This window comes from Vidua chalybeata, chromosome 10 (genome assembly GCF_026979565.1).
Source record: "Vidua chalybeata isolate OUT-0048 chromosome 10, bVidCha1 merged haplotype, whole genome shotgun sequence".
NCBI classification, from domain to species: Eukaryota; Metazoa; Chordata; class Aves; order Passeriformes; family Viduidae; genus Vidua; species Vidua chalybeata.
Window position 1 is genome coordinate 3,355,892 of NC_071539.1, and position 102,324 is coordinate 3,458,215.

The 102,324-nt window shown below is 43.4% G+C and overlaps 2 protein-coding genes across 5 annotated transcripts; one reads left to right on the forward strand and one right to left on the reverse strand.

Moving 5' to 3' along the window:
• Positions 1–33,948: 33,948 nt before the first annotated feature.
• Positions 33,949–46,341, reverse strand: PDCD10 (programmed cell death 10). 4 transcript variants are annotated; one of them, XM_053951621.1, is made up of 8 exons: positions 46,277–46,341; positions 39,619–39,833; positions 38,959–39,012; positions 37,553–37,670; positions 36,774–36,900; positions 36,369–36,447; positions 35,975–36,057; positions 33,949–34,433 (listed from the first exon to the last, which is right to left on the reverse strand). In XM_053951621.1, exons 2-8 carry the CDS (start codon positions 39,712–39,714, stop codon positions 34,352–34,354), a joined length of 639 nt encoding a protein of 212 aa, XP_053807596.1. In that variant the 5' UTR covers positions 39,715–39,833; positions 46,277–46,341; the 3' UTR covers positions 33,949–34,351. The 4 variants fall into 4 exon arrangements, with proteins under 4 accessions (XP_053807596.1, XP_053807599.1, XP_053807595.1 ...); XM_053951624.1 differs by lacking the exon at positions 46,277–46,341 and adding an exon at positions 46,145–46,270 and having other exon boundaries at positions 39,619–39,825; XM_053951620.1 differs by lacking the exon at positions 46,277–46,341 and adding an exon at positions 46,145–46,270.
• Positions 46,342–46,428: 87 nt separating this feature from the next.
• Positions 46,429–91,375, forward strand: SERPINI1 (serpin family I member 1). Its single transcript, XM_053951619.1, has 9 exons — positions 46,429–46,525; positions 70,335–70,602; positions 71,886–72,116; positions 74,555–74,749; positions 75,515–75,719; positions 83,066–83,163; positions 88,088–88,174; positions 89,362–89,451; positions 90,607–91,375. The coding sequence occupies exons 2-9, from the start codon at positions 70,353–70,355 to the stop codon at positions 90,681–90,683; spliced, it is 1,233 nt and encodes a 410-aa protein (XP_053807594.1). The 5' UTR covers positions 46,429–46,525; positions 70,335–70,352; the 3' UTR covers positions 90,684–91,375.
• Positions 91,376–102,324: the final 10,949 nt, after the last annotated feature.

The following is a 102,324-nucleotide window of genomic DNA, read 5'->3' on the forward strand; positions in this document are numbered from 1 at the left end:
GGCTGGGACAGCTCTGCAGGTGGGGTCTCACCTGGGCACAGGGGCAGAATTCCTTCCCTCACCTGCTGCCCACGCTGGTTTGAATTTTGATATTTTACAATTCCACAAATTTCTGTCACCCAACCATTGCATTCATGACTTCGGGAGAGCTTCTGTGGGCCTGCAGAACCCACAGCCCTCTGCTCCCAGCAGCAGGGTGAAGAATAAACCCCTAAAAGCTCCACAAGCTTATTGTTCCTTTGACATATCAGTGGCATTCACAGCACCATAAACCCTCCTGGTGTGAAATATGCAGCTCCTTAGCAGCAGTCAAACAGACATGCATCCTGCCTGGCACATCCGCACTGTGGAGCATTCATTTATTCCTCACAGCCCTCCTGGGTGCTGTATGTGCTGAGACAACTGCATTCCCAGAAATGGGCATAAATATCTGTATTTATTTTCTCATCATACTGGCTGGGGAGTTGGGGAGAGAGAGAGAAAGAGAGAGAGCCAGAATAAGAATCATACAGAGAAAATGGCCTGAGTGCGCTTCCTCCAGCGGAGTGCTCGACATTATTCCTCATCTGCTGTGCCACAGCTCAGAGTGGGCCCTAATTATGGATTTCCAACTGGCATTATGGTTATTATAGATTAGATGTTCATCTGTAAAGACTGTCAAACCAATGAAATTTTCAGGTTTTGAGTAGCCTCCAGGGCAGGGCTCTGCAAGGCTCGCTTTCCCGAGCCGTTAGTTTTATTTATAGTCCCGGACTAAACAAGGCAGGAATTAAGGGAATGCTCCTTGCTGAAGGTAATGGTATGGAAATGCTGATGTAGGTCTGTGACAGCAGACAGCAGCAATAGCCTTGAGGAAATATTGAAAGTGTGGAGCTGAGCAGAGCAAGCAGCACCTCAAGGCTGCTTTTTGTCACTCTGACAGGACAAAGTTGTAAATAACCCCCCACCCTTGCCCTGCACTCAATTATCAGTAATTTAGTGGCACCCAGGATATGATATGCACAGAAAACATAGCAGTCACCTCGGGTGCTCAACACAATCTCTGGCAGGAGTTGCTTTCTCACCTGGTGTGGATTGCAGAGGCTTTGGAGGATTGAAGCACAGCTTAAGGTTGGCATTTTCCAGGCTGCTGTTCCAAACAGCTTTCCCACCATAGCTCCTAGGAACAACGTGAGGTTTTCAATGAATCAGCCAGCCTTGAGCTGAAATTACAAAATAAATAAATAAATAAATAAATTCTTATATAAATATGTGTTCTGTATGAAAGTTCCCCTTTCTAAGGCAAACTGAACTTGCGGATCCACATGGGTTTGATGCTGGTCACTGAAAAAAAAAAAAAAAAAGAAGGGGCAAAATGTGATTTTTATAAAGATAAGATTATTAAAATATTGCTAAAAGTTTTCTAAGGAAGTGGGAAATGGGTGCTAAGGGCTTTGCCATCCTGTACATCCCCACTGTGGGGGCCATTCCCCACTGCCCTGTTAGACCTGGAATGGGGGACAATTCCAAGGGCTCCTTACAGCCAGGACAGCAGCTTTGGCTGTGGCTCCTCTCAGTGCCTGTGTAATTGCCAAGTGTATTAGCAAAAACTGAACTTGCAATCATCGGGATCACAAAGCACCTGAATGGAAGGCTGGAATGCTTCAGCTGCTGTCTGTGCTGCAAGGTCACTGAAATACCTAAAACACCCCCTGAAATACCTAAAACACCCCCATTCAAAGGGAAATCAGGGATGGGGAAGGATTACGCAGAGCACTACGTTTGAAATATTTTTAATTTTTTGTGTGCCTACATTGCAATTTCATGCACAACGTGCTGCACAAAAAAATTGATGGCAGCACAGTGATAGGCACCAACTGTCCCTTTCAGTCCCTGCACTAAATCACACACATCCCACGCACCTCTGGGGAAAAAATGCTTATACTGGGGGAAAAAAATTGTATTCACCATGCACAAACTCAGTATCAATGTACATTTGTGCTTGACACATAATGATCCAGAATCAGTGCAGGCCAGGGAGTGGAGGGGTTGGGAGTGGCCCTCAGGAGGAGGAACTGGGGGTGCTGGAGGATGGACATGACGTGGCCTGGCAGCCCAAACCCCTGCCCTGGGCTGACCCCAGTGTGGGCAGCAGGAAAGGGGGAATTGTGCCCCTCAGACCCCACCTGCAGAGCTGCCCCAGCCCTGGGGCCAGCACAGGAGGGACCTGGAGCTGAAACATAAACTTTAAGAGATTTAGAGATTTTAGAGGAGCTAAGATTTTAGTTAGAGATAAGCCTTACTGGAGTTAATTAAAATAAAGGGATTCTGTAAGTAGGCCTTGATGAAGTTAAGAGTTAGTAGTTAACTAATAATTGATTGCTTGTCAGCACAATGTTTAGTTAGCTGGGTTTATAATGAAGAATATAGAAACTGACAAATAGCTTTTAGGAACATAAGACAATTGAGGGCCTCCTCTGTTCTGAAACCGATTGAAGACAAGGAATGGGAGTTCTACCAAGGTTCATTTGTCATATTTGCATTGAAAAGGTAAAAAGGTCAAAATGAGGAAGACTTCATTTACTTCCTCATTTTGGGACCCCTCCTCATGAAAGGGACCACCCACCCATTTCAAGGAACAAACTCTGCATGCTTAATGGCTTTGGGAATGATTAGCATATGGAGCGAGGAATGGGATGTACTAAATTATGAATATGTATTTGTATTTTGGGTATTCAATTCTTGTGTGGATAAAAGGACTCTGTTATAATTTGAAAGGTGCAGTGTGCATTTGGGAGCTGTCCCGCACGCTGCCCGGCGCCGCAATAAACATACACTTTCTAACTTTAAACTGTTAGAGAGTTTTTGTCCGTCACAGTTGGATATTGGTGCTAGATCAATATCCACATTTCTTTAATAAATCAGAGCTGCTGGAGAGAGCCCAGAGGAGGCTCCAGGGGGATCAGAGGGATGGAGCAGCTCTGCTGGGAGAGCTGGGGGTGCTCACCTGGACAGGAGAAGGCTCCAGAGAGACCTCAGAACCCTTTCCAGTGCCTAAAGGGGCTCCAGGAGAGCTGGAGGGACTTTTTATCAGGGCTTGTGGCCACACGACAAAGGGCAATGGTTTTAAGCAAAAGGAGGGGAGATTCAAGCTAATTATAGGGAAGGAATTGTTCCCTGTGAGGGTGGGCAGCCCTGGCACAGGGTGCCCAGAGCAGCTGTGGCTGCTCCATCCCTGGAAGAGTTCAAGGCCAGTTTGGATGGGAATTGGAGAAATAGGGTCATGGAAGGTGTCCCTGCCCACAGCAGGGCGTGGAATGGGATGAGCTTTACGGTCCCTCCCAACCCATCCTGGGGTTCTGGGATTTGGTCACACCTGGCCAGTCCCACCTGGGCCCCAGCCAGGACCTCGGGATGGATCCAGCCCCTGTGAAAACAGGGACAGATTCCCACTGATCCATGGCACAATGGACATCCTGCTCTCTGTGACTGGAGCAAAATGCAGCACAAATTTTAGGGCAGGACACTGATCCTGGCCCCCTTCCCCTCCTCCAGCCTGAACAGACAATTGCTTCCCATTACCCAGGTGGAAGGCTGTAATTACCCTCATAAAAGATGCACAAATAAACCAGTCTCAAACAAATTAATCCAGTCACACCTTACTACTTCACAGGAGTGTTTTATCTGTGCTGGCTTAACCACGATTATTATTTCTAATAGGCCGAGCTGAATTTTGAGCAGAGCTGCCATAAAAGTGCTGCCTGCTGACAAATCAAAGGTAAAGCAGGAGCTGCTGCAGAGCCAGCACTGAACAGGCCCCCAGCACGTTCTTATCAGATCATGGCTGCAGGGACTCAAACAGGTACAAAATCACATCAATATCTCGTAACAGCCATTACCAGCAAAGGACAATGGCACCCTGATCTCAAAGAGACTCAGACCTTCATCCCTGGGACAGAAATCTTCCCCCTGAAGTGGTGTGGTTGCTTTCCCAGTGATCCATGCCCAGCAGGATGGCAGCACTCACACAGAATTCTGTGAAAGCCAAGGAATCTCCAGTGAAGCCTTTCAGTGATGAAATTCTTTCCACTGCTGTTTATCTATTGATTGGAAAGAGACAAAGTGACCCAGACAGCAAAATTTATATCTCCCCAAAGAGTCCCAATGGCAGGGTTGTGTCAGATACAGGTGGACATGGCCCAGCTCCAGTCAGGGAAAACAGATGGCTGCCTTTTCACCAATGGGAATTTAATGAGACTTTGCCTGATAGAAATAGGAAGCAGAAATAATCACAAACAAAACTCTTATCTTTGATTTCCCCATTTGCTTTTAGGGAGGAAAAAAAGGGTGAGTCAGTGAAGTGATCCCAGCTGAAAAGAGGCAGTGTTCAATAGCTTGGTAGGAAGAAAAATACATTGATCTTCACCAAAATAGAGACCTTTAGTTCTGTTTTGTGTGCAGAATACAGAGTTTAGTCTGTCTACAACAATATTTTACAGAGTGCAACAGTCTATGGTGTCTGCAGATTATCACTGACTTTCTACTCACTATGCCAAATACAGCTTCACTTTAAGAGTCCAAAAATAAAGAAAAAAATATATCAAAACAAGCATTTGAATGGGGTGAAGTTTAGACCCAGCTCTCTGCTGAAAACAACATAATAATGAACATTATTCTTGGTTTACTGCAAACATCCTTGGTCCAGAGGTTCAGAGGGAGTTTTGGCTGCTTAGGAGCCAAATAATTCCTGTGCAGGCACATGTGGACAGCAGTAGTTTGTTCCCATCCCTGGGAGCAGCTGGGAGTTATTCCATAAAACCAGTAAATACTCTAAATACTCACTACAAAGCACAGAGAGAGGCAGCACACACCTCTGGCACTAAAGGCATTTCCCTCCCAATACCTTTGGGTGTTTTCCTTCCTGAATTTCAGTCCTAAATGGCAAAGGTATTTGTTTGGAGAGTTTGAAAATAGACAAGGACACAAAAGCAAATTTATCCCTTTTTATTCCTCCTCTCACACTGAACAACTGCAGTGCAAGTCTTCTCCTTAGCCAGAGCAGCATCTGCATTCTTGGAAATTCTATGTTTACAAATATAATGTTTGGAAATTATGCCTCAATGTTTTTCATAATAATGGCATAAAAACCCAGCAGAGAAGTGCCCTTTGTCTTTTCAGTGCTTTGATGAGCCTGAGCCATTTCAAAGTGCCCTTTCTTGTCTGCTGCAAAGCAGAGAGAACAAAGCCTTAGGAAGTCAATATTGGGTCAATTCAGTGCAGTAAACACCTGAACATGGACAGACCCATGGATTGAAACGGGATTTATTGAGGACAGCTGCTGCCTTAATTTGCAAGAGATCTGGGAAGGCATTTCCTCAGTGTGCTGCAGCTTTTAAAGCAATTTAGTGATGTGCAGCCAGACCCCAGTCTTCCTCCTGCACCAAGCTGCCAACCAGCCAAGGGAGTTACTCAGCTTGGAGGAAATCAGGCTTTGATAGATTTTTATATCTTAAAAAAAAAAAGCCTGGAGCAAACAATCCATTTCAGCAATCTATCTTTGCCTGCTTTTTCTTACAACATGTACCTGTACCAGCACGTCACACTTCTCATCCTCTTTACTGCCAATGGATCTGCACTTTCCAACACCAACTTTATGGTGACAGTGAAATCAAACTGCTAATTAAGAAACTAAAAAAAGAAGAAATTAGCATAGGCAGAGCAGAAAAATGCTCTGTTGTATTCAGAGTCAATAAAGCAAATAAAAAAAAAATAAAGCAAAAAAAGAAAAGATATAAGCAAAGAAAAATCAGGTGGCAGGAATCAGTAGCTACTGTGGCTACATCACACCCCTCTCACTATGGATTTTTTATCTGTGTAACAGTTTTCCCTGCACTAGTCCAACATCAAGCTAAAACCCAATAAAAATAAAGTCTGTACCTTGCTCTGCACCGATATTTGCTTTTCCTAGGCTGTTTTTTGGTTAATTTACAGTCTGGCTCCTGCAGATTAAAACAGCTTTTGAAAAGATGCACTTTGGGGGAACACTGGTAGCACATCTCATTTAAATGCAGTCTAATTCATGCAGTGATAATTTATATTGACAGGACTTGGAGATAGGAAGTGTTTGCCATTATAAGCTGGAATGCATTTCAGCTGCTGGAATTCCAGCATATGCATATTTCATGGCATGAATCGATTTCAAAGGTGTTGCATGTGTTTGTTTTATGTCTGTGAGGTTCGGGGAGGCTCCGTCTTCGAGTTTTATTTACAGGACAGGAAAAGTGAGATAAGGAATTCCCTTGCCGCACCATCCCTGCTGGATTCACTCAACCTCAGCTTCTGGCCAGAAATTTGAAATTCTGACTGTTCTTAAGATTTGAACTTCCAGATTATTCTTTGAAGAGCCTCACCATTGCACCTGCTTTTTCATTATTATTTAAAGTAGGGTTATGGTTCTGTAATGAGCATTTTCAGAGTGGAAATGGAAGGCAGGTACAATACTCAGAAGACCTGATGAGACCTAATGTTCTAAGGCAGAACTTTTGTATTTAGACAAGCCCTAATGGAGCACTAAGAGAAGCCTCTTTTCCAGGAAATGCATATTATTATTACCATTTATTAGGGCTTCTCTGAAATAACCTTCCTGTGAGAGCACTTCTAATTAGACAAAGCCAAGAGCTTAATTCACATTAACCTCAGCTGCAGCCTCCTGGATAATGGGGAAAGGCAGAAGGGCACAGGCTGGATCTTTGTACAGCAAAGCAACGAGAACAGAACATTTTAAAAGAATTTGCATTAGGGAGAGAAGTTTCTGCCTGTGAGGCACGTCCAGAAGCAGAAATGCACAATTACAAAGTTGTTTTTACCTTTTAACACACCAGCACCTGGCTGCACGCAGGCAGGGGAGGCACCAACACAGATCCCACTGCAAAACCTTCCTCCTCTGGCAGGGATAAATGTCTGAACCAGCTGGTGCCAGGTCTCTAACTGAGGATTCTCCCCCTAAATCTCCTGCTGGGGTTTCCAAGAGTCTCAAACAATGCAGGGTTTTGTGGGGACTGCCGAAAAGGGCAGAAAACCCACGGAGGTTTTGTAAGGTTTCTGACACAGCCTCTCTCATTTAGCTGGAAATAATTGAGTTAAAACCAGCAGGATTTCTACCATCTGTTGCCCAGTCCTTGGATCAAGGATTACAGGTCGTGGTTTTTGTGAGGGACTTGGGGTTTAGCTGAGTGATAAAATCTAACTCCATTTTCCCACCATCCCATCAGCTTCAGCTTTTTCCTGAGCAAGGCAGGGGAAAACAATTCCCTGTGGTCTGGCCATTTTGTACCAGTGTGGATGAAACTGTGAGGCAGGAGAATACCTTGAAAGGCTAAAGGAGAAGGATGGGCTTTCCCACACCTTTGCAGCTCCGCTGGGGGGAGAGCCTGGTCCTGCTGGCTTTGAGGTGCTGACCCTCAGCATCCCCATGACAACAACTTGGATTTGCAGCAAAGGCAGCAGCAGCAGCTCTGAGCCTGAGCTAATTACCTGGGGACAGCAGGAGCTGCTCAAATAGAGCCTCTGCCTTGCTACATCTTCATTAAAATCATCTCAGACATTTGTGCTCCGAACCTGGGAGCGGCTAAAAGCTGAAGTGCACATCACGGAGCACTCAGCATTGATGTTTTGGGGTTTTTCCCCACCTTTTCAATTCACTGGAAGGGTTTCTGATCCCACAGGGTTGGAGCTTCCAAGGGGGCAGCTGGGTCACTCCTTTGGAACAGCAGCAGGGGGGACACAGGGCAGCACCACAAGTACAACCCCTGGAAAATGGAATTTAAGGAGGCTGAGGAGCCAGCAGCTGAATTGAGAAGTCATTGATAAGACCACAGTTAAAAATTAGGAGAAGTTTCATTTTAAATCCACCGTCATTGGGGTTTTTTCCCCATGCTTTGGCCCCAGGACAACAAACTCCTGCTGTTTGCTGCTGGGTTTGCTGCTGGCCTTCAGTCCAAAGCCAAGGATTCACCAGCAGAACGTGGCATTTTGGACTGCACCACCACAGCCATGATCCTGGGTTTATCAATTAGAACTGACAGGCACTTGATGCTCAGGAGCATCCCTGGAAGTGTCCAAATCCAGGCTGGATGGGGCTTGGGGCACACTGGGACAGTGGAAATGTCCCTGTCCATGGCAGGGGTGGCACTGGATGGGCTTCAAGGTCCCTCCCAACCCAAACCTCCCATGGTTCTGTCATTACCTTCCAAATTCTCTTCCCAAAAGCTTCTCACTATTTCTTAGTGAGAAAAACCAAATTTAAATGTTGCATTTCTTCCCAGTGCCAGTGAAACCTGAGAATTTATCCCGAGGTTTGCAGCCACCACATAAAACAAAACTGCTGGAACCTCACAGCACAAACCAACATTTGCCTTTGTCATTTAAAGCTGTAAATGTGACACTGATCTATTCTAGCAAAAACTGGTCAAAGCCATCAGAAATCTCTTCTTGTATCCTTGGAAAAATTCATTGAAGTGAGGCAGCATGATGCTGCCCTTTAGAAAATCTTATTTAATTACAGAAGCCCATTTGAGAAGCAATACACTTCATACTTCCCCAATTACAAAGTCTGCGTCTGCCCTTAAAAAAATTCTCAAGCAGAGCCAAAACTAAGCTCTGATTATAATTAAATTTCCTTTTTACATGAATGTTGGTATTTTCTTATGCATTCTGAGCTCTCTGCTGATTATTGTAGGATACTGAGAGGGTACAGGGTGCTCAAAAGCCAAAGGGAGAGGAAAAAATAGAGAAAATATTATTGGATCGACTAAGGAATCGTGCACTTTTGCAAAAATATGCTGGGAAAGTTATAGGGGAAAAAAAAGTAATTTAAAAAATTCTGAAGGTTTAATACATATATCTATATAGATATAAATTTTTATTAGCAAATAGCAGAATCAAGAGCATTGAAAAGTACAATTGCACAAACATGAAAGGATAAGAAGCATTTTTAAAATTATAATAAAAATATCAAAATATATAATATAATAATATATAGTACATTATATATTTATATCATACAAATATAATTTTGTCTATAAATATTATATATATATATATACACATATATATATATATATAATAAAAATATATTCCAAGGCAAAATAAAGCAAGAGAAAAGACAAGAGGAAAACCAGGGGGAAACATTGGTTCTTTGGAGAAAGATTTCAGCAACGCCAAGGCCAGAATGTTCAATCCATTATTTAATTAGTCCTATTTAAGATGTCAGGCAGGGAGTTAACAGCAAGGACAGGTGGGGAAGGGCTGTCCCTGGAATGGGCTGGACCATAATGGGAGCAGACAGATGTTTGCAGAGTCCGAGCACTGAACCTCAAACCCCAACAGCTCTCGCTGAGGCACCGTGGAAAACAGCCCAGGAGCAGGAAATTGAAAAAGGCAATTGTTCTCCCTGCCTGCCAGCAAAGGGACGACAGAAGAACATGACAGCATGATTTCCACCCAAAAAAGAAAAAAATCAGGAATAACATAATGATGTTAGTGAGCTGCCAGCAGAGGAGGTGAGCAGTGGCCAGGACACCCTGAGCAAGGACAAAGCTCCTGCCACAGCCACAGCCAGAGCAGCACAGGGCATTTCAGAAATCTGGGCTCTACACAGGCGTTCTCCTCGTTGTTGTAACACCTCAGATTTTAGCTTTTAATTTTTCACATTCTGTGCTGCTTTAGTGTGCAGTTCTGAGCTTCACATTATGGGATGGTGAGCTCTCTGCACAGAGCAGGGACACAAAACAATTCCTGCTCCAGCTGGGCACCAAGGACAAATGATCCAAACCTCAGCCCCAGGAGCACAAACAGCGTGGGCTGGAGAGAGAAAAACAAGCAGGATGGGAGTGCCTGGGCTAAAGCTGGAATGGGACAATGAAGTGCAAGGTGCAAATGGAGCAGAGCTGATCCCAGTGAGAGCCCCCGGGAGCGCTCGTGCATTTTGGGACCATTTTGGTTCCTCTTGGGTGCAGCCCTGGCTGGGCTCTGGTGCTGCCCAAGGTGGATCCATGGAGGAGATCCTTGGAATGAATCCCTGCTTTATTCTGTGACTCTGCCCAGCCCCTGCTCCAGCTCAGCCTGCACAAGGCATCAATTGTGAAGATTAAACCCAGTCAGGAGAGCAGCAGAGCAGGGCGTGGTCGGGGTTCACCCCCACGGGAGGGTGAGCTCAGCACCTGTTGGTTTTTGGTGTTTTCTAAAACAATAACAACAAGCAGCCTGGTGCCAGGCAGCTCCAGGTGCCACCTGGGTAATGGCAAGGGTCTGCTGACACGGTTTTGGGTGGCACCACCTGCCAGCAGAGACAAAGTTAGAGATCAGGATTATTTTTTATACTGTTCTTTTACAAAACACAGGAGTTAAGGATGTATTTAAATATATAAATATTTATGCACACATTTATGCATATTTACAGTGCTGGAAAGAGGTTCAGCAAATCTGTGGATCAAGGAGACAACAAGGCAGAGCTGTGTGGTTACTTTAGCTCAGAGGGGACTGAGGGAAGCTGTGACAGCAATCCCCAAGTACCTCCTGCACTGCAAGGAGGGAATTCCCCATTATCTGTGCCCAGGAAAACTTTGGGGACCTCAAACTGCAGGAAGGAAAATTCTAATTAAACACCAGAATAAGCTTTTTAAAACCCTTTTTTTTTTTTTTTTTAAGAACATAAGTCTAGAAGAAATGATTTGAGGAATTAATGAAGACTCTATTACCTGAAGTTTTTGATATTTTAGAACAATTTCTAATGGCCCAGGGCTGCCTCCTGAGAGCCACTTGTCCTCTGTGGCATCCAGAGGCTGAGCAACAACTCACCCAAGGTAATCTGAACAAGCAGTGTGAGAGGGAAGTTCATATCTAGCAATGAAGAAGTGGGGAAAAAATAAGTAAAAAGGTAAATTATAAGAAGTGACATTGAGAAATGGAAGTTGCTGTTGCAGGTAAAAGGTACAATAAACCAGAAAATGTGGTTGTACCCCAATATAAAAGTCGGAAAGGTGGGGAAATTTCTTCAGGAACGGGCAGTTCTGGTCACAGCCCCAGATAACTTCTAGAAACTAAACTTTCATTGGTCCTCTGGTGAGATTTAATTACCAAAGCAATAAAATTCAAGATTTACTTGCCCTAACAAGCATTTGATAGCCAAGTGACCAGGCTGGTTACTCCTGTGCAGGTTCTCCCATCCAAGCTCCCGCTCAGGATGCTGAAGGCAGCTTTGATTTGAGCACTAAACTCCAAACTCTTCTTCCCAGCTTGTGCAAACCCCAGTTTTCTGGATGAGAGGTTACACAAGGCTTTTGTTGCCCTGATTTTTAAAAGTGTTAAGTTTTCTTTTATAGTTCTTTTGAAAGTTTTAAAGTTGTCATAAAACTTCTTTGGCCTTCTGATAATGCTTACAAATTTGAGAGTCAGAGTTCCCACAACATTTAATGTATAAATAGAATAGTTTATATATTTCTCTGTGAGTAGAGAGAAATGATGGATTGATCTTTGGACCAGTGTGGTTGGAGAGGTGGTAATTCCATCCTCCAATCCACGGCCACCTTTGGAATTCTAGAAATACCAGATGTTCTAATAAAACTTTCTCTTTTTCTCCTTTGAGCTTACCAAGCTTCTCATTTTGTACTCATTTTGTGTCCAATAGCAACAGGCTTTGTCCCCCCTTTTAAGCAATTTCAAAGAGGTGGTTTTAGTAACACATTTATTGGCAATTGCCACCCATTCTCAGTGTCCAGCTGCACACTTAAATCTTGCCTATTAAATCTTGCAGGGAGTATCCCAAGTGGAAAACTCAGATTTTGCAGGACCTGCCCATGGAAAGGGAGCACATCACCCAGCTCTGGCTGAGCTCTGAGTGTGGTGGCATTCCCAGAAAGGAATTCTGGTAAAATCCAACTCTGTGCCTACCACTGGGTGGTGTTGAACGTGCCCAACTCCATGGATGGACAACAGACACTGCTCAGTTCAAGAAAATCAGCATCTAAAATTGGAATGTTAAATAGCAGAGGGGAAAATAAAACACAGGACAGGGAATATCAAAACCCAATAGAGCAGTGAGGGTGAAAAATGCACATTTGCAGCCCAGAAAACACAAGTTTCACAGGTACCTGCCCTAGATGTATTTATCATCTTCACAACCATGGTTCCAGATACTAAAAAGCAAAAATAGCTTTAGTAATAAAAAACACAGGCCACAGGGCAAGAAAATAGGTTTAAATCTAGATACTAAGAACTATAAACCTCTGAGGGAAATAAATCTGTAATCTAAATCACATCCATTTATAGATGGGAGACAGATTTGCTCTATAGAAGGAGCTGATTCATCTAAATAAACTACCAGGCTTGTATTTACAGCTCTGCTGAGATGACTCTGTTCTCCTTCACGTGGGTATTGCTTTATTACCAGCTTTCTTGGAGCAATATTTCATTTCAGAAAAATGAACTGAAAGCCCAACATTTCATGTCAAACCCAGGATGCTCATTCCAGCCAGGATTAGCTGTGGTATTTAAGCATCTCTTCCCAAACCACCACGAAGCAACATCTTACCTTGTCCTCCTGTGAATCGTGGGGTCATGGAATGGTTTGGGCTGGAAGGGACCTTTAAGATCATCTCATTCCACCCCTGCCATGGCAGGGACACCTTCCATGGTCCCAGGTGCTCCAAGCCTCCTCCAGCCTGGCCTTGGGCACTTCCAGGGATCTTCCAGGGGCAGCCACAGCTGCTCTGGGCATCCTGTGCCAGGGCCTGCCCGCCCTCCCAGGGAACAATTCCTGCCCAATCTCCCATCCAGCCCTGCCCTCTGGCAGTGGGAGCCATTCCCTGGGTCCTGTCCCTCCATCCCTTGCCCCAGTCCCTCTCCAGCTCTCCTGGAGCCCCTTCAGGCCCTGGCAGGGCTCTGAGCTCTCCCTGGAGCCTTCTCCTCTCCAGGTGAGCACCCCCAGCTCTGCCAGCCTGGCTCCAGAGCAGAGGGGCTCCAGCCCTGGGATCCCCATTGATGAAACAACAACAGAACTCCTCATCCTCAGAGTTTACACTTATTGTTCTTATCTTTTTGAGAGACCTGTTCAAGAACCATTTGGTTCTTGAATGTTATCCTGAACATTACTCAGGAGCCATCAGGTTGGTTTCTCCAACCCGAGAGCTCTCTGTGCAGAGGGAGCAGGTTCCCAGTGGTGCTCTCAGCCAGGTGGGCACGGATGCTTTGGCAGCAAAGTCCGTTTTAATCAGCCCGTGGCACTGCTGCCAACCCTTTGCACCCAACGATGGAAAAGTGGCAATGCCCCCTCCCTGCAGGCCGGGTTCCCTCCTCAGGGAGGGGATGGGAGCTGGATGCCCTGCTTCAGGGCAGATTTGGGATAAAACCTCCAAAGGGGTTCCTCCAGAGAGGAGATTCAATCAGCCCCTCCTCCAACCGCTTCGGGAAAAATACTTCCTTGGAGAAAAGTGGAAAAAACTGTTTATTTCACAGGCAAAGCATTCACCAGCACAAAAAAAAAAAAAAAAAAAAAAAAAATTGAACAATATTAAACAGTAAAACTTCTCGCTGCTCTGAAGAGATGACAAACTCACAAAGTCCCTTGGTGGGGTGTAGCTCAGCTCACTCAGTCTCTTATCAATCTCTTATCAGTCTCTCATCAGTCCCTCTGCCGATGGACCAATGGACGTGCCCTGGCAGAGCCTCAGCCTGGTGGGCCACAGCTGAGAGCTGCCAGTGCTCCCCTGGGTGTTCAGTCCAGAGCAGGTTTAAATAGTCCTAAGGAAAAAGAAAAGCCACAGTCCAGGGAACTTCTCTGCCTCAGTGAGCTAAAACTAACTAAAAGCCAAGGAGAGCTCTGTCCCACTGTCTGTCCATCCACAGACAACACTGTCCAGGAGCAGCAATGTGGAGGAGTGAGTGCAGCATCTGAACACAAACTGTGCGCTTCTCCTTCCCCCTTCACTCTCAGAACAAGTCTTAAAGGTGCAAAACTTATAATCCAGCATAAACAGAACAGACAGTTGGGGATACAAGCGTCATATAGCCAAGCCAGGACACTGGAGCAGCCTGCTGGGAGCATCCCTCGAGCCGTGAGCATCCCCCAAGCTGTGAGCATCCCTCGAGCCGTGAGCATCCCTCGAGCCGTGAGCATCCCCCAAGCTGGGAGAATCCCCCAAGCTGGGAGAATCCCCCAAGCTGGGAGAATCCCCCAAGCTGGGAGAATCCCCCCAGCTGTGAGCATCCCCCGAACTGTGAGGACCCTCCACCAGGCTCTGAGCATCCCCCAAGCTGTGAGGACCCCCTCCAGGCTCTGAGCATCCCCCGAGCTGTGAGGATCCCCCCCAGGCTCTGAGGATCCCCCGAGCTGTGAGGATCCCCCGAGCAGCCGCTCCTCTTTGGGATGCGCATCCCACGGAGCATCGCCGCAGCCCGGCACACAGACAGGATACCCTGCCCACCGAGAGGGACCGAGCCCAGCGGGGCTCACAGCCTGCCCGACCAGGGGGGTTCCAGGACAGGGAGATCCCCAGGGACACGGAGAGATGGAGGTAAAAGGGATTTTATAGCCAGCAGCCACTGGAGGCTGGCGTTCCTCAGGGATAGCCCCGAACGCCTCTCATGAGGGGGTTTATTTCAGTTTCACTGAAGCACAGGGCACACGAGCACTTTGTGTGGCTCTGAAACACCAAACCTCTGTCAGAACTAAACCCCGCTGAGGCAGGAAAGGCTGCAGGACTCCAGCTGCAGTGCCAGTTCCACCAGAGCTGAGAGGAAGCAAAGTACCCACGTTCCTCTCCAGGGAGTGCCACAAAACCATCACAATTAGGCTGCAGAGCAGCTGTGGCTGCCCCTGGATCTCTGGAAGTGTCCAAGGCCAGGCTGGATGGGGCTTGGAGCAGCCCGGGGCAGTGGAAGGTGTCCCTGCCATGGCAGGGGTGGCACTGGATGGGCTTTAAAGTCCCTTTGAAACCAATCCATTCTATGATTTATGATTATGAGATAATTTCCTGTTAAAGTGAGGGCTTGCTTCTTTTCACCCCTCTGACATCTCCAAAATCCTTTCCAGTGACACACTTTCAAACTCTATCTTTTTTTTTTTTTTTTTCAGGGGAATGCAGAAAGATCAATTTGCCTTTTTCCCTTAGCTGCTTCAAGACCAACTTCCCCAGGATCCAACCAGAGCTTTGCCTCTGACCCTGCTGCAAGTTTCCTGCTCCTTTTGCAGGAACATCAGCTCATTATTAGGGGAGATAAAGGGGCACCTCTGAGCTTCATTAGGATAGGGAGAAGAATGGGATTTCAGATCTCTGGGAAGAAACCAGCAATCTTCTGGGTGCACAGCTGATGCTGAATGCCCCCGATCCTCAACACCTGTGAACATAACAAAGAAATCACCAATTATCTCCAGGTCTTGCCTCAGAATGGGATTCAGGAACAAATAGCTCACACAGCAGAAGGTCTGCCTTGCTTATTATTTTCCTCATTTGCAACTAAACACATTTTGGTTGGCTCTATAAAGAGTTGTTATTTGTTTTGTGTCAACAGTCAGGGTCCTGCTGTACTATTATGCATTGCATAAACACACATTTATTCTAGCAGTATCCTGCTCCTACTCCAGCACATTTTATTCTCTGGCTTTCAGATTCCTTTACAAAAGAAGAAAGGAGCTGCAGAGATGTTTGTGGCTTGCAACACTTGTGCATCTCAGCTCATCAATCACACTCATTTCCTTCCCCACGGTCTGTGCCTTTCTCGCATGATGTGTCTGCATTAAAACCTATTTTTTTTTTTTTAATAATCAGGTGAATCAGAGGCAGCAGAGCCGTTGTGTCTGATGTCTCTGGCTCATACACTCAGAAGGAAATCAGAATTACCAGAGAGAAGCTGGAACATCAGCACTGGCAGACCTGCATTTTGCAAGGGTCCCCAAAGACCTGGGAATGTCAGGCAGGAGCTGTGCAGCCACTGAGGCCCCTTAGGAAGAGATCCAGTAAAAATCCCCTGTGGGATGTTCCAGGGGCTGATGCAGGAGGCTCAGGTGGGAATATCATGGTCTGTTGTGCCCATGAGTGGACAGGCAGGGTCTGAACTGATATTTCCTGGGTGTGCTGTGAAGAGCTCTCAATGAGCTGATGGATCAGAGGAAATGTCTGTTCTGCAGGGGCTGGGGTGGGATCTCTGCAGCATTCCTGGAACATTCCTGCAGCATTCCATTGACTGGCAGGGATCAATAGCTGGGTGCAGACGAGGAATAAATCTGTAATCACAGAAATCAAACAGGGTTTGCCTCTCACCTTTCCTGGATCACATTCTGCTGTCCAGAAGAGACAGAGATTTTACCTCGTGGGATATCCCATTTCTCAGGAAATGAGTGGATCTTTCATCTATTATATAAATGTAACCATTTTTTACACTGGTTATAATATATAATTTTTTTTTAATTCCACCTTCATTTATGTGCAATTTCACCCAGCTTATTTTCCAGACTCCATCTTCTCTTTTCTTTCCAGCTGATTTATCAGTTGAAATCACAGCCACCCTCTCACTGATGCAATAATTCACTCTGATGGGTGACACACATCCAGGTGAAAAAATATTGGCACAACACACAAAGTCATCTTAATAAATCATGGTAAATTAGTAGGGAGAACTCATTTTCAAGCTTTTAGCATAACAATTAAGATGAGATGAGAGTGAAAAGGAAGAGCTCAGGGCCAGCTTGGATGGAGCTCTGAACAACCTGGTCTGGTGGAAGGTGTCCCTGTCCATGGCAGGGCTGAAATTAGGTGACATTTAAGTCCTTTCCAACCCAAACCATTCTGTGATTCTGTGGAACTCCCCGGGCAATCCTGAAAAACAATTCTTGTAAACAAGACTCTCTCCAGACCAGCACGAGTACATTAATATCACTGGCTGCACTTGAAATAAAGGCATTTAAGGAAGAACTACACGCAACTATAAAGCAATTCAAGAAATTGATCCATACAGAAGCAGGCACACAATTTTAAAAGATATGAACGTTCACCTGCAGGCTGGCAGCAAGGCCATTAAGGAATTTGCCCGTGATGAAGTGCATTTAGTGGGAATTAGACCTGGAGATGTTGGATCCTGTGAGCTCCCCAGGGCTCGTGCTTCAATGCCAGGCTGCTCACATGCCCAAGTGTGCTCCTGGAGACCTGCCAGGGGTTTTTTGCATGTATTGGTGAAACATAAACTTTAAGAGATTTAGAGATTTTAGAGGAGCTAAGATTTTAGTTAGAGATAAGCCTTACTGGAGTTAATTAAAATTAAAGGACTCTGTAAGTAGGCCTTGATGAAGTTAAGAGTTAGTAGTTAACTAATAATTGATTGCTTGTCAGCACAATGTTTAGTTAGCTGGGTTTATAATGAAGAACATAGAAACTGACAAACAGCTTTTAGGAACATGAGACAATTGAGGGCCTCCTCTGTTCTGAAACCGATTGAAGACAAGGAATGGGAGTTCTACCAAGGTTCATTTATCATATTTGCATTGAAAAGGTAGAAAAATCAGAATGAGGAAGACTTCATTTACTTCCTCATTTTGGGAGCCCTCCCCATGAAAGGGACCACCCACCCATTTCAAGGAACAAACTCTGCATTCTTAATGGCTTTGGGAATGATTAGCATACGGAGCGAGGAATGGGATGTACCAAATTATGAATATGTATTTGTATTTTGGGTATTCAATTCTTGTGTGGATAAAAGGACTCTGTAATCATTGGAAAGGTGCAGTGTGCATTTGGGAGCTGTCCCGCACGCTGCCCGGCGCCGCAATAAACATACACTTTCTAACTTTAAACTGTTAGAGAGTTTTTGTCCGTCACAGTTGGATATCGGTGCTAGATCAATATCCACGTTTCTTTAATAAATCATTGGGTGCAAGGACATGAACTTGACAATGCTCTGGGCAATGGGTGCTCAGTCCTGGGGGCAGTCCCGTGGCACCAGCACTCCAAGGTGTGGGAGCTCCTCTGTTTCAGAATGGGAAGAAGGGATCCGGTGAGGGGAAACACTGCCCTGCCCTGTAGGGCACAGCTTCTGGAGCTGGGGTAAAGAGTCAGTGTCTGGGAATCACCACTTCAAACCCTTCCTGACCAATACCATTCCCATTTCATGATACAGCTCTGGAGGGATTTCTCCTCAGTGACCTGAATTTTGTCCAGGCTACTGCACACTTCCCTCAGCACAGCAAACCCGGTACCAGCATTTACAAACACTTCTTATTCTCCCACAAAAGCGCAGTTGGTCTATGCATGATCACAACAGGTTCAAAATGCACAACTTTCCACTTAAAACCCAAGTGCCTTTGCAGTTTTTGCTCTGCAGTCTGTACAGAAAGACAAATAGGGAAGGGTTGGAGCCTGATTGTTGCTCTAGGACTCAAATCTGCAAGGCTGTGAGAGGCATTTATGAGAAGTGGTGTTTCATGAGCTTGGTAATTTGCAGTTTGTTACAAAGACAAATTCGTTTCTGACTAAATTGTATTGTAAGTCAGGCTCCTGAGGGAACATCTGACTAAAAGGTGATGTTAAAGTAATTTCCATAACATCAAACTATGAGACAAATTATAAACTTCATAGAGGAGAAAAGTGGGTGAAAGGAGCAGGAGCTGAGATGGAACAAATTTCTTTGTGATAGTGCTGAGAATGGGGAGAACTCAGATAAAGCTGTGAAAACTGCAGTGCTAAAGCTGCTTGAAAACAAGCACAGCCTTGGTTTTTCAGCTGTTTGACAGTGACTGACTTCATCCTTGAAACCATTTTTCACACCATCCAGACACCCTGCAAAGCCTTCTCCAAGGAGGAGGCTCCTGGCAGGGACAGCAGCTCAGCCCCTGCTTGGGAAATGCCCCAGGGGGGATCTGCCCCCAAAGGTTTCTCAGCAGAAATTAGGCAAAAAGCAAAATCTCACAGGTCAGGAAAGGATTGAACCTGCAGGGGCTCCAGCAACCAGAACTGCTCCTGAGTAGTGGGATACTCTGAGGGGAAGGAGCCTTTGATCCAGTGCAGCATTGGCTCTCCAAAAAGGGAGCCCCAGCAGCGAGCACAGCTCAGACCTGACAGAAAGAACTGATTTGGAATCCCAGGATGGTTTGGGCTGGGAGGGACCTTAAAGATCAGCCAGTGCCACCCCTGCCATGGCAGGGACACCTCCCACTGTCCCAGACTGCTCCAAGCCCCAGTGTCCAACCTGGCCTTGGGCACTGCCAAGGATCCAGGGGCAGCCACAGCTGCTCTGGGAATTCCATCCTGTTGAGCCAGGGAATGGACGAAATTACTTGAACAATTTCAGAAGGTAAATGAGTGTTTATTCAAAAGTACTTCTCTCTTTTATAGAGATCATTGTGAACATTAATTTTATTGGTCTTAAAGTAAAAAGATTTCACCTGATTGGTACACTGGACTTAGGTCAGTGTGGTAGAACATATTTATAAACAATATGAACGGAAAGTAAGATAATAGATTGTTTACATTCCTCCCGGACTTTTTCCCAGGTTTAGCCTGGCAGAAATCTTTCTCTTTTTCTCTCCATCCCAGCCCCTCCCCACCCTCACAGGGAGGAATTCATTCCCAATATCCCATCCATCCCTGCCCTCTGGCAGTGGGAGCCATTCCCTGCATCCTGTCCCTCCCTGCCTTGTCCCCAGTCCCTCTCCAGCTCTCCTGGAGCCCCTTCAGGCCCTGGCAGGGCTCTGAGCTCTCCCTGGAGCTTCTCCTCTCCAGGGGAGCACCCCCAGCTCTGCCAGCCTGGCTCCAGAGGGGCTCCAGCTCCAGGAGCAGCTCTGTGCCCTCCTCTGCACTCATTCCAGCAGCTCCAGGTCTCTCTGGTGTTTGGGGACCCAGGGCTGGAGGCAGCACCACAGGTGGGGTCTCACCTGAGCAGAGCAGAGGGGCAGAATCCCCTCCCTCACCTGTCCATGCTGCTTTGGACTTGAAGAGGAAAAGCAGAACTTGTCAACCTTGGGATTTCCAGTCAGGGCACTTATCAAGGCAGTTGCACCAACTGCAGCACAGAGATCCCATCTGCTGACAGTCCTCACCCTGCAGATTCCTGCATTTTAATATTTTAGCATCACTGCTGTGGTTGTTTTGCCTAATGAGAGGAGACTGCAAGACAGGAGTGTGCCCAGCCTGGGTGTGACAAACAAGGGGGTGACAAAGTGTGGGAGGCAGCAACAGCAACAGGAAAAACCCTGTTTAGAGTGGCACAATGGTTCTAAATGTGAGGAACGGTGTGCAGCGAGGATGAGAGCAATTTATCCTGAATGCTAGAAACAGCTCAAACAGTGAGGCTGAATTCATGTTCATGTGCCAAGGGAAAGGACTAAATGACGTGAGAGTTCCTTTTCCTCCTGTAATTCCCATCACCTCATGATTCAGTGATAAATTCCCTTCCCACCTCTGCATTTCATTCAGCACCAGAACAAACCTCCAAGGCCTCTGATGCTGTGGGCAACAAAACAGAGTCTTCCCCAAAAGTTAATCATCTCTCACTGTGCTCCAGCGTCAGTTGGATGCTTTCTTGCTGTTTGGTAATTTCTATTTTCTTCTTACAGTTCCCACTGGAGAGCTGTACCACTGACAAGCTGCTCTAGTAAGAACTGCATGCCTAAATTATTCAGGGCCAATTTATATTTATATATATACTGGACTTTTACCTGACTACATTATCCCCACATCCTTTATTACCAGAAAATGTAAATGAATGCCATCACAACCTCCCTCCGCCTAGGAAAGACTTGCCAAAAAAACCCTTTCTGTTTACAAATAACACAAGAAAAAGGGAAAAAATATATTTATATATTTTATATTGTATTATATTTTATATATGTATATCGATTATATTATATTATATTATATTATATTATATTATATTATATTATATTATATTATATTATATTATATTATATTATATTATATTATATTATATTATATTATATTATAGTATATTTATATATTATACCATATATATTTATATATATAACTGTACCAGTACTGGACTCTTACCTGACTACATTATTCCCACACCCTTTATTGCCCAAAAATATAAATGAATGCCATCACAACCTCCCTCAGCCTAGGAAAGACTTACAAAAAATATCTTTATGTTTACAAATAATACAGGAAAAAAGGGCAAGAACATAATTTATATTTATATTTTTCTATTGTATTACATTTTATATAGTTATTGTTATATTATGTTATGGTTATGTTATATATAATGTATCAAAATATCTTCAAGCTGAATCAGGAGTTTTCTTCTACTGGAGATATTTTAATTCAGATTTGAAGAAATAAAAACCAGTGCCTAAAATTTAATTGTTTTTTAAAAAGGATAAAACCTTCTTTTGCAAATGTTGAGCTAAGTAATCTTGATTTTTTAATAATTTTCTCCCCATACACACACTTCTATTTTTCTAGTTAGCGACAAGCTTTGATCCATTTTTAGAGCTAGATGCAATCTGTCCAAAGTGACATTTTTTTAATTCCAAAAGAATTTTGTGCTGAGGAAGCTCACTTAGAGTGGAGCTTCAATTGATCCCGACATTATATCAGCACTCCCCCAGGTCCCAGCCCCCTTCCAAGCAATTTACAATTTCCAGGACTCTGTAGGGGGATGAAGGGAATTGCTGCTGCAATGCACACACACAAAATGAGTTTATTTTGCCCAGGTGCTTAAGCACTTGCTCCACTTTGCCCCCCAGCCCTGGCTCCTGCAGCCAGATCTGTCACTCAGAGAAAGTGAGAAAAGCCCAGACATCCCCGCTGCCACACACACAGAGCCCTAAAATAAATAAAAAATAAATTACAGCAGTCAAGGAGGGAAGAAGCAGATTCCTGGCCGCAGCCAGTGCCCAGCTGAGGCGCGTGATGGGCACAGTGAAAATATTTCCAGTGGCTCAGCAGCCTTTAAACCTCCTGCCTTAGGTGTGGATAAGCCCCAGGTATTTATAGAGCTGATCTCATTTCCTGTCCTGAGTGAGTCACACAGGGTTACCCAAGGACTCCCATTCTGCCTTTGAGCTTTTTGGGCTCCTTTTCCCTGTCAGGTGGCCAGCAGAACACAGAATTCCTCCTGGGAAAGGAGGATCTCCCTGGGCCAGGGGCTGTGGGCATGGCCCGGCCACCGCAGCTCCATCCCACAGTCCCAGCAGTTCTCCTTTCATCTACCCCAATTATTGAAGGAGAGATCCACAGTCTTTCTTCTGACCTTGAATAGATTTTGAACGAGCCAAGGAAAGAGGAAAGAAAGAGAAAACAATTTCTATTTCTGCTCCATGTTGCTCCTCTATGAAAAAATCCTGAGAGAGAAGAATGCCTGCCACAAAGGACTTAATCTCTCATCACAAAAAGATTAATCTACGCCCTTGATCTCCTTAGCAGCACTTCTCTGGTCACATTCCAGGCACAACAATGCCATGGAGCAGGGGGAGAACCTCACATCCACTTTTCCACACATCCACTTTCCCAGCTCATCCTGCCACAGTCCCTTAGGGCCATAAAATACTTCTGTGACTCTGCTGAGGATGCTTCATCTGCTCTGTTTCACAAGAAAACCACGGGAGGCTTTCTCACAGCTCTCACAGCAGTGACCACATGATCAATACATCCCTGAGATGTTCTGTGTGTACCTGTCGGAGTCCAGGACATCCCTCTGGCTGCCCTGGCTGGCTCCAGACCCTGGCAAGAAGTCAAAAACCACCTGTGGCTTCCATTTTAGCCCGTGGAAAACTGCCAGCTCTGTATGAGGAATTACAAGCCACAAGGGTTTGAGTAGTGTGGTATTTGGATTAACACAGTGTGGAAAAGAAGAATTTTGGGATGTTTAGGATGTGATTCAGGGGGTCAAGATGGAGTAATTTGGGTGTGTCCTGGCCTTCTTTTCCTTCTCCTTGTCCTCCATGCCTTGGTGTGCTGGTGACACTTTTCTATTGGTTTAAGGTGGGGATTCACAGTCTAACATAGATGACAGATATTGGCGCGTTATTGTAACCATGGCACGCGGAGTTTTGAGTATAAAATGTGGGAGCCACCTGAAGCTCGCAGCAGAATGCCAGGGCCTCCTTGCTAGGCAGAGCTCGGCAGGTCAGAGAAAGAATGTTAAATGTTCTAGATAAGAAGAAATAAACAACCTTGAAAACGCAATCGGACGCATTCCAGACTCCTTCTTTGGCTGCAATGGGCTAAGGGAAGCAAAGACTCTTTATGATCTTGGGGTCACCCCAACCTTCTGAACCCCGAGACATCGACATCCAGCCAGGTGTGGAGAAAAGTCAGCCACTTTTCCAGCATGGGACTCTCAAAGTCTCATCTTGAAGTGCACCGTGGCCAGGCTGCTGAGTAGTAAAGAGAAAAATCCAGTCATTGCTAATTATTACGTACTAGGGCAATGATTTGCCAAGGTAGGCAGCACAGTTTCATTTTTTTATGTTCAATAAAAACATGTGTTCATGTTTTATGTTCAACAAACACAGAGTTTCAGCCTTGCTTAGGCCAACCCAGACGCCCCGGCACATTGCAAGCACAGGGTGCCCAGAGCAGCTGTGGATTCCCATCCCTGGCAGTGCCCAAGGCCAGGCTGGACAGGGCTTGGAGCACCTGGGACAGTGGGAGGTGTCCCTGCCATGGCAGGGGTGGCACTGGATGGGCTTTGAGGTCCCTCCCAACCCAAACCATCCTGGGATTCTCTGATTCTCTGTTTAACCCCAAATACAGAACAAGCCCAAATTTCTTAAGTCTAAACTTCAGCAGTGCCTAACGTTAACAACATTTTCTTTAATTCCTTATGTCACCAGCTCTTCCTCTCACTTCCCTCTTTGGCCGTTCCACACTTCTTTGGTCAACTCCTCTCAGTTACAAAATGTAATTTTCAAATTAATTTGTGCAGCAGAATTGCTGCCACCTCCTTCAAACAGCCTGGGAAGCAAAAGCTGTGTTGTTCCAACAGAGCCAATTTGTCCTGCTCTCAGGCAGGGATTAGGAAGAGCTGGAATATTTGGCCAGACCACAGCTGCAAGTCAGAGGTCAGTGTGTTCCTCCTCACCACCACACATCAAGGGATCTTTAAAAAATTATTAATTTTATGAAGTGTGATTTTCTACATTTTCTATTACTTTTGCATGATTTTTCTGTGGCATTCTGTCCCAACAGTCACTGAAATCAATCAAAAGGACTTTTCCCCCTTACAGAGGCAGCTTGGTCTATAAGGACAAAATTCAAGTTTAGACAAAAGAAACCTGGTTTCTACTTACATTATACCAGTGATTTGGAGCAAAACTCTTTGTTTTGAACTCCAAGCTCTTTCACCCCTAATCTGTCTCATATTTCTGCCCAAAATTAAGCATGACATGACCCCATTCTGAAATGAAGACTTTCAGTATTACAGTACAATAAATAATCATGTGTCTCTGGAATAAATTCGAAATTATTCCTCCCAGGAATTATTTTTCATAAAGGTTACAGCTATAAAATAAAATAAAAAAAGATGGTAAAGAATGTTGTTGAAATTCCTGATCTTCAGAAGAAACCCACAAAGCTCAGAAATTCTATCTATGAGGTAAATAAAACTAATTTAATCATATAAAGAGGGTGGGTTAGACTCCCTTTTTGAGTTTCCATTCCCCTCTCTGGCAAAAGGGAGCTAAAACACCACAGAGCTTCACCTGGAATAAAGCAGCACCTGAGCCAGCATTGCCTGGGGGGAGGATTTATGTCCAGGGACGATGCCACTGCTCTGGCCCAGGAGAGGAAGGAGCACTTTAAGGTGTCTGAGCATTTTCCTGCTCCAGGAAGAAAACTTTCAGCAGACATGAGTGAAACAGTTAATATTTTCACCTTCCACGCAATCATTTTCTGCAAATTATGACTATTTTCCTCCAGTATTTGCTTCTCCCATTTTCTCCTGGCAATATAATCCATGCAGAAAATTATCCGAGCTCTTTAGCTAAAAAGATACTGACTTATTTATTTCATCTCCATTCTGAAATATTTAGAGGATACCATCTAATTTTGGAGTGTTCCCACACTGTAAATTATTTGCCTTGGCTCACATTAAATGGTTCTCATTCCAAACACTGCAGCACTCTAAAATATGACATTCCCTGCCTGCAAAGCTTTCCTTTGTGCTTGGGAAATGTCATTATTATTATTATTATTATTATTATTATTATTATTATTATTATTATTATTATTATTATTATTATTATTATTATTATATTGCTACTACTATAGCTATTGTTTATTATTATTATTATTATTAACTATTACAGCAATGTAGCTGAAATCAGGGCCCTGTTTAGTGCAGTCCTCCCAGGAGGAACAGGGAGGTTGAGGCACAGAAAATCCAGCAGGTGATGGAGGTCAGGGAAGTTTGGGCTGGCTGGAACCGTGTTCCTGTTTGGGACAAGGCCACCTTTGTCCTGTGCCAGTGCTATGAAAGGGGCTGGGTATTTATTTCTCAAGTGCCACACTGATGAACACTGGAGCACAGAGGATGGATTTTTCACAATAAACTGATCCATGAGAAAAGGAAAATTAATGAACTCTGAAACGGCAAATTACAAAATTATTTGATTTTCTTTTTTTTCTTTTTCAACGTAGGGTTGCCTTTTGAGGGATGTTTTACACATTGGGAAGGGGTGGAGGCAGTGCTGGCAAGCAAAGATACAGCTTTTTGAGCTCCTTGCTAGGAAGGAATTGTTGTGGGCAAGCAAGAGCAGCAGTCCCAGCCCCACCAAACCAGAGGAGATTTCCCCACACACCAACCCTCTCCTCCTCTCCTCTAACCCTGAAAACCCCTAAATCTTTTCATACCAACAGCAGCAGCTCTCAGGAATGATGTTCCACTGCCACACTTGGCCTGGGGAAAATTTCAAACCTCATTTTAGTACTTAATTACATAATTTCCAACACTGTCCTTCTAGTTTTCATGCTCCACTGCCCATAGTGTGAGTTCTTATGCCCAGTTTGAAGTTATTTCACTGAGATAAATCAGCCTAAAAGCAGCTTTTTACCATGGAGACTGAAAGAGAATTGTAGGTGTATTGTGTGTGAGAGATGTAGATTGAGGGTTGGCTTTTCCAGCTCTAATAGCTCAGGGATGAAATTCATACAGAATGATCTCTCTGCTTTCTGCTGCTAATTCAGCTACAAAAATCTGAGGGATGCAATAACTTTTACAACTCCTTTGCTCCATGGAAGGGGAGATTTCAGCAAAGCAGTGGCAGTCTGGCAGTGAGAAGGGCAGCAATATTATCCCAGCAACAGGAACCATATATAATACATATTAAACCAAAATTCTTATCCAGCTCCCACTGGGGTGAGTGACCCCACGTTTATGAATTAATATGGAAACACCGTGAGACATTATTTAAAGTTTTAATTAATTTGTAACCATAATCCCCTGGCCCCCCAGAAAAAAAAAAAAAAAAAAAAAAAAACCCAAAAAAACCCACAAGACTAATGCTCACCACTTGGGCTAGTTTTCAGAGGTCAAGAAAATAAATGTGAAGTCCATGAGTCCATGTTTTTAATTAATTTCTACCACATAAATCTCCTCCAAATGGATTTTGGAAAGAGAGAAGTAACAAGTCTTGCCTGCAAGGCAGACAAGCAGCAGGAGGTGCAGGTTTTGAATTGGTTTTTAAGAAGTCAGAAAACCCACAAAGCTGCCAGCTGGTAAAATTTAGTTCTGGGTCCACAATTCAGAGAGACAGACAATCCAGAGATGAACAGGAGCAACAGCAGTTTGCAGCTGAACCGTTCCTAGCAAAATCCATTTACTTTAGGCATTTTTGATGATGAACTTTTCCACTTGCTGCTGAAGTTGGGCTGGAAGGACAGTGACTGATGGCTTGGGGAAGAGCTGAAATGGGAGCTGGCAGTGTGAGCACAGAACACAGCCCAGTGGCTGCCGCAGTGGAAATAAATGTGTGTGGAGGTGTCCCTGTGCAAAGCAGCCCCATCCATCCTCAGCAGCCTCAAAGGGTTTGGGAATAAACACAAAGCCTGGGCTGGAAGTTCTGCCCTGAGCTGAGGCTGAGGGCAGGGCAGGGGCACAGGGCACTCTCCAGCCCCAAACCCAGCGACCCCACAGCTTTACTTTGCAGCCAGTGGAAATAAAGGATGATTTTGTACCAAATTCATTAAACAAACTGTCAGCAGGGGGTTTTGCACCTGATCCTTCTCTACCACTGAGAATTGCAGCCCACATAGCTGGAGGAGGATGTGGATGCTGCTGGTTTTGGCCCAGGAACGGGGTAAAAAAGGCAACACCAGCTCACACTGGGGGCTTTTGCTTTCCTCCCTCACTGGGACACCAGGAATGTCCCCCTGGGCTCCACGTCCTTGTGGAGCAAGCCCTGGGACAAGGTTACACATCACACCTGACACCTCAGGAAATGAGAACTGGCCAAGGGGCAGCTTTGATCCTTAATTCCTGCAGGTGCCAGCCTTGCTGTTTAACTCCTGTCTGCCAGAGTACAACAGGAGCTTTCACACCTCAGCTCTGTTTCCCTCATGCATTACTCTGCTAATGCAACTTGCTGCCTTCTGTTGGCAGGGAATTACAGAACCATTATTGCATGTTCATGAGAAAAAGCTCCAGATAGCAGAGGTCAACAGGTTGGACTCCACTTACTTTGGCACCGTCAGCAGTTGGCATTGCTCGTGTTTCATGACAAAAAAATCTCTCCTTATGCTGGAAGGAAAAAAAAAAAAAAAACATACTTTGCTTTTATGTCTTGGTAATGCAGACATTTGGTTTTGAAAAGAACAGCTCAGTTGTCATTCAAATAAAAAATACTGACTTGCAAAAGGCCTTTACTGTTAAACGTTTGCTTTGGGTTTATATTTAAAGTCATGTAAAAAAGGCAAGTAAAACTCAGCTGAATTACATTTTCTTTGCCCCTTATGCTTTGTAATTCTTACTGAATAGAAATAAGGTGGGATTTTTTTTTTCTCCCATTACCTGCAGCAAGCATGGCTTTTGTGGGGCTTCAGAGTGCATTAAATTTGTGTCTGACAAGACTCTACCCACGCTCCCTAAATACTGGGGCTGGACTAAAGGATCCCAAGGGGATTTTACTGAGATATGGCTATTGCAGAGATTGTCCAGATCCAGAGGATTGAGGGAGTCTCCATCCCTGGAGGTGTCCAAGGAAGGCCTGGAGGTGGCACTTAGTGCCCTGGGCTGGTGGGGATCAGTCAAAGATTGAGTCCAACCTTGGAGCTCTTTTCCAACCCCATCACCTCTGTGATTCTGAGAGGTTTCCTTCTTAACCTTCACAGGTAATATTTATTATCCTTACTGCATTACAGCCTTGAAAGGAATTTCTGCTCTCCCATTCCAAACCACTGAAGAAAATTCTGTTTGTCACTCATTGAGCAGCTGTGGAGAACCACACAAAATTATTAATACCACACGGCTGTGCAAACAGCAGGGAAAAATTGGTTACCACGTTTCCCCAACAAGCAAGGCAAAATCCTTCCAATTAACATTTTAGTTAAGAAATTCACTCACCATGCCTTTTCTTAAAGGCTGTAGCTCAGTCTTTTAATTTTTTTAACAGCATTTTTCACCGTGGCTCTATTGGAGATTAGATACCCAGCAGCAAGAAGGGAGACTACATGAATTATACTTTTAGCTCATACTTTATTCTCTTTACTTTAAAACTTCAGGAACTCAGGCATCTATTTCACCCATCATTTATCCTTGGAGACTAAGGCAGCTTCAGGGAAAAAAGCAATTACCTACTATGGAAAGTCGAGGAGTTACAATTATGAAATAATAAAATGTCAAAGACATGTCTAATTTAGACATAGGGTTTTATACTCAGCTTAGTGAAATAGTACAAAATATTCTCTGAGATTTTTCTAACCATCAGGTGGAATCACTCCTTTGACTGTGATACCAAATACAAGCTCACAAGTGTTTATACAGCACATCTGAGAGTGCATTAGAAATCAGCAATTGAAAATCTATTTTGCTTACCTTGTCACCAATAATGGAATTACAGCACTAAAAACCACTTTTCCTTCTTGGATACACTAAGTAGAACACTTCTGTCTCCAGAGTGAGTAGAACTCAATTTTCCTTCCTCTTGGTTCTTGGAGGAATTTAATGTCTCTTCCTCTCAGTGTTTGAAGCCCCCACAAAAACAACTCCACCTCCCCCCATCGCCACCTCTGGTTACTGCTCAAAGCAATCCTCATGATTTATAAACCTTTAACAGCAAGGAACAAATTCCAAAAAACAGCAAGAGCAGAGTGTAACCAAACTTTTCACTGAAGTTGTCTGAGCAGAGTGATCTTTACCCAACAACACAAAGTTCTCTGGAGTGCTCAACTTCTGAACTGCAAATGGTGGCTCTGTGCTGCCAGGGAAAGCCTTTGTGATCTTCACATAGTGATAAGCAGCACTGCAAGGTGGCAGAGAGAGGGAAGAGATAAAACCCTTTATCAATTAATCACAGACTCTGATAGTGCCCAGGTGTGGCAGTGCAGCCCAAATTCATCAAATGAACATTAAAGCCATGAACTTGCCCAAATCTGGCAAAAAATAATTGTGAGGATGGGGCAGAGATGCCAGGTGACCACCAAGGAGTCAGTCCTGGTGCTGTCCCCTGCACTGCAGGAGCCCTTGGTGTGACAATGTGCTGCCTCAGCCCCTGCTGAGCTGTCACAGCAGCCAGGCCTGGATGGGGCAAGGGGGACAAGGTGCAAAGTCAGAAGTCAGGGAGAAAATCCTGCTCAGGAAATCCAGCAAGCAAACCTGGGGGAAGCATCCTGCATTGTCTGAGACATCAAGGTCTGTGTCACAGCCAGGCTGTGGGGAGGAGAGCCACAGAGAAGCCAAGGGACATTCCTTCCACAGACGTCTCCAGGTGAGCCAAACCTCCTCCTCTGCCTTGGAGACGACAGCACCAAGGAGTTTTGTAGCAAAATTCAGGCTTGTGTTACAGCATGAGGAAAAAATTTTTTTGTCTCAGCCTCAAAGGAGCAAATTTAGCATTGCCTAACACCTTGTTCAGTTTAGAAGTTCAAACCCTTGGGATTGTGCATCTGTAAGAAGTGAAGCCCATGGTGGTACAGAATTCACTCCAGGACTAAGTGAAAAAGAGGGAAAAAGAACAGTTCGTTGTGGCCAAGGTTAGTGAATTCTTCATCATAAATTAAATTTATGCAGCATATTAAACTTCAGTTTTTGAAGGGCTTTTTTATCCTTTCAGACTATTCTAAAATGACATCTAACAAAAGTAATGAGAACAAAGAAGCTGGCTTTAAAATAGAGCTGGGCAGATTTAGGACCAACATTCTCCAGTACCTTTTAACTTCTGTAAGACAAGCCAAATGACCCAGGAGCATCTTTTCAGTCCTGTTTTTTAGCACCAAGGCTGCTGCTAGGGAACCACGTTTCCTAGTGTTCCTTTTCAAAAGCAACGTCAGCCCAGATGTGCATGAGGAAAAGCAAAGGAGTGAACAGTGGCAATGCCCAGGATGATTTGGCACAGCCCAGGGAGCTCCCACTGCTCCCAGCACGCTGTGCCTGCAGTGCTTCCCCAGAAGGGCAGTCCTGGGGGAAGATGAGCCAGGCTGAGCAGGGCAAAGCAAGATTCTCAGGTAGAACTGCCAGGGCCTCCTCCAAGGGCAAGGGATAATCACTGCTGTGCCTGTGGCAGGCACATTCTTTTCTCTCTGCTCCTCTATGAAAAAACCCTGAGAGAGAGAAGAAAAGAGAAAACAATTTCTATTTCTGCTCCTTGCTTTTCCCATGTGGAATGTGTTTGGAGAATTGTTTACCTGGGGTGATTGCTTGGTTGGATTCTGGTGAGGATTGTTTGAGCTGGTGGCCAATCCAACCCACCTGTGGCTGGACTCTCAGAGAGGGTCACGAGTTGTGGGTTAGTGAGATATGGCAGTTAGAACAAGTAGGTTTGTAGTTTTAGTATCTCCTTTAAATAATATATTCATGTATTATAGTATAGTTATAATAAAGAAATCATTCAGCCTTCTGGAGTCAGACATCAGCATTTCTTCCCACTGGGTTGACCTGCACTTACAGTACTGTGCCCAATCCAGTTATTACCATTGCATACATTACTCCAGTCTGAAGGGGAAATCAAAGAAATGTAGCAATCTAAAGTTTAGATTTGTAGCAAGTCTGTCTCAACAACCTGCCTTTCCTTCCCCACCTGAGTGAGAGAGGTAAAATGAGGAGGTAACACCTGCACAACAAACAAGGCTGCCCTGGTCATGCAGTTTCTGAACAGCACATGAAGAAGGAGCACTTTGGTGGTGATCTAGATAAGATCATAGGAAAAGATAATGTTTAATCCAGACTGACACGTTCTGGCTGGAGCCAAGGAAGGTCTGACACCAGGACACGGGGAGATTTCATACTCACCACTTCCCCTGAGCTCAAGATAAACCTTGCTCTGAGCAGGGCACCTGGCACATCTCACAGACTTGGACACAAATCTGTGGATCACTATTAAAGCTTCCAGCCACAAATATGCCAGCCTAAGCTTTTCTTCACTTCTTTATAGGCTGAAGAAAATAAAAAACAAGTGATTAAGACGGTTCTTTGCTTCATTAACAAATATACAAAGTTTTATTTTATTAGATTGGTTTTCTGTATGTTAACATTATCATAGCAGTTATAACCCACATTCACAGCAGAAATTTTCTAGGAGCATTTTGCAACACTAACTGCTGTATCAGAAATCCTTAAGAGAAACTTATCTTTTAGCTACTCAGGTAACTTGAATAATAAAGTGCAAAACCACAATAAAATTTGACAGACATATGTCCCAGCTCATATTCAGTGGAAAAGAAAGGTTTGTAAGACCACTAGATATGGATTCACTGCACACAACAGAAGAGTGTGACCTGAAGACACCAGTTTTCAAGTTTTCCCGTTACCAGACATTGATTACAATGAATAATTTTCCATTACTTTTAAGGGTAACATATAGAAATCACAATGAGGTTATAAATAAAACAGAACACATTGGCCAGACAACCTGAAGCTTAGCCCTGTATTTGGTACCTTTTACCCAATAAAGGTTTTGGGAAGAACTGATGAACAGGAACAGTTCATTTCTTGATGAAATAGCCCCTGATTTGACAAGGAACCAACTGGCAGGACATAACAAAGCAGTTTGTTTGGGACACAAGTCACAAGTGGATTTTTTAATATGTATTTTTTACCACTCATAGACATAGTCTCATTCAACTTAGGATTGCCAGCACTAATTCCTGTGCTGCTCAATCCAAGAAAATAGAGAAATCTCAGAATATTATGGGAATCAGGTCCAATTCACAAAACACAACCCAATCTTGTGTGTTTCTCTCTCTCTACAGCCACTGCTGCAGCCTCTCCAGTACCAAACACTCTTTCTAAGGTAGATGAAGTATCACAAACTCATGGGGCCTTTCCCTTCCTTCTCCCTGACTCGTGGATCTTCATGAAGCCCTCTGGAGCTATGACTTAATTGAGAATCATCCACAAGGAGACTACTCAACCCTTTCACTTACAGAATGCAAAGATGCAAATTAAATATCACTCTAATTTTGTCAGCTCGAACACCGCTGCTCTTCCACCACTTGCCAAAAAAACGACAGTTCAGCAGACAAGCTTTAAGAAATACCAGAAAGTTTGAACTAGAAATTGATTCTGCATCCCTTCACTAAGCTCATTTTGCTAAGGACACAAGACACCACTGTCAGAACAGAGAGCAGGCTGAGCAGCAAGCTTCAAGGACCATGTCCTGCTTATAGCTCCATGTGTAACCAAAAATTGCACAACATACATTCCCAAAGAACTCATTTTTACACAATACTCTCCTTCACATTGTTCTATTTGACTACAGTCAGTGCTCTCATCGAGGAAACAATTCCATGCACAAATAGACAGCAGAACATCCAGTGCTATTTGGGAGGCTGCAGTTTGCATTTCCCCCCTTTTTGATCCTTTCAGATCAGCAAATGCAAGGACCCAGCTGTTGTACCTGGGATAAGGCACTTGCCCCAGATGAGCAGTACAGCACCAGGCCAGTGTGCCAGACAATCTGGAGGGACCTTTTCTTCACCATTTAGAGCCAAACAAGGAATAGTTCTGGAGCAATTGTGCTCCTTCAGCCTGGAGTGCTCCCCCTGCAACTGCTTGTGCAGCTTTCAGAAGCTGCTTCACATTCTTCCCTAAACTTCCTAGTAATGGCCACAGATTTTGCAAACTTCCAGAGGTTTATTCTATTTCCAAATCAGCTCGAGGTGCACTTCCAAGGGATTCGTCAGAACTTGTGAAACATCACCAGGAAATCACAAAGGGAACATTTCCACCTGTCCAGCAGCAGCTCTTAACCATCTACACAGCCAAGGTTTGTCAGTCGAGGTCTCACATGATTTCAATTCCCTGAAAAAACAAAGTTGCCTTATGGCATGCATAGTATAGATATCACTAGTGCTACCTGGAAGAGTTCTAGCTCCAATCCTCCTCCCTCCCAAAGGGGACAAATTCAAACCCACTTATCTGAATAGTTTAAATTCAATCTTTGCTGCATATATTTCAAATAAACCTGTGCTCCAAACCTTGGAATAGCCTAGGAGTAAAAAAACCTGTTAACTCACCACTAACAGAAGACTAAGAAAGAAGTGAGATCTAGTTTCTATCAAAAACAAAAGCACATCTCACTTCTGGGTTTATTTATTACTTTCTCAAAGACATTTTAATATAATTATTCTGATATTCTGGTCTAGAGAACAGCCAAAATCTCAGTTTTAAGGAAAACCCCTCATTTTACACTGATTTGAACTCCCGGTAGCTTTAAGCACCCAAATAATTTTAATTTCTTTTTCTATTGAATGAATGTTCTGCAGTTCTAGAAAGATGAGTTATGCACTATTGTTCACATACAAAAAGACAGTCTAACAGATGTAAACTATTTATTGAATATTTGCCACCAATATTGTTAAATACATAATCTTGCAGTTTTCCGCTTTCAAGTTAAAATGTCAGAAACAGAACACCAAATATTTACAATTCTTGTAAGGAATGTTACATAATGACACATTAAGGCGTAAATTCTTTTGGCTTATAATTCTGAAAAGAATGATAATAGCAAAAAGTGATGCAAAATCTTTCTTGTGAGATTATGATTAAGCTACAATGTTTTACAAAAATATGGTGTAAGATGGCAATAATCCCATTCAAAATCCTGCATTAGGCCCCTCGAGAGGGGCTGATAATTTATACAGTCAAAACTTTAAAATTTACATATAAAGGTACCCTATCCACCATTGAAAAGTACAACTCTCAACATATACAGTTTTCAGGCCACAGTTTTGAAGGTCTGGAGTATCAAGTTGGTTTGATGAATTAGTCGGTTGGCACTTATGAACACATTTATTGCCCTGTGGAAAGAGAAGAATATTGCTTCAGACACTTCTAGAAACATGGCAGTGCAGAAACCCAGCATTATTGGCACCTAGGCTTTGAGAACTGGGAGCACAGGGATGTTCCCCCCTGTGCTGACCTACCTGAAGCTCCCTGCTGGCTGCCAGCCAGCCTCATTTGCATAGCTAATCCCAGAAAAGCTGTGCTGATTTGGCAGGAATTTAAAATGAATTTGGCTCTCTATCATCACTGACATCTCAATCCTTTCCTTCTGGGATTCAGATAACCAAGGGAAAACCATGGAGCAGATGACTGGGTTTGGAACCAGATGATCTTTAAGGTCACAGCCTTTTTATGACTCAGTGATTGTTAAACACCTTTCCAAAGCTGAGCTCTTCACCCCCCAGGAATTCCAGAATTGGCAACTCTTCCCTCAAGGAATACTAAACGTGCACACATGTGACAGCAACACACTATTTTAGTTACCTTTCTGCACAGAAAGGTGTGGGGTCACAGAACTTTTCAGCTCAGGAATGACGTGTGAGCATGGCTTGTGTTTAGTGCTGGGGGGAGCAGGGATCTCAGCCAATGTGCAGCTCAGACACACTGAAATTCCTTCCCAAGGATAGGAAATACATGATGGAATTTCTTACACTACTGCAAATAATTAACACACTTTAAGCTTAAGCCCAGAACACACAGTACTTCTGTTCAGGAATCGAAGCTACCAAAGCCTAAACTTCTCATTTTGGTATCAAATTTAGCCCCAATTTCAGGAGAAGGAGAGAAAAATAAGAATGCTTTGATGGGAGCAGGATTGTACTCCAAGACTCTCAAGACTTTTCTCTCCTTTAGTAATGCCCCATCTCCTGGGTGCTGTCAGCCTTTGCCAAGCTCAACAAGAGCTGACATCAAAGTTGGTTCCATCTTTAAAACAGAACACTGGCACTGCCAGAATCTGAGAGGGATCCACCCACCCTCCAAAAGAATCACTACAGTGAATTACACAGGAATAGTGACTGCAAAACCCAAGGTGAAGACCTGGAAAAAGCCTCAGTTTGAAGGCTGAAATTCTCAGCTAGAAAAAGATTCAGCTGAATTATTCCAGATACTGCAGAGCACTATGAGGGTCTATAAAGAAAGGCCAATAAAAATGTAAATCAAAGAGAACCCTGCACAGATGTTTTGTATTTGCAAATGATACTTCAAATAGGTAAATTAGTTTTCTTAAAAAAAAAAAAAAAATCCCTAATTTGTTTGTCCTTGTATATGCACTGAGAAAACCCACACAGGGTCAGGAAATTTAACTTCTCATATTCAAACTCAAAACTAACACTGCATATGAGTGTTACATAGTGGTGAATTTAACAGTTTTTCCTTTCCTCAAAGGCATTACAAAAGAAACAGCCATGGTAATGAGAGGACATAGGTAAGGAAATAATTAGGCAACTCCTAAAAAAGGCAGCTTACATCCCAAAGCCTGTCCTATTTTCCTGTTAGTCATTATGTAAAATGTTGAAACAACAGGACAAAACCAACAGGACAAAAGCATACTTACTTTCCATCTTTAAAATAGGTTTTCAGAGTATCACTGAAACTTTTGGAATATTTTACAAACTCTTTCTTTTGGTGCTCAAGTGCCTGCAAAAACAAAACCAACAGGAGCAGAGTCTTAGTTCACATATTTCTGGGTACAGTGAGAACCTTGAGGTTAAACTGATCAGAAAATTAATTAATGTTACATCAGGAATAAAAATTTTTGGTTTTCTTTCTTTAGAAGAAACAAAGAGGAATCATTTTTTTTTCTAAAACTCCTGAAACTTATCATACAACCATTCTGTTGTTAAAGCATGGTGTCATTGACCAGCTAAGCTCTGCTTTTCATCCTTGGATGCAAAGGATGCCTCCTCTGTTGCTATTAGAAATACTGGCTGAAGAGCTGGTGCACGTACCCGCCGGTTCTGGTACTGGTATTTCTTGAAGACATTATTTACTGTGTCAAGGAGCTCCTTTATTGCACTTGCAATGTCCCTGTTGGGCAAGAAAAAGAGAATTTCAATATCCTCAGGAGATCCCATGAAATGCTGGAGTTGAATCCCTTTCTAGCAGTTAAGTATTTCTCAGGGCAGTCTCTACAGAGGAAGTGTCAGACACGATGGAGGAGATCAAATGCAGGGAGCCACAGCAGGGAATTCAGCCTTGGAGCCAGCAAGTTTGGTCAAGTAACATTTCTAAGTGGGATCAGGCTCTCTGGCAATAGGAACAATGCTGCTACAACTACAGAATTTCAACATTCAGGCCTAAATTCAAGAAGTTTGACTCTCTATCTGCAGCAAAATCCATCATATTGTACTTACTTGATTGTCTGAAGAAACCTCACTCTGTCATTGATCTCATCTGGAATCTTACTAAGAATCTGTTTAAGTGCTCGTGCCTTTTCATTAAGATCTTGGAATTCAGGTTCAGGTCTTTCAATCATATACTCTGGCAAAAAGAACACATTCAAAACCACCATTAGTTTGTCCTCAAGTCTGTAGTGACAGCTAAAAACACGACACAAAATGCAGCAGGATCTCCAGGGTGAATTTGAAGGTGAACAGCACAGAAACAGCCACGAGCAGAGAACTGCAGTGAATAACCCCTGTGTGAATCAGGACAGTGCCAACAATCACCTTCATTACTGCATGGTGGAAGAAGAGCCCATCTTACTTTATTTGAGACATTAAAGTCATCAAATTCAGTATTAAAATAACTTAAAGCCTGCAGTATATTCTCCTTCCGTGACAGTGTAACTGCTGCTTTTAATTTGAAGTAGGAAGAAAAAAAGAGGATGTTACACTCCATATTTGCCTTTTCCTGGTTGTTAGCATTGCAAAAGGTGAACTGTGCACCCATAAAAACATAGTTCTAAACATTCATTTTCTTTCTTTCCTTCTATTATTAGTCAAGTGTGGTTTTCAGGGAGATTTACTTTCTCCAATAGCCATGTTCAAAAATACAAATTTTCTTCTACCATGCTGAGAAAATTGTACTAAGAAACAAATAATCTCTTCTGAAAAAAGAAGAAATACAGAATTGCATGTTCCCAGTTAACAGTGTAATTAAAAATAGAGTTATCCAACACAGGCTTTATTACCTTCTACATCATCAGCTGCCATACGCAGAAGAGACTCTGTGAAATTCACATCCACACTTTTTTTCTCCAGAATTTTCATGATGATGTCCTGTGTAAGACCTGGATTTTCTTTTTCAGCCTGTATAGCAGAGAAATTTTATATTCTTAAATATGCAAGACCTGGGCATTGCAAGCACCAAGATTTTCAAGTAAATTGCTTCAGATACTGCAGGAGTTTGCTAGGAACTTTGAATGCTCTAATGGCTTTAGACCAGTAGATTACATTAAAAACATTTTTCCACTACAAAATTCATTTTTCTTGGATTACATCACCGATTTTGTATAAGCAACTTTTCCAATAAGCCCTTGCACTCATTTTGAGTAAGAAGGGTTTTAATAAATGTCTATATCCTGTTATATTTCCATAAACACCAAGCTTTGAGACAAAAATATTGTATCCCCTGGAATTTAATTCACTCCAGCACAGGTGTCCCTCTCATGAATCACATCATATGCTCAGACATCATCTGGGAATTGCTCTTTCAGAAAAAACCCAGCTTTTGATTGATGACATATCTAGGTACAGAGCTGGATTAACACTGGAGCTGTTCACATCACCTGTGCTGCTACCAAAAAACTGCTCTGTGGGGAAGAAAAATGAGCCTCCGTGGGTTTTTTAGCTGGCACTACCATTTTTACCAATATCTCAGTTTAACATTATTTGCATCCAGCTTAGCTCCTTCCCACCAATTGTGAAAACACACAAAACCAACCCACACTCGTAGGAGCTCAATTTGAGACTTCAGCCCATCAAGGTACATTTAGATTTAAGTGCAGGAACAAGGAAGCATCCCAGAGTTGCACAGCTCAGGTATGTCATGCCTGCCATTATTTTGTTTCAATATTTGAAAAGATCACCACTTCAATAAAGCAATGTAAAGGAATATCTCTATTTTCACTCCTTAGGAATACAATGGAAAAGTCAGAATAATCTTTTTTTCCATTTACTGCTGGATTTCTACACAAACACTGAACTTCATCCAGAAAAAAATCCCATTACCACTCACTTTGTAAACCAATTTCAAAGTCTGCTACGTGCCTATTGCTCATGAGAGCCTATTCTACAAATCTTGTGGGGTTTAGACTAAGTTTATTATTTATTCACTGCCTGCTCCCTTAATTTAGCTTTTGTTCTGAATGGACAAGAGAAGAGTCTGTTTAAAATTGCTCATTCAGATTTCTACTCATGGCATCTGCAGACATCTCAAACTTCCAGTTCATGCAATTGTCCACTTTATTTTTAGACTACTGGATCAAGGATGAAGTCTTAGATAAAAAGACAAGGAAACAAGAGAGCTGACCTTTCAGCTTCATCATACACAGCTTACTTTTGAAACAACCATTTTTCAATCTAAGTTACTTCTCACCTTAATAAAAGCTGCTCTCAGTGTCTGAGCTGCAGACAGATTTACTCTTTCTAGCTGCAATAAAAGTTTAGAATTAATTATTAGCATTCTGTTGTTATCAGAACAAAGCAAGTCAAGTAATCACACCTTGCCCATAAAGCAGAATGGAAAGGGAGATTAACAGAAGCTTTCAAATTGCTGGTCTCACTTCAGAGATACTATAAAAGTAAAGTTAATCCCAAAGGAAAGAGTTCCCCCCACAAATGAAAACAAAAATCACTGGATGTATTTTGCAGCAAAAGTCCCACAGAAGATTTTGAGAACATCTTGGTAATCTCTGATACTCAGAAAAAACCCAAATATCCTATTAAATAACAACCATTAGCAGTAAAATGAAAATGCATTAAGCTGCTCGCAGGTTCAACTGTGTGCTATTTCTTGCCAGAGAATACCAGAGCTGGTATTTTTGTGAAAATCCTCTGTTAAAGGTAAGAGGAAAGCTCAGGACCAAGACAACCAGCAAGCTTTGATGAGCATGAAACTATTCATGGCAAGAAGGGTGAAACAATGCAGAGAGAAGATGTGTTAGACAAAGCTTTCCCAAGATGAACAACATGTTAATTCGGCCTCTTTTCCCAAAATAAAGGGGATTATTGCATTCCAAGGCAAACTGGAGCTCACCTCATTAAAGACAGGGTACATAACAGCATAGAGAGGCATGGAAACCATAGAAGTGGTCTCTGCTTCATTCTTCATCTCTTCCATTGTCATCCTCATTCAAAGAGCCACTTCTCAAGGAAAACACTATAGAAGCAAAAAACTCCTCATTCACTGAAATGTCTCTTCTTTTTCCTCGTTGTGCAAGAATACTTGAAGAACTTGGAAATTCTATTGTCCTTAGGGTGTGTGAGAAAAGAGAAAACAAACACACAATTACAAATGCTCGTGAGGGACAGGTTCTAAAAATGACAAGGCACAGATCAATGTGAGTTCTACTGGGTAGAAACCAGGGATTTCTTATTACATGAGTCAAGTAAACATAGAATCACCACTTGGTGCAACTTCAAAACCCTAACTGAAATCTATTAAATGAATATTTTAAAGAAAAGGTGCTACCCCAAGTGTTTTTCCCTTCAAGTTCCTATGGAATCAATTCTCCTGAAAGCAGGGATTTTATGTGCTATTTACAAAAATCTTGCCACCACTCATAGGCAGCAGCATAGGGTTCCTGACAACTCCCATCCAGGAAAACTTGGAAAGCACTACATGCTGCAGCCCCAACCTCATCCAGATGCATTGTGACTATTAGAACTACCTATAAATACTCCATATTTTTGCACATGCATCAAGCTGTGATTCTGCTGGAGATCAGTGCCCACTTTCCACCCATCTGAATGTGAACACTGCATCTTTGGTTTTATATAAGCTGAAGTCATGTTTCCACTCTGGGTGTGCCACCAGCTATGTTAACTCAATGGAAAATTATTGTTCCAGTAACTGAACCTCTGTTTTGGAAGTTCTCCACCCAGCCCAGCTCATCATATCCAACATGGAAGGATCACTGCTCAGACCCAGAAATTATGTGGAAAAGAAAAAAGGTCACCTTATTATAGTTGATAAAAAACCCTTGTTCCAGCCTGCTGTATTTTCTATTAATCAGATTCTTTAAAAAATATTTTATATGACATAATTGAATTCAAAGACCTGCAGTCCAAGTCAGAAATAAAGATAAAAAGAAAGATATTAAGCTTTTTAATTTTTAGGTTTGCTTGGAGGATTTAATGCACTAGAGGAGGTATTTTTCTTCCTAGCAAGCTCCAGACACCTGGCATTTGCATGTCTGTGTAATTTACTGACATTTTAGTAAGAAGTGAAAAGAGTGAAATGATAAGTAACAGCAGAAACTACTCCAGCATTCAATATCACTTCCTGAGAGTATGAACAGGTTGAGAACATGCCAAGACATTTCTTCAAGCCATATTCCTCATTATGCTCTGCACTGGCTAAAGATCTCCAGGCTATTTAAACAGAAGAACAGGTATTTTTTGTCCAGAGCAGATATATAATTGTTCAGCCATAATTATACAAGTGAAATTTGTTACTGATTACAGTCAGCACAGAGAAGAAACTGGATGACTAAAAATATTGTGAATATCTCCTCTGATCTTGTGAACAGTAAAAGCTGAAGAAAAATTAAACATGACTACAGTAAAAACTTTATGCAAGTCTTCTAACAAGGTCTGCTTACTGCAAAACCTCACTTTGTTTCTCTTGCTGCTTCTACCTCGAAGTGCCACAGATGAGCTGATTCCTCCAGCCCCAGAAAAGGATTCCTGAGACTTTAGAAAGGGGTCTGGATGGATGAAATGGATGAAATGCATCCACAGGGATAGAAGTGCAATAATCAGGAGTCTCACAACTTTATCACCCACCCCTGGTATTTTACAGCTGTCAAGAACATGGAACAATACAAGTGAATATTCATCATTCCTCGAAAAGTTGAGTGTTTTCCCAAGAACTTGTTTCAGTTACATAAATTCATGCAAGGTCTGCTCACATGGGGGGAGGGAACTTGTCTGAACAAGTTTTCACTCCCTGCTGCAGGTACAAGCTGTCCCATTTATTATCCCTGTGTATTCCCTGCTGGATCCCTGTTTGTTTTGCTGTTTAATTCTTCCTTTCTGGAAGTTCAGTGAGTGTCCACTGACACATCTGACAAGCACCACCTGCATTCACAGATGAATTTATAGCACGTTTTTATCTGTATTCTCAGAGTAAGTTTTTTAAATGGTTTAGTCAGGTCACTGAACATTGTTCTACCCAAAAGATTTTTATCACAGGAAAAAGGGCAAAAAAGGACAAAATTGCCATTAGATATAATTACTTTGTTTTTATGGGTTAGCAGTATCCACACACACACAAAAAGAAATACTAAGTGAAATGATGGATTTTTATGATGATGAAAACCTATTACACTGTGAGCTACCATGAAGAACTCATTTTCTCTTGAAGAACCATAAGCTATTGTTACTAATCTATGGTGCAGTTAAAACCCTCACATAAAAACAATTACACATTATCTATTACCCCTCTTCCAGACACTGACACTCCTAAAAAAAAAATACAACACTTGGATTTTTATTAACACAAAGGATACCAATTTTGCAACTGAAGAGGTGGGTTTATATATATGTGCACACAAGCAATATTTAGGAACACCAAATGCTTTTGTTGCCAAGGTATGAAAAGAAATTTATCACACTGCTTGTTCATTATTTCAGAAATCTTCCTGTTTTCCACTAGGAAACATCACAGTGTCATGAAGGACCTGACTGCTAAAATTCTCAAACTATTTATCTTTAGTTAGGAAACAACTTCACATCTTTTGGATGTAACTTATTCAATTCAGTCTTTGCTAGTGTTAAATAGAAAGAATAGTTGTCTTCACAAAAACTCTGTGTTCACTGTGTTACTGAAAGCTAGTTTGTCATAGCTGCACTAAACCACATCCAAATATCCTTGAAGGTGGTCTCAATCTTGATTAGGGACTAAATTCTCATGAAAACTGAAGTTTCTGTTCTATTTAGATCAATTATCAGCAAGTCCACTAACCTTCAAAATGGCCTGACTCAAGCCAAAGTTAAATGCACATTATCAGCAGCAAGGAGGAGCTTTCAGCATTTCTTTTAGGATGTGATCAAAAGCAGCTCTGCACAGCTGCCAGACTTCCTGACAGTGTCTTGTAACAGCTTAACTTCAGTTCCTCCAATCTCAAAAGAGCCTTTTCTTTGAGAGGAGTTTACCCTAGTTTCATCTGTCATCTGGTTTATTTTACATTCTCAAAAAAGGTGGAGTAAGATTCCATGAGGAGGTGATTTATTAGGGCAGCACAGTGGAGTGGTGGAGTTGAGAAAATCCTGGACAAATTGTAAGATGCAGAAAAGGTGTTACTCTGCTGGCAAACTTGTTAATTGGTCTGAGGGGGCAGATGAGGAGAAGACAGCAGGACACTGCCAGATACTGAACTGAGTGTCAGCCTGATCCCCCTTTTTGTTACAGGGACCCCACAGACCCAAACCTCTGGGTGTGCAATGAGAGTCCTGGGAGAGAACGTACAGAATGATACAGGGAATTGAAACAGAATCTGGGTTTGTCAACTGTGCTAAAATACCAGTTAATACAACCCTGACTGCTCAGTCCTGAGCCATCAAACACACCAGGCTGGATTCCAAGAGATGCACTAGCATGGAATACGTGCTTTCACTGTCAGGATAAATCTTACATTCTAACCTTTAAGTCTCAGCACTAAAATATGATCCCAGCCAGTCAGCAAACATGGAGAGAGCTGGTATATTTTAGATGAGGAATAGATTTGGAAAGGTTCTTTGACAGACCTATTCCCCCATAGCCACCCAATGACATTTTAAATCATTCAACTGAACTTTAGCAAAAAAAAAAAAACACCAAAAACCCAACTCCTGCCAAGAAGGGTGAAGAGCACAAACCACCACACTTCCTAGATGTACAACCACCATTGTCAGTGTCTAAGGTGACAATTTGCTTTCTCTAATGTGTGTCATTTACTGACAGACTTTTGGTCATGCATTTAAATCAAGCAGAGCTGCTTAATAAGAACACAACCATCACCATGTAACTACAGCAGGCAGGATCTTCCCCAAATCCACAGCTGCTCCTAGGCCAGGCTGGAGAGGAGCGAGGTTTCCATCAAAGGAAGGTGTTTGTGTAACACAATCTTCTGAAGCAGTGCTTAAAGCAAAGAGAGCAGACTCTCATGATTTCAACTTTTCAAGTTTTAAACCAACAGAAACACTTGGTATCAATTGGCAGGGTTTCAGCTCTGTCATCAGCAGATCTACCTCTGCACTGATGTTGTCTCTATTCCCTTCTCCAGGCTCCATCTACCCTAGATCTGGTAAGTGCTTAGACATTAATATTCTTTTTTAGAAAAGTACTACAGAGGAACAAGGCCCAAGGCAGGGATTACAAATATTATTATTTCAGTGGTTGGCTTCTAGCAAAAATCACAGCTCCTTTCCTGCAAGAAAAGACTACCTTACTGCCAAGAGGTTTGCTCCACTTTTTGCAGGGAGGATTCAAGAATGGGGTTCACCTTTAACCTGATCTAAGATCCCGGAGTTACCAGAAAAATCCATTCAAGTCCAGGAAGAAAGAGTGAGGGAAGGGAAATAACAGCATAAATTCCATCTGAATTCAGAGGCAGAGCTTGAATCAAAATGTAAGACCAATGTGCACGGGAGGAGGGAGTGTAGGTTATTTACTACTGCTGTTGTAAAGTTTATGGAAGTAAAAAAAATTGCAGAATATGCTCTTTTAACTATATACACACCACACACCTGTCTTGGCAACTCTGTTTCTGTCATTAATCATCACTTGAATTAAAAAAAAAAAAAAAAAGCCCTAACCCACACATTGGGGTTTTTTTTTGGGTCAGATGTTACCTTACCTGCTGCTATATTTTCATTATCAATTGCAATTATTTCCCATTGTATAACTCAGATTATTTGATACAAAGCTTCAAAGCTTTGTGTTTCAGATAGAGAATTACTTTCCTTCTTTTTAAAACTGAGCAGGGTGGATTCACTGGGATTAGCACACAGATCAAGTATTAGGATAACAATCTGTATTTTAAAATCAGCAACAATAACAAGAGACTTAAAAGGCTGAACTGATTCCACATCCCACTGATTCTTACACCAAATAGTTTCACTGCAGAGTTAATAAAAGGAATGTCACCAGCAAATGGCATTGAAGTTTGAAAGTGTCTTCAGATGCCTCTCACTAGAACCGAAATGCAGTTTTCAAACATCTCCACACACGTGTAACAGTCACCTGCAGTGAAATTCACTCTGGCAAAGCAGAGCTGCTTATGCATTTGATTACTGTAAGAGCAGTTCTATGACTAATTCAGAAATGACACAGACCTGTGATAAATACAAGATGTCTATTTTTAGAACCATATCAACTTAAAAAACAAAAACCAAGCTTAGCCTGAAGTCAGATTTATAATTAGCCTGAGTTCTTTTGCTGGACTTCAAAATGGAAGTGATTTAATCTGTCCTAATACAGCCAGTCTGTGTCTCACATGAGACCCTACAGCCTGTGCTCCAGTTCCAGCAGTCAGCAACACCAGAACTGTTATACAGCATAACTGAAACAGGTCAAGAATGTTGGGATATATAACCACAACAACATATCCCCCGTTTCTCTTTCTTTTTCACCTCTTGGGCAACGTGAAACTGAAGCCACTATTCTACCAAACACAAACAGGTATGACACAGCTCCAAAGGGACAAAAATACATTCCAACGTGTGAACAAATACCAGAGGAGAATTAGTTCCTCTGATAACAGGAACAGCACAAGGTTTCAGCCACCCAGTGTGTGCGAGCTACAGGAAAAACCCCAACCCAACTCACCAGTTCAGTGAGCGACTTAATGGGACACCCCAGCCCTGCCCTGACTGCTCAGTCCCCAGGGGGGGCACGGCCGGGGGACCCTGCGGAGAAGGAATCACAGAATCAATTAGGTTGGGAAAGACATCCAAGATCATCGAGTCCGACCTTTGAACAAACACCACCTTGTCAAGCAGACCATGGCACCGAGTGCCACGTCCAGCCTCTCCCTAAACACCTCCAGGAACGGTGACTCCACCACCTCCCAGGGCAGCCCATTCCGATGTCTAATCACCCCTTTTGTGAATAATTTCTCCCTAATGTTCAACCTACACCTCCCCTGGCGCAGGAAAGGGGGAAGCAGCCGAGGCGCCCTTTCTCCCTGCCCGCCGCAGCCACCTGACAGCGCTCCGCTCCGAGAGGACGAGCTAAAAATAATACACACCAAAATAAAACACATCCGGGCCTGCGCCTGCCGGGCCCGGGCCGAGCGAACCAGCACCAGGCCGGGAACACGGGAGCGGGGCCAGGCCCCAACCCCGCGGCCGCGGGAAGGGCGGGGAGAAGGACAAGCCCTCGGCGCTGCCTCAGGGCCGGAGGAAGGAGGTCACCTCCCGGCCGGGAGGGGAAGGGACACCCCGCGCACCTTCCCCGCACGGCGAGGCCGCCCTCAGCCGCTTCCTCAGCCCGGCCGCCCCTCTCGCAGCCCCGGAGGGCGCGGCGGGCCCCGCGTCCAGCCCGCGAGAGCCGGGCAGGGCAGGGCTCGGCACCTCACCTGCCCCGGCCCGACGAGCCCCCGCTGCTCCCGAGGGGCTTCGCCGCCGCCGCCGCGCCGGAAGCGCCCGCGAGGAGCAGCAGGAGGAGGAGGAGGAGGAGGAGGAGGAAGATCCGCGGTGTTACCACACACCAGGCGTTGTCCGGAACCGCGCGGGGGGCCCTGGGGCTCGTAGTCCGCCCTCCGCGACCACAAGCCCCACAATGCCGAGCGGAGCGGGGGCGGGAGCGCTCTGCGGGGCGGGCCGGGGCGGGGACAGTGCCCGGGCGGAGCGGGGCTCAGAGGAGCCGAGCACAGCCCTGCACGGCAGAGCCGCGGCGGAGCGCGGAGAGGCGGTAGCACCGCCGGGCAGCGGGCGGGGCGGCGGCGGCGGGAGTGCCGGTGAGTGCGCCCGTCCCTTCGCGGGGCTGTGTGACCGAATAAACCGGGCGGCTCCGGCTTGTTTCTTACACCGAGCGAAGCTCCGTGCCGGAGTAGCGGCGGTGCGGAGGAGCCGCTGCCCGTGCGGGGGTCGCCGGCGTTCTTTCGGCGCCTGAGGGAGGGAGGGAGGGAGGGACGGGCTGCGCCCGCTGCGGCGGGAGAGGAGGCGTTCGGGATCAGAGCCGCTCCTCCGACGTGGGATAACCGGCGGGGAGCGGCAGGCAAGCCCAGGAGCCCCTCCGGGGCTCGCTGGGCTCCTGCGGGCGGCCAGGGGAGGGACGCGCTCTCTCTCCGGCCCCGCGCAGCTGAGGCGCCCTCAGCCCGCGCCCCGGCGGGAGCGCCCCGGCGGAGTTGTGCTCAGGTGAAGGAAGTGTGGCGGTGCCGTGCCCCAGAGCCCGCCCGCGGTGTCCCGCGGGTCCCTGCGGCCGTCCAGCCCCTTCCCAGCCCGCAGCTGGGCTGCCCGAGCCCGCCTGTGAGGGGCTTCTCCCGCCTGTCCAGCCCCGTCCTGGCGGCTCGCTCAGCGCGCCGCAGACCGGTCTGTGCGCCCCGAGTGTTGGCCATTAAAAGAACTAAACTTGTGCATTATTTGTCGGGGTGATTCTGCTCCCAGTAAGCTTTGAAGTTTCGAATTACATTGTAGGAAGAGCTCAGCGATTAGAATTTAATATTAATATTAAAGCACCAACTCAGTTCTAGGTTCGAATTTGCATTTCTGATGCGTCGCTGTTAGCACTCACTTTTTAAAAACGCTGATCGCTTCTACCTAACGCTAAGGCGCACGAATTCCCCAGTGTGAACATGGGCATGAGCAGCTGAAGCATTAAACTTGTCAGGCATTGGCTGTAACTTCTTGCAGAGCTGGTGGCAGGGTGGGAAGAGTTGGGCGCCTGTGGGAACAGAGGGACGATGTGCAGGTGTCCGTGTGTGTCACCCATCCCCATCTCCTCCCTCGGGGTGAGCAAGAGCACTGGGTGGGGAAAAGTAGGAAAACAGGATTGGATTGAACCTGGATTGTCACATATACGTGAATGCTCTCCTTCCCACACCACCGTTTTTTGTTTTAATCGGATCGAGGGGTGATCTCTCACGTATCAAATACTCTATGCATGCTGGTATTAAAGGGCTGCTTAAAACCTGCATAATGTGTATGAGTTTTGTACTCTTCATCACCTTTGAGCTCAGATTCTTCAATTTTCTCCTCATTTTTGATGTGATCTGGTGATTTAGTCTAACGGAAAATTACACCCTTCTGTGTAGGGGAGAGGTGTTTAGTAAAATGCTGCAGCATAGATTGAGCCAAATGTCTGTTTAATGGTATTTTATCCTTTCAGTGAAATTAGTATGTTTTAAATAAAACTACAAAGCTGCATTCGTAGAGCTGCTAAAACTTAAATAGTTACCTCTTCCGTCAATTTTGTGATACTTTTCCAGATTCTGTCAGGTCTTGGTTGGAGTTCTTGGGGTTGGACCATGAGGCTTGGACCTGATTCACACTTGGTTATTTTACATCCATTGTATTTTTTAGAATTACTCTGGCTTCACTGAGTGTGATGAGGAATAATTGCCAAGGGAAGGGAGGGAAAAATGGTTGATGGTTTGTTGTTTTGGTTTTTTGGTTTTTTTTAGGTGTGGGTTGTCTTAGGGCAGCCTAAGATGTAATACAATGTGAAGGCTTGTGGCAGTGTAAAGTTTCCTGTTAAAGGCAGTCATGAGTTCCAAAATTTGACCTCATGAGACTGTCTGTCCTGTATTTTCACATCCTCTTGTCCAATTTGAGTTGGGATTTTTAAATTTGCTTCGAGTTTGTCTCCTCATCTGCCGTTGTCAGTGATTTGCTCACATGTAGATGAAAGCTATTCATGAATGTGTCAGTCCTCTCCTTTCACATTCAGGGGTGAACAGTTCTAGGAACACTATTGCTGTAATAACTCTCTTGAAATTTATTCTGTTGATGTAAATGTTGTATTTATGCGTAGCTTGGTTCAGTTTATAACCTTGTGTATCCCGGCACGTAGTGATGAAAATGGGTTAGTGGTGGTAGAATTCTTCACAGCAAGATCTGACTACTCCCCGCTCTTTAAAGGCTTTTGCAACTGATCTTTTACTTCTCAAAATTTCAAATTTGTTTTTTGGGCTGCTCATCATCAGTGAAGACACATTGTTGGCATGTCTGAATACCTTTTAAAATAATTTCTAGCAATTTGTTTCCTGTGTGGGCAATACATTGTTCTGTCGGTGTAAAACACAGGCTGAATTAATATGGGTTACATCTGTCCTATACTGAGTCTTCAGGCTGTCTTTATCTGAGTTAAGCTGTGTGTTCAAAATAACGCTAAAAATTGGTGTGTAAGCATGGTTTTCAAAGTTAATGTTTGGTTTCCTCTGTTTTATATGGCTTGCATGTCTCTGATACAATATAATTGGCAGATGGTAGGGAAAGATGTCTGTATAGTCAGCTGTAATTAGTGATAAATGTGTCTTTATGAATATATACATACTTTGTATGTATGAAAAAACAGAGTAGTTTAATTTAGGAATCCCTTTTAAAAAAATTGGGTTTAATTCATGTCTTCCCAGCACGGTCTTGTGAACTGGATGACTAAACATTAGCAGAACTTAGAGGTGGGGGAAATAACATGCCATGTATTCCTGCAGGAGGGAGGGAAGGAAATACCTTCTGAGTCTTGAATTATTGAATTGACAGGAGGACACATTTTCTGTAAACTTCTTGGTGAAATAGTCCAGGAGATAAAGCTGTAGCCACCTCAAGACAAAAAAATTAATCCCATAGTTCAGTAATAACAGTGAAGTTTTGGTGCTTATTTTCCCTCTGTACTTGGCTTTTGAAGCAGTACAAAACAACAGGGGTGTACAGATGTATTGATCCCATTAAGAATGTGTTTATTTCAGGTGTAAATACCTCAGTGCAGTCGCCAGAAAGGTTGTGTTGGAGAAGGTCTGTAGCTATAAAGTAATGTGAGAATAGTTCCTTGCCTGCTTGTGGCTTGGGTAGTTTTCAATAGCATCTTGTTTGGTGGCTTTAATGAAGTATCTGTGATAAAGAATTGTTCTTCTGTGGTGTGATTAAAACATCAGCTCTAAGGTCATGTTCTGGTTTGTTTAATACACTTCAAAGCTAGTGATTATGAGAACTGCAGACCGTGGCTAATGGGATAAAAGCTGTGTGAGTTATCCATGTCCTTTTTGGGCTTTTGGAGTCATTGCAGAGCAGCTGTAGCTGTGAGATGGGAGGAAAAAGGAAATTTCTTATTCATACAAGCTAATGAATTAAATGTGTGTATGGCTTTTGGGTTAATGAGATTTGACCTCATGTGTTGTAAAGATTTTTGCTTTAGTTCAGTACTTAAATATTATGATAATTCTTGAGAAATATTTTGCAGACCTTGAGACTCTTTTTTCAGGAAGAATCAATAATGACAAGTAATTTATTGTCTAGAAGAAGAAAGTTAAAGCAATGTGGTTGTATTTAGTTTTAACCAACTAGCTTCCAATTTATAGGCTGGCTGTCTTTGCACTAATTTATGAACTCTGTATACTCCAAACCTGAAGTCTTTCATCATTACAGCTAAAGAAATAATTGCTTAATAATGCTCTCTGTTCCTGCTCTGCCGTGTGAGTCTGACAGTTCCAACCCCGTAATGGCTTGATGGGCCTAATGGACAATCTGCTGCTTCTAGAAAGATCTATTCTATCCAGATCAAAACTGAAGCTGTGCCATATGTGCAGGGGGGTGTCAGATGTACAAACCAAGCACTGTCAGCCAGCAGTGATCTCCCCAGACTGGGGAAGAGCTGCAGTTCCTGTGCGTTTCCTTTCCTCAATTTTTGTTATGCATGCTTCTGTGTGTGCAGTAGGTTTGGGGGGATTTCCCCATCTCAGAAAAGAGAACTCTCATTTCCTTTTTAACCTTTCTACACAACACACTAAATGCTTTGTTTTGCTTTTGCAGTTCTGAGAGTTCTGCTCAGATACCAGAGAAAGCCAAGGCTTTAATTCCCTTTGCAGCAAGACAAAATGCCCAAACGCTGCTCACCAGTTGCATTTTGCATCTGGTACTGTTCGAGCAGCAATTCCATTCTAGCCTTGATTCTCCTGTGGAAGTTTGGAGTGAGCTGGAGGACTTTGACATCTACTTTTCACTGTGATTTTTTTAAGTACCCTTGGCATGTCAAGGTAGTGTTAAGAGCGTGGGTACTTTGCCAAAGACAGCCTGTCGGAACTCCTCAGCATCACTCAGCCACTGGAGATTGCCTCCTTCCCTGGCACAGCAGCAAAGTGCCAGGGTTTGGGGACTGTCTCCATGTCTGAGGTGATGTTTGCTGCCCTAGTTTTCCCCATACATCTCAGTTATGTAAGCTGGAAAGAAAGGTCTAAAGATTTAAGGCATCATTTTTTAATTGGTACGCCAAAACTGCCGTTTTCCAATGCTTTTTTTTCCCCACGTTTAAATTAAAGCAGCTCCTGGAGCATTTAATGATTGTGTACTTCACACAGCAATTGGAGTTCACTGAAGCAACTCATATTTTCTCTCTCAGATATCTTTTTCTCAACAGAAGCATTTGCTCCAGTTTCTAAACTATTTAAAGTAATTAATCAAAACCTAAGACAACAGGAACAGCTTCTGTAATATCAGGTCCTCAACTTGAGATGAGGTTGATGCAAAGGGAAAGTGCCCAAGTCCCCACCAGTGTGTGTAAAGCCTGTAGGTGAATGATGACCTTTTCATCTGCTAAGAGATATGAGAAGTGGGAGGAAGAAGACAGGAGAGCCGAGTTATTTTTACTGTAAATATGTCAGTTTATTGACTTGTTAATTTCAGATTTATTCAAAAAAGCAGGAGGAGGAAACACTAATGTCTGCCAAAAACAAAGTAATTAGTGGGAGTTGAAAGATGTCTAATGACTCTTACAAGTACTAAAGAGGAATAAGCTAGTCTCTTATTAAACTGGATATGGACTTTTAAAACACTGTAGTAATTCTATTTTATCTTTAAAACATGTGCAATTGCATATGGTAAATAAAAACCTAAAGTAACATTGTTTATTCACAGTAACATTACAGGCAGAGAGGGTGGGATTTTGATTTTTAAAAAAATTAAAAAACCAAAGCTGACTCCACACTTCTAAAATAAGGGTTCAGATAACACTTGACAAAGCTTGAGTTTGAGTTGAAGATGACAGAAGAGTTTTAGATTAATGCTTAATGTGCCTGCTACACCTCCTTGGTCTAGAGTGACAAACAAGATCTTGTTTCATGTCTGCATGTGCTATGGAGGAGCTTCTTTTTTCTGTGCCAAGGGACTCTGGTTGTGATTAGTCCAATCACAGGATTCATCACCACATCTGCTCTCCTGGCTGTGTCTGTCCAAGGGAGCTGTTGGTGGGATCTGCAGGGTGAGAAGCTGGGAAGAAGAGGACAGCAGGGTCTGAGACTCTGGAGAGAAGCGAGCCAAGGGTGAGGAGGAGCAGCCATCCAGCAGCTGGAAATGAAACCTGGGAGACTGAGAGCTGAACCCTTTAATTCAGCACTGCTCTGGTCTATGGTAGCTGTGATCTCATTTCCATCCTGCAGTAATGCTGATTTAAGTGTGACAGATTGGGATTATGTGTTGTCCCCAACTGGTGATAGTGAAAGCCTGGGAGGGCTCCTCTGCCTTTGCCTCGGGTCATTCTCTGCATCTGAGCTGGGCCTTCCCTCTTGATCTGCTGGCCTGCTTTCTCCTCCTCCCTCCATGCCCAGGCCTGTCCTCAGGGATCTGCCCTTCCATGCTCTGCTGTGCCCACAGTGCTCTGTGCTCCTGCAGGGTGTGCTCACAAATCCCTGCTGCTTTTATCCCCCAAGGCTCCCGACTTCTGCCACCCCACAAGGACTCAGAACTGTGTTTGTGGTGCTTTGTAGCTGTAATTGTTCATGGTTGTTCTTCCTGGAGTCCTGTGCTGTGCGTGCCTGGCTGCAGCTCCCCAGTTCACTGTCACCTGTGTGGTCACTGCAGGCACCAGCTCTGCTTGCTCTGAGTTGGCTGCAGGACAGTGCCTTGGCTTCATCCTCCCCACATCTCTGAGGCACAGGGAATGTCCTGGTGTCACCAAATCCCCCAGGGATTTTGGAGCTGTTGGAGTCTCCACTTGCTCAGAAGCTACTTGGCATCATCTGTAGCTGACAGCTCCCATCTGTTTTTCCTACCATGCCTCTGTTAAAATACTAAAGAAAGCAGGAAATTAGATATAGGGGAAGATACCAAGGAAAACAAATATCAGGAAAAAAGCAAGTAGAAATATTTAATTACAGGGGATATGGAGCATCGGGGCATATAAGATACCCATGACAGTGAGTTAGAATCAAATTGACTGTAAGTAGATCTATTTTGAAGGGATGATATGCATGAAGCAAAAAATGCCATTAGTAGTTTATCATATAGAAGAAATGTGATGGAGGAAAATGTGCATGCAATATTAAAACACAGTGCACTTGTGGATTTGACATAACAGATAGCAGGTCCCCATATATGAAATGACAGCAAAATACCCTTTAGCTGCAAGGGGACAAGCTTTCACTCAGTCCCAATGCAAACAAGTTCTTGAAGTGATGGGAGCATATTTCCCAAGAAGAACACGAGGATGTCTCGTATTTGGAAGGGGAGAAAAGCAGCAGAAATTCAAATCTGCATCTAAGAATTGTCACAAGGTCTCATAAGGATCTTTGTTACCTTTAGTGAAAGCCCTATGGAGACAGGTACGGAAATGTGTTCCCACTATTTGTCATCTCAGCATTGGCAGAGACCAATTAAATTGATTTGCACTGTGCTTTCCTAATCCTTATCCATGTAACTATCCTGTCCTGGAGTTATTACTTAATTCCTTAGGAAGTGTAGGGCTTTGGAAGAATCCCTGGAAATATTGCTGGGGCACTGAGAGAGCAAGAACAAAATTAATTTTTTGCTTTCAAAGGCTCTGGGATTATCCCAGGAGCGCAGAGAAGGTCACACCAATGGAGAGGATATTTTTAAGGGAAGAAGGTAAAACAATTCCTTGTTTTTACATCTTTTGGTAACAGACAAGTCACTTAATGTTTACTTAACTTAAGTTTCTCCAGTATAAAATGAAAACAGACTCTTCCTACTCATAACAGCTGTGAAGCATCTGGGGTTAATTTGTTAAAGACTAAGGTGTATTTGACTGTGATTAATACTTTTAACAACCTCAGTCTATAGCAGCATTGTAAGCAACTAGCTGGGCATCTCATTCATCAGGCTTGGTGATCTTTGCTGGCTCACAGCAGCCTGGTATAGATTTTTAGAGACACTGGATCGTTCCTATTACTTACTTGAAGGATAAATTGCAACATTTATCGTGGCATTCCCGTTTTTGTTTTGTAAGTCTTTCAATACCGTGATTGAAGAACACTTTGAAAGCCAATAAGTGCAAATCCCAGATATTGTTGGAACTGTAAGGGTATTTTGCACCATACTGAGCAAACTAACAAATAGCATCAATGGACTTGCACAACACATAAATGTTATGTATTTTCAAGGAGGCCATTAGAACACAGCATTCATTTGGAAAATATTTGGAATAATAACCTATCATTCACTCATAGAAAATTTCAGTGTTGAGTTGCGTTTCAGTCAAGAAAATACTTGATATCCTTTAGAAACATGAAATTGTGCCATCACTGAAGCCTTGCAAGGTTGTGCTGAGGCAGGAAGCAGGATATTAATGTGAAATTTCCATCTTTTTCACGCTTAAATGGAGCAGATCTAAAGTCAGTTCATTCAACAAAATGGCAATTTGGATCTATTTTACAGAGCTCACTTGAGGCAATGAAAGTGCTCTTGCTAGTTCACTTTAAATGTGGATTCTGAGACTGTGAAAGATTTTTGCATATTTTGATTACCATCGGTTCTGTTTGCTCACATTTTACCTGCTTGACTAGAGAAATAAAGTTTTCCTGGGTATCTTTTGGCATATACAAAATCTAGTTAATTAAGACATGCTATACTTTCTCCCCAGAGTCAAAGTATAATGTTCAGCTGGCCGACTTGCATGAATAATCCATCACTGTGAATCATTAATTTAGAAGACAAGCTATGGTAATTGATGTCTTTATGCAAGCTATGGAAATGCTTAGGGAAATTGCTTATTTTTTTTCTTGTTAGTTCCTTTTTTTTTTTTTTTCATTTGCTCTGGAATATTTCTAGGGCTGAGTAGCGTGGATTCGGAAATGGATTCACCTGAGATTAAGGTTCCTGTGGGAATGGGATCTCTTTCTTGAGTTTGATAAAAATCTGAATCTTTTTCATCTGAAAAACTGTTAAAATCATAAAATTTGAGCTAATCTTGTGTGCATACATTGGATGAACCACTTAAAGTCTTAAAGTTTTGGAAGTTTCTAGGAAAAGGAGTTGGCATGGTGGTCTTAGCAGTGGCTTTAATGTGGTAAAAATGCTTTAAAAATTCCCGTCATAATTTGTCATGCAAGCACTACCTACTGGGTAAGTTGGTATTTAGACCTTTCTGCATTACCCAGCATGTTTTTGTGTCAAACTAAGCATATAAAAGGCTGATGATGTGTATATTTTTTGGAATATATATATATATATATATTTGAATATATACATTTGAAGATAATTTATCACATAATTCATAAAGCTCACCTATATGCTGCATTATACTGTAACCATTATGTCTCTGTGGCATGAAAAGTTACTCATTTTGTTTCCTTTCTTCATAATTGAAATATGAGGGTTTGCTACCAATTGACAATTATTTTGTCTGCCTTCAGAACAAGGGAGAGGCAGTTGGTTGGTATTGAATGGGAGCCAACAGCTTGGTGACATTTCAAAAGTGGGATATCAATAACCCATATATAACTTAAAGCATATATATATTATGTAATAATGTCATGTATGCAAAATATTTTAAAGTCTTTCCAGTTATGCTAATGGGATTTGGACTATAACTATGTAGTACTATGATGATTTTTATTCCATTGAGGAAACTTCCTAAATATTTCTTGTGTGTTCTGTAGCTGAAATGCAAAGTGGACCATTTCTATGGATAGATCTAAAATGTAATAATTCTGAAAATGAGCAGGCAGGCTTATTTTGTGTTGTCTTTTTTTTCTTACCCTTGAATATTTATTTCCCATTTAGGCATCAAACTAGAGGCTTATTTGATCTCATGTGCTTGGCTGCTCCTGTTTGTTCCCAGCTGAGCCCTGATGTGCTGCACTTTAAGAAATCCAGCCCTGAATTTTGACATTTTACACAGGAGCAAAAAGAGAACATGTTCCCAATAAATTCGCATTTGAGCTGAATTCAAATAGGTTTTGCTGTTTGGGTTCAGTTTCATAAGGTAGGAGAGGTGAAATGCTGCTGATAGCTGCAGTTATTGAAAAATGGTAATCACAACTTTCATAAAGTGAGATAAGCCATGTTTATTAATGCTTTCTGTGGCCACAGAGTGACTTGGCCCTGGGACATTAAATGCCTAAATGGGTTGTGTAATTAGCTTTTTTCCACTTACGGATCAAGCAGCTAAACACACAACATTTTTTGAGCAGCTCAAATTATTTTTGTCATGTTAGTTTAAGCCAAGGAAAAATAATTCTATTTTTTCAGGTTTTTTGAATAAAATCAGAGCTGCACAGCGAACAGAACTGGGGTCCTGAGGAGGTCTTTATGCCAGCCATAAAACTCCTACACCTGGGATGATTTCTGTGTTCCCACCCTGACACAGAACAGAGGTTTGAACCATACTGGCCTGCTTTGGCCAAGAATTCCAAAATCATTGACCCAAACCATGGCATGTAGTGGCTATGGGTAGAGACCTCCCCAGGCAACCTTTTCCAGAGCTTTCTTGTGTTTGCCAGCAAAATTCTGTTGTTAGCTGATGTATTGTTACTACAGGTTGAAACTCAGTTTGTCCCATCCACTCTGCATACACAATCAGAATAATATTTTAATGCCTTTTTTCCTTTTCCCTCTATGATTGATATCAAAGAGAGGGACTGAAATAAAGCATCCCCAAACTGGCCAAGTTTGAGCTTTTAAATCCATATTAATTTCATACTTGGCTACCTCAGTTGGCATCATTGTTAGTCCAATTAAAAAATAAACACCCGCCCTAAAGAATTTGCAGCCAGGCTGTGTCACACTCAGTCCTGGGGGAAAATTGCTTAGGCATAGGGAATACTCCTGGTTTTTGAAAGGCACTGCTTGAGTGCCTGCCAAATGTAAGCTTTTTTCCCCACAGTAAGCACCTTGACCTCTTTGACAGTATCATAAATGAAATAAATACACTGCAAAATCCCCAGTTTGATCAGGACATTACAGAGGAAAATTTCTAGTCTGGGTTTCTGGATAAAGTAATCTCAACAGTTCCTGGCGGGAGTGAGTGGGGAGTTGCCAGTGTCAAACAGGAGGTAAATATTTCTCTCTCTGAAACAATTCAGCAAAAATACCTCTGAAAACCTGAACAACCTGAGGACTTTGAGGTAGTTAAGCTCTAATTTTGTAATGTCATGGTTTGACTCTTTCTGTATAAGACAGGTTAAATGAGTAGGACCTTTAAAATGAGAACAAGGAAATGTTTGTTTAATAAGGCCCCAGTAAGGATTTTTTTCCCTAATGCAAACTCGCTGAATGGGAGTGCAAAAGTGAGGTTAGGGATCAGCTGTGGCCATTCAGGCTTGTAATTACAGCTGTGATAAGTGTGTTTTCAAGTCTTGCTGTACTAAGAGTTTTCTTAATCCATTCTTTTACTTGGCCTTTCATTGCTCCTCCTAGTACATTGTAACAGTTCTTGAAAACTTCTGAATCATGAGAAAACAAGTGTTAGGCTATTAATTTCTGGCTCTATAGAGACATAAACTTGGGTCTTGCCTGGGCAAGTGCATGGCTGTGTCTGACATCACCAATGTTGTATTTGGGAGCCACAGTAAGCACAAAAATATTACAGCTCTGTGTGGTGAAGACTGGACTGTTTGAAGTCAAGCTTTTTAATGTAGCATTGGGGGGAAAAGTGTTGTGAACTTCTGGTCCATTATTAGCAGCCTTGGTTACTGTGGGCTTTGGGAGCTGGAAAAGAGATGGTTCCTGGATGGATGTGTTCTGCTGTTGGCTTCTCTATATTTTTATGGAAACAAGCACTGATGTCTCAGCTGGTTGCTCTTTAAGTGCAGAAATTCATGGCACAATGTCCCACAGGGTTGGACACTTGATCCAGTGGAGCTGCTGTCACCTCTACACAGGCAATTCACTGCTTCAGACAACAAAACTCAGTGTTGTTCTTCACTTCAAGGTAGTATAGTTCTGTATATTCTGCTATGGATGAATTTGAACAAAGAAGAAATCAACTTATAAGTAACTTTAGGTGGATGATTTCATGCTCTGAAGGGGGCCAGCTGTAATTTTAGTGTCTCATGTGTCCCAATGATAAACTTTGAGACAGAGGTGGCTGTGCTGCACAGTCCACAAGGTGCCCAGCTGATCTCTGTGTGCTGCCTCAAGGATTAGCAGAGTTGGTGCAGTGAGAGATGAGCTGTTGCCCATTTATACCTGGGGGTGTATTTGGGTCCAGTGGAATAACTGTCCTGTGGTGACTAACTAAAGAAATGTGTGTCATTTGGGCACTGCTTCTCATCCAGCTGCACCAGCTCTAGGAGGTCTGTGTGAGGCAAGGCATTCTGCCTGCTTGTTGCCTAATGAGTTTGGTGCTGAGGCAGATTGGCTGAAAATTAAAATATTTTTTCTTCTGTGACCATATTGATGGAACTGCTTAGCACAAACTGGGTCTGAATTCCTTGCTTTGAGGTGCAGCTGTCCACCTTGCCTATTTGACAACTTAATTTGGACATAAAAATCAGATAACCCATGTAAAGCTTGAAAATTGGGATCTTATATGTAGGCACAAGAATTCAGGTTAACCTACTTACTTTTGAAAGCCACGCTAATTAAAAAGATTAACCTCATTTTAAATAAGTGTGTATGTTACCCACCAATGGAAAATACTGGACGCACATGAATCATAGCTCGTCATACAAAAGCTGGGAGTAGTGTCAGAGTCTTTCTAGCACAAGGTAGAATTAATATGAACTTGCCACAAGAAAACATCTGAGACTTGCTGAAAAACAAGTAGTTTGGTTTGGGGAGGGGAGACAATGAAGTTTCAACCTTCAGTTTTTATTCTGGGTGTTGGAAATGATACAATTCCTTTCTTTAAGGTATTGGAGTTTTCGAATTATAAAATTCTGAACAGAAAACAAAACCAAAACAAAACCAGCCAACCAAAAAAAACCCCAGACATCCTCAGAACAGCACAGCACAAGCGTGTTCCTGGAGCCTCAGGGAGGGTGTGTAGCTGTGAGCCAGCAGAGCACAGCACAGTGGTCTGTCCCTCCAGTGCTTTGTGATTGCTCTTGTTCATGGGAATTGCTGCTGCATTTACAGTCAGGTCTAACGTGATGCAAACTCCTCTGTGTGGGAGAATAAGCAGGATTAAGACAAATTCAGCTCCCTGCATGTGGTGTTTCAATGGCTCATCATGGAGTGGGTACTTGGAACAGCATCAGTTCCCATAAACACAAACCAATGAGGCTTGAACAGCGAGCACAGAAGTGAGCTCTGAGGCCAGATTCCACCTTCCAGGCACAGCTTGAGTGCTGGACTCTGAACTGAGCTGGTTTGTCCATGGCGGGCCAAGAGTGATGTTTCAATAGCCACAAGCCTCCAAGGCCAGGATAAATGAAACTATCAGAACAAAAATGTGAATATTTTATTCCCCCTCAGTAAAATGAGGCTTGTTTTTTTCCCTCTGACTGAAAAAACTATTTGGTGGTTGTGTATCTTCTGTTGTGGATAAGATGCCTGAACAGCAGGAAGTAGTTTTTCCTCCCTGCCTTTCTGTTTCTAACTTTCCAGTTTATCCCTTAAAGCTGCTGTTGTTCCAGATATTCTCTCTGAACAATTCAGAAACACATGCAGGGCACCAAGCTTACTTCTTGTTTTCATGCCCTGCCAGCTCTCCCACTTGGAACAGCATGAGGCTGCTGCTGTCCCATTTGTTGGCTTTGGGGTTTTTTCCTTGAGTTGGTAAGTTCATGGATGCTTGTGAAGAAACAAGAGGGAGGAAGGACGTGGATGATGATGTGGAGATAAAAGCATGAGGATTTTAGTGGCAATTCTGACCACTGTGCCATACTGGGTGGTTCATTCCTCCTGCCTAGGTCTGACTTGTCTGTATTGGTGTCTGGAGTCATGTCTGTAATGGGGCAGATGTCCTGGTTGCTTGCTTTTTTTAGATATTTGCAGAGCTGCTCTCAAGTGCAAGCAATATAAAACCAGAGTTGTGGAGTTGTAGAAACCATGGAGATAAGAGAGACAACTGAGAATATTTGAGAATATATGAAAAATACCAGCAAAGTAAATAGCAGTGATGCTGAGGCCTGAAAGGCAAGAATTGGAACTGGCCTTAGGGTGGGAGGAAAGAAGAGTTTAATTTTCTTCTCCATGTGGAATTCCCATGGTTTTCACTCCTTTGGGAAGATCAGTGACCAACATCCTTCAGATCAAAAAGAAATTCTTATGGAATGCCTTGTTGAGGTTTTCCACTGTGAAAAATACAAAGTGAAAGAATCCTGCTACTGGCTGAATTTGGCATTGAGATTATTCTGTAGTTTTTAGAAAAAAAAAGTCTGTACTTTGTAACAGATGTTATTCTGCTATGTTAGAGAAATATTTGGAGAGGCTTAATGCTGAATTTTTCCCTCAGTTACTGATTTTGCTGAAATGTCCTTGCTCAGTGACTCCATTTTGCTGGTTCAGAACTGAACCCCCCCGAGTGACTCTTCTTTCCCTTTGTCTCTGAAGACTTTGTGCTAGACCAGCTTTAGAGCCTTTTTCATTCTCATTTTGTGCCTCAGCTGTGGCTCTGCTGGTCGGGCTGGGCGCACTTGCCAAGACAGCTCTATCAGCGGGTTTTAAACCCGGGCTTTCCTGGGCCCTGCCTGGCTCCTGGCCATGCCAGGACAGCTCTATCAGCTGGTTTTAAACCTGGGCTTTCCTGGGCCCTGCCTGGCTCCTGGCCACGCCAGGACAGCTCTATCAGCTGGTTTTAAACCTGGGCTTTCCTGGGCCCTGCCTGGCTCCTGGCCACGCCAGGACAGCTCTATCAGCTGGTGGCCATGTGCTGGGCACTGCTGCCAGGGCTGCAGGGGGGGCTGAGCTCTGAGCTGGTGCTGCTCTCAGCACTGGGGCTGTCAGGACTGCCTCTCTGAGGTGTGCAGATGCTCCCAGGAGTGCTGGGGGCGGGCTGGAAGCTCAGCAGTGCCTGCTGCAATCCTGAGTTTGCCATGGAGAAGGGGAGCATGCAGCAGAGAGGCACCGGAGGAACAGTGTCTGTGCATTGTAAACAGCAGTAATGATGAATTGCTGCTGGTAATTAATCAGGGTATAACATCTACTTTGAATGCTGGGGTTAATTGTTTTGGGTTTTTTTTTTTTCTAAAGCAATCTCTGCCTTATTACTGTACTGTAAGAAAGTAATTCTGATCTCAGAAGTGTTAACAGAAGTGAATAATAACTCTCCTGGCGAGAGGGACGTTACCTAAATGTAAATGGAGCCCAGTGTTGATTGCAAGGCTGAAGCCAATATTATTTTGTAGGAAAACAAGCTGGTTTGTGTGTCACACTTGCTTTCAGTTCATGCACTGACAGACTCCTCTTCTGAAATCCTGATGCATTTTAATTAACTTTCTTCATCATCTTGACATAGCTATACCATAGCCTGATCTCTTTTCTTCTGAAGTCCTTGTGAAGGGAGCTGGACAAGGTAAGGAAGAATTAAATTCTACTTTGATCTTTTGATATGGTGTTTCACACCATGTACTTTTTCTATTTAGTTATTCTGGGATGATTTAAAAATATCATTGTTCATTGTGTTTTGTTAAGGATATTTGAAAACTTTCCTGAGTTGGTTGATGGGCTTTTAAAAGGCTTTCAGCAAAATCTCCTCCAGAGATACACAATTTTTAGGTGCTTCTCCTGCAGCATTCTCTATTCCTACAACCCTAAGTAGTGAAGGGTTCCTGTTCTGTTTTTGTTTCTCCTTAATTAGTTGTGTCTTTTAGTCCTCCTACTTTGGAAGGTTTAAAATTGGCTGTGAGAGCTTGTATAATGCCAGGCAAAGTACAAAGACTAATGTAATGTATCTCAAGTGACTTTATGTATAAATAGGGAGTTGCAAGAAAAATGCTTGAAACACTGCATTCCAAACTCACTTGCTGTAAATGCTTCCACAGGATGTATTATTAATATATTTTGGTGCTGCTGAAGCTGTAATATCATCATGCATTACAGCAATATCTGTGACATAAGTGACAGCTTTCATCACTTATAAAACTGTGCTCCAGTACATGCAGGGAACTCGCCTTTAGACTCCAACTGCAGTGATTGCATCTGGCAGTTGCATATGGTGAAACTTAGCTACTGCCCTTTTAATTAAATTATAGTGGGAGCTTGATGATCAGCTGAGTTTCACAGGAAAATAACAGAAATGGGACTTTAAGTAAGGAAATTTGTGGTACGTGCAAGAGCAGGCAAGAAGTTGTTCTTGTGTCTAAAATAACTGATTGCAGTGTTCTATCTCTGCTGCTTCTGATGGAAAGAGGCTATTACAGAATTAGATCTCACCCTTTCCTTCCCAGATAGCCCTAAGGAAATCTGAGGGAGGAAAAGGAATGCTGCTGTCTCATTTGGGGTATCTTCCCTGGGTGGTTGCACCCTGAGTGGAGTACTGCATTGGCCTTTTCACTGAAAAATCATTGCAGAGGTAGAATGTGTCAGAATTGGTTCTGGAGAGCCTCGGAGAGCCACCTTCCCCTCCTGTGTGTGGGCATTGTCCCTCCTTCCAGCAGTCAGGTCACCATCTTCACCACCAGACCAATGTACCTGAGAGAGACGTCGTTCAGAGAGCTGTGCAGGGCTGAGAGCCCTCACTGGGACAGAAATGGATGGTAAAACCACCAAAAGCAAACAGGCTGTGCCTAACTAAGGTGCTTCTGTGGAACTTGCCAGGTAAACCCCCTTTTGGTCTGCTGGAAGCAGATCCTGTGTAGTATTTCAATCTCAAGCTTGAGGCTCTCCCCAGTCAGACTGTGTTGACTTTATCAGATGAGCCACAGGCACACCCCCAGTTCTGAACCTTTTAGAATCCCCAAGTTCCATAATGCTTCAAATTTTCTCCTTCACAGAGCTTGTGGGTTTTGTGTTTTCTTATTTATAGCTCTTACTTTGTGGGGCACACTGGAGCTGTCAAAAATAAGGCACTCTGCCAAAGTATTTCTAAAAATTTGTTTCTCCTAGACAGAAGAAACAAACAGAGAAATTGCATATGAGTCTTCCCAATTGCAGGCCTTACAGCAGTAGATTTGGAAACAAGACCACCTTTTTTAATTGTCTAGACATGTATTTAGATGTTCGCTTTAGGCTATTCAAATTTAAGTATTTTGGACATGGCTTCTCAGCATCTCTTTTTATTTTTTAATTAGAGCTGAGGGAATATGCTTGAGGAAGCGCAATTAAGACAACTTTGGCTTGCATAATTGCCTCAGCAGGTTAGTGAGTCAGTGCCAAGCTCCATGAAAGTTTAAAAACACTTGGGATTCAATTGAAAAAAAATTGTCAATATGAAATTTTTCAGTGTAGCATTTGCCTTTAAGGTTTTCTCAATGCTCCAGGTGCCATGGGGTCATTTAAAAAAAAACAGAAATAAAGAATTCTGAAGGGCATGACTTGGCTGTGTGTTGGAGAACAAGGTTTTAGTGTGGTCCAAACACTTCTATGGAATGACTGTTTCTTGTCTTAGTCACTCTGTACTGGAGGTTTAAATGCCCCACTATTTCCTATATCATTATTGTGCTGCTCTCTAAGGAAATTAACCTCAAGGTTTCCTGCTCCAGAAGGCAATGACACCATAATTGACAGATGGTGATAAAATCCCTTAACTTATTAATAAATGTTTGTGCAGATTGAGATAGAGATGTCATTGCACTGAGACAAACTGATTCCAGCAAGCTCCATGGTTCCACATGTGTCTGTAGAATCTCTGCTTGACAAGGTCAGATGCTCACATAGGCTAAGGGTAAACATTTTTTAGGGATAAACATCTTTTGCAGCACAGAAAATGTAAGTACATCCCCTAACATAAAGGAGCTGCCTTGCTGGCTAAATGGAACACATGTCACAGCGAGCAGTGATGTGCCTGCCTGCTGTCCAAGGAATGTAGAATTTCCCAGGCTTGTCACCACTTCCAGGGACTGCACTACTGCTACCCAGAGCACTTTGTAGATCCCTTCATGTGCTGCCTGCACTGTCCTCAATAACCAGTTGGTTATCTATTCTGCTGTAGCTTGAAGCATTTAATGGCTGTTTAGTTATTTTCCCATTTCCTTGGCTGTATTCTGCTGGTTCTAAGCAGTAACACCTCCTGAACTGTGTATCTGTTGCTGTGAGGATTGGTGTTTGGTTTGCTGCTCTCAGCTCCAGGCAGGCTCTGTGTGGCACATCCCAGTGAGGTGGATGAGCACTGCTGGCTGTGGGCTCCCCAGCAGGATGTTTGATCCCTTGCACTGCTGTCCCCTGGACACCTGCCCGTTGTCCTGGCTGTGGAAAAGAAATTATTTCTCAGGTGGAGCCACTCAGGTTCGAGCTTTATTTGACAGTTCCTGTGCTGGAGGGCGAGAGGGGCTGAATGCTGAGGAGGAAAAGGGAGATGAACACGTGAGCAGCTGATGGGAGCAAGTGTCACATTACTTCTGTGGGGGTTGCCTGTGGTAAAAGCACAACGTTCTGGAGGTGAGAATGCTTTTGCTCCAGTAGTACAGGCTGGAGGTGCAATTTTTGCCCAATCTTCAAATGAAAATCTTGAGAGGTTGTATTGCTGGACAAAGCAGGAAGGACTGGAAAGGCCATTCCTGTGTAGTCTTCAGTGGATCAGGTGGGTTTGTGAGCAGCTTGAGGTTTGTGGCAGCAGCCACATTCCCCTGTTGTTGTTGTAGGGCCTGAGGCAAGCCTGAACTAGCTGGAAGCAAATTGTGGACATCTCTGGGAGCCTCCTCTGCACATCCTTCAGGGTAGTCATGACAACCATTCCTGGTCTGGAGAGCAGCTGAGGATCTCACCGACTGCTCCTGCAGCCCCTGGGCTGGGCTGGGGCTCAGGGGTTCTTTGTGGAGGGGGAGTTGGGTTCATTGTCTAAGCTCTGTTCATTGTCTAAGCTGTTATTATTAGTTAGGTGATGCCTCTCTCTGGTATTTATTGGTAGATGTGATTGCCAACAAATCATTCAGAGCAAAGGTGCCTGCAGCAATTGGCATATTTACCAAGTGGCAGAGCAGTAGTGGCTGAATTTCACCAAACTCGCATCCTTCCATGATTCACCTGCCACAAGCATGACACTGTTCTGGTTGGGTTTGGGGGGAAGGAGACTCCCCCAGTTCCTGCCTGGATCCACAGTGGGTTTTTCCCCTGACCCTGCAGGTCTTGTTCCCTGAGCAAATCCGTCTGTTGCTTTATCAAATTGTTCTGCCAGACTTCTGTCTGCTCCTGCAGCTGCTCTTTACAGGAGACAATGTAATCAGTGCTGTTACCACACTTGTTTTCCTCCCAGGGTTTTTTTTTTAACACACTGATCAGGAATCAGCAGTTTTTCTCATTTGTACTTCCCACACCTTTGGTGTTTAGCTTGCAGGTAGCCAAGAGTAATCTTGAAGGCAACTAATCTTAGTTTAGTCCCTGTGCTGAGGAACCAAGGCAATGTATCACAGCTTTATTTTGTAGGTTTTTAAAGCCATAAATTAGTTTCTTTATAAAACCCTCTGTAAAGGTGTAAAAGAAAAGGAAATTATAACCCATTTTTTCAACCTGTCTGACAAGTACAAGGTACTAGAATTCAACCCTTAATTGAATTTTTGGCACCTTCCTACGCAGAGTCCAGGTCTCGCTGTTTCAAAATCCGTGGTACCTCATGTCTGTGAACTCGGTTGGAGTTTGTTGATAGGATATCTCAAAATATCTCAGCTTACAGAGAGCGCCTGCCTGCCCCTTTTGCATTTTACTGGAACCAAATAGTTCAGAGTTTGTGGGTGTGAGGGGGCGAATTTGTTCAGCTTCCTCTTAGTCATCCCAGCCTTATGCTGGGGAAAGGCAGAAGCTGGAGGAGCAGTCCTGTATTTATCTGATGAATGTTTTTCTTCAGACATCACAAGGTTGGGTGTCCCTTGTGCTCATGCAGAGGAGCACATCTGGGCTGGCCCCAGGGCAGGTGAGCTGCAGCCCTGAGCTGGTTGTGGCCACTTGGGGAAATGTTCTGGGCTGAGTTTTGGGGCTGGTGATATCTTTCCAGGTGTTTTCTGAAATGCTGAATGAAAAAGTTTCCTGGGAATTGAACCAGCTGTGACCTCAGTGCCAGAACCTGCTGAAGGATGGATACCTGGAATCTTGTTGGTTTTAGTGTTCCATCACTGCTTTTTTCCCCTGAGAGCGGTTGCAAGCCAGAACGAAACTGATACACTCTGACAAACCTCTGTAGCAAGTGAGGATTTGTGATACACAACTGTTTTTCAAGAAGAGGCTGTGGCGACGAGAATTTGTTTGCGTTGATTCCTTGATTGCCTGGTAGGAGAGAGGTGGAGAGGTGTTCGTCCATCAGTTGACGAAATCAAACAAAAAAATCTGTCTGACACACCCTCAAATGAGAAGTTCGTACCTTAGGTCTTAACTGTATGACTAAGGAGTGAAAGCATTTTCAACAGCTTTTTTTTATTCTTCTATTTAGCCAATGAAAGCAAAACGTACACAGCAGCATTTGAAACTGATGATTGTTGATTTTTAAACATTGTTCAGTGGGGACATTGACTCCTTTCTCAGTGCTGCAGGATTATTTAACCAGATTGCATTGATGCAGATCATCAGTGACAGACTGTACTGGGGATGTCTGAGGAAGACAGAAAAGACTGAGTAAAATTTTGATGATACTCCCAGGGACTGCTTAAGTTCCTGGATGTGCATTACATAATGTTCAGCTTCGTTTCCTTCACTTGAAGCGTGTTTGTGAGTAGGGTCCAGGCAATTTAAAGATGCTCTCAGTGCTGCTGCAGTGACAATCCAGGGTGCGCTGGGCTCTGACTGGAGGGAGATGCTGAGAAGCTGCTGCACCAGAATCAGTCCCAGCTCTTGGTGGGACCCAGCCCTCCTGCCTGAGGAAGCACAGACCCCAAAGTAATCCAGCCTGCAGTGAGGCAGGATCAGAGGAGCAGCAAGTGCTCTCTCTGGCTGGAATGATAATTAAGGGCTGGATTCCCAGCTGTCAGCAGAGCAGTGTGAGCATGAGCCAGAAGTGTGAGAGGATTTGAACTGAGGAATTTACCACGGACATTTCCCATTAGATGGATGAGATGGGACCATTTTCACACTGGCTGGCAAGGATTGATCTGTGGTGTTTCACAGCCTCCTCCCCACTGGCCAGCACCCACAGATCTTTAGTTTGCCTTACAGAACCTTCCCTTGCATTGGACTCATTCATTTATGTTTGTATTTTCACTTTGGAGAGCATTGCAGCAAAGGAGCTGATAAATTCTCTGCCTGTATCCATGTGTTCATTCCTGCCTCCCTCTCTTCCTTTCCCCTTGGTGTCTCTATGGGGAACTTCACTGTGAACTTCATTAGAAAACCTCTCTAGACTAAAATGATGTGGAAGTGCAGGGGAGGAAATTGAAATTGTTTGGTTTTAATTCATTCCTACTGGGAACTTTTTTTCTGCACAGTTCAGCCTCTTGTGTTGCCATCAGTGGGATTTGGCTTGTAGTTAAAACCATAAGTTTGGTACTTTGTCTTGTTAAGAGCATTTCAGTATAAATTTTATTTGTCTCCATCTATGTACTTACTCTATTTTGTGTACAACTAAATAATGAAAAGTAATATAGCATAATTATTTCACATGAGGAACTTTTGGTGAGTGGTCTCAAAGAAATATGATTTTGATTTGTATATAATGTTGGGGTTCCAGCATTGTCTAATAACAAATATTTTATTAGCTTTCAGACAGTCTGACCTGCATGTTAAACACTTAATTAAGATGTATAAATTTCTCCTGTCCTTCCCCTGTGCAATTATTTAAGCCTGTCTGGCAGTAGCACATAGGACAGAGATCAGTGATGGAGTGCTGAGCAGCTCCCTCTGCAACGGCAAGGCTGGGGAACTTCCCTTTCTGAAAATTACAGATTATTTCACATCTCTTTTAACCACGTCAGGTCTCCAAGTGAGCTCAAGCTGCTCTTGATCCAGGAGTGGAAAGCTTCACTCTGTGTAATTGCATCCACACTGAGCTGCACAACTTGTTTGTACAGATTAATGTGGGACAGCTCCCAAATTTGGGCTCATCCTCTACAAAAGCAAGATGAGCTCCTGCTTATCTATTTCCTGAGTACTGTTTTTGTGCCACTATAGACCTGTGTGATGGAGCTTTGTTGAGCTTTTCTTGCCTTGTGCAGCTTTTAGGATAAGAGAATAATGCCTGGGCTCAGTCTATCATGGTGATGTGCTGGCTCAAGTGTTGTGTAACTCTGGCAGAGGCATGCTCCAGGGCTTTTAAATAAAGAAATCTACAATGCCCATGATCACAGAGAAATCCAGTAATTTTCTATAGCAGAAACCTTCATATCCTTAAGTCAATAATTTATAAATGGGTAGGTTAAAAAAAAATGTACTGCTATTAAGCAGTTGTTGGGGAAGTTTGTGGTGTGTTGATAATGTTTGGGGTTATAAATAGTGTCTCAGTGTTTCTGAAATAAATAGTGATAGTCAGACTGGTGTTTTGCACTGGGCAGCAGTGGAGTGCTGGGTAGTTCTGTCAGTTCACTGGAACATGCAGGCAGAAGGATTAGAGCTGGTGCTTTAGGCTTCTATGACTTTTCTGTGCTGTTCCTAAATAGAGTAAGAGCCTTCAGTGGACATTTTTGCTATCTTACTAAGAATCAGAGGAAGATTGATCAAGTAATCCACAGAAGTGAAGTGATGCCACCATAGATAATGTATTGGAAATTTAGGAAGGGGAATATTTCTTACATATGTAGAAAGAACCACGGGAAGGATGAGAGGCAGGGGAGAGGCAAGGCTCTCCTTTTCCCCTGAACCATGTGGGATTGCTGCACTGGTTCATCTCTTCAATATTCTCAGTTCAGGACTGAACAAAAGGCTGATGGAGAATGGGGGACAGGAGGAATCTTAACTAGTGCTGGCACCAGTGGCTGCCAAGGCACGTGTGTGTACCCTGTTGTTCTTTGTATTTTCTCAGCTATAAAATGCGAGTAATAACACTTAAATTATGGATCATTCAGCACTCTGTGAGTGAATTAGATAATGCTACATAGGCCTTTGAAGATGAAATGCAGAATATAAATGCTGTATGAAGCTCACTTTGTGCCACGTCTATAAAACCTGGTAATGCAGCCCCAGGATTGCTGGGAAGCATAAGGAGAGGCACTCAGGCTGCCTGCATGCAAATTGATTCTGTGGAGCAGCAGCATTCACACAAATCTGGGCTGTGCTGATGAGCCCTGCAGCCTGGCACAACAACTTGTAAACACTTGTGGATAAAGCTCTGAGCCTTGTCCTGTCCAACCCCCTGCATCAGGAGGATTTGCTCTGCTGTGCCTTGGAGACAGAGTGGCAGAGGGAAGGAGCTGAAACAGGAGCTCTGGTGGTTGCTGTTTCTCACCCAAGGCTTGCAGCAGTAGTGGGTTGCATGCCAAGGTAGCACAGAGTTTAAAGAAAAATAAAAATGGAAGGATGAAGTTACACATTCCCTGCTCCAGGAACTGGAATTCTACTATCAGTAGTTGTGTGGTGAGCTAAACTGGAGTAGAGTGAGAACTGTTGCTTACCCCAGAGCATTTCAGCAAAGCTTGGGGGATGGATTAGTCAGAAGCATCAGAGCTAACCCTTTTTTAAATTTAGTTTCCTTCCTACTTCCCACTGTCGGATCTTTCTCACTGTACAGTGCCTTTACCCCCTGAGCGGGGGTTGACTCCAGCTAGCAGAGCTACCCAACTTCTCACTGTTATTTACTAACAAAAGGGGTTTATTTAGTAACTAAGGCATGATTGATTATTTTTTTTTTCTTTCAAAGAATTTTTGGCTGCTTGCCATGTGTTTTGCAACTGAGCAACATCACGGAACAGTAACTTTGTCAGGTGTCAGGGAGCTCTTTCAGTGATTTGAAACACTTTTTGAAACAGTTTTACCTGTTAGGGGCTTCGAGGGACTTAGATAAGTAAGTTCCATCTTGCTAGAAGAACAAATGAAAGAAATAGCATGTTTCTGGATCTTCTTGGTGGAAAAGTGCAGAAACACAAACCAGTTCCAAGTCAGCACTGCTAAACAGCCACAATTCCAAAGGGAAGTAGGGAAGGGGTTGCTGTCTTTGGGGTCTCTTTCTGTAGAAGCTGTGTTTTGTTGGTCTGGGGCTGGAAGATTTCACAAACATATCACTACATAAGGGAGGAGGTTATTTTTGTGTGAAAATACAACATCACTTCTGTTTTAATAGTGTCTCCTCCAAGTAACTGCATTGTGCATTGAACTCTAGGGATTTTCTTCCCCCACAGATTTAAGATTAAAAAGTTGACTACTCTTCTTTCGCGTTGAATTTTATATTATCCAACAATCTTATTTTGTCTCAAATTTATCTTGCAGACCTTAAAATCTCAAGTCATGTATTTCCTTGGACTGCTGTCTCTGCTTGCTTTGCAAAGCGAAGCTTTCAAGACCAATTTTCCTGATGAAACCATTGCTGAGCTCTCAGTGAACGTTTACAACCAGCTGCGAGCCACCAGGGAGGATGAGAACATCCTGTTCTCCCCTCTGAGCATTGCCATAGCCATGGGGATGGTGGAGCTGGGAGCCCATGGAACCACCTTGAAGGAAATCCGGCATTCCATGGGGTTTGACAGCTTGAAAAATGGTGAGGCCTTTTCATCGTGTCTTACTTTTTGTCTTAGAGAAACAGGAGCAAGGGTGGGAGTGGCCTGCTCATGTCCATGGGTTGTTCTTCACTGGATTTCTTGGTGGCCTTGATGGCCTGAGCACACTCAAATTTGTGGGTTCTGCATGAGCTGAGAGGTGCTGACATAAAACCCTGGCTGGGGTACCTGAACCTTCAACAGTTGTAGCTCATCTCGGTTTCTGCTGCAAAATAAACTTGCCTTGGTCTCTAGAAAGAGAAGAATTTTTAGGAATGTCCTTTTGAGGGATTATGGTGAAAGCTGGTGAGGAAAGCAGGAGTTTCAGCAAAATTGCTTCTATTGATAACCAAGTAACTGCTTTGAAACCTGAATGAAATTTCTTACTTGTGCCATGTGCTGGACTTCGGAGTCTTCAGTGAAAGGATCTTGGAGAGGAATTTCTGAACACAGACATCAAACTGTGTTTGTCAGAGCCACTGCAGAGCTCATGCCTCTCTGTGGAGGCTGCAACACCAGTTGAGTTCTACATTTTGACTCTAAAACAATAATCAGTTATCCCTGAGCTGTAATGGAGGAGGTTGTACAGTTGATTTTTTCTGAGCTGCTCATTATTTTGGGATATGAGTGTGGCATTCAGTGAAAGTGTTCCCATGATTTCTGCTTGAAATACATCATTGCCATTAGTTTTAAGGTTTATTTTGTTGGATTTAAAATAAAAATTTTTACCTTAAGGCATATGATGCAGCAGTACAAGCTTCCTATTTTAAAGCAGACTGCTTTAATCCTGTTCAAGATTCCTCATTACCCATCAAGGATTCTGTACAGCCCCACTAAGAATCCTGGAAAATTCTAGACCTGCTTTTGGCACAGAAGAGGCTGTGCAGGTCCTTAGTTTCAAGATTTGAAGTTCATTTTTTCTTAAACAACTGGCATTTAAGATGGAACAAAAGTTCTCTTAAGAATTTGTGGTGGCAAGATTTAGAAATGGGACCTGTAAGAAGAATTTTTTAATTGCTCTTTTGGTGTAGAAAGGATTTCTATTGATAGCTTTGCTTCTGGTGGGACTCAAATGTCTCAATAATTAGACTAATTAGAGCTAGTTTAAAAAACAGGCTCTAAGTAATACGATCTTGGAGATTATTCCTTCAGATCTCAAGGTGTGTGTAGGTTTAGAAAGAAGTTTGTTTAAAAAAGATGACGTTCCTTCACATAAATTTTCAGCAGAAAAGCCATGAAAAAATTTTCCTTTCTGAACCACTGAAGGTGTTTTTTCCTTCCCCAGGTGAAGAGTTTGCCTTCCTGAAGGAGCTGTCTGACATGGCAACTGCTGAAGAAAGCCACTACGTGCTGGACATCGCCAACTCCCTCTACGTGCAGAACGGGTTCCATGTCAGTGACAAATTCCTGCAGCTGGTGAAAAAATACTTTAAAGCTGAAGTAGAGAATGTAGATTTCAGCCAAAGTGCAGCTGTTGCTACTCAGATCAATAAATGGGTGGAGAATCACACAAATAGTAAGTGCGTGTGATCCTTTTGTGCACTTCCTGCAGGAAGTGTTTCTGCTTCCCAGCTTGTGCAGTGATGCTGGGTTGGTGCTTTGGTTTTTATCTGTTCTGTCTGAGACTGAAGTGTCTCCTCCCAGGAGAAGAATTCTACTATTTCTATTTTTTCCTGTGTAGGAATGATCTGTCAGAAGTAATATTAGTCATTGTTAATCATGTGGCATCTATATGAATATTTGTTCTCTGGTCTTACGATCTGTAACATTTATTGAATGAGACTGTTTTAATGGTAGGCATTTTAATAGTATTTTAGACTATTTTTTTTTAAAAAGTATTATTGCTAATGGCAGAAAAGTTGTCTGCAGAGAAGTTATTGGCTTGTGCTTTGGATGTGTGGAGTATCACTCCTCCTCTGAGGAGCTCATACTCACAAGGTACTGAGAAATAGAATAGTAGGGAATGAAAAGATAATTTTGAACCACAAAATCAGAGTGTGTAATGTAATATTTTGCAGTGTGAGGAAACGAGATAGCATGTTGAGAGGGTAGTTGATTTTAGGAACGCTGTCAACAGTTTCACAACACAAATTTGCAGCAGGGGAGTTAAGCACAAAATTACTGTTGTAAATATGCACATGGAGAGCTGCAGGATGCTGCTTGGCTTGGCAGCTCCCAGAGAGGTGGCATTTCCTGGATCCATGCAGAGTCCCCATATCTGGGAGTCTCCTGGTGCAGGGATCAAAGCATGACCTCATTCTGGTTCCCCTGGCCCACTCTGAAGGTTGAGATTTTGGGCGTAATTCGGGAAGGTCTGGCTCTGACACAGTTGTACCACTGGGAATTTGGAGGGATTGGAATTACCTGGAAGGAATTAACACATCCCCATGTAGTCTGACCACTTAAGAATCCATAATGCTTTATGGAAAAGCACGGCTCCAAAGTGGAAAAGCACCTTCTGTAATGCTTTTATTCCCTTTTGAAAATGGTCTGGTTTGTTCCAAGGGAGCACAGCAGCCATTCTGTTCCTAACAAACTGCCCTTTCTCTCAGGCTGCAGGAATAGCTGGGTGGAAGTGATGCAGCAGATTGCAGAGGGTTTCCATGGATGTGGTGTCTGCCTGCAGGAAAAGGAAAAGCAGGGCCCACCAGGGCAGCTGGAGGGCTCTTGGTGTCAGGTTGGGATGGTTCCAGTCCCTCAGCTGGTCCCCTTCTCTCTGATTACCCCCTTAGGAAAGGGGCACAGCACAGGCAGGTTTCAGTTCCAGCCTGTTCAGCGTGATGGGAGGCTCAGAGCAGAAAACAGAACCATCAAAGGTTTCTCTGGGCAGGAAAATTCTTAACATTTCATTGATGTATTAACAAGATGTGGCTGAAAAAACAAAGAAATATGAGTATAAAATAGAAATCTGGAAATATTTTCCTTTTTTTTTTTTTTACAACTCCAAGTGAGTATTGGTCACACCTCCCTTAGAACATTCGAGATAAAATGAAGTACAAACAGCAACCCGGAAGAAATCCAACCCTGTGATACACAAATTTCACACCAGTTTGTCAGGATCACATGCTCCAGAAAGCAGAATTAATTAGTTTTTTAAACCATGGATTAAGGAGTAATAATCAGATGGAGGAATGTGTTTATTTTAACACTTTTGCATTGCAATGTCAGCTAAAAATAGAAGTGAGCAAGAAAGCAATCTGAAGGAGGCTGCAGTTCCTGAAGAACAGTGGCAGATCTGGTCAGTGCCCCCAGTTTACCAAACTGGGAATAATTTTGGTGAAATGCAGGGCGTTTGAGATGAGCTGCAGCAGGTACCAGACTGCATTCTGATGTAAATGACTTATTCAGGAGTAGGAGCAAAGCAGCTGCATGCTCAGCTGCTGTACTTCCCATGAATAGAGCAGATGCTAGATGGTTTTCCTCTTTTGCTTTTCAAGAGCTATTGCCACTGGAACAAATGCTGGGAATTTATGTGGATTTTTGGTGCTTAGTCGTGGCTTTGAGTTCAACAGAAGATCACTGAAGCTCCTTCAGAGCTGGCCCAGGTGAAGCTGCAATGGGGGCACTTAGCCCCTTTAAATCAAGCACCCATTTAAGTGCTTCTTTGGATTGGAACCAAAGTTTGTACAAGTACTGATGTTAAGATGGAAGTGCTGAATTGTTCCATAGCACATTCCAAATGTGACCCTTTCTTCACGTGGCTTCCTTGTAGGGTATATTTAGTAGTGATCAAGAAACAGTTGCCTAACACGTACTTGATGGAAGGGTTTACACACCTCCACTGTGATTTAGGTTTACAAAACACTGGCACTTTAATTGGAGATTTAATGAAACATCTGAATTGGAAATTACATGGTAACACTGCTTTTTATTTTTTTGCATTTTTCAAGCTGCCTTAAGTTTGGATTTAATGCTCACTTTGACATGCAGACTGACAGCTGGGTTTCTTTTTAGGCATGATCAAAGACTTTGTGTCTTCAAGAGACTTTGGTGCTCTAACTCATTTGGCTCTCATCAATGCAATCTACTTTAAAGGCAACTGGAAGTCACAATTCAGGCCTGAAAATACCAGAACTTTTTCTTTCACTAAAGATGATGAAAGTGAAGTGCAAATTCCAATGATGTACCAACAGGGAGAGTTCTACTACGGTGAGTTAGACCTTTAGCAATTTAGAGCTACTAAATCTTTGCTTAATGGGTTTGTTGCAGTAATATCCATTTGTATTGTTGTCTCTTCTTCCACCTAGAATTTTTAATGTGCTGTTTGCCCAAAGGAGGGACTCAGAGTGTGTTTTTTTTCCCCCTAATGTTTATATTATAACTGGTAGCAACATTTATAATGACTTGCTTGGTGCCACAGGATGGATTTCAGAATGTTTATCCGTTGGATTTAAGTTCTTTGCAATTCTTGAGCTTGTCCTGCTTATCACAAAATTATTTCTCTTGTGCTGTGCTAAACATTCAAATGAATGTTTGCTCTTTACTGTTGTACTGGTATAATAGAGGTTCTTTGAACAGCAGAACTAATGATCATTTTTAGTTGGAGCTTGAGCTCCAAGTGGATTCTAAATGTCTGGCAGCATTTTGCTCAATCTCATCACTGAAAAATCCTCTCTCCTGAATAAAAAACTCTGCCCATTTCCCTGAAAGTCTCAGCAGCCTTAAATTTTAGATTCTTCTCTGCCTAACCACTGAAAGTTGTGTCCCAGAACTGTGATTATCTACAAACAGTGTGATAGCTTGAGCTTGTGTTCTTTAAGAAATTAAATGTAAGCCTCAAATTCTGTGATGAAGAAACCAATTTTATATAAAATTTTATATAGAATAAAGAGGGTCATTTTTAGTTCCAGTAACTAGTAAATACACTAAAGACAAAATTGTCCTAACAGGGTTTTTGTTGTTTGCCTCCTCTAGGAGAGTTCAGTGATGGCTCCAACGAAGCAGGAGGGATCTACCAGGTCCTGGAAATCCCCTATGAGGGGGATGAGATCAGCATGATGATTGTCCTTTCCAGGCAGGAGGTTCCCCTGGCCACACTGGAGCCACTGGTCAAGGCCTCCTTGATTAATGAATGGGCTAACTCTGTGAAGAAGCAAAAAGTGGAAGTGTACTTGCCAAGGTGAGAGCGTGCTCCCACGTCACTGGAAGGGGGAATTGCATCCCCACTGATGGAGGAGCAGAGTAGGGAACACTTGGACTGTCCTGCTCAAGCCTGGAGTGGTGCAGCAGCCACAGGAGGGTGGCTTTGACAGCAAGGCCTGGGGGATGCAGTGCAGAGTGAGGGTTATTTCAGCACTTGCATCTCTTTCAGAAGTACATCCACCCAGAATGATGCTCAGAGTAGTGCAGAACTCATTATGGATAAATTCCATTTAGACAGGAGCCACAGAAATATTGGAAGTCTGAACTACCAAATGTTTCATTTAGGTGCTAATTAGGTTTCTGCGTGCTGCTATTTTCAGGAGTTCTAGTGGTGTGTGTGTGTCTGTGCAGATACAAATGGTGGAGTGTTGAGGGGTAATTCCAGTCAATTTTGGGTTGGTATTTTTGCCAGCTGTAAGAAGTGCTGCTTTTTCTCCTTAGAGCATCAAAGAATAACAAGACATCAGTACCAGAAGGGCTGAAATTTCTGTCAGTCCATTTGCAGACACAGGCTGTGTGCTCAGGGCAGATTTGCCCACATATACCATTAGGCTCTTTCCTGGAATCCTGCTTCATCCACTTTCAGATATTTCTCATGCCTCTGCCCTGCCTGGCTTGGTAGCAGAGTTGTTTACTACTAAATGTCACTAATAATGTACAGCTGGACCACACTGTCCTTCAAGTGATTCATGATTTCATGGCAGTGTCTTTGTGAGAACAGAGCCCAACTCTGAAAGGAATCACTTCCACTCCTTCTATTTTTGTGGCACTGTGCAGTGGGTGCGTGGCTGCAGAAAAAAATAAACTCAACTGAATCCTTAAATCATTAAAACAGTTCTTTGATTTCAGGGGACCTGGAGATCTGAGCTGGTTCCATTGCACAGGCTCAGGCTCCCTTTCCAAAGCAGAGACCACTGTCCAGGAGCTGAGCACAATAAACAGGGCCAGCCAGGATAAATTAGGTTGAGATGGACTGGTGCTGTCAGCATGCCCTGATCCCAAACTGAGATGGAGTCCACTTCTCTGTAGAGCTAAAGGCAGAGTACTGAGGGTCCAGCAGAGTTTTGGGGCTGTTTTTCCCTCCCCATAGTAGGAGTTCCTCTCTTATTTTAAGCCCCAGTTCCTTTGAAGAGGCAGGAAGAGCAGCAAAGAGCTGCATTGGAGGTTTTGTACAGACTGAGCCTGCCGCACTCTGTTCCTGGGATTTGTTTCTTGTTTGTTTTCTCTTGGAGCTTCAGGTCCCAGAGGCCTCAAAGTCCACTAAGACACATGGGAGGGGATTTTTCTTTTAGGCTGCTCTTCCTGCAGGCCTGGGCAAACCTAGGTGTGAATGAGAAGAGAAATCTGAGAATTCTTCCATCCTTAAGCTTTCCTCCTATAGATGGGACAGCAGCCTGTGCACCAATTGCTGAAGCTGGGCATCTTCTCTCCAAGAATTCCTAGATGGGAGACCCACAGCAGATTATGGAGATCCTCCATTGATGAGGGAGAAAATCTGTAAAAACCAGTTTCCATATTGAAGTATCTTGGGTATCGAAGCACATGAATGGCATTGAAAACGTATTAATTATGTTTTACTTATTATTTAGTTATGGCTTGGATTCAGTTTTTATTGGTGATTTGGGGTTTTGTTTGCAGAGACTCCAGGGTTCTCACATGGGAATTTGAGACCGGGGTTTGTGTGATCATAAAATGCCCTTATTTATTCTGCCCTCAGGCTGCTTGGTTCTTATCCAAGCACCTCAAAGAATGGGATAAACACTTGCAAATTCAGGCAAACCAGGTAGAAACACATGCTAATCTCCTTCAGTGTTTTCAGCTTACAAAAGATAACTGTCCTGAGCTTGGAATTGTGTAGGAATTCTGCAGTCTCCTTACAAAAAATCCAGGAATTAATTGCTTGCTCCCAATGTGTTGGGTTTCCATTAGGGATTCAGAGGTGATCTACAGGATTTTGTCAATGCTCTAAATAAACACTTCATAAATATTTGATGCTGTGACTCAGAAAGGCATGTTATGAAATGTGGCCTCCAGGCTCTGTCCACTGAGAAATTGAAAGCAGCACTGGAATAAAATTAAATTTTTATATCTTGAGAGATGCTATCCAATTATAAAGTGAACATTTTTTAAACTTATACATTTGTAATGGGACTGAATGACTTGCCAAAGCAGAGTTAATCACAACTTTGCAATTTCTGTCTGCATTATCTGTGTGCAAATGAAATTGTGTATTATTCCTCTTAATAGCAAAGGAGAGATTTGTACAGAATGGTTAAATTATACTTCCTCATTTTCATTTCCAAATCATTGTTTCCAGCTTAACCCAGACTAAAATGATCAACATTTTAATCCACTTTTTGTATGGGAGTGAAACAGACCATGAATCTAATTTACAAAGCTGTCTCTCCAACGTAAATTACTTGAAGAGCATGGGAGGAATTGGTACCTAATACTGGTGCTACAGTTTGCAGATCCCCTCTTCAGGATTGTTCCAGTGTGCCCAAATCTCTGTAACAACCTTCTTGCTTTTTTTTGTGTATTTAAAATAGCTTTAAAATCTTTAGATGGTGCCAAAATGATATGTGGTGTTAGCTGAAGGTTGTTTTCTTTAAAAGAAAAAACAGCAAGCACTAAAACCACACCACAAAACCCAATATAAATCCAAACCAAAATGAAAAAAAAAAATTCCTTGAGCTTTCTGGTTTTACTTTTTAACCTGCTGTCTCAAGTCCCCTTTTGATGAGGAATGGGCCAGTGCTGGTTGTCCTTGAGACACAACCACAGAAGAGGCACAAAACTCCACTGGAACACAATCCCACCCAACTCCTGCACATTCAGCCTTGGAAAGAAGGATCTTCCCAGAGAAAAACCCACAACGTGCTTTGCTTCCCCTGCCCAGAGCAACTGAATGGGGATTTTTTACCTGGTTTTGCTGTTACTGGGGTTTTTCTGCTCTCTTCTTACTTGTTTTCAGAGTATTAAATCCTAGAGGCTGCTCCTGGCACCTGGGGACAAGCTGGCTGAAATTCCAGCCAGGATGCTGGAACTGATAGGAGCTGGCAGCTGGCACTGGAGCCTGGGTGCCAACAGTGCCTCAGTCCCCAGGGCCTGTTCTCCAAGTGATGCCTCAGGTTTTAGCTTTTAGATTTCTCAGATTCTCTGCTGCTTTAGTGTGCAGTTCTGAGCTTCACATGAGGGAATGGTGAGCTCTCTGCACAGAGCAGGGAGACAAAACAATTCCTGCTCCAGCTGGGCACCAAGGACAAATGATCCAAAGCTCAGGCCCAGGAGCACAAACAGCGTGGGCTGGAGAGAGAAAAACAAGCAGGATGGGAGTGCCTGGGCTAAAGCTGGAATGGGACAATGAACTGCAAGGTGCAAATGGAGCAGAGCTGATCCCAGTGAGAGCCCCCGGGAGCGCTCGTGCATTTTGGGACCATTTTGGTTCCTCTTGGCTGCAGCCCTGGCTGGGCTCTGGTGCTGCCCAAGGTGGATCCATGGAGGAGATCCTTGGAATGAATCCCTGCTTTATTCTGTGACTCTGCCCAGCCTCTGCTCCAGCTCAGCCTGCACAGGGCATCACAAGCAGGAATATTGATGTCAGGCACTGCAGCCATTCCTCTGTCTGCCTGTCCTTCTGCAGGATTTCATCCCTCAGAACCAATCTGAAAACCTGGAATTGTCTTGCTTTGGCTCACTCAGAACCCTCAGGAATTTTTGAAACGATGGCATTTGGGATGAATCACTGCAGGCTGCAGTTCCCTTCTCCTGGATGAGTAGACCCTGTACCTTCATCCTCCTTGGCTCTTGAGCACCTAAAAATCACAGAAAATTCAGTGTTTTAAGGGTTGCAGACACCATAAGTTATGAACACATCTTTTTTTCTTTCTTCAGAGGCTGTAAAATAGAAGAAGGATGGCCTGACGTGGAATGTTAGTGCTTAACTACAGAATGTCAGTGACATAAATGCATAATTTTATTCTAATGCTTGTGCAAGTTCTAAATTTCATTAAAATGTCCTGATTCTCTGCTAAAATCTCCAAAGACTTGCTGGTTTCTTTACCTAATCTTCTCTTCAGTGTCTGTTTCTCAGATACCCCTTTGTGGTTTTTAAAGCTCTCACTTGTTACTATTCCGTGATTTTTGATACTGAAGTACTTAAATCAGTTTTTCAGAGTATTTTTAGCATCCGAAGCACCTAAAAGATGGTGGGGGAAATCAAAAATGACCATCTGGTTCATGATATGTAGCAAAGAGTGCAAATAACCAAGTGTCAGTATGGTGGAGTTCAACATTCCCAGAGTCTGGGAAATGAGCTGGAATGTCAGTTCTGTGCTCTAGGTTGTCAGCTTTGATTTTGAATATCATCCTCACTGTCTCTAAGGAGTGCACAGAAATCCAAATCTGACTGAGGGGTAACTCCTGCTGAATGTTTATGTCAAACTGCAGAGCCTGAAATTAAATTCCAGACTGTGGAAGGTGCCCTGTTACTTTTGAGAAAAGGCTGGTCCTGATCTCAGCTAAAATACTGGAAATCTCATTAATAATTGATCTGTAACTCTCCCTGCATTTCAGGGCATGTGAGGAAAGAGGGGAGATCTCTTTGGAGTGGGGTTTTACCATGAGACAAAACTCCAAGAACGGAAGTAATTAGGTTTATTTTCGTAAAGGGATCATTTGATATTTGTACAGCTGATGTGGTATTTTTGGTCTGTTTTGTTGGTCACAAAAAGCAGGAACTCACCTCTGTAGATGCTGGGCAGCCCCTCACTCATCCAGCTGCTCAGGATCTGCCCTTCCAGAGCTTCCAGGCAGGGATGGAGCCTCCATCCTCCAGTGGCTCTGCTGTCCTTTCCCCAGGCATTCCTTGGCATTGTAATCCATCTGTTTGCTCTCCCTTTCCTCAGATCCATGCTCAGTGAGCTTTCCCAGGCTTATCTTTCCCTGGACCTCTCCCAAGCCTCCCCCTTGCTCAGTGTGCAGGAGCATCCTGTGCCACAGCTGCTTGCTGGGTCACTTGCATCTCTGAGCAGATGTGTGTTTGCTGTCTAATGGGCCAGAGACTTAAACCCACCTGATTTCCATTTCTGTCTTACTCTGTTTCTCTGCACTTGGAAAAAGATGCTTTTGTTTTGCAGTTTTTTTTCTTATTTTTTACCTCAAAGTTTGCCTTCCGTGCAGACTTTACTTGCTGCTTTCTTAATTTGACACTGCTGGCTTCTACCTAAATCGTGTTGAAAGCTTGATGCATTTAATATTGAGGTGAAATAAAAAACACAAAGGCAAACAGACAGCTCTGAAACTTTTATAAAATGCATTTTAACATTCATTTGCATTCTCTGTAAAGTAGGTATAGTTGGAAGTGGTTTTCAAAACATTTCAATGTAAATATAATGTAGAAGGAAGTATTTCTGAGTTTATTTTCTGTGGAATTATTTATTGTGCATGGACAGGTCCTCTGGACTGGACTGTACTAACTCTAGCATTGGGAATCAAGTCTCAATTCATCCTTTTTTAGGGTTTTTACCAAAGTCTCTAAAGTAGTTGTGGATATGTTTTACAGGTATGTTGTGAGAGTAAAAGTGGTTTTAGTTTTGGAGCCTAAAGGTCAGGGAAATTTGATGGAATGTAGACTTGTTACCACAGTAACTGATGCATAATCTGCCAGAACACCATGAGAAGCTTCTTCAGTACTTGAAGTTTTGTTGGTCTCTTCTGATTCTTTTGAGAACTTGCAAGGCAATAAAACCACAAGAATCAGCTCCTGTGTTGTTATGGATGCCCTGGAACTGGTCTGGACAGAGTGCATGAACACTGCTGATGCCACCAGTGATTTATCAGTGCTGAGCTATCTCCAGATCCTATTTTAAGTCCTAAAATTATTCTCTGGATAATGATAATTCTGGATGATATCCATTCCAGCCCAGATTTTTGGCTTCTAGTGGCATTTCTAAGTTCATTATGAAAGTAGATTATGTACTGGATTTTTTTCAGGTTTGTGTAAGTGAGGAAGATCCACTTGACTCTTATCCAGTTCTGTTTGATGTCCAGATGATTCTTTTTCAGGTTGCCAAGGCTGGTGCATGCCAAGGTGTTGGACATCTCAGCTCTTCATCAGCTGTGCCCTGCCCACAGCTCTGGGCCAGACTTTCACTAGAAAAGAACATGGTGTTCTTCCATAGAGCTGGGGAGTTCAATCCCAAAAAAGGAGATTGCCCAGAGGCATGTTTATTTGGTTCTAGCACTTCTGTGCCCCATCACCAAGGACTGAGCTGTGGCTGTGTCTGACTCAGTGGCTGCAGAAACCAGAACAAACCAGAGCAGCCTCCTACAGACCATGCTTTGTGTTGGACAGCTACAGCCAGCACATTGTAAATCACTCATAATTCATTGCTCATTCTCCAGAGCACCCAGAACTCACCCCTGACAAGGATTATAGTCACTCTCCTGTGGCAGCCTGTAGACATCTGATATTTTTTGCTTGGGGCTGCCATTACTCATATTTTTCTGGCATATTTCTGTGTTTCTCCAGCTGTCCAGTCTCAGTATGGCCATGCATAAAGGTCTTTTTTTTTTGTTCTCCTGACACCAGGCATAGCTTTTACAACGTTTAAAAAATCAGTCTGTAAATGGAACAAGCTTTTGCTTGTTTTCCACTATCCCAGGTTGCCCAAAATGTTGCCCTCAGGACAGATCTCAGTTTGTCCTTGCAGCACACTAACCCAGCCTAGAACAGGGCTTTTGCCAGGTTACACTCGGTGCATTTACACTAACAGCTATTTGTTTTCCCTGCTCTTTACTCACAATCAAAGCCCAATTACAATTGTGCCACCACACTAATTAGAAGCTGAATCAGCAATGCTTCATATTCATATTCATAGCTGGTCTTTCTTCTATTATCAAAGTGAAAATGGAGTATCTTTCTTACTCCTCCTTTGCCAGCAGCTCTCTGGGAAGTTCTGCTGTCCTTTGCCTCATTTGATATTCTGTTCTGGTGTCTGCACAATTAAATTCAGGTTTTAGAGAAAACCTCTTGTGTAAAAAGTAAGCATTTCCATTAGCTGCTGCATAATTTTGCTCTGCAGTTTTATGGGCAGGGGGCTGCACATACCATTAGCATATTTTTGATTGCTTCTGTATTAGGAAAAATCCAGCTGTGAGTAAACTCATTTGTTTATAAGCATTTTTGGAAGGTGTCACTAGCACCAGATCTCCTACTTTGCATTATTTATCTTTGTGTTTTCACTTAGAAAATTTAATCTTCTAATAACAGTAAGTAGTGCTTACATCTGGCTTTTTGTAATGTTCTCTTCCATTCTCCAGGTTCACAGTAGAACAGGAAATTGATCTGAAGGATGTCTGGAGAGGTCTGGGAATTACAGAGCTGTTCAGCAGCAGTGCTGACCTCACTGCCATGTCTGGTAAGAACTTCTTGTCTTGTCTCTCAAGGTAGATGAGGAAATACATTTTTCACCTGGGAAAGTTCACTCTGAGTGGTTCAGAACTGGGTCTCATTAGAAATGGAGACAAAGTGTGATCCCCTGCAAGAGGCAGATGCACATTGGAGCAGAAAATGCAGAGATGCACATTGGAGCACACCCATGGCTGCAGTGCCTGGGTGGCAGGTGGGATTCACACCCCAGGGGAGTCACTTTGTGTCTCCAATGCTGTTTGTTCCCGGCATGAGGAGCATTGAGCTGTTGCACAATTAATTCCTCTCCCCAGATACCTGGAAGCAGCACGGGAAGGAAGAGTTTGGAGATAAAAGCAATTTAGTCACAAATGCCACCTGCATTCAACAGCAGCTAAAATCTCCAATACCTTTAAAAATCCATGTGGAAGTGAGATATTTATGCTTTTAATACCTCCTAGAGCTGTTCATGGAGTCATAGCATGGTTTGGGTTGGAAGAGACCTTAAAGAACATCTCATTCCACCTCCTGTAGGGCAGGGACACCTCCCACTGTCCCAGGCTGCTCCAAGCCCTGTCCAGCCTGGCCTTGGACACTTCCAGGGATCCAGGGGCAGCCACAGCTGCTCTGCATTGAAGTGGCACCTGTATGATTTTGGGGGGTTTTAGCTGCATGTGTTACTCCCCAGCATCCAGGCAGGTGCTTGGCTGTTCTCCACGCTCTGACCCCTGGGACAGTCACACCTGGGTGCCCCAGTCAAAGCACTGGCAATAAAGCCAAGCTTCCTCACAAACATTCACAGAGGAATGTTTGTGATCTTCATAGCCTTTCATTTTTGCTAAGTTTGAAATATTCTTTATAGCCTATCATGTAGCTTATTCCACTGGTTTGCCACCTTCACTTTTCCAGTGAAACTGAGGAAAAACTGGCTTTAGCAAATATGAAAAGAGTTGAAATAAATGAAAAACCCCTTTTCCAATGAAATAGCATTTTTCTGAAGAAAAACACCTTCAATTTCTCTGCCAGCTCAAAGAAAAGTCAGCTTCCCTCTAAATTCTGGTCTATTTATAGGAAATTATTTACTTGAGAAAAAGCTCCAAGGAGAATGGAAAATGCACAGGGAACCACAAAGGCAGCACCTGGCTTTTATTTAGTTCCATGTAAAATTCATTTATATATCAAGGACATCTACTTATCAAGAGGTTGGCAGAAAGAATCACATGCTTGTGTCTTAATCCACGTGACTAATGGTTTATTTAAAGTTTTGTATTTCTGACAATTGTACTGTACAAAATCAAAACACCACATTCTGCATGACTGAATTAACTCCTCTGCCATTTAAAGATTTACTTGTTATTTAAGCATAGAGCAGTGTATAGAGAAAATTCATGAGTTTTACTGTAGCTTTCCTGCTTTTCACTGAAACTAGGTTGTTCCACCTGGGCATGAAAAGGTTATTTGTAAATTAAGAATGAAAAAATGGTTTTGAAGTAATGTCTTTAATGAAAACCCCACAGTTGATGCTGTCTAAATGAAGTTTTAAGTAGTTAAAATACAGAATACTTTCCTTCTTTCTAACTTTCATCATTTAAAATATGGATGGAAGAAGGGAAGATAAGTCATGAAGACAATTTGTTTAAAGCTGACTTTTACAGACACCTGAATGGGACATCAGGAAATGGAAGTTGGAAGTTTATGTGCATCTCAGGGTCACCCCTCTGGAAAATCTGGCACTTCATGAGCTCTTAAATGCAGATATTTCAACAAAATCTTTAACTGGACACTTAATTTAGAAAGATATAAATCAAATTAAATCTAAAGAGATTTTTAAGAAATTTGGTTCCATTTTAAATTCCTCTCCTCCTCTGTCCTGTTGCTCTGGCATTGCTGCCAGGGAAAGTCTCCTGCAATTTCAGCAGCAACCCAAATCCTGTCATCAGCTGCAGGCAGATTGGTGAGCTCAGCAGAATTCTCTGTGGCTTTAGTGGATATAAACCAAATTGCAGGATTATTTTTCAATATTCAGATTTTTTTTGCTGCTTCCCCTCAATCTGTAGAATGGACCCAGAAGGACCAGCTTTACCTCCTGGAATGTCTGGGTTCTGAGCAGCCAAAGGGAAAGTGTTAATGCACTTTGCAAATGTTACTCCCTGGCAGAAATTAGCTTCTTTGACAATTGCCACAGGTGAGTAGGAGGACATTCCTGCTGGGCTGTCAGCTCTGCTGCGTTCTGACTCTCACTTTCAGAAAAGACTTTGACATTATTTACTTGCATCTGATTCCATCGGGTGTCCAAAATAATCTTGAAACAACCTCTGCTATTTGAGATGTTATCATTGTGACTTTAACACATCACATAAATTTGCTGCTTCTTGAGTATTTTAACACCACTGAAGACTTAGCATTGAACTAATTTCAATACTAAAACTCCCCTTCTCCTTCAAATGGTTATAATATTTCTGGCTGTTTTATAGAGCCTTAAAAGCAGCTGCTTTTAATGCAAGGTGACCTGGGTGACAGTGAGCAATGAAGGGATCTCAGTGACTTCCTTCCACAATATGAAGTAGTTAGAAGAACATCAGTCCAGTAAATAACTCTTGGGAGTCATGACTGACATCCATATATTTTTTCTGGGACAACCTAAGCAAGAAGAGCCAATAAACCCACATGGTATTTTTTTAAAAAATGAGATTTGCAGAGCAGCCAGTTGGCAGCTGAGTGGGAGTTTGCAGACATATGGAGATAGTGACAAATGAAGTGTGGTGCCAGCAGAGTCGTGTTCATTAGGGGGCAGCTCCAGCTCCCTCCCACTCCCCATGGGTCAGCCTTCCTGCACAAAGCTGAAACTTTGGCACCAAATCCCCGAAGGACTTCCCTGAGATGTTCACAACCAAGTCAGGTTGGTTCTTACAGAAATCCACATTCAGAGAAGCTCCTGGAGAGAAATGAAGAGATGGGAGATGCTGAGGAGAGCCCCACCTTGTCCCCTGTTGAAAGCCATAAGGGAAGGGGGATAATCCTGAGGAGATGGGTGTGAGGTGGGAGCATTGCAGCCAGGGATGGGACAGTCACATCCTGGAGCAAAGGAAAAGCTGCCTGAACTCTCAGGGACAACGTTATGCTTTCATAGGAAAATAGATTCATTCACTGCAGGGAGAGATGAATGAGAAGGATGTGATAGTAGCAATATAAAGAGAGGAATCTAGAAAAGGTAATTTGGGATGTGGAATTGCTCTTTTCATCATCCAAGGACAAAGATATCCAATGAAGTGAAAGGCAACAAATGGAAAACAAATAGAAAGTGCTTCTCTCATGGAAAACTTAACCACAGGAATCTTTGCTGGATGTTCCTTGAGATTGGCAGGACTGAAAAAAATGGAATTGCTCCAGAGCAATAAGAACTCTCTATACTGCACTGAATAAAGACACTCTGTGTATAGAAACTTGGGTTAGGGTATAAGGCACATGCTGGCTGAGAGGATATTTTTCTCTTACAAGTGTGCTGCAGTTTTCATTTACAGGGCTTTTTGTGCCTTCTTGTGAAGCAACAATTCCATAGCTGGTGCTGGGCTAACAGGGTGTACTGGTCTCATCTGCAGTGGCACTTCTTGTGTTCCTGTCAACTTAAAATGTTGGTTTTAATACTCAGATCCTGAAAGCATTCACAAGTAGGCAACCTTTTTACCTGATGGCAAATGTTAGCAGTGTTTGTGCTCTCAGAATTAGGGGCTCTGAGCCCACCAGGTGGAGACCATTCTTCTGAGGTGCCATTTCTCATCAGGAATACACCTTGGAGTTCCATAAGCACCACCAAACTATGCAAAACAAAGCACTGGGAGCAAAAACATGTGGAATATTTCTGTGAATGTTACAGGGCACAGGATCAGGCTTCAGTGCTGCAGTAATAAAGAAGTGATTGAAATACATGATTAGGCTAAGTAGGTGTTTCCCCACTTATTATGTTTTATTGAACATAAAAATGTATTTGGATTTAAGATTTTTGCTTAAAGACAAGTGGGTGCTGCAGTTCCCATGTTTTAAAGGAGCAGGGTGGAAGCTCAATCCCAGCTCTCAGGGCAGCATTGCTGAAGGCTTGGGACTGAAGTCTAGACCTGGTACCAGTTTTAGCAGCCTCTCTATGTTTTATTGCACACAGTCCCTGAGGGGATGATTTGGGGCTTTTGTTGGTGTGATTGAAGTGCAGCAGCTTAACTGGGAGGTTTAATTCAGTGCTGAGTGTACAGAGCAGCAAATGAGCTCTGCTGGGGGAAGACTTTTCCAGCTGCTGCTCCTCCTGCCTTTGGCTTGCTTTGGTATTACAGCTACTGAGTATTCCAATAGAGCTGATCCTTCAGCATCCCACAAAAAACAGTGAGACATTCACTGACTTCAGCAGGAGCAGGCTGGGACTGAAATTAAAATAGTGACAGAGAAGGATGGAAAAGAAAAAAGATTGGAAAAAACTAGCTCTGTGGTGGGTCTTGCAATAAATATTTCTCTTCAGCTTCTTGTAAATATAATAGAAGAAGAAAGAAAAGACCTCATTTTCCTGGAGGAAGCCTGTGTTGTACCTAGTGCAGAAATGGATTTTTTTATGTCTAGTATTTGCCTATAATCTTTTTTCCCACTAATTGTATTTAAAATCTTGTGTCCAAATGCTGTTTTTACCCTCTCTGCTGTACTGGGCCCTGGGCAGTCCTGAGCTATTTTAATATCCATGGTGTAGGAAAGCACTATAAATCTGAGTGAGGTCAATGGTGCTGTTAAAAGGTCTTGGCAGAAGGTGTTTTAATGCAAGAAAGCTCTTCTCTTCCCCTGCCTGGTGTAGAAGGTGGATAATGGTGTTGGGGTTTTGGCAGGGTTTGGGGTTGGTTCTTCAAATGCTTCAATTTTATTGTTGAGCCACTTGAAATATGTTCCCCTTTCCTCTGCAGATAACAAGGAACTTTACCTTGCAAAGGCATTTCACAAGGCATTTCTAGAAGTTAATGAGGAAGGATCAGAAGCTGCTGCTGCCTCAGGTACCTGACTGAAAAGCAGAATTAAATCAAATGTCTGAGTATTCTGTGCTAATTAATTTTTTACAACTGATTTGCTGTACAGCCAGGAAAGCTAAATAGCAGCATGGAGACACAGCATAGCAAGTGTGCAGCTTGCAGAAGAGAATTCTGCAAATCAGAAGTGTTGACATTTTTGTAACATGTTTTACCAAGAGTTTTGAGCATCCTGTGAAAAACCTCTTCTTTATTTTCTGATTGTCAGGAGAGTACAGACTGCAATTTATGTTTTCTTCATGGAGCTTGAGCATTCATCATTTTTCACCTGCTAATTGAGATAGTCAGAGGCATTTGATCCAGGAGAGTTAGAAGGAGAGGAGGATGGTTTTGGCAGCTGCATTTTAATAAGCTCATGTTCAGAAACACAAGATGGGAAGTGCTGAATGCACAACTAGAGCTGTCCCCTCTTAATGCTGGGGGCTGGTGCTTGGTTTCCAGATTGTCACATGAAAATAAGTTACATTTGTTGCCCATATGTATCATTAGGTGATTTCTAATTGCCTCCATTTGCTAGTCTTGGAGGAAAGGAAGAATTGCTTGCCAGTCTTGGTTGAATTGTGCCCAACTGTCTCTGTGGACGTGCTCCAGTCTTTATGAACAGTGGAGTGAAAATGTAGAAGTAAATGAAACACTAGAAATCAGTAATAATATCCTGGAGAAATCCATGCGCCTTCAAATAAAAATAACAAAGGGCCAAATTCTGCCTGATTCACAGTTAATTTTACCTTCAGCTCTGCAATATTTAAAAACAGCAGCCAAAAGCTGGATCAGCCCATTTAATTTTTGCATATTCCCTGGTTATTAAGTGTTCCCTTTCCCTCTCCACTGTGTAAAACAGGTCAGCAGTGCTGGGTAATGCAGTGCACTTCCCTCTGTGGCTGAGCAGGACTCACAGCTCCTCTGAAGGTTCTGGATCTTAAAATTTATATGCTGCTCCCTCAGCCTGGGAAATTGCAGCACTCTGCATTGTTAATCATTCTTAAAGCCAGAATAGGCAATTACTCTGCAGGTCTCTTTCCTTTTCAGTGAGTATTTTCCTGCTATTTCTGGTGTTGAGTGTGGGACTTCAGGGGCTGCACAAAGGTCTCTGCTGAAGAGCAGGAGAAGGGGCAGAGCTGTTTGACAAGTTGCCTGTGTTCTCTTTCCTCTAGGAATGATTGCCATCAGCAGAATGGCAGTGCTCTATCCCCAGGTCATAGTGGACCATCCCTTCTTCTTTTTGGTCAGAAATAGAAGAACAGGTGAGAATATTGCAGACTTCTCTGAGTTTTTCACAGCACCTCCTCAAGCAGTCAAAGGAAAATTGCACATTTTGACCAATGGACTGGGCTTGTATTATGCATTTCCTTAGTTTATTTTAAAATACCCAGTATTGAAAGACTCACCTTTTCCATGGCCCTGAATCTTTCTCCAGATAAAGCACCAACATCTGATACAACCCTGAAAAACACTCACAGAAAAGAAAAATTCACCATTTCTGTTGTGAGAACAGAGTGTTACTGCCCTGAGTATCCATAATCATTGCACTCCCTGAGAGCTTGGCTGCAGTCAGCCCAGTGAAATATGTTCCCAGTACCAAATGATTTGCATAATGGAGGGACATTACAGCTGGGAATAATTCTGTTGTGCTCTCCAAGTGCTCTGTGGCAGGTGAGGGATGAGAGCAGCACTCACCAGCAAAAGGGACAAGGATTTAAGTAATTCCTGAGTCTGGTATTTGTAATTTGCTGTAATGATGTGGATGTGACTGGGTGATAAAACATTGCTCTGCACCCACAGGGTTTTTATGGGTCTGGTTAGGGAGAGTCACCTGTGGGACTTCATTCCCACAAACTCCATCCCAGCTGACAGCAGGCCAGCAAGGCAGGATACCAACTCCTAGGGGTTTTTAACCATAATAAAATTAAATATTATTACTGTTGTAGACACATTCAATAGAAAATATATCCGGAGGAGCGTATCTGGCCTTTGTTGCTATTCCACATCCAAAAATCTCGCCAAAAAGAAAAGTTCAAATCAGGACAGAGTGGAACTTGGTCACTTGGGGACAGTTCTTAAAATTGCAGAACCTGTGTTGCATGTAGAAAGAAGAGCTGTCAACAACTGTAGCTAAAGCTTCAAAGCTTGTTACTGATTCAGAAATCTGGGGCTGGAAACCTTTTGAAAAAAATCCTGTTGGTTGCCCTTCCTCCCAGACAAGCCCAAGTGCTCAGGTTTGGTTGCTGTCTTCAAACAGGGCTCCTGAGCCATTTCCTGTTCCATGTTCTGAGACATCTGTTCCTGTAACAATCACACAGCACTGCTCTGGAGTTTATTGTTGGTATTCATCATCTTAAATCCTCAGTTTCTCCTGCTTCTGACACCTTTCCCTCCCTCCTTTCCCACTTTCTCCACAGGTACCGTGTTATTCATGGGAAGGGTAATGCACCCCGAGGCAATGAATTCCAGTGGCCATGACTTCGAAAAGCTTTAACTGCCACCAGCTTCCAAAAGGAGGAGATAAGCACATAAAGTTTGAAGTTAATATATTTAAGGTTTGCTGTGTTTTCCCCCAAGATACTGTTTCAAAACGCTTTCGGATCTAACTGTGTGCAAGTCAGTTCCCAGAGGAAAGCTTACAGTATTAAAGTAATGGTTCTGTTTCTGTCATTGTGATTGCTGTGTCCTTAAAATAAACTTGTGTACATGTCAACAATTGTTTCTTGTTCTAGTGGGTTGTAAAGCAGAAAACTGCAAATCCATTATTTGTAATTTTTTTACTCCAAAGACTGACTTGATCAATGAGACAGGAGCAGAATGTGTGCAGCTCTGAATAATGCAAATGGCAAAGCTTGGTGGGCATTTCTAGAGCTGAAGAAGCACATGTGGACACTGTGATCTCATCCTGTCCCTGGCAGAGCAGGGACATCACAGCCTGTGATGCACTGCTTGGGCAGAGAAAATGGAACAAACTGAGCCCAGTGGATTTGATTCTTGCCTGTGGTAGACTTTGTGTGAACTCTCCCACGTGATTCTCAAGTGCTGCTGCTTTTCTGGATGCTCCTGCATGTGACTGCCACTGACCCCCTAAGTGTTGATGCCAATAAAACCTGATCGCATGAATATTTGAGATCTGTCAGTGTAGAAAGCTCTGTGTGTGACTGAAGTAAAGGACTTCACTAGTAATGCCATTTGTGTGGACATATTTTTTCTCCCCCACAGCAGTTCTGCTCTTCAATAGCTCATTTCAGGGCTCTAGAATGTTCTTTCTCAAAAAAAAACAAACAAACAAAAAAAAACCCCAAAAAAACAACCCTGACTTAATTTTAAGTGTCTAAAAATGTTTAGTTCATAAATAAATATCTAAAGGAACAACATCATCCTTTTCATTTCCTAATTTTTTCTTGAGAACAGACTGACAGAGACAAGAATAACACCTGGCACAAGGAAATATTAGCAGGGGAATTAGTTGCTGTTTCCATTTGGAAGAGGGGGAGCAGTACCCACTGTCAGCAGAGAGGCATATAATTATTTCCTTCCTCATTGTGCAAAATACAAAAAGAACAGAGGTTATGAAAAAGGTGAGAGAGAAGAGGAGAAAAGGAGGGAGGAGCTCTTTTGAAACAGATCATAAATACAAACCTTTGGATAATAAATGGGTTTTTCTCAGTCAATAGGAGTTTTCTCTTTGGAATTCTATGGGAACAAATGCATTTTGGCTGAAGTGCAGGGACAGGCTTCCCTGGCTATCACTCACTTCAGAGCAGCAGAGACACTGCTCCCAGTTATTCATGCAAGGAGAACTTCCAAAATCTGACACATTGTTCACTCTTCCTCTACTGCTGGTGCAGCTCCTTCAGGTCAGACCAGGACGTGAGGCTGGGAATGCTCCCTTGGAAAAAAAAAGGGCTTTTGAACACATTTCCAGCCCTGCCTCCTTCAATGGTTTCACAAATGGGGTTCCAAATGTGTTGCTGGTGCTTGTTACCTTGCTGTATTACAGTCTGGACTTGGTAAGACAGCTTTTGTATTCAAATGTAGATGAAAATGGTAATTTTTTCTTTGTGTAGCTAAAAGTGTTGTGCTGGGGAGGGAAAGGGAGTGCTGCTCAAAAGGAACAGGGGCTAATTTTACCAAGAACTGCCTCACTGCAGGTGAAATGAGCTTTGGTGTGGGTTACACGAGGGCTGCTTCTTCACATTTAAATAATTCTGTGGACATCCCCTCATGTCTGCGAACATCACCATATGCTGAGGATCTCCTGTGGGTTATCTTAGGGGAAACTCTTTTTTAAGCTTTTGAAAATTTTTAACATTTTGTTCTGGCTATTTTTGTGGCGTTCACTCTGACTGAGAAGGACATGAGAAGCCTTCAGTCGTGTTTATTTTCAGTCCATCAAAAGTTCTTCCTGACCAATTTTGCTTTTTCTTTGTATCAGTTCCTTGCAACATATGGATTCCTTACTAAGGGAAGGGCTGAAAACAGATTTGAAGCTTTGAGTTTTGGAAGGGCAGCTGCTGGGCAGAAGTGTTTATAGAGGACATCAGGCAAATACACTGAATGCCCCTGCAGCTGGATTGAGCAAAATTACAATGGAATGATGCAGAATGACAAATTCCAAATCAAATTCCCAGGATTGCCTGAATAGGCAGGTAGGGGAACCAGCAGGAACAGAAATGCAAACACTTGTGATTTCACTTGCTGCTCTCCCAGGCTTTACAGATGCAAAATAATCTTTTTTTTCCTGGTTCTTGAAAATTGAGAATTTCCTGGTTTGCAACAACATGGATTGATTTATTTCCATAGTTTTCAGTAGTAATAATATCTTAAATACTGTTGCCAGTTCATAGGTATATGGATGCTGTTCCATGATGGTTTTTACTCCAGATTTTGTATAATGTTACCTTCAAAGATGCCACTGCTTTTTCACTACAAAACTAGCAAAATCATTTTGGGGTTTTTTAACATCTTTTTTTTTGGTAAGGGGAAATTTGTCAGCTGTAGCTCATCCATGAGTTTAGGTGTGTAGCCTTCAATTGAAAACTGTTCTGTGCTGGGGGCTCTATCAGCAAACAAATCACTGGCACTTCTGCAATGGTGCTGAGGGAGTGACCCACGGTGTGACAGTGCTGAGGTCCTGCTGGCTGCAGCTGGGTTCAAGCCTGAGGTGCAGTTGCCTGATGGGATCCTCTTCTCTTCCTTGCACACATGTCCTGAGCCCAGGTGGGAACGCTTTCCAGAGCTGCTCTTGGAAAGGTTTTCCCCAAGAATCCCTTCAGCAGCAGTGCTACTACTGAAAATGGATTTATTTGGCTGCTAGGATCCCACTTGTGCGTGACCTTGAGCACCTGAGGGTTTTTGTAGAGGTCTGATTCAACCAAAATTTTCCAATTTGTGCCAATTAGAATGGGTTTGTTGCTGTTTGAACACGAATTTTCATTCTCCTTCCATAAGCCCTGATAGTGGCAGAGTGAACTGCATCAGTGTGTGGAAACCAAGGATATGAGATTCCTCAAAGAAACAAAATCTTAGTGTTACACCAGAGACAAACCCAAACTTAGTCAAGGCTCTTTTGGCTAATTTGTATTTGTCAGTGGTGGACAAAGGAAGAAACCACAAGATGTCACTCTATCCTAAGGAGCTGAGAAGGACTTTCCTTTTGACACGAGTCCTGTGGGAGTGCTGCAAAGCTGGATATCCTGAAGAGAGCTCAAGCACAGGTAGATCTCAGCACAGTTAATGAGAGTTAATGAGTTTGGAGCATCATTAGCCCCAGGTTCCTGGGATTAATAATCACGGATGGGGGGAACAAGCCCGCAGATACCTGCTTTGTGTTGCAATCCTCACTGATTCTCAATGAGGGATTGCTGGAGGGAGCTCATTGCTCCCAGGGGAATTTTTGTCCTGCATGATGCCTCGTGTGCTAGGTGTGGGGTGAAATGGCAGGAATGTTGCCATTGGACACGAAATGAGCACACAGAAGCTTGGTGAGTTCAAGAGAGAAAAAGGGCCAATTTTATTGCTGACCTCGCAATATATAGAATTCCAAAAGTGGCAGTGGGCTGGAGGATGGAATTGCCACCTCTCCAACCACACTGGTCAAACCAACAGTCCATCAATTCTCTCCTCCCACAAAGAAGAATGCAAAACAATCATTATTTACATGGACAGTGTGTGAGAACTCCAGTAGAAATATGTAAACATTATCAGGACGCTAAACAAGTTTTATGAGAACTTTAAAAGTTTTAAAAGAACTATAAAAGAAAGCACTTTTAAAAATCAGGGCAACACAGAGCTGTGCTGGTGTTATTTCTGAGAGCCACTGCTGCAACAGGACCCAGAATTTCTTTTCTACAAGAGGGAAATAACTGGGATTGACTCAGTGATGTGCTGTTCTCTTTTGATTGTCTCTTAAATTTCCCCCTTCCCTCTCTGCCTTACAGAGTTCCTGGAATTCCTGCACGAGCAGATTCCCTGGCACAGTGAGGTCCCACCACTGTCAGGGTTTCTCCCTGCCTGGGGAGGAGGCAATATTGTTCCTAGAATAACAAATGGTGTTTACAAGCTCATTCCTGAGTTGTTCCCGTCCCTTTTATTGGGCAATGCTTGCTTTTGTCCGTGCAGTGGAAAACAGGAGTGCGTGGATTAGAAAGAGACGGATGAGCCATCCCAAGCCCTGTGGCAGGCAGCAGGAAAGCAGTGCCTTGGTAACTCGGATGACAGCAGCAAGGAGCTGCCTTCCCTGGTGAGCTGCTCTGCATCCCCTGGCACAGCTGGGGAGGAGCTGTGGGTTAATTTAGTTCGGGAAACTGTCTGGATTTCCCAAGGGTTTGGATCAGACTGCTGCAGGTTCAGGGCTCCAGACAGACAAAGGCTGCTCGCTGGGAGCTCTGGTAGCTGCCTCAGCAGCTTCTGGGGCTTCCAGCTGGGCCAGCTGAGGGCTGTGAAAGGAAGTTCCACATGAGAAACCATCCTCAATGCACATGGGTGACACGCTGAAACTCATTAACACTCTGTGTCTGTGGCCCCCTCCACAAGGGCTTCTCAAATGGCATTCCCTCCGTACAGCGCTGCCTTCCAGCAGCATCCACAGGACCATTTCTCTCCTTTTACAGCACTAATTAGAAGCCCAAGTCATGGGCCAGCTGCTGTGGGCATGAGGCAAGCTGAATGAAAAGCTGGAAAAGTGTGGCAGGCACATTCTTCTCTCTCTCGGGATTTTTCATGGAGGAGAACAGAGGAAAGAAAGAGAAAACAATTTCTATTTCTGCTCCTTGTTTTTCCCATGTGGAATGCGTTTGGAGAATTGTTTACCTGGGGTGGTTGCTTGGTTGGATTCTGGTGAGGATTGTTTGAGCTGATGGCAAATCCAACCCACCTGTGGCTGGACTCAGAGAGGGGCACGAGTTGTGTGTTAGTGAGATATGGCAGTTAGAACAAGTAGGTTTGTAGTTTTAGTATCTCTTTTAAATAGTATATTCATGTATTATAGTATAGTTACAATAAAGAAATCATTCATCCTTCCGAACTGGAGTCAGACATCAGCATTTCTCCCCACCGGGTTCACCTGCACTTACAATAGGCAGAAGTGAGGGAGTGCAGTGCAGCTGGAATTGCAGTTTGCAGACAGCAGCCGGGGCTGGGGCTGTGAAGGATCCAGGCTCAGTCGGTCACTCTGGCAGGCAGCTCATGGAGAAAGGTGGAACAGATAAATGTGTGAGCCCAGATACAGATACTGATTGTAAAATTCTGGGTCTGCCAGGAGCTGGCTGAGGAAAGAACTGGAATTGTTCCTGCAGCTCAGGAATGGAGCCCATTGCCTGGGTTTTTATCTTTTCAGCCACGCTGCATCACAATAGGAATGATGTCTCAGATATGACCCAGGTTTGCTGATAACAAGGTGTTTTACTGGCTCTCATAAACACACATCCTCCCTGGGGAAGAGTGATCTTTTTGGACAAGCTGAGGGAAAATTCCTGCAGAAAAACGATCCTGTGTTTGTGTAGAAATGCTTTTAAGTAAGGAAGGGAAAAGATACAGAGGAAATCTGGGTTGTGTCTAAATCATGTTTGTAATGTTCTCATTAAGGGATTGGAATTGCCTGTGGAAAAAGATGAGCTTCAAATTTCCTTCAAGTATTCTAATGCTACCAAGAGTTTGGAGCCAGTCACAGTTTTTCACTCTGTTTACTCTTTGTTAAAAGTCATGTTTTGAACCAAAGCTGGAATCCTTGCAGGTGGTAACTGGGTGATAATTTTGACTGAACAGAGTGAATGAAATATATTAAAACTTGATAAGAAATTAAAGATATCAGGAAGATTGCCCTGAGACCTGTAAGGATCATACTCTGGGCAATGCCAAATCTCACTGGTCACCAGCAGTGCGGCACAAAATCTGTTTTATTTGGGGCTTTTGTCACTGTCAGTGTATTTTGTAAATGCGTGTTTCTAAAGGCAACAGCCAAAAAGTCAGCAAAGCTTAACACAGGAATAATAACATTTCTGGAGTTTATTACAAGACAAATGCTGGTCTCAGAAGTCTTTGTTTCTGCTGGGAAATGTTCTCCTTGGGTCGGGCTGCAGCCTGGACTCAGCAGTGTGCAGTGGCAGCCTGTCATTTTCCAGGAGCAGGACTGTGTAAAGCTCTCCTGCCAGCTCCAAACCAAGGATGTGTCTTCATCAGCTGAGCTGCTTTTGGCAGGACACCTGGAACGAGCTCAGCTTCAAGGTCTGTTCCAACCCAAACCATTCTGAGATTCTGTGATTCTATTAAAGCCCTCAGCAAAATCCGGAGAGGTAAAAGAGGCCAGTTCTGCTGCTGCTGCCTGGTTTTCATCTGTCTGCATTGATTTTTCCTTCACAGGATTTTCTCCTTGGTCTATACCAAAGGAAATTCAGAGACAGTGTGCTCCAGTTTATAAGCTCACTTTGGATTTTTTTATCAGAAATCATTTGTGAATCATCCCAATATTTCAGAGCCAGTCCTACTGCTGCAGTTCCATGGGGAGCAAGGTGACCACGCTGACTGGAGTGATCTAATTCTTTTATTTTCCAGTGTCATTCCACATTTAATGTGCATATACCTAGAGATAAAAGTGTTCTGAGGAAGTGAGATCTTAATTACTGAGCTTTTGAATCGGAACACATGTGGGACAGAGAGTTTGGAACCATGAGAACAGCCTTGTGTCAGCCTTACAGAAAGGCAGGGACGTCACCAGCTCTGGTGAGCACATCCAGGCACATCATCCTGAGGGATGCAGTGAGCTCTGGACAGGAATTAGGGAATGTCTGCTTCCATAACCTTAAATGCTTCAATCAAGCAGACAATCTTGTAGTGTCAGAGCAAAGAGCATCACCAGAAAAAGCTACCTTGTCATCTGCAGCCTGCTCCAAATCCCTTTGTGGTCCATCATAAAAAGATTGCCACTACTTCAGGCAGCTCTGGGCCCTGTGCAGGTTTCTCTCAGGCCATGCCCTGAAGCCAGAGTTCAAAGAACTGGCTGGGAACTGACACACCTGGGGGTTTTTGTGACTAGAAAAATTTTGTCCAATTTGCCCAAATTTGTCCAATTTGCAAAAAGTACTTTAGGACACTTACATGAAAATATGAAATGGGCTTCTAATCACAGTGTTTCCACCGGAAAAAAAAAAAGAAAGGGTGAAGACTGTACATCTTGCATGTACACATGCAAGATGTAGAATTTAGAAAATTGCATTTTGTCTGTGTACACATGCACTCATTAAATATGGATGTATTATGGGAACCACAAATCCTGTTATTATTTTGCTATTAAAAGTAAGCAAAACCTAAGCTATTACTGCATGAAACCATGAGCTAATTCAAAATAATGAAGCCATTCTGTGCCTCTTGCTTTAGGGGCTGGAGGGCTTTTCCTTGGTGCAGGATGCCTGTAAGGGAATAAAAAGGTTCCTTCCCCCTCCCTTTCCCAGTCACTGCCTTGGCTGCGCTCCTCTCTTTCAGTGCCCCGAGTTAAGTGATGAATTCTGGCCTCTTGAAACTGATGGCAGCAAATTCCTCTGCCTGCAACCACTGCACAGGGAATTCAGCAAGTTCATGGGAGCGGACAGATGGAGGCAGAGGGCCCTGGGGGGACAAAGGGATATCAGGGTTTAACAGTGGGGCAGTGGCAAAGCTCCCCAGCCACTGGCAACACTCCCTGCAGAGGAGCCACAACCCCTGTGGGATGAGCTGGCAGAGCTCTCCTGGTAGAATTGCTTTGGTATTACTTTGTAGATAGAGCAACTTTCTGGTAGATTTATTGGCAGTGCACTAAGTGTCTTGAGCACAAGTTAATTCAGGCTCTCTTAGCCTTGATAACACTTGCTTAAAATATGCTTCCTCCTATGGATGACAAGGGTACAGAGATTGTACTTTGATAGTTCCATGAGCAGTGGCTTCCAAAAAGCAACATAGAAGGCTATTTTTCAGAAGGGCCATTAACCAGCTGGCAGCCTGTTTTGCACCCTCCATGGCAAGCATGATAATCTGAACAGCATTCAGGAGCAAGGCTGATCAAAGTCTTTGCTGTTTTCCCAGGAAATGCACCCTGATGGCTCCACAGAGAACTGTTTTCAAGAGGAAATGTTGTTTTACATTTCTATCTCTCTCAGTGCTGCAAAGCCTGCCTTATTTTTTTAGGGTTTCTGTACAAAGCCCTTTTTTTTCACTAGAGCTAGGGGAGTATTAATTTTGCAAGTGTGCTCACATTCAGCACAGACATCTGAAGACACCATCTGATAAACCAGGGGGTATCTGTGACAGCCCTGTGCTTTTGTGTGTCATGGCAATGGTGACTTCAGCTGCTGTAACACTATCTAAACCTGCACAGACACAGCAGCCAAGGCTCACTCCTGCCCCACACAGCTGGCAGAGCAGATAAAATCAGCATTTATTCCTGCTCTCAATCTCAGAGCTTAACCAGCACCTTGCTGTTAAAATTTTGCTTCAGTGGGGAAAGGGAAATGCTCTTTTCCCAGCTGGGCACATCTGGGAGGCCAAGGGAGGTGCTGAGAACACATCCTGATGCTGTGAGGATGGTTCCCCTTGTGTCCTTCCCCAGCCCCTGCAATCCCTGGCTGGAATTTGGCACAATCCAGGCTGTGCCTGCCTTTCCTTCCCATGGCAGAGGGGAGGGGGTGTGGGGTGCAGCTGGGGCAGTGCCAGGGCTCAGAACTGGGCTCTGCTCTGCCCCTTTGGCTGCTTCCCAAGGGACCCATTCCTCAGGGAACAGCATGGAACAGGGAGGGGACTGATGCCCTGGGGGCAGGAGTGAGAGAATCCAGGAGTGGGAGAACCCAGGAATGAGAAACCCAGGAGTGTCAGAACCCAGGAGTGGGAGAATCCAGGAATGAGAAACCCAGGAGTGTCAGAACCCAGGAGTGGGAGAATCCAGGAGTGAGAGAATCCAGGAATGGGAGAACCCAGGAATGGGAGAATCCAGGAATGGGAGAGCCCAGGAGTGGGAGAATCCAGGAATGGGAGAGCCCAGGAGTGGGAGAGCCCAGGAATGGGAGAATCCCCTCTGCTCTGGCTCTGGGCTAAGGTCCCTGCTCTCGTACACTCCCACGATGTCTCTCTAATGCTGAAAATGGGAACAATATGATGCTGTAAATTGCTGCCTGTAAAACAAGATTAAGGCTGATGTGCAGAACATCAACCTGCTGGCCAAATCACCCACTGGCCAAATCACCCACTGGCCTGCTCGGGCCAAAGTGGCAGCAGATTTATGTGGCAGGAAAATCCAGTGAACAACCAGAGCATTTCTAAACAAGCTGACAGATCTGCAGCACTTGGGAGCAGCAGCTGATGCTCCCTCAGAGATGTAACACGACTGCTATAATCACAGAAATGGATTTAATTCTGTTTATTTAAACCAGCCCCGTGTTTTGCTGTGAGCATTCATCATCTGGTGTCACCGAGCGGAGTAGGAAATGTCACCCTTTGAGTCCCATCCCCAGCGACTCTGTTAGCAGTGCTCTGGCTGTACTCCACAGCTGGAGAAAAAAGGGCTCCATGCCTTGCTGGCTGTGGAGCAAACACGCTCTTGCAGCTTCATTTTGCATTCAGCAGCTCTCCAAAGCAGCGAAGGCAGCATGAAAAATGAGGAGGAACACGACTGAAGCTCAGCTGCTGATCTTTCACAACTCAACTGCACAAAATGTGAGGGCTGAAAGGAGACTTTGAAGCACAGGTATCAGCAGAAATATTAAACTGCCCTAATCAAGAGAAGAACACCTGGCCACCCAGTCATTTAATAAATGAAGACAGGGCTCTCTTCTTCTCCCAGCGCGAGGCAAAAAAGAAAATTCTAATTTGCCAACTGGGAATACATCATGGAGCTGGCAGCCAAGTGAAGCAGCTGAAAGATGGTGTGGTTAATGGCTGAGACTGGTTCAGTGGCCTGGCAGGCCTGGGACTGGAGAATATTGTGACACAAAGTAGTTTAACAGCACCTTCACAGCCCCTCTAGGCCAGCAGTGGGCTCGGAGCCCCTTTGAAGCCCGAAGGTCAGGATGGGTGTGAAGTATATGGAGTTTAATCCTTTTTATTTTCCCTTAAAAAAAAGCTGCTTCTCCTGTCACCTCATCTCTGTTAAAGCAAAAACGTGAGGGGGGAATGAGCTCTGGAAAACAGAGCTTTGTCTGCAGAGGGGATTTTGGGCTGAAAAGAGCTGAAGCAGAGCGAGGCACCAGGTGAAGTCATTCCACTTCCAGCCCGTGGTTTGCCTTCCCTGGGCCCTGACTGAATCCCAGGAAACCCTGGTGCACATGGATGGAGCTCTGCCCTTCTCAGGGGTTCCAGACTGGGCTCTGGGAACCCCAGCAGCAGCTCTGGTGCCCTGCAGTGCCAGCACTGGTGTGCCAAGCCAGCAGAGTGGAGCAAGGGCGAGGTAAATCATTCAGGGGAGGATGCTTCAAGGTCTCCTTGGCTTTTGAATGTATCCAAGTCCAGAGTCCCTTCTCCACTGAAGCCAGCAGACCTGATTTAAAATAGAGATTTCTAGCTGTGCCCTGTGGATGGAAGATGCCTGTAGCTGAGAAATCCCCTGCTTGGCAGGTGCAGCCCCTCAGCTGCGGGACAAAGCGCTGGAAAAGTGTGGCAGGCACATTCCTCTCTCTCAGGATCTTTTTCATAGAGGAGCACAGAGGAAAGAAAGAGAAAACAATTTCTAATTCTGCTCCTTGCTTTTTGCATGTGGAATGTGTTTGGAGAATTGTTTACCTGGGGTGGTTGCTTGGTTGGATTCTGGTGAGGATTGTTTGAGCCTGATGGCCAATCCAATCCAATCCAATCCAACCCAATCCAATCCAATCCAATCCAACCCAACCCAATCCAACCCAATCCAATCCAACCCAACCCAATCCAATCCAATCCAATCCAATCCAACCCAATCCAATCCAATCCAATCCAATCCAATCCAACCCAACCCAATCCAACCCAATCCAATCCAACCCAATCCAATCCAATCCAATCCAATCCAATCCAACCCAATCCAATCCAATCCAATCCAATCCAATCCAATCCAACCCAATCCAATCCAATCCAATCCAATCCAATCCAACCCAATCCAATCCAACCCAACCTGTGGCTGGACTCTCAGAGAGGGGCACGAGTTGTGGGTTAGTGAGATAAATATGGCAGTTAGAACAAGTAGGTTTGTAGCTTTAGTATCTCCTTTAAATAGTATATTAATGTATTATAGTATAGTTATAATAAAGAAATCATTCAGCCTTCTAAACTGGAGTCAGACATCAGCATTTCTTCCCATGGGTTCAGCTGCATTTACAATAGCAAATCATCCAGGAATGGCTCAGCTCCCCCAGCAGTGCTGGGAGGAGAACGTGGTGCAGCCCTCAGGACACAAGGATGTGATACAGCAAAAGCAGTCCCTGACTCTGAGCAGGAACACATTTCCATTCCATTTAATTTCTTTTGGCAGGCCGTGCCAGCTCCTAACTTTAAATGCAGGGATTGTGGACAGCTACAGCGGGTCTGTCTCCTGCCCAGGAAAGAAGCACTGAGAGAAGCACAGCTCATTCTTTTTTTATGTAGCACAAGGCTGCCATTTGCTCAAAATGAAAGCAGGTGTGAGTAAGTTATTTGGATTTCCTGAC

Bases quoted from the DNA above. Each gene is read 5' to 3' on its own strand.
- PDCD10 (XM_053951621.1), bottom strand. From the start codon at position 39,714: ATGAGGATGACAATGGAAGAGATGAAGAATGAAGCAGAGACCACTTCT. The intron at 37,671-38,958 runs GTGAGAAGTAAC...TCTGCTATACAG, and splicing joins TGAGAGCAGCTTTTATTAAG to GCTGAAAAAGAAAATCCAGG. The intron at 36,901-37,552 runs GTAATAAAGCCT...TCTTTTTGCCAG, and splicing joins GGCAGCTGATGATGTAGAAG to AGTATATGATTGAAAGACCT.
- SERPINI1 (XM_053951619.1), top strand. From the start codon at position 70,353: ATGTATTTCCTTGGACTGCTGTCTCTGCTTGCTTTGCAAAGCGAAGCT. The intron at 83,164-88,087 runs GTAAGAACTTCT...TTTCCTCTGCAG, and splicing joins TGACCTCACTGCCATGTCTG to ATAACAAGGAACTTTACCTT. The intron at 88,175-89,361 runs GTACCTGACTGA...TCTTTCCTCTAG, and splicing joins AGAAGCTGCTGCTGCCTCAG to GAATGATTGCCATCAGCAGA.